This window comes from Callithrix jacchus, chromosome 3 (assembly GCF_049354715.1).
Source record: "Callithrix jacchus isolate 240 chromosome 3, calJac240_pri, whole genome shotgun sequence".
In the NCBI taxonomy this organism is placed as follows: domain Eukaryota; kingdom Metazoa; phylum Chordata; class Mammalia; order Primates; family Cebidae; genus Callithrix; species Callithrix jacchus.
The window spans coordinates 75688908-75812120 of record NC_133504.1 but is presented as its reverse complement, the minus strand read 5'-3'; the positions used below and the strand labels follow the sequence as shown (position 1 = coordinate 75812120).

General features: G+C 37.8%; 1 protein-coding gene and 1 long non-coding RNA gene across 16 annotated transcripts; one reads left to right on the top strand and one right to left on the bottom strand.

Annotated features, from left to right (window-relative positions):
• Positions 1–4013: 4013 nt before the first annotated feature.
• TRPC3 (transient receptor potential cation channel subfamily C member 3) lies at positions 4014–89397 on the bottom strand. 14 transcript variants are annotated; one of them, XR_013532922.1, is made up of 13 exons: positions 88817–89397; positions 68954–69725; positions 61789–61977; positions 47235–47399; positions 44044–44260; positions 42364–42597; positions 39531–39795; positions 36570–36765; positions 35101–35310; positions 33793–33914; positions 31843–31926; positions 7703–7778; positions 4014–4861 (listed from the first exon to the last, which is right to left on the bottom strand). XR_013532922.1 is itself a non-coding variant. In XM_035293019.3 (13 exons), exons 1-13 carry the CDS (start codon positions 89029–89031, stop codon positions 4719–4721), a joined length of 2814 nt encoding a protein of 937 aa, XP_035148910.2. In that variant the 5' UTR covers positions 89032–89397; the 3' UTR covers positions 4014–4718. The 14 variants fall into 14 exon arrangements, 11 of the variants coding, with proteins under 11 accessions (XP_035148910.2, XP_035148911.2, XP_035148915.2 ...); XM_035293019.3 differs by having other exon boundaries at positions 33793–33840; XM_035293020.3 differs by having other exon boundaries at positions 7703–7775; positions 33793–33840.
• LOC118152210 (uncharacterized) lies at positions 13898–51110 on the top strand. Of its 2 annotated transcripts, XR_008480065.2 has the most exons (5): positions 13898–14031; positions 46025–46085; positions 47187–47437; positions 49160–49289; positions 50973–51110. It is a non-coding gene; the product is annotated as an uncharacterized LOC118152210 (long non-coding RNA). The 2 variants fall into 2 exon arrangements; XR_013532925.1 differs by lacking the exon at positions 13898–14031 and having other exon boundaries at positions 45952–46085.
• Positions 89398–123213: the final 33816 nt, after the last annotated feature.

Below are 123213 nucleotides of genomic sequence, written 5' to 3'. Positions count from 1 at the left end.
TGCTATTTGAAGGCTGAGGCAAGAAGATTGCTTGAGCCCAAGAATCCAGCCTGGGCAAAATAGCAAGGCCCCATCTCTTAAAAAGAAAAAAAAAACTAACTTAAAACATATGAAAAGTAAAGATAGTTAAACATTTCAATGTGTCACAAAAATGTTTAAACATCAACAAAAATAAGGGAGAAAAGAGTTGATATCTTAAAAATAGTTCATACAAATTAATAATGAAGAAATACTATGATTCCAATAAATAGATAAAAAACAAAAACAGACAATGCCAGTAGTGCTTATCTTCCGTTTTTAACAAGTGATGTCCACTGTTTAATTAATTGTGTAGAAAAAAAGTAAGAGTTTATTTTGAAGCTCTAATTTATTTTAAAACAGTGAAATGAGGCTATGATATAGCATCAGAACAAGACAAAAAGTTTGCATAATATGATAGCTGGAATTCTTTGATTTTGCATCTAAAAGTGCAATTTATGATTTATTCAAGTACATACTATGGTTTTGAAATGATTACCAAAGGTTTCAAACCACTAATTTTAAGTATTTCTCAAATAACTAATTAGCAGGGTGAGGAATTTTTGTTCACTATAAAGAAAATGTCAAGTTACATTAAATTACCACTGTATTTCCTCTTTTTAAAGATGTTTTAAGGTACCAGAGACATCTTGGTGGTGTTTATAAAAATCAACAGAAGATGATTACCTCTCAGATGCAATTAAAGACCACTTTGAGACAAATTTGCAGAATTATCGTGCACCTCAGTAATTTATAATCTTACATTATGGTGCTAAAGCAACTATTATGGGTATAAGTTAAACAACTTATGGCTAAAAATGAAAGCAATTTAAACTGCATTAAAGTTAAAATCATCAACACGCTAGTGGTGGTCAGCTGAGTGACTGAGTCATGAGCAAAAACATTAGTTTCCCCTAACACATGGTATAAATTTAAAAATTTTTCAAACTCTTTAAAAAAGGAACAAAGTTATAGATACCCATTTTAGGTTTTTTTGTTTTTTGGTGGGGTTTCACTTTGTCACCCAGGCTGGAGTGCGGTGGTGTGAACACAACTCACTGCAGCCTCAACTTCCCAGGCTCAGGTTATCCTCTCACACTAGCCTCCTGGGTAGCTGGGACTACAGGCATGTGCCACCACATGTGGCCGATTTTTTGTATTTTTTTTGTGGAGACAGTTTTATCATGTTGCCCTGCAGGTCTCAAACTCCTGAACGGAAGCCATCGACCTGCTTCAGCCTCCGAAAGTGCTGGGATTACAGGTGTGCACCATTGTGCCCAGCCTGATTTTGGAAGGCTAAGGCAGGAGAATTGCTTGAGGCCAGGAGTTCAATACTAACCTGGACAATGTAGTGAGACCCCTGTCTCTAAAAATATATTTTTTAAAATTTATTTAAAAATAAAAAAAGACACAGAAAGAGCAATTATTACCACCTTGGATAATGACGACCCTGCTGAAACACCTCTATGAGCCCCAGGGACTAGGAACCCCTGATGTAGCATAACCCTGTTTGCTTGAACTATTTATGAAGACCAGAGAAGTTAAATTTGTCCCACACCACAATAATTAGTGTGGCTTCAATTCTCTTTAGACATTGTCCATAAGACAATTTATCTGCCCATTTACAAAAGCTGGTTTCATTTGGCTGGCACATTTGAAACATAAATATATTGACATATTGGGTAAGATAGTTATCCTAAATTATACTACATTTACTTTTAATTATGTATCATTTCTCAATTTTTATTGTGCATGAACCCTTTGACGATACTGTGTACCATTTTTCAAAGTTTTCTAATTATTTCAAGTCTATGAACCCAAGCTTTTGAACAGATTGTGACTTCCATAAAGTCACAGGTGCTCTATAAATTCAATATAGCAGGCACTTAACAAAGTACCCAACTTTTGAAATAGTAAGTCTAAGAAGCAGTTTTCTTTTCTTTATTTTATCTGTAACTTTCTTTTCTTTGTTTATCTGTAACTGAGAAAAAAATAAGAATAGCAAAGAGGTAAAAAAACAAGAGATGTCACAAGGAAAGAAGAGTCCTGGGGCTTTGACAATCCTTCAATTTTTTTATTTTCTAGAAAGTTGTTTTTGGTCCTGTTTAAATGCTCCCTTCTCTGATTTGCCCCAACAACCTCTTTGAGCTTTGTTTTCCCAAAGGTGCCTGTTAAAAGTGAGTAGGGAAAGGACTTGCTGACCCAGAGCTATCTTTATCCTCAAGTAAAGGACTAATTCTGACAGCAATCCGCTCAACTAATCCTCATCTCAACTGTATGCTACCACATTAATGCCTTATGTCTTACTGTGGGTTCCCTAAAAGCAAAACCTAACAAGATGTGGATGTGGTGACTCATTGGAGGCTTGCTCGCTGGAGAAACAGAGGGAAGGAAACAGGAAAAGGCAGAGGAAGAAGCTAAACAAAGATTCCATCTCAGCTTGAGTCTGGCAGCAGCCTAATTCTTTCAAGAGTTCTGGATCATGAACCGCACCAAATAGTTGGCCCTACTTTGAGACAGGGGACCAGCCCTTGTGTGTGTCCCCACCCATCAGTCACAGGCCATGTGGAGGGGGAAGCATCACATCCAGGGTAATGCTACTTCTTTTTAGCTGAGGGCAATTCTCTGACAGAAGTGATTAGCTGGGAACTGGACAGAAGTATCTGGGAGATGGGTACACTGGCCCAATAGAGGGCATCTGGGCAGGGCATCAAAAACATCAACCACACTTACTATACCCTGTCATCACACCTTCTTTTGAAATAAAACCTTGATATTATGAATAAGGAAAAAGATGAATATTAAAATTATACCAGTTTATACAAACATAGTAAATAAAGAAAAAATGCCTGTTAGGAGCTCTGTTCCCAGCTGAATCTGCCACTTTTTCATTCAGCATTTTTTCCAACCCCAAGGAAGAAAATTACAAAATATTCAGATCCATAGCTATAAGCAAAAACTTTCACACTTGGAATCCTGGACCATATTATAAAACTATCAGTATCGTCTATTATAGAAACTTTGCATCTTTACTATCTTAATACAACATATGGTAATATATAACAATGGAAAAATTCAATATTCAGTTCTGAGACACAACATAGAATACATAAAGTTTGAAAAATAAGATACTATTAGCATGGCGCAAAAGTTAATGAAATGTTCTACAATGGTAGCAAAAATTTATAAAGTTCCTTTCTTAAATTTAACTCCCCAAAGGTAGAAATTAAGAAATAATCTTTAAAGAGATTTACGTAGTTCCATTTAGCACTTATTTCTGTCTTCATGTCTAGAAAGATTTTCTGTGTGATAGCAATGATTTTAAAGTAGCATGTATTTAGTTGGTTTTAAGGATCTCTGAAACTCTTTGAGCTATGATCATAATTCATATTCCTATAAGACTTGACAGCAAATGACTGAAGAGACTCAGGATGCTAAACATAATTCTATGAGAGATTTAAAGCTAGCTGGTTAAAAAAAAATGCTTTGAGTTTTTTGTAGTCTGTGAAGTGACTGGTGAACTTATTGGCCTTTATGCCTTTTCCCATTAAAGTCAAGAGGCATTTCGGGTATTGCCAGCACTCAGCTCAATTAGGTAATAAGGCATATATAGATATATCACAATCAATTTTATATAGAAAGAACTGAAATCTTTTGATAAGAAAAAAGATGTCAATGACTGTAAGCAATAATGGCAAGAAATGCCTCAAAAAGAACCTAAACACACCTGGGGATGCTTGGCCATGTCTTTCCAGGTATGCCTAGAGTCGTTGCTCTTTCCTATTTCTTCCCACAAGCAGACCCACCAAAACTCAGAAGGGAGCTCACGGGTGAGATATGAAGTGAGCTGTTGATATCTCATTTAACATTAAAGCAGCAGAGGCAGAAATTAGACAGTTATAACAAAATGACAAACCTGCGTAACCCCCAACTTAAAAGAAAATCACATTACTGAAAAACAATAAACGTAAGTCTAAGACAGAAAGCAGTGTATATTTTAGAAAACTCTTTAATGTGTTGTTTTAAATAATTCTATGAAACTTAAATATATAATGTAATTATATTTTCCATTAACCCATTTTGCTGTTAAATTCTTCACTCGGGGCTCAATGGTTCTAGGATTCTCAGTAACACCTAAAATTCTAAGAATGTCTTACCAAGTCATAGCTGATTGTAAAATTTCTTCAGTTTCTATTTAAAAAAAAAGATTTCTTCAGAACTTGGACAAGGGAAGGTATGCTACATAGTGAGGACTTTTTATTTGTATTTTGTTGGCAGTTCAATTCAGTTGGTTTCAACATTTATTGAGCACCTACTATGTACCAGGCACTGTACTAGATGCTGGAGACACAAAGATTAATAAGACAGAGTCCCTGTTCCCAAGGAACTGATAGTCTCTTGGCAGCAAACAGGTAGTGCAAAGATGTGGCATTTACTCTAAAATGAATAAAAATTTCAATAATATAGTAAAACTGGGCTTTTCAACACAATGGTATGTCATTGTAATGTGAAGGCAGACAAATAAAATGCATTTTCATGTGATAAAACAATAAAATCATTAAGAGCTAACTTTTAAAGATTCACATAATAAAGGTAGTTAATACTAAAAATTTACACCATAGTTTTTCAAGTATTTCATACTTAGAAATATTATTGCCCACATTTGTGCTATAGTCAAAGCCAAATTCCAGGTTGCTGCATCATTCGCATCTCAGCATGCTGGGATTCAGTTTCTCACTAAGTTTATGAATTAGAATGGCTAATTCCTCAGTTGCTTGGCTCTTGTCCTCCAGAAGTTCATAACGAAGGCTGGAGATATCTTGCTTGATTTCTTTTAATTCACCTGTAGCATTGATATTAAAAAGTCATTGGTAAGTTGCTCTTTGGATTTAGAAAAGAACAAAGAGTGAAATTCTTACAATATCAATGTATTTGCTTCATAAATTTTCCAAGGTAGCTACTTCAAAGTTTTTTTCTTTAAAATATTTCAGAAACATCTGTCTTTAAAAGTATACTGACCTTTGAAACAAATCTATAAAAATAGCCCAGCTATATTTTTTAATAGTAACACACAGCTTAAAGTCTTGTTCTTTTGTTCACCCACCTTTTAACATAAGGTGATTCTCTGTTAACTGATCTACAGCCAGTTTATCTCCTTTCTGACTACAAGGGAGTCCCTTTGTTTCTTTCAAGTATAAAAGTTGACACCTGCATCAAACATCTCCCATTGCTAGTATCAAAGGGAATCCTAGAAAAACGAAACTTTACTAAAAATGAATCAGTCTGTCTGACAGGCAAATAATTTTGAGGCAAATTTGAAGTAAAGGAAAGAAAGGAAAAAGAGTAGGAAGCGTTTATTAGGGAAGGCAGTGGCGATGGACATAAAGACATTAGTTTGTCCAGCACAAAGGATCAATGCATAAGGAAGTAACAAGCAACAGTACAATTGAGGAGTTTAGATATGATATCATTGGCAATGGGTAGACTCTATTCTCTTGAAGAGAATAGGAGAGTTTGGGCTGTAAAAATCAATTGCTCCCATAATTCAGTTTTGCAGTATTTTGAGCTTATATATATTGCAATTAAAAACTGGATTCTCTTCAAGGAGAGGCAGTATTTGGTTAAGGAAGAAAAAAAAGAAATGCTGGATTCTCTTGAAAGTGACTGTAATGTAGATAAATCCACTGACTTTCAAAAGTGAATGTTAGAGCAAGAATTTATCTTGAATCTAAGAAATAATTCTTCAAACCATTGACTTAGCCTTTTATAGTAAAATGGCATTTAAAGCACAACCTTTGATAACAGTTCCTGGTATCTTTAATATGCTTTAAAGTAAAATTTCAATATTCTTCTCTTATATAAAAGTCAGAACCTTTTTATTTGAAAAAATCTTAACTCTCAGGAATACACAGAAAACATTTGAGGAATCCTTTGTCACAAAAAGGTTCTTTCTTTGGCATATGGCTATATACATATATATATATATATATATGTATATATATTTCTACCATTATCTTGCTCTTGAGGCATATGGCAATATAAAAGAAATAAACTGATCTCATTTGAAATCATGAGGCAGACTTCAGTGGAAGGAGTGGATTCTCAGACCATTCAGTACCATAGTGGACCTCCCTGCCCCACTTCACCTTCTATCCTTTCTTCCTTGTTCCCAACTCATGGGAGACTACGACCTATGTGTTGTATTAACTGTTTAGTTTACCAGTTCAGGAAACATAAGTTACTCAACCTTTTCAGACTTTAGTTTCCTCATAAATTAAATGAGGAGGTTATACACTACACGTTTCTAGTAAGAACTTTGTTCAAAACTCCAAATTCTCATTGATTTTCCAATTTTGTGCAAGGGCTTTGGAAATGCTTCTTGTTTTTTTATGCTGTTTTGGTCATACAATTCTTCTCACTTTTGTTCCCCCCATGGAGGTTAGGGTACAATTGATGAGACTTCTGCTTTCTAAACTACAGCCGAATTCCAGTCCTTTCTCCTGAGATAGTTTCTAGGTCACCATGATTAGATTTTTGCTAGTTATGAATTAAAAATTTATAGGTTTCTTTTCTATATACATATAGTATTGGATTGATTTAAATTTACAAGAAATTCCTTATATTAATCAAGTAATGGCTTCTAAGCCCATTAAAAATTTTATTAAGTTTAGCCCTTTCTTATCAGTGTAGATAGATCTAGTGGCATCTCACTGGTGTTGGAAGGTACAGTTTCCATTTTTAGGACAACTTATTTCTCTCTGATTGATTTCTTTCAAACTCTGGGCCTATGTTTAGCTCTATCCCTTAGACTTTGGTAAAAAAAATGTTTAGTCCAGATAGATGCCCTGCCTCAAATATGCCTTTAAAAATGAGCTTGCTTAAAGTAAGGAGGCAGGGAGGAAAGTAAAATTCAAAAGAGAAGTACTAGACAAGAAAAACAGGTTAAAAATGTGTTTCTGGACAACAAAATAGAGGTTTCCCTGAAGACATGAATTCTGTAGTCACTGTTTTATCTGCGTAACTGGAAAAATGTTAACACTAATGTGAACTCATTGAAAACTTAACTGATACTACTGACTACCTTATGTCGGAAGCATTAAAAAACTCCTAGAGAGATGTCAGTCTTTACATTCTAAGAATCAGGGCACTCTGAGTAGACATAAATTGTCTCTGATCAATATTTTAAGTAACTGTTTATTTTAAAAGATGTTTTAGAAATATAACATAAGGGTCGGGCATGGTGCTTCATGCCTGTAATCCTAGCACTTTGGGAGGCCGAGGCGGGTGGATCACAAGGTCAAGAGATCGAGACCATCCTGGCCAACCTGGTGAAACCCCATCTCTACTAAAATACAAAAATTAGCTGGGCATGGTGGCATGCGCCTGTAGTCCCAGCTACTTGGGAGGCTGAGGCAGGAGATTTGCTTGAACCCAGGAGGCGGAGGTTGCAGTGAGCCAAGATCATGCCACTGCACTCTAGCCTGGTGCCTGGCGACAAAGCAAGACTGTCTTAAAAAAAAAAAGAAAAGAAAAGAAAAGAAATGTAGTATAAGATCTTCCTCCCATCTTGGAGCCATCCAAACTGTAATCTGGGATTGGATTTTTAAGGTATGCCTCAACTTGAAGTTTTCCTGGTTCATTAAGATAGTTATTAAAGGATGTTTCTCAAGTTGGAGATGCTTACCTTCATTAACTTCATCATTTTCTTTGTCTACTTGTGCTTTCAAAACATACCGCTTTATAAGTCTTTTCATTATCTGCTGTTGGGCAAAAATAAATGATTAACTCTTCAGTGATATACATAAGTGCCCCAAATCCTATTTTCCAAAGAAACTTACATACCTGTAAAGCAAACAACTCAGGGGAGGAAAATTTTATACAACTATATATAGAATAATTACACAGGTTTCAGAACTTAACTCTTTTACACCTTCTACTGAGACTTACTGCATAATCCACCAATATTGGTTTTTTGTTTTTTTTTTTGCATCAGAAATGGAAGAAGCTTTTAAAAAGCAGTTAAGCTAGAATATTTGAATTCATGGCTTCTCTTTCAATGAATAGTTTCTAATTTACACTGACACTACATTATCACCTATAGGTACTACCTTATTTCCCAGTATTTAGAAAAATATATGAATGTATACTCTATATAGAGAATTTGGAAAATATAGAGAAGAACAAAATAAATAAATGAAATAACTGACAACTTCACCATCCAAAGATAATCACTGTTGTCATTTTGGTGTATGTCTTTATAACATCTTTTCTTTAAATTTTGTCTATATACTAATTACTGTATGTATTATATTTTATGTTTTCTAAATGCCATATATTTTGTTATATGACATGTTTTTCTCTAATAGCAATATACAGTGACTATTTTCAGTCTAAATAAATGCTCTTCTAGGATAACTGTTTATCCATATGGAAAAAATTAAATTGGAGCCCTACTTCCACCATGAACACAAGAATTAGTTCCATGTGCATCTTAAATGTGAAATACAAAACTTTTGAATCCTTAAAAGAAAGTATTATATAAGACAGCATATTTATAAAACTTAGGTTAGTACTGGATTTTTAAAAAACAAGATTAAAACTTCTGATTACAATAGAAAAGATTGATAAACTCAACTTCATTACAATTTAAAACTTCTGTTTATAAAGATACCATAAAGAAAGTGAAAAGGCAAGCCATAGACTGGGAGAAAATATTGGTAATACTTGTAGGTAACAAATAATTTGCATCGAAATATATAAAGAACTTTAATTCAATAAGAAAAACTCAAATAACTCAATTTTAAAATGGGCAAAAGATAAATGTTTCACAGAAATGTAAATGTGAAGGGTCAACAAGCTTTAAAAAACAATTTCAAACTCTGCTGCAGAGGAATACAAATTTTAACTAAAGAAGACATAATTTTACATCTAATAAAGAGAACGATTAATAAATCTGGTCATGCCAACTGTTGGAAAGGATATAGATCAATGGGGACTTTTATACTTTACTGGCATGACTTTAAATAGACAACTTTGAAGACAATTTAGTATTATCTTTTTAGTTTTTAAATTGATTTCTATTAAAATTTTTTTTTTAAGTGGAGTCTCACTATATTGCACAGGTTTGCCTCAAACTTCTGGGCTCAATGCTGTCCTGCCTCAGCCTCTCCAACAGCTGGGGTATAGGCATGAGCCACTGCATCCAGGTGGTATTATCTTTTAAAGTTGAACATTTGCATACCCTTTTACCTAGAAAGTCTACATCTTGGTATAAGGCCTAGAGAAACTTTGCAGGTGTGAACCAAGAGACATACAACGTTTGTAGCAGCCCTGTCAGAAATAGCAAAACCCTGGAAACAATCTAAACTAATATTAAGAAGAATAGACAAATTGTAGTATGTTACAATGTAATGTTATTATGTTCATTAATGAAATTAATGCACCATAGCCACACACAACAGTGTGGATGAATCTTAGAAGCATAATATTGAATGAAAAATTCCAGAAGACCACAAAGTATGAAAGTATTCTTATGAAGATCAATAACAAGTAAATCTATAGAATATATATTTATGAATATTGATACATGTAATAAATTATATTAGAAAAGAACATTAAAGCAAGAAGAGGAGAAACCCAACTTCAAGACAGGGATTAACTCAGGTGGAGGCAGAGGAGTGGGTAGGGAGGTGCATATAAGTAGAGGCAATGGATGGATGATGTTATCATTGTCAGGTCGGTAGTGGTTTCATGAGTGTAAATGTAATTATGCTTCATTATTTTGCATTACACATATTCTTATGCATGTAACAAACACCACATATAAAAGATAACAAAAGAAAGGAAAAAAGACTTGAACTAAAATGCAAGCATAGTGAGAGCAGAAAATATATACTCCAATATTTAAGAAAGTAGAAATTATGCCAAGGTCAGGTAAGAGAGGAATCTAGGAAGACTCAAAATGTTATGCAGAGAATAACAATAGACTGAGGGAGCCCATGCTACTGAAAAGGAAAAGCTCATTTTACCAGTCACTGTAAAATATAAAACCTGTTGAATTTTGTAGAATCTACATCCCAGGACAGATTCACAGCTAGATGGATCTTAAACTGGGCTCATTCATTCATTCAGAAAATATTTATTGAGACCCAATTCTGTGGCAGGTACTGCACCAGGTACTGGAAATACAACAGTGAACATAGTCCCCAGTCCAGTGAAACTTCATATCAATATGAACAATTCACTATAATGGGTGAACATATCGGGGGTCTAGTTAAGTTTAGGGGACAGTAAATACAGATTCCTATAAAATGAAAATACAAAGTTATGTATATCAGTTAAAAGCAGCTGAAAGGCAATAATACAAATTGGTGGAAAAGAAAAGACTATGTAACAAGTAGTGCTGAGACAAGTTGAGCCTCTGTACAAGGCAAGAAGGTACCTGAGGTTAGACAGAAATCAGTTTCCCCACACATGACACTACTTGGTAATAGTCCATCCCTTTGTTCATGTTGGAAAGATAATTCATGAGAATTCTAAAATGATCTGCAGCTCAGAGAAGGAGACAAAGATTGACCATCCGCATTCTGTTAAGAAGCTTGTTTAGTAAACCCAAGGCATTATTGTGTAATAGGTGACAAAGACCCTCTCCTTGAGGTCTCTTTCCCTCTATTGCAATAGTTCCTGAGTAAAACCTGTTTTTACCACTTTATCTACTGTCTGGCTCTGGTTTTCTTTAACACCGTTGAGACTGTGAGCTGTAAGAACAAATCATGTAGATTTGAGTTGTGACTCCATCATTAACAAGCTCTGGAACCTTAGTATCTTAATCTGTATAATAGAAATGCTAGACTGTGTCTTGTTAAAGAGATAGTACATGTAAATTACATAGTAGGTGCTCTCATTATTATCTATGCTTCTGTAAAGCAAATCTTGATAAATCCACCTTAATGATGGTACTGTAAACAAGGACCATGAAACTCATATGTAACAAGTAAAAATACAATTTTAAATATTAGCTTTAACTAAATTTCCAACTAATCCTTTAATTAAAGCCAGTATCAAAAGTTAAACTGACCAGTAACAGATTCATCTTTTTTCCCTCTTGCTTAAATTGCTAACTAATGAACACAATAGAAGTCTATAGATTAACTTCCACTTTCCACAAACCTCCAGAAATTATACAGCTTTCCTGGTACAAGCCTGTGAATCATTCTTTAAAGAAGACATTGTAACTCTATAAAAACTATTGATTTTCTCTGTCCAGGGTATGGGAATTCTAGAGAGAGGTTCCAAAACTGAAACTGAGTGGTAACCAGGTAAAGAGCCCAGGTGGTACTTACTTCAAACAGTCCTTCCTGCAAACAAACCCAAGTTCATTTTTCAACCCTCCATTAAGACTGGGAGAAGAAATAAGATGTGGGTAGTTGGGTAGCTGCAGGATGGTTAGATATCTTCCTTCCCAAAAGGAGTGAAAGCTTCTCTTTTCACTTGCCTATTTTTTACTGATTCAAATTCAACTAATAACTGTCAAACACTCTATCAGGTACTTTTACATTCATTCTCTCATTTAATTTTACAGAGAAGCCAAATTTGACTGTAGGTTTTGTACTATGAATTTTAACAATCTAAAAAGTGTGAATGAAGGTGATAAGACTGATTTAAACAAATAGAAAACACTCAAACGCATAAAGTAAAATTTTAGACAGGAAAAGGACCTTGGGAATCATTGTCTTTCATGTTTTGATAACGCTCATGAAACTTTCTGAAAGATTACCATTAGATAGCTTCTGTATGAACTTCTGTGACTGATAGCCTGCTATTTTTCCAGATACCTAGTTTAATCTATTTTTTGGACAGCTGTAGCTGTTAGAAAACAATTCTTTTGTATTGAAGCCAAAATAACTATCAGTCCAAGTTATGTTCCTTGGGGCAACAGCAAATAAATTTGTTTTTTCTTCTACTTGATTGACTTTTACCTGTTACTTTTCTCTGCCTTTTTTTTTGAAGAGGGACCTGCAAACCTATTGATTGACTTTAAAATATCCTCTCTTCCAGGTTTCTCAGTTCTATCAACCTAAAGAAAAATCTCAGGCAAACTAAATATAAGTTTATTTGGGCCAAGTTTAAGGACTGCTACCTGGGGAGCACAGATTCAGTTGTGCTCCCCAGTTGTCCTGAATCAGCAGCAGTTACTAGTGGGTTTTTAGAGGAAAAAAAAGAGGCAGTTCCTAAATTGTTTACCAAAGATTTACATTGAAATAACATAAGCTTTTGACTGGTTATACATTGTTCTTTGTATCACAGGTTCCAGGAACATGTAGATAACAGGTGACTCTTCAAGTCTGGAACAAACGCCTTTAGGCTACTGTCCTCAGGCATAGGTAGAGGTAGGCAGCTGTAACTGAAAGTCCCATACTCATGTTCTCTGGACCTGATAAATTTTTCATACCTCACATAGTCAGACTTCTCTGAGCTATTTTTCGTTTCTCTATTCCCATACCATTTTATTTATATTTTATTATATTTATATTTATTTCTATTACACATATAAGCTTAACTATACCACATAGCCATGTAGTGTTATGTGAATATTTGTCTACTTATTCTTTCCTTTCCTTGCCGCTCACCTCAACACTGCCATTTTACTCCAATGGAGAGATTCTTGAAGTCTTGGACTATATCTTTGTATTTGTATACCTAACATCATGTATAACAGGGGTTATCCTGAATGTGCCGGGAAGCTCACTGTGAGTAGAGTTCAGGAACATCTCATTTTGCCGCATTTAGAGAAAACTTGTCATGTGCTTCCAGTATAACCAACCCATCAATGATATCCTTCATGAACTGGACCAGAGTCCACCACCTGGGCCAAAGACCATCCAACACTGTATTTGTTTGGGCCAAAGGTGTTACCAAAGTGAAGTCAGCTATGAAAGCAGATCTGCCAGCAAGAGACAACAGAGAATAAAACTCAAGAACCCACAGTCCAGCTTCTGTGGAGGCTCACAATAAATTTCTATTTCTTAACATATCTTAGCGTATCTGTACTTGAAATAAATTAAGATATAAGCCTTTAACTTGAAATAACCAAACACAAATATCGTTATAATAAATTTTAAAATATCGTTAAAATTAGCAAAACTTAATCATAGCTATCTTCCTGAATATGTTCTTGAGAAAAATCACACCCAGTTAAAAAAATTCTTTACACACATAATAGAATTACTTCAACATGCTATTAAAAATTAATTTTAATATAAATACCACCATTGATGTAAACATTTTTGGTAGTTTTGTCTTTTTTTGAGAGAAACAGTGTTGCTCTGTGACCCAGGCTGGAGTTCAGTAATGTGATCACTGCAGCCTCAAACTGCTGGACTCAAACAGCCCTCCCACATCAGCCTCCCAAAGCACTGGGGTTGTAGAACTGCATCACCATGTCTGGCCCTGATCAAAACATTTTTGAAAATCTTCCTCTGTGGCCCTTTGGGGCATATTTGAATCTCTGTCTTTGAAGAAATTGTTTTGGAGGAAAAAAACCCTCATTTGGATATAAAACATGTAAGGTGATAACCCTATTGGTGATGGCTACATGTTTGTTGAAGTTGGATGTGATCATTTCTGAAAAAAAATGCAAAGTGATGGCACTAAGTCTTCTTAATAGGAATAATTAGCTAAGTTCTGTAACTAGAAAAAAATGAAACATTTTTTGGGTCTTATGGACTAATTATAAAAATAATTCTTTAAAGATGTTCTAAAAATATTCTGAGTTGTGATAGCCCCATTAGTATATTCCAAGGGCTATCACTTTGAAAGAAAATTCCTATTTAACAGACCAAGTTCTGATTTTTTTTTTTTTTTTTTTTTTTGTAAAGACAGGTTTCACCATGTTAACCAGGCTAGTCTCAAACTCTTGACCTCAGATGATCTACCCACCTCAGCCTCCCAAAATGCTGGGATTATAGGCATGAGTCACCACACCCACCCCCAAGTTCTGAAATTTTTTTAAAGGTAAGTCTTATCTATTGTAATCAGGCTGCATGAAAAAAAATCTCTAACAACTAAACAATTGTTATCGCTCATTGTTATGAACTGAATGTTTTGTTCACCCCAGATTCCTGTGTTCAAATCCTAAGCCCCCCACAATGTGATGGCATTAGGAGTTGATTAGGTTCCACCCTTATGAATGGGATTAGTGCTCTTTCAAAAGAGACCCCACAAAACTTTCTTGTCCCTTTCCTGCCATATGAGGACAAAGTGAGAAGTCAGTTGTCTATGAACCAAGAAGCACTTACAGCTACCTGATTTTCAACAAATGCACCAAGCACATACATTGGGGAAGGGGCAGTCTCTTTAATGAATGGTGCTGGGAAAACTGGACATCCACATGCAGAAGGATAAAACTAGACCTCTATCTCTCACCATATATAAAAATCACTTCAAAATAAAGTGTCAGATGTAATACTCAAAATGATAAAACTACTGGAAGAAAACATGGGGGAAATGATTCAGGACACTGGTCTGGGCAAGCAGTTTTTTGATAAGACCTCAAAAACACAGGTAACAAAAGCAAAAATAGACAAATGAGATTATATCAAGCATATTTTCAAAATATGCATCTGGCAAGGGATTAATATCCATAATATCTAAGGAACTTAAACAACTCAACAGCAAAAAACAAGTAATCCAATTAAAAACTGGGCAAAAGAGGAGGACTCAAGATGGCGCTGTGAGAACAACCCAGGATTGGAGATCTCATTGTGTCCGCGGAAAGGTGAGTCTGAGCTGCATTTCCAGACTGATCTTTGTTGCCCACGGAATGGGGAAATTCCCAAGTGAAGAGGAGACGCGGGACGCCAGGCAGAACCTCCGCCTGGCAAAGCCGGCAGCTGGGGTGGCAGCGGCCGGCCCTACCCAGCGCTCCCCACAGGGCGCGCTTGTCCAGGTGCCCCATTGAACTGGCAACCGGAGACGTGAAAGGGCTGGACTTGAGACTGAGCTAGACTTGGACAGTGGGCCAGCCAGGGGATCAGAGGGACAGAGCGTTAGGGTTGGCCCAGTGGGACGAACAAAACCGTGATTTCAAACAAGCCCCGGGCAGACGGCCCAAGACGCTCTGAGGGGGAGGGGCGTCCACCATTACCAAGGCAACCCGCCCCAACTGAGATACACGCCCATTGCTGACGCAGCCAGCCGTTGCCGAGGCAACCCGTCCCTACTGAGATACACGCCCACTGCTGACGCAGCCTGCTGTTGCCGAGGCAACCCGTCCCTACTGAGATACACGCCCACTGCTGATGCAGCCTGCCGTTGCCAAGGCAACCCACTACAACAGAGAGACTCCACCCCAGGGCGTGGCGGAGACCACAGCAGAGCCTGCAGGAACAGGGCAAATCACACAACAGCAGGGCAGAGCCTCGGCAGCCAAACAGTGACTAGTCTGCGTCCTAGCTGGGCAGGACCTCAACGGACATCCAAAAATAAAGCCCAAACCCCTCAACACAGAGCATTTGAGAAAAAAAAAGGGTTTTTTAATGAGCTCTGTTGCTGCAGAATCAAACATAGCAGCCTAACAGCCCTGAATGAACAACAGAGCTCACAGCTCAGCAATTAAGCCCCTATAAAGTACAAACTGTCTCCTCAAGCAGCTCCCTGACCCCTCTATATCCAAAAGACTGACATTAGGCAGGCATCATCCTGGGACAAAGATAGCAGAAAAAGAAACTGGTAGCATCCCTCGCTGTGCCACAGCTGCTAGAGGTGCACCCCAGACAAGCAGGGTCTGGAGCAGACCTCAGCAGTTGTACAGCGAAGGGGCTAGACTGGTAGAAGGAAAACCAAGCAACAGAAATACTTCATCATCAACATTCTGGGTGTCCACTCAGAGACCCAATCAAAATGTCAGCAACTACGCAGACGACCAGCGGACAAATCCACAAAAATGGGAAGAAACCAGCGCAAAAAGGAGGAAAACACCCGAAACCAGAACACCTCGCCTCCTAGAAAGGACCAAAACTCCTCACCAGCAAGGGAACAAAGCTGGACGGAGAATGACTGTGATGAAATGACGGAATTAGACTTCAGAAGATGGATAATGAGAAACTTTTGTGAGCTAAAAGATCATGTATTAAATCAATGCAAAGAAACTAAGAACCTTGAAAAAAGATTTGAAAAAAGATTCGAGGAAATGATAACAAGAATGGATAACTTAGAGAGGAATATGAATGAATTAAAGGAGCTGAAAAACACAATATGAGAACTTCACGAAGCAAACACAAGTTTCAATAGCCGAATTGACCAAGCAGAAGAAAGAATATCTGAAGTCGAAGACCAACTCAATGAAATAAAACGAGAAACCAAGATCAGAGAAAAAAGCGCAAAGGAATGAACAAAGTCTCCAAGAAATGTGGGACTACGTGAAAAGACCTAACCTACGTTTGATAGGTGTACCAGAAGGGGACGAAGAGAATGAATCCAAGCTGGAAAATACTCTTCAGGACATCATCCAGGAAAATTTCCCCCACCTAGCAAGACAGGCCAACACTCAATTGCAGGAAATACAGAGAACACCACAAAGATATTCCGCAAGAAGAGCAACCCCAAGGCACATAATCGTCAGATTCAACAGGGTTGAAATAAAGGAGAGAATACTAAGGGCAGCCAGAGAGAAAGGTCGGGTCACCCACAAAGGGAAGCCCATCAGACTCACAGCAGATCTCTCGGCAGAAACACTACAAGCCAGAAGAGAGTGGGGGCCAATATTCAACATTCTTAAAGAAAAGAACTTTCAACCCAGAATTTCATATCCAACCAAACTGAGCTTCAGAAGTGAAGGAAAAATAAAATCCTTTGCGAACAAGCAAGTACTCAGAGATTTTTGTCACCACCAGGCCTGCTTTACAAGAGCTCCTAAAAGAGGCACTACACATAGAAAGGATCAACCAGTACCAGCCATTCCAAAATCACACTAAATGCTAAAGAGCATCAACATAATGAAGAATCTACAACAACTAACAGGCAAAACAGCCACTTAGCATCAAAATGGCAGTATCAAATTCACACATAACAATATTAACCCTAAATGTAAATGGACTAAATGCACCAATCAAAAGACACAGACTGGCAAATTGGATAAAAATCCAAAACCCATCAGTGTGCTGTATCCAGGAAACCCATCTCACATGCAAGGATACACAAAGGCTCAAAATAAAGGGATGGAGGAAGATTTACCAAGCTAATGGAAAACAAAAAAAAGCAGGAGTTGCAATTCTCATCTCTGATAAAATAGACTTTAAAGCAACAAAGATCAAAACAGACAAAGAAGGCCATTACATAATGGTAAAAGGATCGATACAACAAGAAGAGCTAACGATCCTAAACATATATGGACCCAATGCAGGAGCACCCAGATACATAAGGCAAGTTCTTAATGACTTACAAAAGGACTTAGACTCCCACACAATAATAGTGGGAGACTTTAACACTCCACTGTCAATACTAGACAGATCAACCAGACAGAAAATCAACAAGGATATCCAGGGCTTGAACTCAGACCTGGAGCAAGGAAACCTGATAGACATTTACAGAACTCTCCACCCCAAATCCACAGAATACACATTCTTCTCAGCACCACATCACACCTACTCTACAATTGACCACATAATTGGAAGTAAAGCACTGCTCAACAAATGCAAAACAACTGAAATCATAACAAACAGCCTCTCAGACCATAGTGCAATCAAGTTAGAACTCAGAATTCAGAAACCCACCCAGAACCGCACAGCTTCATGGAAACTGAACAACTGGCTCTTGAATGTTGACTGGGTAAACAACGAAATGAAGGCAGAAATAAAGAAGTTCTTCAAAACCAATGAGAACGAAGACACAACGTGCCAGAACCTCTGGGACACATTTAAAGCAGTCTCTAGAGGAAAGTATATAGCAATAAGTGCCCATATGAGGAGAATGGAGAGATCCAAAATTGACACCCTATCGTCAAAATTGAAAGAGCTAGAGGAGCAAGATCAAAAAAACTCAAAACCCAGGAGAAGACAAGAAATTACTAAGATCAGAGCTGAGCTGAAGGAGATTGAGACACGAAAAACCCTTCAAAAAATCAATAAATCCAAGAGCTGGTTTTTTGAAAAGATCAACAAAATAGACAGACCACTAGCCAGATTGATTAAAAAGAAAAGAGAGAACAACCAAATAGATGCAATAAAAAATGATAAAGGGGAAATCACCACAGATTCCACAGAAATTCAAACCATCATCAGAGAATATTACAAACAACTATATGCACATAAACTAGTAAACCTGGAAGAAATGGATAAATTCCTGGACTCCTGTGTCCTCCCAAGCCTAAACCAGGAGAAAGCTGAAACTATGAATAGACCAATAACAAGGTCTGAAGTTGAGGCAGCAATTAAGAGCCTACCACACAAAAAAAGCCCAGGTCCAGACGGGTTCACAGCCGAATTCTACCAGACACACAAGGAGGAGCTGGTACCATTCCTTCTAAAACTATTTCAAACAATCCAAAAAGAGGGAATCCTTCCCAAATCATTTTATGAGACCAACATCATCCTGATACCAAAACCCGGCAGAGACCCAACGAGAAAAGAAAACTTCAGGCCAATATCCATGATGAACATAGATGCAAAAATCTTCAATAAAATATTGGCAAGCCGATTGCAACAGCAAATCAAAAAACTTATTCATCATGATCAAGTAGGATTCATCCCAGGGATGCAAGGCTGGTTCAACATACGCAAGTCTATCAACGTAATTCACCACATAAACAGAACCAAAAACAAAAACCACATGATTATCTCAATTGACGCAGAGAAGGCATTTGACAAAATTCAACAGCCCTTTATGCTAAAAACCCTCAATAAACTCGGTATCGATGGAACGTATCTCAAAGCAATAAAAGCTATTTACGACAAACCAACAGCCAATATCATACTGAATGGGCAAAAACTGGAAGCATTCCCTTTGAAATCTAGCACTAGACAAGGATGCCCTCTCTCACCACTCCTATTCAATATAGTACTGGAAGTTCTAGCCAGAGCAATCAGGCAAGAAAAAGAAATAAAGGGTATTCAAATAGGAAAGGTGGAAGCCAAATTGTCTCTATTTGCAGACGACATGATAGTATACCTAGAAGACCCCATTGCCTCAGCCCAAAAACTCCTGAAACTGATAAGCAACTTCAGCAAAGTTTCAGGATATAAAATCAATGTGCAAAAATCACAAGCATTCGTCTACACCAATAACAGACTTAAAGAAAGCCAAATCAAGAATGAACTGCCATTCGCAATTGCTACAAAAAGAATAAAATACCTTGGAATACAACTCACAAGGAACGTAAGAGACCTCTTCAAGGAGAACTACAAACCACTGCTCAACGAATCAGAGAGGACACAAACAGATGGAGAAACATACCATGTTCATGGTTAGGAAGAATTAATGTCGTGAAAATGGCTATACTGCCCAAATTAATTTACAGAATCAACGCTATCCCCATCAAGCTACCATCGACTTTCTTCACAGAACTGGAAAAAACCACCATGAACTTCATATGGAACCAAAAGAGAGCCCGCATAGCCAAGTCAATTCTAAGCAAAAAGAACACAGCGGGGGGCATCACGCTACCGGATTTCAAACTATACTACAAGGCTACAGTAATTCAAACAGCATGGTACTGGTACCAAAACAGAGATATAGACCAATGGAACAAAACAGAGGCACCGGAGGCAACACAACATACATACAACTATACAATCTTTGATAAATCTGACAAAAACAAGCAATGGGGAAAGGATTCCATGTTTAACAAATGGTGTTGGGAAAACTGGCTAGCCATGTGCAGAAAGCAGAAACTGGACCCCTTCCTGACACCATACACTAAAATTAACTCCAGATGGACTAAAGACTTAAACATAAGACCTGGCACCATAAAAACCCTAGAAGGAAATCTAGGCAAAACCATCCAGGACATAGGAGTAGGCAAGGACTTCATGAACAAAACACCAAAAGCATTGGCAACAAAAGCCAAAATAGACAAATGGGACCTAATCAAACTCCATAGCTTCTGCACGGCAAAAGAAACAGTCACTAGAGTGGATCGGCAACCAACAGAATGGGAAAAAATTTTTGCAGTCCACCCATCTGACAAAGGGCTGATATCCAGAATTTACAAAGAACTCAAACAGATTTACAGGAAAAAAACAAACAAGCCCATTCAAAAGTGGGCAAAGGATATGAACAGACACTTTACGAAAGAAGACATGTATGAGGCCAACAATCATATGAAAAAATGCTCATCGTCACTGGTCATCAGAGAGATGCAAATCAAAACCACATTGAGATACCATCTCACGCCAGTTAGAATGGCGATCATTAAAAAATCTGGAGACAACAGATGCTGGAGAGGATGTGGAGAAAAAGGAACACTTCTACACTGTTGGTGGGAGTGTAAATTAGTTCAACCATTGTGGAAGACAGTGTGGCGATTCCTCAAGGCCTTAGAAATAGAAATTCCATTTGACCCAGCAATCCCATTACTGGGTATATATCCAAAAGACTATAAATCGTTCTACTATAAGGACACATGTACACGAATGTTCATTGCAGCACTGTTTACAATAGCAAAGACCTGGAATCAACCCAAATGCCCATTGGTAATAGACTGGATTGGAAAAATGTGGCACATATACACCATGGAATACTATGCAGCAATCAGAAATGATGAGTTTGTGTCGTTTGTAGGGACATGGATGAATCTGGAGAACATCATCCTCAGCAAACTGACACAAGAACCGAAAATGAAACACCGCATATTCTCACTCATAGGTGGGTGATGAAAAATGAGAACACATGGACACAGAGAAGGGAGTACTAAACACTGGGGTCTATTGGGGGAAAAGGGGAGGGCCAGTGGGAGGGGGAGGTGGGGAGGGATAGCCTGGGGAGAAATGCCAAATGTGGGTGAAGGGGAGAAGAAAAGCAAAGCACACTGCCATGTGTGTACCTATGCAACTGTCTTGCATGCTCTGCTCATGTACCCCAAAACCTAAATCCAATAAAAATTTAAATAATAAATAAATTAAAAATAAATAAATAAAAACTGGGCAAAAGACCTGAAGAGACATTTGTCAAAAGAAGACATACAAATAGACAACAGGCCGATGAAAAAATGTTCAACATCACTAATTATCAGAGAAATGAAAATCAAAACCACAAGTAAGATTTCACCTCACCCCAGTTAGGATGGCTATTACCAAACAGATAAAAAGTAACAAATGCTAGTATGGATGTGGAGAAAGAGAAACTCATATACTATTGATAGAAATGTAAATTAGTACAGCCATTACAGAAAACATTATGGAAGTTTCTTAAAAAATTAAAAATAGAACTACTATAGGATCCAAAAATCCCAATACTAGGTATATATCCAAAGGAAATTAAATTAATATATTGAGGAGATACTTAAAAAGTTAAAAATAAAACTACTATATGACCCAGCAATCCCACTATTGGGTATATACCCAAAGGAAATGAAATCAGTATGTTGGAGAGATATCTACATTCCCATGTTTGTTGCAGCACTATTCACAATAGCCAAAATATGGAATCAACCTAACTGTCCATCAACAGATGAACAGATAAAGAAAATATGGTTGTATATATACACACAATGGAATTCTATCAGCCACATTGACATTTTGTCTTTGTGGCAACACGGATGGACCTGGAGGACATAATATTTAGTGAAATAAACCAAGTACAGAAAGACAAATATCACATGATCTCACTCATATATGACATCTTAAGTTTATCTCATGGAAGTAGAGAATAGACTAGTGGTTACCAGAAGTTGGAGAGGGCAGGGGGAATGGGAGGTGGGGAGAAGTTGGTCACCAGCTACAAAGTTATAGTTAGAAAGAAGAAGTAAGTTAAGGTGTTATAGTGCATGGTAGGGTGACTACAGTTAACAACATTGTATGTTTTAAAATAGCTAGAAGAGAGGATTTTGAATGGTCTTACCACAAAGAAATGATAAATTAACAAGGTGATGAACATGCCAAATACACTGCTTTGATCCTTACACAATACATACATGCATTGAAATATCACACTGTATGCCATAAGTATGTATAATTATAATGTGTTAATTAAAAATAAAATTTATAATCATTCTACTATAAGGACACATGTACACGAATGTTCATTGCAGCACTGTTTACAATAGCAAAGACCTGGAATCAACCCAAATGCCCATTGATAATAGACTAGATTGGAAAAATGTGGCACATATACACGATGGAATATTATGCAGCAATCAGAAATGATGAGTTTGTGTCGTTTGTAGGGACGTGGATGAATCTGGAGATCATCCTCAGCAAACTGACACAAGAACAGAAAATGAAACACCGCATATTCTCACTCATAGGCGGGTGATGAAAAATGAGAACACATGGACACAGAAAGGGGAGTACTAAACACAGGGGTCTATTGGGGGGGAAAGGGGAGGGCCAGTGGGAGGGGGAGGTGGGGAGGGATAGCCTGGGGAGAAATGCCAAATGTGGGTGAAGGGGAGAAGAAAAGCAAAGCACACTGCCATGTGTGTATCTACGCAACTGTCTTGCATGCTCTGCTCATGTACCCCAAAACCTAAAATCCAATAAAAAATTAAGAAAAAAAAAAAGAAAAAAAAATTTAAAAATAAGATAACATTTGAGAAATAAAGGAGTCAAAAGTAGAAGTGAATGAAAAATTCAAAATGAATAGACAAAATGGTAGATGTGGGAGACAGTCAAGATGAATACAGTAGACATCAAATTGGTGCCTTTGAAGAAGAAATCTAAACTTATGGAGCAGAAAAAATATTTCAAGATAATTATTCAGAAATTAAAAGAACTAGTGTACACATTGAAAGGTCATAGTGTGTATCAGGAAAAACTGATACGGATCTACCTATAGAACAATCAATATCAAGCTATTTGATTTAAAAGATACAGATATTTGGGACATTCAAACTAAAACCTCAGGTCAAATATAGGAGGAAAACAATCAGGCTGGCCTCAAATTCTTCCACATCAACATTCCATTCCAGGATGTTCTGGAGCAATGTCTAAACATACACCAAAAATAAATTATCACCTAAGAATATGACTAGTTAATATAAATATATAGAAATAGAAACTAATTTAGAACATAAAATAACTCAGAGAATGTAGTTCCTATAAACTCTTCTTGAAGGACCTACATATAGACAAACTTAAGCTAACAAAGAGATAAATGGAAAATTATGGCAAAAAAAAGACTGGTGGTAAATACTGACTGTTTAACTCTCAGACTAAAACTAAACAAGTGTGGGCTATAGTCATGACAAGGTAGTGAAGTGGATCAGAATCTACCACCCCAAAACACGCCATTTTGGCCTAAGGATTATTTTGAGCTGAAGGCAATTAAAAAGTCACAAAGAAATAGCTCTCTGTCCTAACCCATCTTCCTAAAACCAGGACATAAATTTCCCTTTGTGAAGGTCTTTCCCCTCCCCACTCCCAGACTAGGAGGAGGAAAAACAATCATTAACACTGGGGACAGAAAGTCAGCACCAAGGTGGTTCTGCACAAGCAAACCTTGTTAAAATAACCTTTATCTTCTATCAGTGTCTCCCATATATTTACCTTCCCACAATTTGCTACATTTAGCAACCCAAACCCCTTTTCCTTTGTCATATCCCTTCTCCACAAACTTCTTATCCTTTGTTAAGTTGGTATATAAGCCCCAAATTCTAAGTACCCCTTTGAGCCACTCATCACTGAGTTTTTTTCTACATGTATATGCACTGCATGCATAAATAAACCTTTTTCCCCTCCTGTTTATCCATCATTTGTCAGTTTAATTCATAGCCCCCAGGTACTGAAACTAAAGGGACTGAAGAAAGATATTATTCTTCCCCAACAAACACAGTTCTAATAATTTCACAAGCAAGAGCTGGGAGAGAAAGGGGGAAAATGGTGTAAATAAAATGTGCACATTGATTTTCTTCATAGTTTAAAGTTGAAGGTTCAAACGATAAAACTTGAAACATATCAACCAAGTAACAAAGAGACCTAAGTATGTTAAAAAAACATTAAGATAAACACCAAGACATGTAGTATAATCCACTTCAGCAGAGACTGCCACTTCTCTTCCCCAGTTTTTCAGCTTGGCACAAGGCCACGTAAAATTAGGACTTTATTTCTCAGGCTCCATTGCAGATAAGTGGTTTGTGCAACTTTACAGAAGTTCCTTATAGGAAGGAACTTTCTTCTCTATCACCTTCTAACTGTATTTTTGAATGCATAAATAATAGGTAGAGCTCCAGGAGCTTTGTAGGAACATGAGATAATGTTTGACTGAAAACCATTCATGGTAGAGTAATATGATGGAAAAAGCCTGGGTCCCTGAAGAGAAATAAATTTCTACTTTCTTTTAGCCATTTAAAGGTTGGTATTTGGTGGTTTTATGTGAACTGCACCAAATTAATCATAATTAATATAAACAATATGAGGAATACTTTAAAAATGTCACCGAATACACAAAAAAGACCTAAAAAATCAGAAAACAAAACATCATAAAGTGTCAGTTTGCCTTAACATGATCAAAATAAAAATACCAGCAGACAAGCCCACCTTACAATTAAAATAGAAAAATAAGGAAGATGTCGGGTACCAGTGGCTCATACCTGTAATCCCAGCAATTTGGGAGGCTGTGGTAGGTGTATCACTTGAGGTCAGGAGTTCAAGACCAGCCTGGCCAACATGATGAAACCCCATTTCTACTAAAAATACAAAAATTAGCTGGGCATGGTGGTGGGCACCTATAGTCACAGCTACTCGGGAGGCTGAGGCAGAAGAATTGCTTGAATCCAGGAGGTGGAGGTTGTCGTGAGCTGAGATCCCACCACTGCACTCCAGCCTGGGCAAGAGAGCAATACTCTGTCTCAAAATAAAATGAAATAAAATAAAACTAATAAGAAATTCTGTAAAATAAGAACCCTGAAGTAAGGATATGTGTGTGTGTGTGTGTGTGTGTGTGTGTACACATGTGCAAGCAGTGTACGCATGTGTAAGCATACACATGTATGAGTGTTTTGTTTCATTTTTGTCTTAAACTATAATAATTATGATAATGTGGTTCTACAGCATAAATAGATTAGTGGAACAGAATGAAAAGCCTAGAAATAAATTTATACAGGAATTTAGTAAATTATTAAAATGGTATTTCAAATTAATAAAAAAGATAAATCATTGAGCACACCCAGCTGTATAATAATCTGGAAAAACAACATATTTGGATTCTCATCCCACAGGTTAAATGAAAATACATTCTATGTGGATCAAATATTTTCAGAGTCCAAAAAGTGAAAGAACTAAAGAAGTATGAGTTAAAAATATTAAATAATCTTCTATGGGAGAAAATCTTTCCAAGTAGGACACAAAACCTGGAGCCATAAACAATTTGTAAAGTTAACTACACAAAATTTTAAAAAGTTGTGGATGGGAAAAAATACTCTAAATATTAAAAAGACATACAAGAAACTGGTGAAAACGTCTTAAGTCATAACACAAAGGCTGTTATTGTTAAAATATGAAGAATTCCTCTTCATTGATAACAAAAAGGCTATCAAGAAAAACAAATATATATGGACTCTTAAGTATATATAACATTAAACATAAAAAGAAGGTAAAACTCATTCACGATAAAGAAATGCAAAGCAGCACATTTTAAGCTACTGGTGAAGATAAAAACCTTTGGTAACACACTGTTGGTAAATTAAGGAGGAAATAGGCGCTCTCATATAATTATTGTAAGAATGTAAATTAGTGCAAGTTCCATCAAAGTCAGTTTGACAATAGCTAAAAGATTAAAATTCAAATATACTTTAACTAGACAATTCCATATATCTGTGTTTGAAATGTTATATATACAAAATGACTTACTATAGTATTGCTTATAATAGCTAAATATTAGCAATAGCCTCTATTTCCATCAATAAAAGAATGATTAAATAAATACAACCATATGATGGAATACAATGTAACTATTATAAAAGTAAAGCTTTAACTTTAAAAAAGACAAAGAAGGACATTATATAATAACAAGGGGATCAGTTCAGCAAGAGAATATACCAGTTGTAAATATATATGCACTCAATACCAGAGCACTTATATATATAAAGTAAATATTATTAAGACTAAAGGGAGAAATATATCATAATATAATAATAGTTGGGAATTTCAACCTCACTCTTAGCATTAGACAGATTATTTAGACAGAAAATCAACAACAACAAAATCAGATTTAAACTATACCACAGACAACTGGACCAAAAAAATATTTACAGAATATCTTACCCAACAGCTGGAAAGTAAAGTACACATTCTGTTTTTGTTTTTGTTTTTCTTTTTTTTTTTGAGACAGTGTCTCACTCTATCCCTCAGGCTGGAGTACAGTTGTGCAATCATGGCTCAATGCAGCCTCAACTTCCTGGTCTCAAGCCATTCTCCTACCTCAGCCTCTCAAGTAGCTAGGATTACCGGCATGTGCAACTATGCCTGGCAAATTTTTTTCACTTTTTGCTGAGATGGGGGTCTCATCATGTTTCCCAGGATTGCCTCAAACTGCTGAACTTAAGCAATCCTCCTACCTTGGCCTCCCAAAGTGCTAGGACTACAGGCATGAGCCACCAAACCCAGCCCCAAAACATATATTCATTTAATCGGCATGTAGTACCTTCTCTGAGATTGACCATATGTTAGGACACAAAACGAGTCTCAGGAAACTTAATAAAATCAAAATTATACTAAGTATTTTATCTGACCACATTGGAATAAAATTAGACATCATAACAAATGGCACATTTGAAACTATGCAAACACATAAAAATTAAACATGTTCCCGAATGACTAATGGGTGAAGGAAAAAATTAAGAATTAATTTTTAATTTTTCTTGAAATGAATGAAAGTAGAAATACAGCATACCAACACCCATGTGACACAGCAAAAGCAGCATTAAGAGGAAAGTTTACAGCAATAAATGCCTGCATCCATCAAATAACTAGAAAAATTTCAAATAAACAATCTAATGATGCACATAAAGAAAAAAATAGCATAAAATGCTTGAAAAAAAGCATGAAAGAAAAGCATAAACAAATCAAACCCCAAATTGGTAGAAGAAATAATAAAGATCAGAACAGAAATTAATAAAATTGAGACTAAAATAAATACAAAAAAATCAACAAAACAATTTATTTTCTTTGAGACAGAGTTTCACTCTTGTTGCCCAGGCTGGAGTGCAATGGTGTGATCTTGGCTCACTGCAACCTCTGCCTCATGGGTTCAAGGGATTCTCCGCCTCAGCTTCCTGAGTAGCTGGGATTACAGGCATGTACCACCATATCCGGCTATTTTTGTATTATTAGTAGAGATGGTGTTTCTCCATGTCTCAAACTCCCAATTTCAGGTAATCTGCCCACCTCAGCCTCTCAAATTGCTGGGATTACAGGTGTGAGCCACCACACCCGGCCTGTTTTTTTTTAAGATAAACAAAATTGACAAACCATTAGCTAGACTAACTTTGAGAGAGAGAGAGAGAGAGAGAACCCAAATAAATAAAATCAGAAAATGAAAAAGGAGACATCACAATGGATAGTACAGAAATATGAAAGATCATTAGAGACTACTATGAATAACCATATGCCAATAAATTTGAAACCAGGGAAAAATAGATAAATTCACAGACACATTCAATCTACCAGGTTTAAACCAAGAAGAAACAAAAAACCTGAACAGACTAAAACAGGTAACAAGATTAAATGAGTGGATAAAACATCTTCTAAAAAATAATGATAATAATAATAAAATAAAGCCCAGGACCAGATGGCTTTACTGCTGAATTCTACTGAACCTTTAAAGAAGAATTAATACCAATTATTCTCAAACTATTTGGAAAAATTAAAGCAGAGGGAATTCTTCTTAATTCATTTTATGAGACCAGTATAACCCCAATATCAAAATAAGGACACAATAAAAGAAAACTACAGGCAAATATCCCTGATGAACATAAATGTAAACATCCTCAATAAAATACTAATAAACCAAATCCAAAGTCACATCAAAAAGATAATACGCTGATCAAGTGGGATTTATCCTAGGAATGCAAAGATGTTTCAACATATAAAAATCAATAAACATCATATTAACAGAATGAAGGACAAAAAAGTATGATAATCTCAATACATGGAAAAGCTTTTCATAAAATTCAATATTCCTTTATAATCAAAAACTCTAAATATATTAGGTATAGAAAGAAAGTACCACAATATAATAAATGCATATAACAAACCCACAGCTAACATCTTACTCAACTGGGAAAAACGGAAAACTTTTTTAGAACTGGAACAAGACAAGGATGCCCACTACCACCACTCTTATTCAACATAGTGCTGTGTGTTCTAGCCAGAACAATTAGGCAAGAGAAAGAAAGAAAGGATATCCAAATTGGAAAGGAGGAAGTCAAATTGTCCCTGTTTGCAGACAACGTGACCTTGTACATGGAAAAACCTATGGACTCTACCAAAAAACTTTCAGAACTGATAAATTCAGTGACGTTGCAGAATACAAAATTAACATACAAAAATCAGTTGCATTTCTATACACGAACAACAAACTATTTAAAAAAGAAAATAAAAAGCAATGCCATTTATTTCCAGGAATAAATTAACCAAGGAGATGAAAGACCTCTTCAAGGAAAACTACAAAACATTGATTAAAGAAACTGAAGAAGATACAAACAAATGGAAATGTATCCCATGCTCATGGATCAGAAGAATTACTATTGTTAAAATGACAACAGTACTCAAATCAATCTACAGATTCAATGCAACTCCTATCACAATACCAATGACATTCTTTACAGAAATAGAAAAGAAATTCTAAAATTTGTAAGGAATCACAAAAGACTCCAAATAGCCAAAGCAATCCTGAGCAAAAAGAACAAATCTGCAAGTATCACACAATCGGACCTCAAAATAGATTACAAGGCTGTAGTAACCAAAACCACATGGTACTGGCATAAAAACAGACACATAAATCTATGGAACAGAATTAAGAACTCAGAAATTAATCTATGTATCTATAACCAACTGATTTTTTACAAGGATACCGAAACACTCACTGGGAAAAGGACAGTCTCTTCAATAACCAGTACTGGGAAAACTGGATATCCATATGCAGAAGAATGAAACCAGACTCCCACTTCTTACCTTGTATAAAAATCAGCACAAAATGGATCAAAGACCTAAATGTAAGACCTGAAATGATAAAACCAGTAGAAAAAAAAACATAGGGGAAATGCTTCAGGACATTGGTCTCCGAAAAGATTTTATGAATAAGACCTGAAAAGCACAAGTAACAAAAGCAAAAATAAACATATGGGGTCATATCAAACCAAAGGCTTCTGCACAACAAAGGAAACAACAACAGTGAAAAGACAACCTAGTAGGATGGTAGCCATGGAAGTCGGAATCCGCTAAAGAGTGTGTAACAACTCACCTGCCGAATTAAAAAAAGTAATAAAATAAAAATAAAATAAATTAAAATTTAAAAAAAATTTAAAAAGAAAAGACAACATACAAAATAGGAGAAAATATTTGCAAATTGCTTATCCAATAGATTAATATCCAGAATATACAAGGAACTCAAACATCTCAACAGAAAAGAAAAAATCCAATTAAAAATCAGCAAATAATCTGAACAGAGATTTTTCAAAAGAATACATATAAATGGTCAAGAAAATATGCAGAAATGTTTGACATCAATAACCAAACCACAATGAGGTATCATCTCACTCCAGTTAGAATGGCTATTATCAAAAAATGCTGACAAGAATGCAGAGGTAGGGAACTCCAATATGTTGTTGGTGGGAATGTAAACTAGTAAAACCACTATGGAGAACAGTATAAAGGACTTTCCAAAACATACAAATAGAGCTACCATATGATCCAGCAACCCCATACTCAGAATTTATCTAAAGAAAAGAAATTATTATATTAAAGAGACAACTGCACTCACATGTTTTATTGCAGCACTCTTCACAATATTCAAAATAGGAAATCAACCTAGGTGTCTAACAGCAGACGAATCTATGAAAAATGTGGTATGCATATACAACGGAATACTGTTCAGCCATAAAAAGGACTGAAATTCTGTCATATGCAGCAGCATGGATGGAACTGGAGTACATTATGTTAAGTGAAATAAGCCAGGAACATAAAGTTAAGCACTGCATGTGCTCACTCATATGTGGAATCTAAAATAGTTGATCTCATAGAGGTAAAATGTAGGACAGAGGATACTAAAAGCTAGGAAAAGTAGGGGGTAGGGAGGGATATGAAGAGATTTGTTAAAGGAAATTACTGCTAGATAGGAAGAATAAGTTCTAAACCAGGAGTCCCCAACCCCCAGGCTCAGGACTGGCACCTGTCCATGGTCTCTTGGGAACCAGGCTGCAGAGCAGGGCAAGCGAGCATTACCACCTGAGCTCCACCTCCTGTCAGATCAGCAGTGGCATTAGATCCTTCTATTATTGTGAACCCTATAGTGAACTGCACATGTGAGGGATCTAGGTTGTGCACTCCTTATGAGAATCTAATGCCTAATGATCTGAGATGGAACACTTTCATCCTGAAACCAATGCCCCCATCCATGACAAAATTGCTGTCTATAAAACCAGTCCCTGGTGCCAAAAAGGTTGGGGACCACTGTTGTATACCATTATAGGATGACCATAGTTAACAATGATATGTTAATATTACTAGTTTCATAGAGCTAGAAGGAGGATATTGAATATTCCCAACACAATATTGATAGATGTCTGAGATGATGGATGTTACCTAATTACCCTGATCTGATCCTTAGGTATGTATCAAAACATCACTATGTACACAATGAATATGTAAAATATAATTTATCAATGAAAAAATAAAATTAGACAAAACCAATAAAACAAAAATAAAAATAAAATTTATAAAAATTTCCTAAAAAGAAAAAAGACTTTGACAATCAATGTGCTGAGCCATTTTGTAGTTTTCTGCTTCTAAAATAATTGGATAAGGAATAGAACAACATGCAGTATTTGACATCACCAGTATATTATACATTCCTTGATCTTCACTCTTGTGAACTTACATCAGAAAGTCAAAGACTTCATAATCAAAACAATCAACTAGATGAAAAATAAAGAACTATAACCTCCTTTGAGTTGGAGGGTAGTGTTGAAATTTCACATCCAGTATCAAAATGCAAAAGTTATTTTAAGGTAGTACTCATGAAACAGTATAGCCAAACAATCCACTTAAAAAATGGATCACCTAAAAGAAAAACCTAGAAAAATGTATCAAGTTTTCCTACTGTGAGAGCACTATTCATTCTAACATACACCGTCTTCTGCTTTCTTCAGTTTAAGTTATACATTATTTGGTAATTGTGGCAACACTTTGCTTTCACTATTGCAAGAAGAACTCTTAGTTAAAAGAATGAAGGACTTGACTCTGATTTCTAAAGTCTCCTCCAACTAACCTATATTTTCTCTTATTTTAAATTTAAAAGAAAAATTTCACAGGTGTTGAATCATTTTCTCTGTTCTGAACTAATAATGGTATATCTCAAGAATATAGTTCAACTCACGACACACATATATACAAACACACACAGACATATGTGGAATCACATACAGATCAAGAGATATGTCTAATGTATGCTTACCTGATAACGTGTTGGCTGATTGAGAATGCTGTTAAAACTGTGTGATTCAAAAACTCTTGAGTTAGACTGAGTGAAGAGGTTTAACTAGGAAAAAATACAATTAACCTAGTAAATTAGAATACATTCATTTGGAATAAAAAATATAATCCATTTATTCTCCTTGATAACATTTCTGGAGTCAACATTCCCAAGAAACATTTTGTGGAAGTTGAACTTTATAAGTGATGTAATATAGTCCCAAAGGTTAAAACTGCTGTGAGCAATATGCTCACATTTGTTAAAATGTTGGCAAGATGTACTACTATAATAGAACTATTTAATTGAATATGTATGTTAAACATTGGTTCACAATAAACATAATTTTTCCTGTGGACCTTGTATACTTTATCTAAATGTACTCAGAGCATCTAGAAGGCCAAGTTCCATAGAAGTTCCATCTGCTCCTGAGACTAAGTTCCTCTCCTAGATTTGAATAGACACACATTATAGGTTCAGATGGCACCATTTGGTATTTTGTAGCCCTAAACTATTGGGCAAAATAACCCATCTTCCAAAGCATCTTGGCCTTATACTGAGCCACATTCACCATTTGGGGGAGAACTGGGATGAAGAATTTTGTTTTCCTTTTCTTTTTAAGGTTTAGCTTTTTAAGGTTTAGCTTTTGAGTGCGTAGGAACAGGAAACAAGAGGAACACACAGGTACTACTGTCTAGTCTTCATTTACATGAGCGAGGCCTGCCTCTTATTTGCAAACAAGCTCTGCCACTGTAAGGTGTGATTCAAAGGCATGGCCTCTATCCAAGGAGATGATTGGCCTCACTACCTACTTCCCACCGTTATAACTCAGGAAGGTGTGGGATGCTAAGGAGGAGTGAAGTGGCACTAATAGGCAAGGACCTTCCTTTGTTTTCTTACAATTGTGCCTCGAGAAAACCTTGGCTAACAAAGTTAATTCTCCAATCGGCCACTGGAGGCCAGTATCTGACTACTGACTGAGGTTAGCTGTCTAGGTTAGTCGGAAAGATTTCTTGAGGCTCCTTCCTCTCTTCCAAAAACAGAAATAGAAAAATATAATTTCTCCAAATATCTGCTACATTCAATATATGAAGAGTATCTATGAATATAAGTAATATTAAAGAGATGTAAATAGCTGTATGTGCAATTTAAAACATAAAATAAAAATTTATTTTTGGCAATTTTTAACCAGATAAGGGAAGAGTGGGAAGTTGAGGAGTAAGCCTCCTGAGAGATCAGTGTCCAACTTTCTATTTCCAGCATCTTCTCTGAGAAAAGCTATTCTTTCCTGTCAATGGTACAATACAGGCAGGAGAGAACAGCCTAAATGCAATGCTTCCTTCCCGTTTCTGTGAACAGGCTGTGTGTTTTTTTGTTTTTGTTTTTTTTTAACAGGGGTCTAGGTAGCCACAAGCCTACTGTGTGTGCTCTTCTCAACCTGACATTTAGTATTACCCTTTTTACATTATGATACTATCAGGAATGAAGTCAGTGAAACCTGTTGCCTACAGAAAGAAAACTCAAGGTGTGTACTCTGCAAGAATTGTGAGGTCCCACACTTGAGAGACTACCTTTTTTGTAATAAAGCGTCAGTTAATAAATCCCAGAAAAACAAAGGTACCTCAAAGCAAAGTCAATTTCAGTAGCAGCAGGAGCTGCTCAGGATGACAACTAGAGCCTGGCTCCTTTAAGAGACCAGCTACCCACAGCTGAAGGTACAGCTTACTGACAGGAAGTGGGCCAGTAACCAAAGATGAACTCAGGTGCTAAGCACGAGGCATCCAGGTGCCACAGAGAGAGCTAGGCATCTGATGCTAAAACACTTGAATTCTGCACCTACCCCACACTGGTCAGTTTATATGACCTTGTATAAGCGAATTATTCTAATAGCTTCAATTGTCTTATCTATAAAATGGGAATAATGATAATACCTACCTCACAGCGTTGCATGAGGTTCAAATGTACAGCAAAGCACTTTGTAAACTGTGAATGAGGAAGGGCACTGATATTTGTTGAGGCTGGAACTTTGTAGATCTCATATAATCCTCACAACAACTCTACAAAGTTAGACAATTGTCTACAATTGGTGAATAATTAAGGCTCAGAGTAGTGAAGTGATTTATCCATGTTCCTTGCTAATAAGCCATAAGTGCCACAATTCAAATCCAGGTCTAATGCCAAAGCTCTCTAGTTTGCATTATACTGCTTCTCACTGCATAAATGTGGTATCATTTTATATCATGGGCTGTCACAACCAGTCGCTGACTTGTAACCTAATAGCCTTAAGAGCCCATAACCAGGTCTAACAAAAGAGGATTTAAAAGGTCACTTTCTTAAAGAATACAGTTCTTGAAAATTCACATCAATTTTAAAAAGCAATAAATTAAATTGCACTAATCTTAACTTTTTCTCCCTGTTTTAACTGAGAAAAAATATCTAATATATCTACCTTTGCTCAGGACGGCCTACACTTTATGGAGATGGGCTTTTAGGAAGTTATAGCCACAGACCATTTTCACAATTTTAGAAAAAGTTATATTTTAAATCTATACATTTGTTCCTATCTGCCTCCCCTGTTATTTAGGTTCACTCACATCCTTCTATCTATACAAATTTTATCTCTGAAAGTTAGTTCATGATAACAAAGTACCATCACAAAAATTATCTTCTTTGTTAAAACTAAACTATGACTCAACTATAAATCAAGGGTTTCTTGCTTATTTATAAAATAAGTTTTTATGGTTATTTGCAGATGCTCTTGGCTGTATCTATTTTGTTGGGAAAGAATGGGAAAAGGATTATTTAGCCCAGTAAAAAGTTTCTACAAAACTTTTGTAGAAAAAGGAGAATATGGTGGTGGTGAAATATACATACACCAAGAGGAAGGCTGGAAGTTTAAGCTATTTAACTTCAGAATAACAGTTGAGAAGCATGGAACACACAAACACAAACTTTTTCTAACAGTAACTTTTCTGGTTACTTTTAACCAGTTAAAGACTTTTTTGTTTGTTTTTAATCTGGTAGTTTATATGATGTTCTGATCAAAAGCAGGGCCTCAACTCAGTGACTTCCTGAAATATCATGAAAATATTTAGTATTAGTCTGTGAAAGACTATGGACTGGACAGTTACTTTTAACATCTTCTAAGTTCACACACAAAAATTATTGAACAAACATCAAAAGACAAGGAAAAGAAAAGACAGAACATTCATTTTAAGGTCTTGATAAGTTTTCGATACCTACCCTGGACTTTGAGTTACCCATTCCCATTTCTATATCCTTCTGAAGCCTTCTCCTTCTGCATTTGGGAAAGTTAACAATTCGCATGATGAAATAAACAAATGATTTTGGACTAGGAACTAGACTGAAGGGTGGAGGTAATGTTTTTCCATCATCAAAATAGGATAACCAAAGTTTTGAACGAGCAAACTTCCATTCTACATCACTGTCATCCTGTGTCACAAAAATAGAAAAAAGATAACTAATTTTAAAAGCTAATTATTCTACTAACTGATGCTAATAGGTTTTTTACAATGAATCTATGTTTTTGAAACAGGTGACTTATACACATTTATCTACATATACTCTATAGACCTACATAATATTCTCATTTTTCAAATAAAATATACTCATTCTCCTTCATATGCCTCTACCTGTACCCATTGAAATTTAACCAGAACTTCCCACCTACTATCTAAAAACAAGGCAAAAAAGACAAGAAAAAGTGAGTGCGAAGGAAGGATAAAAAATTAATTCCTCCCTCTGTCCCCCAACCCAATCAGTTCTGCATGCTCAACAACAGTTGCCTATCTCCCATCCTCCTTCCTCACCTATACCTATCCAAGCCAGGTTGTAGACACAGCATATTATATTTCAAGGGCAAGGGGAAAAAATGGTTCTCAAATGAATTGCTTTTTGGTGTTTCTGCATCTACCATATATCCCCGAATGTCACATAAGTCCCTAAGTAGCCTAGACCTGTCTTACATCTCCCTCCATTCTCTGTGCTGCCCACAGTGATAGGAGAAAGCACCCTAACTGACAGAATAAATGAAGGGAAGTGGGGCCTTACAAGGAGGAAGCTGGCTCTCTCAGTTCACACAGCCTAGAAGGCCATTAGGACCAAAAGTTCTGCTTTGAGAACACTATATTATGAGTTTCTAAAACATACATAGAGATTTAGTGGAGTTAACAAACAGCAAAGCACTAAAGAGATACTGAATACTAAACTGAAGGATGTAAGAAAACATACATACAACAGTGAAGAGAGGTACCAAACCCAGCCAAATCCAAAACTAAGAATCAAGTGATTTCTAGAATACTCAAAATTGTGACTAGATAAAGAACATCATCAGTGTTTGCCAAGCATCTGGTCATTCTACTAGGTAGAATAGTAGGCTGGCTACTGAACAAAGAGTAATTTCCTTAGAGCCAATACTTCTTCTAGCCACTAATTTCAAAACTTTTGAAATATACTCCAAGAGAAGGCAGAGCAGCAATAAATTCATGGGGACCCCTGCTGTGCACCTAGAAGACACTAGAATGTGTATAGCTACCTATCCAGGTAGAAAACACAGGAAAGAGTCCAAGTTCTGTGTGGATATAAGCCTCTTTCTTATATGAGCTGGAGCTCAGCCATAGGGTACAGAAGCAGATGTATATTATCAGAACAGGATAACAAGGATAAACACTATGGATAGAAAACAGATTTACCTCAATTTCTTGATATGAGCTATTAATCATAGCAATTAGCATGTTGAGTAAAACGACCACCATAGTTACATTGTATATTCCATAAAGAACATATCCAATATTTTCTATGAATTTGTGATCATATTTGAGCACAACGGAAGTCACTTCAGACAACCCAAATATTGACCAAAACAAAGTCTTGAAACTTTCTTCTACACTGTTGAAAAAATAAGGTACAAAGTAAGTAAGTTAAGTTTTTAATATGCAAGAGTGAAAACTAAAAACAAGTTAGGCTCTCTTGTACAGATTAAAATGCCACCATAATACACTCCAAGAGTATAATTACTTTGTTATGACATTTTATAGAAAAATTATACTCTCAGGTTTTCAGGAACTGGTGATTACATAGTGCCAATGCCAAGCTTTTCTGAAGTTATCATTAAGTGAAAATTCTCTGAACTCCACAGGAGAAAGCTGAAGTCAAGTCACAATAACCATTCCTTTCTCCTAAAAAAACGGGAATTTGGTATTTGATTTTGTAGGTGATTTAGAAATTTAAATCAAGTTTTCTGTAGTAGAACAGGGTTGAGATTAAAATTATATACTCAATTTTTTGAAAGTAGGTAAAAACATATTCCTTGCAGCATCATTTGCAGTGGAGAAGAATGAAAGTAATCTAAATATCCATCAGTAGGGGACAGGCCAAATAATACTGGTATATCCATACAAGGGAATGCTATGCAGCCACTGTCGGAAAAATGAGACAGACTGAGCTTCATGTGTTTATATAAAATTATATTGAAGATATAGTAAAGGAAAAAAGTGAGCTATAGCAAGTGTGAAATATTCTATCACTTAAATAAAAAAGAGGGACATACAAATACTTATATTCTTTTTTATATAAAAAATGCCTCTGAAAATATTGAAAAGAAACCATTGTCTCTGGGAACTAAGGAGAAGTAAGAGACTAGGCCAAGGTTAGGGAGAAGGACAGGCATTTCCTTGTAGATGCCTCTCTATTTAAATTTTTTATCACAAGAATGTATCACCTACCTAGAAATATTTAACTGAAAATGAAGAGAAGGCAGCAGAATGAAAGGTTTCTGTTCTTTTCCCTAAATTTATAGAATCTACTTCCTGATTCTTCCATCACAACAATTAGCACTTAGGCCCTTACCAGACTAATTACCTACTTTTGTCCCTTAAATGACCTTTGGCAACACATATTTGGGTGGGTTTGTCATAAAACCAAATTGTAATCGCTGGTGAACTAAATTAACAATCCTTAAATTAAAGATTTACACACATAGAATTCCATTACACCTTCTAAAGTAAGTTTTTTTCCAGAAAAAGATTCTTAAAAATAGTACTTTTTAAATGTGTTATAACAGATCCTAAATAACAATAAATTTTATAGATTTGTAGGCTTCAGTACTAGTTTATTCATTCATTCATACAACAAGTATTGACGGAGCACCTATTATGTTCTAGAAATTTTGCTACACCCTGAGGATGGACCGTTGACTAGAACTCTGTTTCTATAGAGTTACTCTCAATTATGAAACATTTAGCAGTGTGATGTTATGGCATAGATGCTGACAGGAGATTAAGAAAAACTATAACCTCTTTATTCCTGCCATTTATTTAACTGCATCACAAAAAATCTCCTGCTCCTTTGCAAACCTTGCTGCCCCTACCTTCTCTTGGAATCTATATGGAGTGCCTGTGTGGGAAGAAGGGGATAGTAAAAAAGGAAAGGACACTGGCAGTTCTGAGCTCCTACTGTGGGCAAGAGGCTTTATATAACTCACCTTACATAATCATCACAACGACCTTACTTAAACTTTATTGTGCTTATTTTAAATATAAGGAAACTAACACTGAGAAATGTTCAGGAACTTAACGAAAAGCCACAGCTAGAAAACAGCAGAGATTGCATTCAAATCCAGGTCTGCATGACTTTCAGCCTATGTCCTTTCTACTACATTGTAGGACCACATCCCTAGACAAAACAGTGAAGAAAATAGAATGTATAAAATGAGTTACCATAGAGTTAAAAGGAAAAAGGGGGCAGGAGTTACAATATGTGCAGGATCTCTTTGTCATTTCCCAGCTGAGTTAAAAAAGATTTTTTTTCTTCTTCATTATGATACAGTGAATTTCAAGTGTCACCTCTAAGACCTGTTCTATAGTAACTATTAAAAAAATTCATTTTAGAACAATTGAGATATCTACAAAGACTTGATATTCTACTTCAGTCTATAGAGTAGTTATTGAGTGTGTAGTTTGTTTCCAGCTGTGGCGTTATTGGGAACAAAGGGAAAGTAGGGAGGGTTTATAACCTCCCCATCTGGAAGAACTGCAGTACAGAGTGGGGGGCCTTACCTCCTTGATATTCAAACACCATTGGGTGCGAAAATATCTCACAATCTGAGTGTCTCCATGCTGAAGGAACTTAAAGGGAAAATGACTAAGGAAGCTTGATCAAGGAAGACTTCATGGAAGAGGTGAGTCTCCAGTGCAGAAACCAATATGGCCAAAGGAAGAAACTGGTATTACCATGATAGTGGGCCATAAAACGTTTAGCTATAATTTCCTCTTACCCGACTCCCTGTACTGATTAATGAATACATTACAATAAAAGCTGATGCTTCCTTTTTGAAAGAAGGGTACTGGCTACAAAATGCTGAAACTAATTTTAATGTTATATGAAATATAAGAGACATGCAGTATTAGAAATGTGTTATCCTGTTTTCTTCAAATAGTCAGTTTTGTCTAAGGTTTTTCCAAATTCTGATCCATTATATGGTCAAATGCTCACTAAGCTCAGAGCAATGTAATCACACATAAGCACTATTTTTAATGAATTCTTTTCTGCACTTAAAAACATCTTTATTACAATCAGAGAAGTTTTTCCTATGCTTCCTCTAGATTTGTTAAAATTTCTCCTTATTGTACCTTATAATAAGATATTTTACTTACGTGGTAAAAGCAGCATTTACTTTAGCCCCAAGGTAGTAAGAATAAAGTATGAACATGCCAATCATAAAGGCAAAAAACACCATGATAAAAAGGACCATGAACTTGAAGATGTCCTTTACAGTCCTTCCAAGAGATATCTGCAGAGGGCCAAAGCTCTCATTTGCAGGGAGGATGTACGCAATCCGAGAGAAGCTGAGCACAACAGCTATGGCATAAAGGCCTTCAGATATAATCTGAGGGTCAGAAGGGAGCCATTTATCTCTAGCTAAAAAAAAAGAGAGAAAGAGATTAAAAATGGAGTTTTCTAGTCATTTCCAACTACACAAAGCAAATACCTTAAATAGGTTCTATCTTGTAGGTAGGTGGTTACCATCTCAGTTGAAGCTACTCTAGATTTAATTAACTGTCCAGGTACTATTTTCATCTTAAACCAGAAACATAAATTCTACATTACTTTCGATGGATTACTTACTATTATAAAGATGCTAAGCTGACTTCACATTGAGCAGAAACGGAATAAAATACAAAACATGAAGTGGTTAAAACACTTCGTTATATATAGACTGTATCCAGGATGACAAAAACCTGACTTGACTGATTTGTCCCTTCAGTTATTAGATTTACTGACTAGTGATTTTATCATCCTGTAGGCACAGTTGGAGTGTAACTTCTTTTCCATATTTTGTGGAAAAATTAGTTCAACCAACAGTTTATGCAAATAAAATATGTCAAGGAGTGAAAATGTCACTGAATCACAATGATACTGATGATGTGATATCTAAGCAATATAACTTGTTCCTAAAAAATGTAAAATGCCACTGAAGTAAAAAAATTTTGGATATAGATTCAGAATGAGGACCCCTAACAACCCTTTCGAGGTCACTTATTAAGTCTGCAGCAGACCTGGCAGGTCAGTGAAATATTATGTGGTTAATTTTGTGTAAACTGAGTCACTCCCAAAGAATGGATATATTGTAGACATCTGCAATAACAACAAAAATTAACATTTATTGATCAGCTCAGCCATTGTGGAAAGCACTTTGGAGATTTCTCAAAGAACTTAAAACAGAACTACCATTCAATTCAGCAACTCCATTCGTGGGAATATATCCAAAATAAAACATTGTTTTACCAAAACACAAATGCACTTGCATCTTCATTGCAGCACTATTCACAATAGCTAAGATATGGAATCAACCTAAGTACTCATCAACAGTGGATTGGATACAGAAAATGTGGTATATCTATACCATGGAATACTATACAGCCACAAAAAGAACAACAATCATGGATGCAGCTGGAGGCCATTATCTTAAGTGAATTAATGCAGGACTAGAAAACCAAATATGGCAGGCTCTCACTTATAAGTGGAAGCTAAATATTGGGTACTCATGGACATACACATAGCAACAATGAAAGTGGAAACTACTAGAGGGAAGGGGAAAGGGGTGAAAAACTATCTATTGTGTATATACTCAGTAACCGGGTTATGGGGTCATTCTTAGTTCTAAACCTCAGAATCATGCAATATACTAAGGTAACAAATCTGCACATGTACCCTCTGAATCCAAAATTAAAGTTTAAGAAATTAACATTTATTGAATGTTTAATATGTGTCAGACACTGCCTTCAATGACCCTATGGATGTGATACTATTATCCTCTTTTTAGAGAGGCAGAAACCAGACTTAGAAAGGTTAAAAACTTGATCAAAACAATACATACAGGAGATAGGGAAGCCTGAATCCACAAATTCCCTTCCAGACAACAGTCACTAAATATATGTGAATAAATTTAAATAAATAGGTTATGAAATAGTCAAGATATATTACATAAAATAAAATCTGAAATTAATTAATTTCAAATGGTGCTCGTTTGAACAAGTCTCCTTGATATATAAACATCTTGCTGACAATAACAGAGGTGCTTAATTACATCATATATTTTGTAGCTGAAGCCCAGCCTTCAATAACGTTAACATGATGCTTGTACTTATCAGAGTGTGCCCTAATTACACCCATAAAAAATAATTCTTCACAACCAGAACACATTTAAACTCTGTGCCTGAGTTCCCTTACTTGTAAGATGAAAATTATACAATAGTTTCATGAAATCTGAACTCTTTTCCAGATTTCAGATTTTACAACTATATACAAATTTGCTAACTATGTCTCCTCAATTTGGCCTCAAGGGAAAGGAGGCTAACATTACTTACTATTGGTTTGTATGGGGCAAGGAAGGCATCAAGTCCTTTCACATCGGATGTCAGCTGAGGTCTCACTGACATAATACAGAGAAGTTTGGCATGAACTCCATTCCATGCCATGTGAACAGGACAATATCCTCCCCCCATATTTCTGCTGTTTCTCCAGGGCTTACATTCTCACGGTCACTTTAGAACCTACTTCCTGCCTCTGTTGAATTACTGTTCACTTTGCCTGCAGAGCAGTCTAACACCTTTTATTATCTTCTCTCCTTGAATCCATGCTCTCAGAGACTTATCTTCCACATTCAAGCAGTTTATCAAACTATTTTTTCCCTAATTACGACAGTCCCAATAGTAATTATCTTATAGGGTTAAAGATAATTTCCCTCCATCTTGCAACACTTTTTATAGCTATGGAAACTGATGCACAGAGAAGCAAATTGACCTGAACTAGGTTACACAACAAGCGGGAGTCATAGCCTTGAAATGAATCCGGTTGTGTAGAGTTCCAAAGTTCATGCTATTTCCATAGTAAATATTCAATACACCTCTCATTGGCATTTCCTTCCAAAATGTGGTTCTGATAGCTTTCCCAAAACATAAGGGTATCCTGAAGCTAACAACTTACCATAAGTGAAATACTGTATCTCTGGTGGGAGTGTCACTTCGCTGAGGTCACTCTCTTGGACATAACTGTCCACATACTGTTGTGCCTTTGTTGCCTGAAGGAAAGCTAGGAATCTGGCTGTGAAAGCAGCAATGAAGATGGAGAGCATCCCAAAGTCGAGCACATTCCACAACTGCAAAATGTATTCCCTAGGTCCTTCCAGCCAGAGCTCCTTACACTCAGACCACATCATTCCTGTCACAACAAATACAGAAGGTGCAGGTCAGATTTTACAGACTACCCCGAGAAGCTGTTATTCTGCCCATCATCAGCCACTTCTCTGAAATACCCTACACATCAAGCACTGTACTAGGCATAACAAAGCATTGACTGTATGGTCACTGAGGCCCTGGGCAGAGTTAAACGGAAGAAGCTCCCGCTAAGAAAATAATTCACTCCACCACATTAGAATTTGGAGTACAGTCTACATGTGGCACTAGAAATGTCTCTATTCATGTAGAGGAGGTGGTGGAGGGGGGTGGGGAGAAGGAAGAAGGAAAGGAAATAAGCAAGGAAGGCTCTTCAAGTTATCCCATAAGACTTTTGGAGAAGAAAATATGTTCTTATAAAATCACAATGGTTAGTTATCAAACCATAATGATTAGTGGAGAAATAAGTCCCCAAGATTTTTAACAAGAACAGTTTCCCAATAATCCTCTTATCCTCTCTCCTCATTTCCATGTCATGCTGGGAAGTAAGCAACATCATCTGAAAAAGATGAAACCCATAAGTGGGAGGCCCTAGGACATTCTGAAGGAACTGAAAGCAGAAAATAACATTCTGGGAAAAGAGGACAAAATAGTCCAACGTAACAAATTGTCCTGACTACAAAAAGGGAAAATATTGTGGAACTTAAAAAATATATAATGGCTTAAAGAAAAATTTATAAAATAATTATATGACCTAGGCTGAGGCCACAGGAGTGAATGAGGGGAAGAAAGGACCTACTAACTCAGAAAATGAGAAGATACTAAGAATTACACTGGATAAAAGAGAATGTGCAAAAATGACTTCAGATTAATCAGCAATAAACAACCTTGTTCCAGTTTCCATTTCTTAGCATGGAGCACAACAAATTATTTTCCTCACATTACGTCAAATTCTTATTTTAACCTAGCTATTCAAAATGGGTTATTGTAAGGTGAAATAGGTTGGTGCAAAAGTAATCGCAGTTTTTGCCATTTTAAAAATAGTAAAAACCACAATTACTTTAGTACCCAACCTAATAACAAATATTCTGAAAGTGAAAAGTCTCTTAAAATCTCTGGAACTAAAGCAACAGAGAAATTCTCTGTCATCAATTGATAACCACTGGGTTATTTCATAAGTATTTCAATTAAATAATTGATCACAATGAGTCACATTTTAAAACTTACATCGTGTTCAATAATTGAAGTTAGATTTCTGAAACATATATTTGTAATTAGGCTCATGTTACCCATGAAAAAATTTATTTAGTATTAAGGGATACCTTTTAGTATTATCTAGCTGGAAAATTATTTAATTATTTTGCTATTTAGCTTATCTTACAACAGTGATGTCACTATATAAGATAGAATAACATTTTTTTCAATCGAAAACAACAATTATTTATGTAATTACTTTTGGTAGAAATTAGGGTACTTAAAATAAAAGGCTTACCAAGAACCCAGACCATAATTAGCATTTCAGTCCATGTAAACTGGGTGGTTTTCACCCTGAAGATCTGTTTGGGATAGTCAATAACCGTGATATTGGGCAGTGTGGTGATGCCCTCGAATCTGTCTGAGGCGTTGAACACAAGCAGGCCCAGGAAGATGATGAAAGAAGCTGCATGTGCTACAAACTTCATAAAAGGGCTTCGCAGAATTTTCCCCAGCTGTAACAAAACATAGAGGAAAAGTTTGCTTCAGAAAATCTGGCTTTCACTTGTGGCAATTACAATACAGGATTAAAAAAAATAGACGAAAGGAGAACACTCAAAATTCTGCTTCTGTTTCCAAAAAGCTCTACATTGCAAAAAATATTCTTTTTTTAGGGGGATGCTTCCTCCAAAAATAATTTAATAAGTCTTCAAAATTCATGGTTTCTAAACGTTCAATTTGTCTTAGGGTAGACTACATTCACAGATGCACTTCTGGAAATCACAGAGCCCATACTGGTACTTGCTCTTATTTTTACAGAAAATAATATGCAAAGTCCAGATTTTTAGGGTCTAGGAAAAGAAACTTCAACTCTGTATTGTATGATTCTTTATTGCTTTGCAATTGAGATGTTATGATGAGCTTATAGACTCATAAAAGACATAAAAACCCTTTGAAGATTAAAAATATTACTACTACAGAAGTAAATGTTAGTTCTCATTTCTAAATATTCCAAAATCAAGTTATACCTGGTACACTATAAAAAAGGCAGAAAATATTAGACCAAGATCAATATTGTATCTGTTACTACTCCTAATAAGAAGAGGGAGATACACAATAATTAAAACCTCTAAGTAGGTTAACTTAATTGAAAGTGATCTCTGAGTTGGATAATCATGTAAATGGAACAAAAGGATTTCTAAAGTTCAGTTTATAATTATTTTAAGGTGACTCCTTTAAAATCCCCTATGATATAATGTCCTTAAAAGTCCCACGTTCTTGTGAAAATGAAAAACAATTCCTCCTGTCCCAAGGGCTTCCACAGTCCAAGAATTAGGTACATTTGGTAGATTTATCAAGTATGTTCTCTATTTTACACTCGCAGACCCTGCTTTTTAACTCAGTATATGACCTTATAAAGGACTGAAGTTCACATTTAAAGGACTGTGACTCCAAACAAAAGTTTTTGCAGGTCTAGAACCTTAATGTTGTATCAATAAATGATGAAAGATATGTCTCATATTTTCAGGATTCAGTATGAATGCACACAGACACATGTCACATTTTCTATGTGAGACACAGAAAAATAACACATTTACACATCACCTTGCTATTATACAGCTGCAAAAAGGGCACGTTTGGGGTAGCTTATCCCTAGCACATAGAAATTTCTTTGGAATTGCCAAGTCTGTTTCTCCTAAAGGTCAATCTTTTAAAACTTTAAATAACATGAAAAGAAAGCAGAATGCCAATCTCAAAAATGAGATCTACATGGAAAATTCTTGCTTTGTTGCCATTTTGCTGTAAGATAGGTGGTATATGGCAGCTATAAACATGAGCTCCGGGAATGGCTCAACCTCCATGTTTCCCTTCTCTGCAGAGCATGCCACACTTAGTTGTACTTGTAAAAGTGTAGGAAAAAAAGAAGTGAACCCCAAGATGGTAACTTCAAACCTGATGGAATGTTTTAACTAATTAAGCTCCCCTAAGAGACTTCTAAACCTGAACTTTGCAACTCATTTCCTTCAGAAAGGAAAATTATTTGGGTAGGATGTGGTTTTTGTTTTATTGCATGCCCTCTCATATTATTTATAGTTTTTCATCTTTAGTGTTTATGTATTTAAATAATCTTAAAGTAATTTTCCATGATACATAACAAAAGAACTTAGTTGAGTTATGAAACATGATCAAAATGACAAATTTTCTGCCTTAGATTGCATAGGCAACTCAATGATGAAGTGAGATGGATGAATGTTCTCACACATATATGGTGTTTGCAGAGCAAAATTCTGCTGGGGGAGACTGCTGAGCCAGAGAGATGGCAGATTTCCAGGATCATTTGTAAGTGCCCTTTACTCATTTTGCCTTGAAACTACCTCTGATTTAAACAAAACCAAATTTCAGAATATAAAAACAGGATTAAAGGATCTCAGCACAGCTCCTTCTCTGTGGCAGTGCCCTTAATAACTGGTATGACTAGTATTCCTTCCACATCTTGCTAGGGGATCTCTTGGGCACAACTAAACTGATTCTACATTGGCAAGTTGAGAGGAGAATGAAGGTACTGACCGAAATGATCCAAGCAAAACCAAATAAACAATCTAAAAAAAAATCTAAAACCCCAGAAACTAAATTCTACATTTTTTTAAAGCAGAGTCTTGCTCTGTTGCCCAGGCTGGAGTGCAGTGGCACGATCTCGGCTCACTGCAACCTCTGTCTCCCAGGTTCAAGTGATTCTCCTGCCTCAGCCTCCCAAGTAGACAGGACTATAGGCACGTGCCACCACAGCTGGCTAATTTTTGCATTTTTAGTAGAGACGGGGTTTCACTGTGTTAGCCAGAATGGTCTTGATCTCCTGACCTCGTGATCTACCAGCCTTGGCCTCACAAAGTGCTGGGATTACAGGTATGAGCCACCATGCCCAGCCTAAATTCTACATTTTTAAGAACTTGCCTGAATGAACGAAGGGTTAGGGGAACCTGACATGCAGTTTCTTGAAGACTTTGAATACCACTACTGTTCTCAATTGTGCTTCACACAATCAACCTTAGATTTCTTCTGACAGGTCCAAATGGGTTGCCCTTCTAGTTCCCAGCGTAACTGCTGGTACTACTGCAATAGTGCTCTCCATTCCCAGGTCTGTCCAGAGGCCAGCACAGCTGACACCATTAATAAGCTGTCAATAAAATCAGTACAAGTGCTACTTTGCTCAAGCAGCTTTTCCTTCTCTGTCTACCATGAGGATTTTTATCTTAAGAGCCTAAGTATTTTATGCCTGTAAATGTGATCTATCCCACTAGTACCAAATCCTTTTTCATCCTTTATTTGAATTGATCCAGTAATTAAAATGCAGAATATGTGTTCTTGAGTCAATTAACATTTAGTGTAAAACTGATAAGAGCCTTAAGCATGAAGCTTTTACTTTTTTTTTTAATCCCAAAGAGACATGGTACACCAAGCATAGAGGAAAGAGATGTAGAAAGCCAGTACCCTGCTACAAGGTGCGATCCAATAGCCGATGGCCAGGAATGGAAGGCCCAGGGCCACAACCAGCACAACGAGACACTTGATTGCTATCGTCTGCTCCCTTAGGCCTGAGAGGTTTTCATACCAGATCGTCAAGAGCTGCTGCTGGCAGTTAGGATGAGCCACAAACTGTTGGGAGAGAGAGAGTTTGAGAAGGGGAGAGAAAGGTAAGTTTCCATACCATTGTCAATAGTTCAACTATTAAATGCACGTGCATTCTAAAGATATTAAAGCATAGGTACAGGAAGGTTCTGGTAATATTCTTTGCCTTCCCTCCGTTTTTCAAAATTGTCTCAGAACTAATAGAAGAACTAGAATAGAAACGAGAAGGTAAAATTGGTGTTGCGCTTATCATAGTTCTTTTTGATAGAAACCCTCCATGATTCACAGATTTCTCTGTGGAAACTGGGTGACATCTGGCTTCTTTTGTAAAAATGTGTCCCATCTTGCTGTTGGCCAGCTTACTTGCATTTCTTTTCAAAATGGAAAAGAAAAAAATGTTACTTGGTTTATTGCAGACTAAAGCTAAAAGAAAAATGTGTGAAGTTTTGTGAGCAACCCCCAAAATGCTGCATGTATAAAAAATATGTGCATGATGCACCCTTTTGTAATTATGTACTATTACTGCAAATCTGTAAAAGGTCTGAAAAATAATCAATGGACTTGCAAGTAGTATGCTGGGTCCACACATGCACTGCTTCTAGGAACTGGCATCAAATGCCACTTCCCTCTTGTCCTCTTTTTGATTGCTTCCTTTATCAAAAGGTCAAAAGAACAGGACTATTTATCTTCAGCCGTTCTTAAATAACTACAATTCTAATCAGGAAAAATGAGCAAATTATACTTATTTCAGCCCAGCCATTTGATTTTGTTAAGTTATCTGCCTGCATCATTTAGAAGGACTGGGATTTCTTTAAAACCCTGTCCTTATTCAAGAAGCAGAATGTTATTTGTAGTCAGGCCCATGTAAAGGTCTCCATGCCAAAAGCTGCTTATTTGTAGCTAGATATGCCTTTTTTTGAATGGCCATATGCACTTTGTCCAAGCTCAGGAATTCAGACATCAACTATGAGTGACAACAAATTTTTTAAAGACGTTTTTAACAACACAAAAATCAAGGTGTCACTGTCTTCTAAAAAACAGAATAAACAACAACAACGAGCCTGTTAAGAAATACCCATGAAATGTTTTGGGGATCTCTAAGAAACACAGTAGCTGCAGTTCCTACTAGTCAGAGGTTCCTCTTTAATCAAGTTCTAGTTAATGATCCTGATGATTCTTAGTAACTCCAGGCAATTCCTAGAGTTACTAATATTTGGCAATTTATCAAAGCCCACTTACGAGGAAATGCACAGGGTTCCACTGACTGGTGCACAGTTTCCTATCAACAATTTTAATTAAAAAAGAAAGTCTCATCTCCCAGGACAGGCAATGGAGGTGCAATTTCCTCAAATCCCTGCTTTTGCCCCCGGAGTGTACCCAGTGGAGAAGTCCACTGATGACTGCACTGGCGGCTGCCTCTGCCCCATCATACATGGGAACTCAACTACCCACGGACAGAGGTGGTGAGACAAAATTGACAAATATGAGATTTGAAATAATTAACTGAGTTCTTTCCCATAGTACTAATTAGTAGTGTTTTGGGGATCTAAAGTACTACAAAGAAGATGCTACTTTTTCTTTTTTGATGATTCAATGTGAAAAACATATTACTATGGGCAAAATGTCTGTGTCCCCCAAAATTCATATGTTGAAATTCTAAGCCTCCCCCAAAATTTATATGTTGAAATTCTAAACCTCAATGTGATGAGTATCAGAAAGCCAGGCTGTGGGGAGGTAATTATATGATGAGGGAGTAGCCTTCATGAATGGGATTTGTGCCCTGATAGGAAGAGGCCAGAGAGCTCACTCTCTTTCTGCCATGTGAGGATACAATGAGAAGTCAGCAGTCTGCAACCCCAAGAAGAGCCCTCACCAGATCTTCACCATGCTGATTTTGGATTTCCAGCCTCCAAAACTGTGAGAAATAAATTTCTGTTGTTTATAAACTACCCAGCCTATGATACTTAGTTACAGCAGCCTGAACTAAGAAGCATATTTTATCATGCGAGTTCTTTTCCATTCAGTTTTCACAATCCCAGGTCCTGATTTTTAGTAGCTGCTAGTTGCTAAGGATATATTAGATCTTCTCTCCAAACGCAAGATTTTGTCATTTTTCTAAGGTCCTAATTTTTGAAAACAGCATTTCACAGACCAATGCTGTCATTATTTGAACTCATGAATATAATCAAGGTTGAAGGCTTCCTGGGTATATGTAACAACTTCCTAGGATTCTTGTTGAGAACTTCTCCAAAATTCCACTTCTGCCCCTGTACTATATTTAGATCATTTCCTTCCTGCTTCACCTCTCCCTCTATGGTCCCTAAATGTCCTTTATTCATTCATTCATTTATTCACTCATCAAAATGCCTTAAGCCCCTTCTTTGATCTTGGAAGTACATTGGGCAAGTATATTGGTACAAGAAGATGAAAATGGAAATATCAGAGTTGAATTAATTAATAAGTAGTCATTGTTCTAGGGTACACAGTAAGCTTTCAATAGATACAAAATAAGGTATTATAACTGAGACTTCAACTCATATGCTTGTCAAGACACCTAGTCAGAATTTAAAATAGTCTTAATTTGAATGTTGGTACAAGCATCTTGATATTTGGAGGATCTGCATTTGTGGGAAGTTAGACGGATATAAATAAAAGGTATCCCTGGTGACTGCAGCCAGGCTAAGCTTAAGACAGGTAATGGTGCATTCAGGGTAAACTACAGGTGGAGCATATAATGTCACCAAATCAGATTACCACTTAGGAAATCAACAATGCAGTTTTTAGACCAAGGGTTTCTGTAGGAAACAAAATCCCCATGAAGATAAGAGACAGGTGGGCATGTGTCTATATAGAATTGATGGACAAATTTCCCTTTTGTGAGTGTTTGGTAGCTATCGTTTGAATGTGTCTCCTCCAAAAATCAGATACTGTCAATGTGGCAGAGTTAACAGGTGGGGCCTTCAAGAGGTGATTAAGCCATGAGGGCTGCTCCCTTGTTAATGGTATTAAGACCCTTATAAAAGAGGCTTCATGCAGCATCCAGCTATCTTGCTCTTCTACTCTGCCATGTGAGGACACAGTGTTTCTCCCCTCTGGAGGATGTAACCTTCACTAAACTATCAAACTTGTCAGTGCCTTGATCTTGGACTTCCCAGACTCCAGAACTATGAAGAATAGTTTGTTCTTATAAATTTCTCCACCTCAGGCATTCTGTTACAACAACGCAAATAGACTGAGGCACTGGTCGTTCTTAGGTTTTAAACTCTTGAGGACAGAAATACTAATGTTATAGTATATCTCCCTTTCCTACTCCTCCTCCTCCTCGGACTAATCTTTAAATTTGAAGATGTGCTTTATGGCTTTAATTACATATTTATTAAGATTGCATAACTTCAAAGACTTGATGGAATCCTTTCCATAAGGCATATATATGATCATCAATCTTTGACTTGATGTAACTTGTACAACAGTGCAAACACTGACAGTACATTAAGTAGTGACCAAAATTGTGGTGTTTGCATTTTGCCTGTTACACTTTAAAATTCAGCTTACCAGGTCTATTTCCTGTATGTCTAATTATACTCTTTTTTTTTTTTTTAGATAATTATACACCAGCTCATGGACTCGTTGATTCTGTTTCATCCACACAAACAATTTTCCTCCAATGAGTTAAAATCCTAATCCAAGTTCACAAGGAGCATTTCAAAAAAGAAAGTGAAGCCAGTACAGTAATAGTAAGTGAAGGCAAAAAAGCTAATCCCTTTAGGAGATAAGTTTCGCTCTTTTCAATGCCTTCAAAATAAGGCAATGACCTTCATACCTTAAAACTGTTTTACCTCCTGAAAAATCTCTTTATGTTACTACACCAGTTATGCCGAGCTGGATAAAATTTGTATGCTGTTTCCTAACTTCAGTGCACCAACAAATTGAAGTCATCACAAAACTAATACCCTTATTTGGAGTTTTCTGATTTAAAAAGAGAATGTTTGACACAGAAAATCTTAATCTTTCAATTGAGCAAAAAGCATGTAGAACAAATCCTTTTTCTTGGCAAATGACTAATTATAAACTGAACCACTGATCAGGACAGATTAGGGAAAACAATACACCATTTTTCATCAAATCAGCCTTCACAAGAACTGTTTTCATGGGAATATGGTATGTGTAAAAACATGGTAGGAACTCTGGTAGGAACTCCGAATTTGTTTGAAATGACACTATGAGAGCCATAATTCATACAATTTAAAGGAAAATATTCTTGTAAATAAAAACTAGGCAATTCGACTTCTTTTTAAAACTCACTGAATTGTGGGCCAGGCGCGGTGGCTCAAGCCTGTAATCCCAGCACTTTGGGAGGCAGAGGCGGGTGGATCACGAGGTCAAGAGATCGAGACCATCCTGGTCAACATGGTGAAACCCTGTCTCTACTAAAAATACAAAAAATTAGCTGGGCATGGTGGCGCGTGCCTGTAATCCCAGCTACTCAGGAGGCTGAGGCAGGAGAATTGCCTGAACCCAGAAGGCAGAGGTTGCAGTGAGCCAAGGTCACGCCATTGCACTCCAGCCTGGGTAACAAGAGCAAAACTCCGTCTCAAAAAAAACAAAAACAAAAAAAAGCTCACTGAATTGTGAAATATAAACCCAAAACTTATAATGCACAGATTTTCTGGATTTTCAAACTTGCTGAGTACAAAATGCTCTGTTATCTCTTGGTTCCTGGGGACAGAGCAGGACAAGAGGCCACACAGTGCAGGACCCAGGACTGTGCCGGCCTGCACACCACCCCAAAGTCTCAGTGGTATATTTACCAAGCTCTCATTACCTTTTTTAAATTCTGGGCTTTCCCTGTGAACTTTTTGCACAGAAAGTAGATACACAATGGATAATTTTATCCTGTTTATACTGCTGTATGTTTCTTTTTAGAATGCCTTTTCTATATTTAAATCTAATCCTACTATGGAGGAACTATTAATAGGAGAGCAGAAAGGAAGAACTCAGGAAATGTTCTCCTTCTCTTTCTGAGAGCCCAGTTTTCCAGATTCAATGGTCTACCAAGCTCTAGTACCTTTTGTCAAAAACTTTCTCACAATAGACATAACTCATGGTGAAGTAAGTAGAATTTTGGTTATTTCTAGGGTGGGGAGTAGCTTAATGTTCAGCTGCACATCTATTGGGGATTCTATGAGCTTCCCCAGTATCACTTACTAAATTCCTTCCTGCTTAAATGGCTATGGTCTCTTATTAAGGACTTGATCCAGTACAAGAGGCATGAAATCAGTCTTTGATGACTGAGGACTAACTTGCTTCTGAGTCATCACTCTGGGTAAGAATTTTCATAATGTAGAAATGGCATTATTAGTAGCTAATACTTATTGAGCAATCACCATGTCCTACTCTGTGCTAATTACTCCTACCTCACAGAGCAGGATAGAGGTAGAGTCAGAAATAGAACTCAAGACTTTTTTTGGGGGGGGCAAATAGTCCATTATTCTAAGTAAACAAAACTTGTGTTTTTGCTTAAAAATTAATTTTCTTGTACCCATTTTCAGAAAACCAAATTTCATCTTCCAATCTATTCCATTCTCTTTCCAAAGAATAATATAGGTATTTCTGTAAATAGTGTTTACTATCCTTCCAGTTTTATAATTTACCTTAGAGACCCCTTAAAAATGATTTTAGGCTGGGCCCAGTGGCTCACACCTGTAATCCCAGTACTCTGAGAGGCCAAGGCAGACAGATCACTTGAGGTCAGGAGTTTGAGAGCAGCCTGGCCAACATGGTAAAACACCATCTCTACTAAAAATACAAAATTTAGCCAGGTGTGGTGATGGGTGCCTGTAATCCCAGCTACTCAGGAGGCTGAGGCAGGAGAATTGCTTGAACCCAGTAGGCAGAGGTTGCAGTGAGCCGAGATCTTGCCACTGCATTCCAGCCTGGGCAACAGAATAAGACTTCATCTCAAAAAAAGAAAAAAAAGATTTTAGGATGAATAATCTTCAAAATCTATTCCATGTTAGTAAAGATGCAGGCATATGGTTGCTGTTTTACCATAATAATTGAGCACTGTAAATTTTTTTTTATTGCATTTTAGGTTTTGGGGTACATGTGCAGAACATGCAAGACATTTGCATAGGTACACACAAGGCAGTGTGTTTTGCTGCCTTCCTCCCCTTCACCCACATTTGGCATTTCTCCCCAGGCTATCCCTCCCCAGCTCCCCCCACCACTGTCCCTCCCCTCTTCTCCCCAATAGACCGTAGTGTTTAGTACTCCCTTCCCTGTGTCCATGTGTTCTCATTTTTCATCACCCACCTCTGAGTGAGAATATAGGGTATTTCATTTTCTGTTCTTGTGTCAGTTTGCTGAGAATGATGTTCTCAAGGTTCATCCATGTCCCTTCAAATGACACGAACTCATCATTTTGGATTGCTGCATATTATTCTGTGGTGTATATGTGCCACATTTTCCCAATCCAGTCTATCATCGATGGGCATTTGGGTTGGTTCCAGGTCTTTGCTATTGTAAACAGTGCTGCAATGAACATTCCTGTGCATGTGTCCTTATAGTAGAACCATTTATAGTCCTTTGGATATATACCCAATAATGGGATTGCTGGATCAAATGGAATTTCTATTTCTAAGGCCTTGAGGAATCGCCACACTGTCTTCCACAATGGTTGAACTAATTTACACTCCCACCAACAATGTAAAAGTGTTCCTATTTCTCCACATCCTCTCCAGCATCTGTTGTCTCCAGATTTTTTAATGATCGCCATTCTAACTGGCGTGAGATGGTATCTCAATGTGGTTTTGATTTGCATCTCTCTAATGACCAATGATGATGAGCATTTTTTCATATGTTTGTTGGCCTCATGTATGTCTTCTTTTGTAAAGTGTCTGTTCATATCCTTTGCCCATTTTTGAATGGTCTTGTTTGTTTTTTTCCTGTAAATCTGTTTGAGTTCTTTGTAAATTCTGGTTATCAGCCCTTTGTCAGATGGGTAAACTGCAAAAATTTTTTCCCATTCTGTTGGCTGCCGATTCACTCTAGTGACTGTTTCTTTTGCCGTGCAGAAGCTGTGGAGTTTCATTATGTTCCATTTGTCTATTTTGGCTTTTGTTGCCAATGCTTTTTGTGTTTTGGTCATGAAGTCCTTGCCTACTCCTATGTCCTGAATGGTTTTGCCTAGATTTTCTTCTAGGGTTTTTATGGTGCCAGGTCTTATGTTTAAGTCTTTAATCCATCTGGAGTGTAAGGTGTCAGGAAGGGTTCCAGTTTCTGCTTTCTGCACATGACTAGCTAGTTTTCCCAACACTATTTATTAAACAAGGAATTATTTCCCCATGGCTTGTTTTTGTCAGGTTTATCAAAGATTGTATGGTTGTAGATATGTTGTGTTGCCTCCGATGCCTCTGTTTTGTTCCATTGGTCTATATCTTTGTTTTGGTACCAGTACCATGCTGTTTTGGTTACTGTAGCCTTGTAGTATAGTTTGAAATCCGGTAGTGTGATGCCCCCCGCTGTGTTCTTTTTACTTAGAATTGATGTGGCTATGCGGGCTCTCTTTTGGTTCCATATGAAGTTCATGGTGATTTTTTCCAGTTCTGTGAAGAAAGTCAATGGTAGCTTGATGGGGATAGCATTGATTCTGTAAATTACTTTGGGCAGTATAGCCATTTTCACGATATTAATTCTTCCTAACCATGAACATGGAATGTTCTCCATCTGTTTGTTTCCTCTCTTATTTCATTGAGCAGTGGTTTGTAGATTTCCTTGAAGAGGTCCCTTATGTTCCTCGTGAGTTGTATTCCTAGGTAGTTAATTCTTTTTGTAGCAATTGTGAATGGCAATTCATTCTTGATTTGGCTTTCTTTAAGTCTGTTATTGGTGTATAGGAATGCTTGTGATTTTTGCACATTGATTTTATATCCTGAGACTTTGCTGAAGTTGCTTATTAGTTTCAGGAGTTTTTGGGCTGAGGCAATGGGGTCTTCTAGGTGTACTGTCATGTCATCTGCAAAGAGTGACAATTTGGCTTCCACCTTTCCTATTTGAATACCCTTTCTTTTTCTTGCCTGATTGCTCTGGCTAGAACTTCCTGTACTATATTGAATAGGAGTAGTGAAAGAGGGCATCCTTGTCTAGTGCCGGGTTTCAAAGGGAATGCTTCCAGTTGAGCACTGTAAATTTTTATTCTTTGTTAGTTTGAGGGAGGGAAAATGGTATTTGTATATTAGTATACGTTTATCACTAGAAGGTCTGAAAATTTTAAATATGCTTTTAGCCATCTGAATTTTCTCTTCTGTGACATGCCTATTCAAACCTTTTGCTGATTTTCTATGGGGCTCTGGATGTTTTCCCTACAAATTTGTTTGAGTTCTTGGGATAGTAAGAAGATCAATCTTTTATGAGTTATAATCAAAAAGAACAATTTTCCCAGTTTGCCTTTCACTTTTTTGTTTATAATCTTTCTGATTTCATACAGAGGTTTGACATTATATGTGGCCAGATTATTTATATTTTTGCTTTGTGATTTCTTTATTTTTATATTAGAAAGTCCTTAGTGACATAAACACTAAATTCATGGCCATATACCTCCTATTCTGGTGTTTTATGTTTTCATTTTCTGGATTAACTGTTATTGAGTTCTGTAAGGTCTGGGTTGAACTCACTCTTTGATTTCTAGGGAAGACCAGAGCTCTGGGAATCCTGAGCCCAGTTAGAAGCCAACAGACTCAGAACCAGAGTTGGGAGTAGATCTTGGACAGAGGGTAGAAAAAGGACTTCCTGAGTCTCATATGTGGCTATATGGCTTACCATTAGATAAGAATGATTTCCTTGGTGAAATTAAGGGTTGATTTGAGTAAATCTGAGTTTATTATGTTATCTATCAGTCCATAACATATAAAATTATCTTGAAATCTCAATGGCTTGCATATGGCTGTAGACTACCCCTGTGAAAGAATGGGCAGGGTTTGTGTATCATTATAACCCAAAAGGTGGTTTTGCTTGGAGACTAGAAATGAGATGGTGGGAAAAGGAAGCAGCACAAGTGGGTGGGGTGATATTTTTTCTCCTCATGAGAATGAAGATGGGTGGGTATTGAGTGAAAATGAAGGAAGCCTTTGAAAGGAAGAAAGAAAGGAGGAATCGGGGCTTTTGGGTATTCTAGAATAGAATTCTTACACACATTTAATATTCTAGAATAGAATTCTTACACACATTTATTGAGTGAAGATTCCAAATCAAAGACTTTACTCTAATTAATATTCCTTTTATAGCATAAAACAAACAAAACCAGAAAGGTTTGCAAAGTCCTTAATCTCCTTACAGTTCTAAACATTACTTTTTGTTTCCTGGTGGTTGACTGATATCGATTTATTATTAATGACATCTCATACATTGTAATCTACATGTCAATATTTAAAATTAACATGAAGGAAAACATAAACTCTGCAAGGCAGTTTAGTTGACATAAGCACAAGTGTAGATATGCTGTCTCTGCTCATATGACACTTTCAAAGCAATGATTAAAAACCAGTGACAACTGAAATCAATTCTCTCAGGTGCCAAAGAAAAAAGATACATATTGCAGGATGTGTGAATATATGTCCAGACAGTTTTCTAAAAAACAATTTACTATTGATCTTGTTCAAAATTATCCCTGTCGAATCCTTCCCAAATCATTTTATGAGACTAACATCATTCTGATACCAAAACCCGGCAGAGACTCAACAAGAAAAGAAAACTTCAGGCCAATGTCCATGATGAACATAGATGCAAAAATCTTCAATAAAATACTGGCAAGCCAATTGCAACAGAACATCAAAAAGCTTTTCCACCATGATCAAGTAGGATTCATCCCGGGGATGCAAGGCTGGTTCAACATACGCAAGTATATAAACGTAACTCACCACATCAACAGAACCAAAAACAAAAACCACATGATTATCTCAATTGATACAGAGAAGGCCTTTGACAAAATTCAACAGCCCTTTATGCTAACAACCCTCAATAAACTCGGTATCGATGGAACATATCTCAGAATAATAAAAGCTGTTTACGACAAACCAACAGCCCATACTGAATGGGCAAAAACTGGAAGCATTCCCTTTCAAATCTGGCACTAGACAAGGATGCCCTCTCTCACCATTCCTATTCGATATAGTACTGGACGTTCTGGCCAGAGCAATCAGGCAAGAAAAAGAAATAAAGGGTATTCAAATAGGAAAGGTGGAAGCCAAATTGTCTCTATTTGCAGACAACATGATAGTATATCTAGAAGACCCCATCGTCTCAGCCCCAAAACTCCTGAAACTTTTAAGCAACTTCAGCAAAGTCTCAGGATACAAAATCAATGTGCAAAAATCACAAGCATTCCTATACACGAATAACAGACTTAAAGAGAGCCAAATCAAGAACAAACTGCCATTCACAATTGCCACAAAGAGAATAAAATACCTAGGAATACAACTAACAAGGAATGTACAGGACCTCTTCAAGGAGAACTACAAACCACTGCTCAACAAAATAAGAGAGGACACAAACAGATGGAGAAACATTCCATGTTCATGGTTAGGAAGAATCAATATCAAGAAAATGGCTATACTGCCCAAAGTAATTTACGGAATCAATGCTATCCCCATCAAGCTACCAATGACCTTCTTCACAGAACTAGAAAAAACTACCTTAAACATATGGAACCAAAACAGAGCCCACATAGCCAAGTCAATTCTAAGTAAAAAGAACACAGCAGGAGGCATCACACTACTGGACTTCAAACTATACTACAAGGCTACAGTAATCAAAACAGCATGGTACTGGTACCAAAACAGAGATATAGACCAATGGAACAAAACAGAGGCAACGGATGCAACACAACATATCTACGATCATATAATCTTTGATAAACCTGACAAAAACAAGCCATGGGGAAAGGACTCCTTGTTTAATAAATGGTGTTGGGAAAATTGGCTAGCCAGGTGCAGAAAGCAGAAACTGGACCCCTTCCTGATACCTTACACTAAAATTAACTCCAGATGGATTAAAGACTTTTACATAAGACCTGGCACCATAAAAACCCTAGAAGAAAATCTAGGCAAAACCATTCAGGACATAGGAGTAGGCAAGGACTTCATGACCAAAACACCAAAAGCATTGGCAACAAAAGCCAGAATAGACAAATGGGACCTAATCAAACTCCACAGCTTCTGCATGGCAAAAGAAACAGTCACTAGAGTGAATCGGCAGCCAACAGAATGGGAAAAAATTTTTGCAGTTTACCCATCTGACAAAGGGCTGATATCCAGAATTTACAAAGAACTCAAACAGATTTACAGGAAAGAAACAAACAAGACCATTCAAAAATGGGCAAAGGATATGAACAGACACTTTACAAAAGAAGACATACATGAGGCCAACAAACATATGAAAAAATGCTCATCATCACTGGTCATTAGAGAAACGCAAATCAAAACCACATTGAGATACCATCTCACACCAATTAGAATGGTGATCATTAAAAAATCTGGAGACAACAGATGCTGGAGAGGATGTGGAGAAATAGGAACACTTTTACACTGCTGGAGGGAGTGTAAATTAGTTCAACCATTGTGGAAGACAGTGTGGTGATTCCTCAGGGACCTAGAAATAGAAATTACATTTGACCCAGCAATCCCATTACTGGGTATATATTTAAAGGATTATAAATTGTCCTACTATAAAGACACATGCACACGAATGTTCATTGCAGCACTGTTTACAATAGCAAAGACCTGTAATCAACCCAAATGCCCATCGATGATAGACTGGACAGGGAAAATGTGGCACATATACACCATGGAATATTATGCAGCACTCAAAAATGATGAATTCGTGTCCTTTGTAGGGACATGGATGAACCTTGAGAACATCATTCTCAGCAAAATGACACAAGAACAGAAAATGAAATACCACATGTTCTCACTCATAGGCAGGTGTTGAACAATGAGAACACATGGACACAGGGAGGGGAGCACTACACACTGGGGTCTGTTGGGGGAAATAGGGGAGGGGCAGCGGGGGGGGCGTTGAGGAGAGATCGCATGGGGAGAAATGCCAGATATAGGTGAAGGGAAGGAAGGCAGCAAATCACATTGCCACGTGTGTACCTATGAAACTATCTTGCATGTTCTTCACATGTACCCCAAAACCGAAAATGCAATAACAAAAAAATTATCCCTGTCCCTCAATATATTAAGAAAACCTCAATTAGCAAGAACACTCTAAGAGGAGGTCAACCTAGCCAATTTAATTATCTTGTACACACTTTCCTTGAAAAGTTGTTTTATTTCAATCTTTACTGAGAATCTTCACATTTGATTATCTTATGAAGTAATGGCGAGATTTGCCATTAAATGGTTGACTAAAATCTTGCAAATACTATGGGTAGAAGTTTTCTACATTGTGGTAGTAGAACTGTTTGTGTCAGAAGAGAGAGAGATGGAGAGGAGGGGAGAGAGAAGGAAGAGAAAGAGACAGAAACAGCGCAAGTGAGATATTCTTATCCTCACTGGCTGCTAGGGTGCAAACACTGGCTTAGACTCCACTGATCAGAGGCATTTTGGCCAGTGGAAGTCGCCATATGAAAACAAGCAGGATTCAGAGCATCCTCTCTGCTGATATGGGAGCAGCAGAGGCAGAATTGTTCTGTTTGGGTCATAGAAACTCCCTTAACAGGTCAATGCTGGGACTGGTTCTGGGTGAGGTTTTTGGAAGCACAACTTGATAAACTTGTTCTTCTACCTCTTCTTAGGATTCTGTGAGCTTCCCCAATATCACTTATTAAATTCCTTCCTGCTTAAATGGCTGTGATCTCTTACTAAGGACTTGATCCAGTACAAGGGGCATGAAATCTGTCTTTGATGACTGAAGACTAACTTGCTTAAGAGTCATCACTCTGGGTATGAATTTTCATGATGTAGAAATGGTATTATTAGTAGCTAATACTTATTGAGTAATCACCATGTCCTATGCTGTGCTAATTAGTTTACATGCATTATCTCATGCAATCCTTAAACAAATGGAATAAGTAGGTATAACTATTGTCTTCACTTTACTAGTGAGCAGATGGAGGCGTGATGGTTAGGTGACTTGCCCATGGTCACACAGGGAGCACATGGGGATGTCAGGACTTTAATCCTTATAGGTTGGCTCTAGTGCCTGACCTCTTAAGCACCATGTCACACTGCAGAAAAGACAGAACACTTGGCTCTTTTTAAATTGACCAGCTTCATAAATCCAGTGTTGATCACAGTTTATTTCTTTGTGATTTATCAGTTTCTCTTAAAGTACAAAAAAATCTGTTATATAACATGTATAAATTGTTAGATTCTGGACAACTGAGATATTTATTATTGTGAAACATTATAACTACAATTTTTATGAATTACCTAAAAGCCCCAAACAAATTATAAATAGATACACATAATAGTTTTTCTGCAGTAATCAGAGTAAAAAAGTCATAATTTTTATTTCTGGCACCTACATGACCAACTTCATAGTTGTGTGACCTTAGACATGTCATAGAAGCTTGGCAATCCTCAGTTTCCTTGTAGAATAGAAACCCAGTCATCTGACCTAATTAAATAGATAAAATGAATAATAACATAGGCTTACTGCAAGGATTCACCTAAGAATGTAAAAGTGCCTTACAACAATGTATACAAGTAACGGATCATATTATTAATTGTATTGTAATTAAGTTTACAGAATGATTTTGCCTATCTTAACCCATTTAAATTCCACCAAAAACCTTAGATAAGAGATATTATCCTCTTTGTGTATGAGAAACTGAATTTAAAAATTTATGACGTATACAAGGTCTCACCATGGATAAAAAGTAGAAAGGATCAGAAGCTAGACATTTAACTTGCAACTTTACCCGCCACCAAAAAAAATCTTTTATCAATAGTATGTATTTTTTTGGGGTGGAGGACAAGGCCTTGCCTTCTCTGTCACCCAGGCTGGAGTGCAGTGGTGCTATCAATGATCATTGCAGCTTCAAATCTCCTGGGCTCAAGTGATCCTCCAACCTCACTCTCCCAAGTAGCTGAGACTACAGACACATGCCACCATGCCTGGCTAATTTTTAAATTTTTAGTAGAGACAGGGTTTTGCTATGTTGCCCTGGCTGGTCATAAACTCCTGGCCTCAAGTGATCCTCCGGCTTCAGCCTCCAAAAGTGCTGGGATTACAGGCACACACCATCATGTCCAGGTAATTCTGTCTATTTTTTGTAGAGATACAGTCTCACTATGTTGCCCAGACTGCTAGCATATATTCTTCTTATTTTTATAATTTTCCTAGGATTATGGCATACTTTGTATTACATGTTTATTCTAATATGGCACTAGATGAAAGTAGTAGGCCCACTCACCTTTTTGACTTCATACTTAATGGCAAGTTTGACACGACTTAATGAAGCTTTGTGCCTGTGCACCTCCAGAGGCTCTGCTGATTCCAGATCTCCATTCAGAATGGCTTCCACCTCTTCTGAGTCTCGGCAGAGATCCAGCACACCCACTACAAAGTCTTTGCATTGCATGGAGAGCTTCCGATAGTCATTCTAAGAACAAGAGGTTTAGTGTTTTAACACAAAGAATTTGCTCTCGTTTAATGGAAAGTGTTTAGGATTTGTGTGAATTAGAAAAAGGTATCCCTTGTTTTGGGGGTAGAAACCTGCAGTCCTACCTGGACACAAGGCTTGTTGAGCTGAATACAGGCTGGACTTGCACCCACCCAACCCTTTAGCCAGGTTTCCTTCTGCTGCAACCAGCCCAACCTTATGAGATAGTTCTGAAAATGGCGTGTACATAATCTCATTTATATGTGGAATCTAAAAAAGTCAAACTCAGAATAGAACAGTGGCTACCATAGGCAGGGGGCAGGGGTAGGAGGTAGGGTGAAGTGGAGATGGAATGAGGAGATATTGGTCGAAGTGAGCAAAGTTTCAGTTAGACAGGAGAAATAACTTTTTGAGATCTATTTGCATAGCACAGTGACTAAAGCTTTAATACTGTATTATATGCTTCAAAATTGATTAGTACATTTCAAATGACTCATTACCACAAGAAGTAATGTGAGGTGATGGATATGTTAATTAGCTTGATTTAATCATTTCACAATGTATACATATATCAAAGCATCCATGGTACCCCATATACACAATAATTGTCAATTAAAATTTTTAAAACATATTTACTAAAAAATATTGTATACCAACAGACCAAAGGATCAAAGAGTTTTCTCTCTTTTGTATAAACAATAGTTCTTTTATAGCCAAAACAAGAACATTTCTACAATGGAAATTTTTCTATAATGATAATTTTTCTAAAATGGCAATTTGATATAGAAGATCAACTATATGTGATATGAAAATTGTCAGAATCAAAACTAAGTCCACTGTGTTAAAAACAACACAAAACAAAAAAATCTTGACTAATAGAGAAGGCCATGAAGGGATGGTTCTCACACACAAAAACTATCACATAAGGCTGCACAAATCATTACCTTGCATAAAGGCCATTGCAACCTTATACAAAAACTACCTCTGTGAGGACATCTGCCCAGCAACTGCTGGTACAATTTTGGACTGGCTCCACCTTTGTTATTGTTCCTTGAGTGTAGCCCTCCTCACTTTCCTTTAAAAACCTTGACTTTCTTTACCTCCCTGAATACACGCATCGTTTACCATGTCTCTTGTATTCCTACTGCAATGTTACATTCCCAAATAAATGTCATTTTCTATTTCTTTAATTTTTTTTTTTTTTTTTTGTGACAGAATCTTGCTCTGTCACCCAGGCTGGAGTGCAGTGGCAGGATCTCAGCTCACTGCAACCTCCACCTCCTGGGTTCAAGCAATTCTCCTGCCTCATTCTCCCAAACAGCTGGGATTACAGGCATGTGACACCACACCCAGCTATTTCTTCTATTTTCAGTAGAGATGGGGTTTCACCATTTTGGCCAGGTTGGTCTTGAACTCCTGTCCTCTAATGATCCGCCCACCTTGGCTTCCCAAAGTGCTGGGATTACAGGCATGAGTCATTGCACCCAGCCTCATTTTCTTTTAGATAACTTCTCTCTTGGTTATTTAGGTTGACAGTGAAAAATAACTAGTCCAGCTCATTACCCTTGCCTTACTGGAGACATTGCTTCTGAATGTTCAGTCCTCAGACCAGCAGCATCAGAAGCACCTGGGCATGTGTTAGAAATGCAGATTCTCAGACCCCAGCCCACATGTCCCGATTTAGAAACTGAGGAAGGGTCCCGCAATCTGTTTTAACACACCCTCCAGATGATTTTGACACATCTAATGTTTGAGACTAACTGGTTTCTAGCGAATGTAGAGAGGTAGATGAATACCCGACTGCATACAGAAGGTTTTTTGTTTGTTTGTCTGAAGGGCATATTATTGTGCCCTGCCGAACTAAAACAAAAGTATATCATTGTATGTAGTTGAATTCTCAAGGGTTACAGAATTCAGTACCTGAGAGAAAAATTTCCAGGCCACTGGAACTAACACCTTGCTAAAAATAATCTGTGAATCGTTAATTTCATTTGCGTATTTACATACTGCCATGGGCTGCTATAAGGAAGGCAGTTGGTAGCATTCTTTGTTACTTTCTGAATGGATCTTTATTTCTAATCCATTGGTTCTAATGAAGGTGTCAATGACCATCTCCTGGGAAAGTGTCTCTTTTTTGGAAACCCCAGTTCTACTTTTATGACTTTCACTAATACTCTGGCCCACTAGGAAAGTTAACCAGATAATAATCTAATGTGGAACACTTGAGAAAAACAGAATTCCCCATTGCAGCATGTCCTGAGATACTGTGTGTGTCTATATAACCAAGTAATATTTAGCAGAGCAGAATTACTGGACTTTCAAAAAAAAATCATACTTAAAAAAAAACGTGAACAATTCCAATTTTTTTTCCTTTAAATAATTAATTTGATTTGATGGGCAAAACCACATCATCAGCTAAAATAAACAAGAAGAAGAGAGACTGTTTAAAGGCTATACAGATTAGAATAGTTTCCATTTCAGATATCAGAAATTCAGATAAAGAACAGTTACAGTTAATCCTTTTCCCCTCATAAGGGAACAGATAAAATGAATAAAACTTCAATCTTTGGTTTCCATTCAAGTTGGTACCATGCAACTGATAAAATTAATAAAATGTTCAGTCTCTGGTTTCTGTGCAGAGTGTCAGTTAAATATCCATCTGCTTTCCATTCCTGAAAGACTAATGAAATATTTTATTACAGCATCCAGAAGAAGTATTAAATCCATGCCCGTTTCCATATAAAGCTTCCCTTTTAATACAGTTTTTTTTTAGATGAAATTTCCTCATGTTATTCTTCAGTTCAGACTGTTCTGTAAGATTTGGTACAACATAGGGTGGTCATTTCTCCATTGATCAGAAATAAAAAAAGGCTACTCTCCATGCTTTGAAGAAAACTTAGTACCCACATCTATAGTAATACCTAAATAATGATTCATTACCTATAAAATTATAGTCTATAAACTGTTAAATTTTAAGGAAAGCTTTTTTGCACATCTACTGAAAGATCAGTAAAGAAAAAAAAATGGTAGTCAAACATGTTGCAAGGATGGCACTTTTTATAACAATTTAAACATTTTCCACTTGAAGAAGTCTGTTGCCAGAGTGCAGAAAATAATCAGAGTTGGAGACAACGGTGATTTCTTTTGTTATAGTCATTGGATACCATTTTTTAAACATATTCAGAGCTCCCAGGGAAAGACAGAGAACTCCAACAAAGAACAGCCTCTCTTCAGCTGCAAAAGCAACCATCTATGTATAGTCTGCACTGACTGTTAGTTCCACCGTGAGGCCCTGACTCATGTTACTTCACAGATCAGACCATTTGTCTGGTCTATATTTTCTAATAATTTTCTCTTAAGTTAGTTTTGCTTAATGGTCTTGAATGTACCACTCATCCATTACCACAACCCTCCACAGTTAGCAGGTGGACCTACTGCATACCCTATAGAGCAGAACTCAAAACCCTAAGGATCTGCTCAAGCCAGAGGAAGAACAATGAAGTTCAGTCTTCATCACAATCTATCTACAGGCTTCTGCACACTCCTTTAATATATATGGTTTAATTATCATTCAAATCCCTTTTTGTTCTGAAGAGGAAAGCTGAAATTCAACTCTTAACAGGCTTGGTTCTGTCAGGCCCTTTCATAGTGATTAAAAGCATAGATTCTGAACCCAGACTTCCTGGGCTCAAATACTGCCTTACCACCTACCAGCTGTGTGATCTTGTGGAATTCACTTTATCCTTGTGACATGAGTAATCCTACCCAATATTGGTACTATAAGGATTAAATGCTTAGAATGTGTTTGGTACAAATTAGGTGTTAAGAAGTGCTTCAATATTACTAGGTACATTATATTAGATATAATACCTAGGGCTGGGGCTCAACACACTCAAATCTAGGCTTAACATATAAAATGTTGCCTATAGCCTTTGTTTTATCATTTACAAAATGAAAGATGATTCTTATAGTATTTTCCTGCTACAAAATGTTATCTTGTGTTTGGATTATATTCATTTCTTTTCTTCCTTACAGCTGATACTAGGTGAAATTGCTTTTTTATTTAAGGAGAGGAAAAACTGAGGCACAGGGAAGCAAATACCTCTCCCCACTTCTTCCTTTTTACAAAAAAAGGTGCGCCATTGACTCAGTCAGAATTAGAAAATTTCAATTTGTGTTCTCACAGCTTAATAAATGACTGGCTTCCTTGCTGCTGACATTTTGGAGGATTAGACCTAGAGTCTATCCTGTCTAATATTCTGTTTCTCAGAATAGCTTCAAACAGCATTTGCACATCCAAAATATTTTTTTAATAACCTGTCACCAAGCTATCCTACATTATCTAAATCTGTATCCTAGAAGGTTTGACCTCTTAGGGTATTGACCTTCATATGTTTTCGGCACCATGCCTACTGTATTCCTCAAAGAAATGTGAAAACTGCAGAGTGGCTAAGAATCTTCTCTGAAGCATCTAAATGATGGCAGTTTCAGGGGTGAGATACCAGATATTACAGACCATTGATAAGATAAACTATAGGTGTCTTAAAAGGAAAAAAGTCACCTCTTTTTCACTAGAGAAACTCATTATCTATTTTTTTATTTCAAGGCTAGTGCTTTAAGCTCAAAGTCCTCATGGGAAGAATATAGCGAACACCATGGAATAGGGCAAATTAGGTTACCTGCTTGCCTCAGAAATGAGCTTCACTTTCACTGCCCTTTCAGAGCTCAGAGTCTCTGGGTCAGTGCTATGAAAGCACTATTTTCTCTGTCTGTCTAAAGCCCTGACAGATGGACATGAACATGGGATAACAGGGGGAAAAGGTGAAAGAAAGGCAGATAAGAAAAAAATAATAAGGACAGGTAAGAATGAGAAAGAAAAGGCATACTCAGGGGAGAGAGGCACAAAATCCTTGGAGACTATAACTTCTAAAGAACTGTCCTAATTTTGACTCAGAGAGGGTTGTCTTGCTACATAAGTGCTTTCCATATAATCTAGAAAAAAAGAACTGGGATATTTAGAGGATTTTTGCATATCCTTATAGATATTTGGCAGCTTTACAGATGTCCTCTAGAACCCAATTATGTTTTCTCCCCTTTTTGCCTCTTTATTTATGATATTTCCTCACCCTTGAAAGGTTATCAGAGGTGACCCTCTAAGTCAAAATAAAAAAGATTGTAAGCATTACCAATACGGATTTAGCCAGCTTCATAGTAAAACTATGCATAACAAATTCTCTTACCATGGCTGCACTGAGATGACGTCTCTGGGTAGAATTGCAAACATCACTATCTTTAGTAAATTATTAAAACATGATCTTAGAAAATATTCCCTTTTATAGAATCTCTTGCAGACGTTCAGTATATATCAAGAAAAATGTGTATAAACAAGTTTGCATGCCATTTGAAATAGTGGCAAATAAATATGTTGAGAATTATTTTTTATTACTGTTTCAAAATAACAAAGTGATATTTACAAGTGCTTTACCTAAATGCTTTTCTACTCTCTCTAAACAGAATTTAGAGTTTTCAACTGGATCTGAGTTCTATCTAAAAAAAAATTCATTTTGGGTTCAAGTAAATAAATCTTTTCAAATACCACATAATGAATCTCTTCAAAGGGATTAGACATAAGGTAATATTTTATTCTTTGTATTTTCTCTTTTTTGGAAAATTTTTACAATAAATGTATGTAGCTTTTACATCAGAAAATATTTTTAATGGACTAACAAAATTATAGTAGGTCCAGACCTCTACTGGGACAAAATGAGGGTTGATGAATATCCAGAGAATTTTTTGTGTATTAAAAAGGGATGGGACAACTTTCCCACCATTTTCTTGCAACATCAGGGCAAAGAATATTTCCTGTAACCTTAATGATATTGCTAGTTGCATTTGTGTAAATCTCACTAACTATAAAAACCATATTCAGCTGTGAAAGTATAATTACTTCATCTGTGATCTGACAACACAACACTAAACTAAAAAGATTAACTTAGCATGTAGAAAATAACTCAAGGAATTGATGTCTACAATCATCTTCTTAGATGGGAAATGGGAGACAAGAACCTGCCAAAAACAGTCTAAATGATTTTGACCAGAACTAAAAAATACCCAGATTTAGTAGTTAGAACCAATCAAAACGCCTAGGAGGATGTAGCAACTGACCAAAAAATAAAAATGATCTGTCATTATTATATAATTTTTATAAAAATAAATAATACTGCTTGATTGAAGATAATGCCCTGAAAAAAAAAAGTTTACTCAAAAAAAATCCATTAAAGCAAATCAGTTTGCTGTCCTCGTATTTCTAGATTGAACTGATATCCACGGCTCACCATTCTGAATGTACGTTTGTGGAATTCAGGGAGAGGCATTTTGTCATATCAGTGAAATGACTTTAATAGTATTTTTTACTGGTCTTTTGGCTTTTGATTCTAAAGGGATATACAAATGCTTGGGCCAATGAACAGCGCATTCAAAACTAACACTATTGCGGAGACGGAATGGGAGCTTGCTCCGTCTGGTTCACCACAGACCTAGTATTGCAGGACCTCCAGAAACGGTACACTCCCTCAGGGGGAATAAAACAAACTAATATTACTTATGTGTTGGATGCCACCATACAACTAACTACAAAACAGGAGGAAGGATTTGGAAGACAAAAAGTCACACCAAAACCCTCCTTTGAGCAAAAAAGGGAGAAGTCTTGAGTTTTATTTAATGTTTACCCAGAACACAGAGCGGCGACATAATTATAGCTCTCTGATCCAGAATACTGGATCCCCAAAGCGAATGTGTCACAGCACCATCATTGAGAGGGAGAAAGAAAACATCAGCTGAGGTCTGAATGATGCTCTCAGTCCCTCATGATTTCACATTCACTGGGCAAAACCGAATGTGGAGCGAAGGGTGGGCCAGGCAGCCTCCGGGAAGCGGGTGAGTCTACAGAGCAGCGCGGGTAGAGCGCAAAGCTTACCTTGAACTCCTTCTCTATGTTGGCCAACTTGGCCAGCTCGTTGCTGAGCTCTAGGGCCGTGAGCACCGGGTCCTCGCTGGACAAGGAGAGGTATGCCGGGCTGGCCAGCCCCTTGTAGGCGTTGATCCTCGAGCGCGAGTGGCTGAAGGAGTCATGTCTCTGCTTCTCCGTGCAGTCCCCGCACTTGCAGAAATAGTCGTGCGGCCGCTCGATCCTGGCGCCCTTCATCAGCAGCATGTGCACCACTTCGTACTTCTGGCAGTGCGCCGCCAGGATGATGGGGGTGATGTCTGGCGAGAAGCGCGTGCCGTCCTCGTCGTAAGCGTAGAAGTCGTCATCCTGCAGCTCCTGCTCGCAGGGGCTCAGAGTGAGGCGCTTGCTAGCCGCGAAGCCAGGGTGGTTGAGGATGGCCTCTACAATGCGCACATAGCCTTTGCTGATGGCGAGCAGCAGGGCGTCACCGATGCGCGCCAGGTTCTCCTTCTTGAGCAGCAGCTCGGTCACCTCCAGATGCTCGTTGCCCACGGCCAGCTGCAGCGCGTTCTGGCCCATATAGTCCACGCAGTTGACGTTCAGCGTCTTGGACTCCTCCAGCATCTTTCGCACCACTGGGATGTTGCCGTACTCCGCGGCATCGAGGAAGCGCTCCTCCTCGGCGGTGAGGCTGGTCCCCCGATTGTTGAACATGAAGGCCGGGCCCCTGACAGCCTGGCGCCGGCCCTTCTCCCGCATCACCGTCATGCGTCTCAAGGATGGGCTTCCCTCCATGGACCTAATCAGTAGCAACGATAAAACAACTGTAGAATATTAGGGCATATTCCTTCCTTTCACATGTCAGGGCCCTTTCTGGAATACACAGTACCTACTGCAAACCTCTGGCTGTGCAGGGCCGGCTCAGTTGCTAGCCATACCATTGCCAACTACTTCCCTGAAAGTGACACCTCTATCTAACACTGGCTGCTAGATCCCAGAAAGGGGCTGGTAGCCCTTCAGAACAAATGCTCCTGTTCTCTAGAAAATGACATTCAGATGGAATAATAAAAAAAAATTCTATATACCCATGCCTTTCTTGTGACCCTAGTAAAAATGAAACTCATCCTACCTTCCGCTCTTACAAGCCTGGACATTGAAACTAGCAGGTATTTGACATTAAAGCACTAGGCTTGAAGGCTACTGGAAGTTAATTTTTTTCAAGGATGAGGCCAAGTCATTGCATCCTTTTAACTAGATAAAATCATTGACTCTCAGCCCCCTAAAAACGTGCAGGATTTAGGCTGAGTATCATCTTGCAGGATCTGAGTTTTATGATCCTTTTATTTTTATTTTAAAATTTTTGTTTGTTTAAATATTTTTTTAGAGACAGGGTCTCTATGGCACAAGCTAGAGTGCAGTGGCAAGATCACAGCTGCAGCCCTGAACTCTTAGGCTCAAGCAATCCTCCACCTCAGACCCCAAGTAGCTAGAACTACAGGCACATGCCACCGGCTGCCACACCCTCCACCTCATGCTTTTCTCTTAAGGGAATTCACCATCCCCAATTACAGGATTTATCTTTTCAAAGATGCAGACAAGATTTAGCAGTTATCAAATCTAAGCATCAACCTAGATTTATTTTATTGAAAACAAGTGTGGCTTTGTAATGAGAAATATTTAATTATCAGTATTATATATTTGCCTGTTGGAATGAAAAGGATAAGGTTTGATTATGGTTTGAAAATCACTAGAATTACTTTATGAGTAAAGCAACTAGGCACTAATCATACATCCAGATCAATGCACAATGAAATCCTAACACCAACCACATTCGTTGAGATTTATTTAGCGGCATTATAAAAGTTGTATCAATTGATGTGTACAGTGATTTCAGCTTACATCTTAATTTCTGTGAAGTTAGGTAAATAATTTCATTTCCTTATATATCCTTATGCCAGGTACAAAATGGAAATTTATAAAGTTCTCCAGATTTTCCTCATAAATAAAAAGCTTTTTTTAGAAATTCAGTCTCTGAAAAACAATGCTAAATACTTTTAACATTGTGACTGTGTATAATCTTTCAATAATCTGTATAATATTTTGGTGGCTATTAAAATATTGCATACATATTGTATAAATCTATATCTTTACCTTACCCAGTTCCAACATTCAAGATAACTTCCTTTTAAAGCTGTGATTTTTTGATGGGATGAATTGTACCAAAAGGTACCAAATAAAGCTTTTTCCACATTACTGACTTCTGAAGCAAATAAGTCAAAGTTAAAAGTGAATGGCTATAAAAGAAAGTGCTTTATTTCTAGAATATATATTCCAGAAATACCTCCTACCATTGAAAAAAACTATATTCGTGGAGTTAGGAGTTGAAAATTAACTAGAGAGGACACTGGTCTCCACGGATACCTAAAGGTGGACAACTAAATTGGGAAACTTCCCTGGCAAGAAGAATCAGAGGCAGCTACCAGTGCCCACTCCGTTTACAGCTCTGAGGGTCCCAAACAGAGAGAGAAGCACAGAAGCTACTGGCAGAAGGTCTCCCAGATAGGAACTAAGGATATGTGGCCAGGCAAGCCTCACTCTATAGAGGTATGGCAACTAAAGAGGTCCCCAGAGAGGCCTGTTGACTTATTCAAGGACACAGTGCTGTGACTGGCACCCAATTCTAATGACTCAACTAGTGTCAAGTGATCAACTTTTAGAAATTAAATAAACATTTGTTTTATATACACATATGTATTTCTAGTAATTTCTAGAAATCAACACATGAAGCTTTTAAAGTTTTATCTGGACTAAGACTAAGAAGTCACAGAGGAAGGGGGACTTTCACTTTTCATTATACCCTCTTGCACATTTTGAACAGTTTTAACCACTGTTTGAATCTCTTTATTAAACATAAAATCAATGTTTTAAATTTTTATTAATTTTATTTTTTAATCCCTTCGTTGACAAAAATGTTAAAATATAAGCACTTATTGGAAACCATTACATTATAATCTTTCTGAAGTAAAATAAATGTCCTGTGTTTGGCTGTTATGAGTAGGTTATGATGTGTAGCAGAGAGCATGGAGTGGAATGTATGATGTGTGGTATGTGTGGGAGATAAGAGTGAGGTGCAAGTCTGACTTGGGGGACATGTGAAGGGTGTGTGTGTGTGTGTGTGTGTGCGTGCGCATTGGTATAATAACTACTTTTAGGTGGACAAGAACTATATAGAAGAGAACCGTGTTTCAAGACCAAACTCTATGACAAGGATTTTAAACAAATATTATGGTAATAAATATATTTTATGACTCTTAGTGGTACTGACTTCATTGGGTTAATATTTTAATTACTAGTCTATGAACTGATATTCTTCAAATGGCTAGAAATCCCATGTTTTATAAAATATCATACATTGATGAGAAGCTATATATGCAGAGTATACATGTCAGAATCTAAATACTCAGAGGGGTTATCTTTGGGAAAATAAACTTTTATTAAAGTGTCAGATCTTGGTGGAAAGGCTTTTAATTTAATGATTGCTACCTACAAGGAAAATCACTTATAAAAATCCTACTATTTATCACAAAACAGACCAGGTTGAGAATATTAGGACATGATTCTTTCATGAATATTTTCTTTATTTTCCAAGTATTTTAAGTTTTTTCTTAATACTTTTTATTCCTTCAGAACCTATACCTCCATACTATATATTTGAACTGAAATGTGTGATTTTAGTACAAGTCACATGTCATTTTTATTTTGTCTTTAAAAAATTCTGACAATGAGTTAAGTGAGAAGTCAGATATCTCAATTAGAACAAATTATATTGTTATTTCAAAATAAAAGAGCTGACTTAATGTCACTCATAGTAAATTCACAAATGGAAGGATTTTTTTTAACTTTCCTTATAGTACCAAGATAAATTTCATTAATCTGAACTGATGGAATGAGTCAACATTCACATCATCCACAATGTATAAACAATCTCAGCTGGCTTTGACAATGTATCTCTTCTAGCATGAAAAATAAGGAAGGAATGGGGATGAATGGGAGAGAATATTTAATAATGTTAACACTAAAATTATTTTGCCAGGAATTTCCTACCCTTAGATCTTCATCCAATGCATCATTCAACACTGAGAGTACATTCTGCAGGGACTTCTTTCTGGTAAAAGCACTGGAGCACCACTGACTGCAAATCAGGAGATCTGTGAGAGCCATGTTTAAGCTCCTTTTGGCTAACACAGAGAGCTAGTAATATCTAACTTCTATGGACCAAATTGCGTCCTTACAAAACTAATATGTTGAAATCCTAACCCTTAATGTGATAGTATTTGGATACAGAACGTTTGGGAGATTAATTATGAAATCATAGGCTCATAAAGATGAGGCTCTGATGATGGGATTAGTGCCTTTATAGGACAAGAGGGCTTGCTTCCCTCACCCGGCTACCTCCTATGTGAAAAAACATTGAGAAGGTGGCCACCTTTAAAGTACCTCTCCAGAAACCGAACATACTGGCACTCTGATCTCAGACTTCCAGCCTCCAGAACTGGAAGAAAATACATTTCTGTGTTGTTGTTGCTGTTTTTTTAAGCCACCCATTCTATGATATTTTGTCGTGGCAGCCTGAATGAAGACACTGACAATATATTTTAAGGCAAAACATATTTTTTTATGCATTTTGGGATTCTATAATTTGTCCCAACACTTAAGCAGATGAAAGGCTCTTCTGAGAAATATTGTAATGGAGCCATAGGGAAGCCTCTGCTATACTCTATTCAGAGCAAAAATACAAGTTAACACTCATCAGTTTTCCTAACTTTGCCATTAACTCATCTGACCTCTAATGGGGTTTCTCTCAGTGTGACCCAAGTACTGCCCACCTTAAGGTCACTCGGACTGCTTGTTGAAATCAGATTTCTAGGCCCCATTCTAGATGAACTAAATCAGAATCTCTCATGGTTGGATGCTGAAATATGTACTTAAATGAAAGTACTTTACAATTCCTGGGAACTTCCAATATAAAAACAATGGAGCATCCTGGATCAATGACCCCAGACTATGAGGCCTTCAAGCAATTGTCACTCTGGTCCTGCCAAAAATCAAGTTGAAATAACATGTTCGAGCAGCACAGGCTAAAAGAGAAGTAGCCTCACATTCATTTAGTTTCCCTAAACTTTACTATTTGAAATTTGGTCTCCAGGAAGCTATGTACCTAAACCACAGCACAGCAAGTAGGTAGCCTACAGAAATGCCTTCAGTAGGGACCATTTAATGTCAAGATCTTGCTTTATGAAGGAGTGATATTTTTAAAGGTTATTGTATTTTTTCAAAAACAAAGAGTCAAAAAAAGATTGTTTACTATAGTATTCATTGTACCTTTTATGAGGATTAAAGTGCCAAAGTCAACCTAGAATTGTAAATCAAGAAGCCTCTCTTCAGATGAGATTTTGTCCCTTAATCTAATAATATAAACTATCTAACCCTCACTTCCCCGCACCCCTCTTAGGGTATCCAGGAATACAGCTAGGAACTAAAACTGCTCAATTATTGTTACTATCTTATTCCAAATTTCTGGCACAGTCTTTCTCTTTTTTAAAATGATTTCTCACATAGATTTAAAACCAAATATCCGATAGTCCATGTGTTTTAAGCTTGTTTTCAGTTATCTGAGTCTTTTTTTTTTTTTTTTTTTTTTTTTGAGACAGAGTCTTACTCTGTCACCCAGGCTGGAGTGTAGTGGCAGGATCTCGGCTCACTGCAACCTCCACCTCCCAAGGTCAAGTGTCTGAACTGATTTAAAAATTAAAAGAAACAGAGTTTTAATAAATACCCTGTCATATATGCCATTACTGTACACATTCATATATATAGTAATGTTTTATTTATCATTATCCACAGAGTTTACACAGTGCCCCATAGAAAGTAAATATCGATAATATCTCTTTAGTTGAGTTTCCAAATCTCTTCCTAGGTCCCATCCTCTGACCTCAGGTCCCACATGTACTGTGGTCTGTCCCCTGGTCACTCTAAAATGTCCCAAGTCACCTTCTTCCTTAAAGGAGCTCCCACTCCTAACATTTGTATCTCAGGCTGATTAGGTTTAGAAATTTCAAGGTCTTCTATGACTCACTGTTTTGATCATGTCAGTCACAAAGTTCTGAACCTTCTGCTTTGGAATATTTCTTGTAGTGAATGCTTCCTTCCAATTTTCATTGCCAGCACCAGCCTCCAGATCTTTATCAAGTCATAGCTGGGTTGTTGTAACAGCTTCCCAGTAGAGATGGCTTGAGGGAAGGCAACTAAACTTTTCTGAGTACCTCATATGTATGTAGTGTTTTCAGTGCACTATCATATTTAATTCTCATAACAATACTATGAAGCAGGTATAATTTTCTGTTTCATAGATAACAAAACTGAGCTCAAATGAAATTGCCCAAGGTGACACAAATGGTAAAATAACGAAGAACTGGGATTCAACCTGGAATCTGTCTGACTCTTATTTTCCATTGCCTCTGGCTGTACCTGATTCTCCTCTTTATACATGACAACCATGCCCAGCATCTTGCTGTTTGTAAATTCTGCTTTCACCATATCACACTTCTCTTTAAAACAATGAAAAAAATTAGTAACCCCTACCATTCTTTCCATGAGTTGAGACTCTTCTGTATGACTTTCAGGGATGGTCATAGCCCACCCTACCCTGCCTAGCCAACCTTCCTTTCCTTGTTCTTCCGATTCAGTCTTCACTGTCCTGTAAATATATTATTCTACTATTCCTATACTGTCAACGATATTCCTATACTATTAAGGATATTTGTTGAAAATATATTAAAGTGTTCTTTTTTATCTTTTCAAATACAAGCTCTTTGCCCTGGTTGACTCAGGACATCTGTGCCTGGAGGGGGGGGGGTGCAGTATAGAATTGGGTAGGTGTGTTCAAGGGGAGGCTGAGAAGATACATTTTAGGGGAGGAGTATAAAGAAAAGGATCATGGAGATGTTCAGATTCTTACAAGCAAAATGGGATTTTGCAAGCAGAATTTGAGACAAGGGAAATTGTCTAATGAAAAGATTTGCTCAATTCCTTTATTCTTGTAATTCATCCTGATGGAGACTGATCATAAAGTGCTCTCATTGTGCAGACAAGATAGCTCTCTCACTTTTGACAGCAAAGCCGTGATGCTTACTGTTCTGGGAGGACAAACAAATAACAGAAGGGAAATAAAAGTCAAGATGTGGATTCAATAAGGTGAGGAAGTACTTAAGAAATGGATAGATAATGGAATGGTATGGGAAAAGCAAAGAGCTTTCTCAAGCCATCCTCAGCTCCCCTGTGGTATGGACCCTGCTATGAGAGCCAAGCAGCCTGCACTAAGCCCAGGAAGAGACTGCTAGTTCTGTATGCTGGAAGGAGGATGCTGCAGGTGCTGGGCTTTGTGGCAGTGGAAGCTGAGCTAAAACCAAGTACCTGAGGGAGCATATCTGGGTTTCTAACAAAAGAAAGCCAGGATCCAGTTACTTCTACTGACAAGAAGACATAGAACAGTGCCCAGAGACCAGAAGAGTTAGAGGACACCAACTCTTTCCCTCTCCAGAGACACAAGGAGGGGAGCCTCCTTGGCTCCCCTCCCGCAAGGGCCAGATGTGACAGAGAAGAGCAGAAAAAAAGGGTAGTTCCCAAGAGCCTGAGCCTGAGCAAGTTTATCCAAATGAGAGAGTTCAGATTTCTTTAAAAGAACATTTACTTTATAGTATCAAACTAAGACAAATGAGGTCGGCCTCCCAGGCTCTTTCTGCTGTGTGCTGAATGCTCGTAGACAGGCCACTGAGACTCTGGGCCCTTTTGGAGATTGGGGGACAAGAATCAGGAAGCAAAAGCCCCTTTCACGCCAGCTCAAGACATGGGGAGACACTGTCCTAACTGACCAAATCCTTACAAAATTGCAGAACAAGCCTTCCCTCCTTGTCAATTCACATAACTGCTTAATTGCTTAACTGACTTAATTGCTTGATTTATTGATTGCACTATTCACTTGTTGAGTGTCTGTGTAGTAAGCAAAAACAAAACAAAATTTAAAAAACTAATGTGAACCACAGATTGGGCATTTAATTTTTTCTCTCCTACTCAGTAGGTGGGAGGCTCAGGAGACAGACTTTTGTTAAAGGCAGATTACAGGAGTGACACGTGGCTGCCCATCCAAGTTGTGAAGCATTTCTTGACCTTTTTACACCTGCCTCCGGGATGTTCCCCTTACATTTCCCGCCCTGGACATACTCTTATTTCTGCTCTTATTTTGCCAATTCAAATCCTTCCTACCATCAGTGGTCCAGTTTACATCACACCTCTGTACACAGAGGGTCACGTTTCACAGGGCAGTACCATACATTTCTGTATACAGAGGGTCACATTTCACAGGCCAATATGACCCACAAGGTTCTGTTCAGTGTAAAATGTTGAGTCTTTTGATCCTTTCTGAAACCATTTGTAACCACTTCAGCCTGGGCTTTTGTAATATAGGCAGTCTACTCACAAATACAGACAATTTTATTTCATCTCCTTGATTTTTGTCTCGATTACTGTCTCCTGTGATACTCATGTCCTCAAGTTCAATTGAGGATAAATGTTTTATGCTTCTATTTAAGGTTTGGTCTTGATACATTATCTTCACTGTATCTAATATAGCATAAGTTCAGAAATACCTGCCAATTAATACTAATTGTACAGATTAAAAGACTTCATCAGAATGGAACCTCCTTAAGGTCACTGAGGAGTACAGAACTAGAAGATCAGAGCTCAGAGGTCTTCTTCCCGGCTACTTTATCATGATGCTGCTAGGGAATAAGAAAATGAACAAGGGGTTATAAATCCAAGTATCGTTGTTACGATGCATGCTGAGCTTATGTGTTGGGACATTTTGGTCCTATAAAGAACAGCTTCTAACATGGCTCTTTGGATTGAATCACACACTCTGTAGCACACTGCAACATATGAACATTATTAAGGAAGTCACCTCAAATCCTTTATTGAATGAGGTAAAGATTAACCAACCATTCAACCCATGTAGCAAGCAAGCAAAGTAAGAACACCATCAATGTGAGCTGAATTAATGAGAATGACATCCAAACTGTTTGGATGGAGCAGTTCACCACAATGAAGAAAGTGACTATGATAACTAGCCAGGATCCTGTCCCTCAGTTTATGAAGGGCAAGAAGAACAGACGGAACCAGAGAAGATAAGTAGTGAGAAAAGCACAGAGGATGGGGGAAAGTGTTAGTGAACCACCACCATGTTAGTTACACTATGGAGATGGTGATAATTGGAAATGGTAATGAGGGTGCGAAGCAGCAGGGACTGACAAAGGACAAGAAACTCAGGGATGAAAAGTCAAAAAATAGAAAAATCCCATAATCTCCCTGGCAAGCAGGCACCTGCCAGTCAATGTGGCTACCTCTGGAGACATCTGACATCTACACACTAGGCTTATGTGTATGTGGTTGGAAGGAGAAGACAGAATCTGACAAATGGTTTTAATAATATCATCAAAAACACACATTTTGAACATCTCTTACTATATATTTTTTGGAGGGGAAGAAGTGGAGTGGAGACACTCTCAACCCCAGTAAACGTTAAGTGCACCAGCATGCAAGGCTAAGGAAAGGTAGCCCATCAGTTCAACTGTCTAGTTAGAGGGTACATGGCCAGAGATGGTCCACAGTTATCTCATACCACCTGTCTTTCAGCCTGCATTTACCTACACATCATAGAGATCAATAATACATTGTCACAGTAACAACCAAACCAGTAAGATAAGGTGCTTCACTAAAGAAAGAGGAAAGCACAGATTTCGTTTCTAAAGATTCGCATCCTTCCTGCTGCCCCTCCTGATACACACACACAAAAACTTTAAATATAAACATTCCAGCACTTATAAACCCAGAGAGATACTTAGGTCTCCACAGTAATGAATTCCCTGATAGTTTTGGTGGCCCTGCATTATACTCAGAATTTTTCATGTACAATTTTAATAAATCTTCTCCAGGCATGGTGGCTCATGCCTGTAATCCCAGCACTTTGGGAGGCAGAGGCAGATAAATCACTTGAGGCCAGAAGTTCTAGACCAACCAGGGCAACATGGTGAAACCCATCTCTACTAAAAATATAAAAATTAGCTGGGCGTGGTGGTGCATGCCTGTAGTCCAAGCTGCTCAGGAGGCTGAGGCACGAGAATCAAGAATGACTTGAACCCAGGAGTCGGAGGTTGCAGTGAGCCAAGATTGCGTCTCTCCACTCTGGGTGACAGGACGAGACGTTGTCTCAAGGAAAAAAACTTAAAAAAATTATATTAGATATATGCTAATTTTGGCATTTTCCCAGATGACTTTCAGAAGCAAGAAGCTGTTTTATATTTAAGGAGAGGAACTCTGGTCTATCTCCATTGCTTTATCTCTCATTCTTTTCATGAAAGCATGAGTAGCTCTTTGCCAGATTCCTCAGCAGCTAAAACCAGAAAAGCAAACAGATATCTAACAGTGCATTGCTCCCTCTAAAAGTACACAAGAACAGAAGGGAGGACCCTTAGCCATTGTCTGCATGACTTCTTGGTAATGCTTCTTAAATGAATGTGCCCAAGAAAGTAAATGCCTTCTAGAACTTAGATGTTTACGCTTCTAGCAACTGTGTTTTGTGTATAACTCCATTAAACCAACTACTGTATTGCTTTGCAATTGTCTGTCTTCATGGCTATCTCCTTAATGATACTAAAATGTCCTTAAAGGCTAATATTGCCTCTTTTCATCTCTATATACTTGGCTTTTACTATATGGGGATGAATATCTGTTGGAGGGTTGGGTACACAGATGCATACATATATAAACCACATGACTGAAGACCTAAGAAACAGACAATTTTCCCCTCTGGATTACAGAATACCCTGGCCACATATGATTATGTGTGGAAGAAGCAGTGGTGGAGGAGAATTGAAGTGATTCTTCTATAAAAAAGAATGTCACAAATAATATAAATTAATAATCAGAAATACAAGCAATGTCAACAACCATTCTTTCAAAGCAAATTTCTGCTTAATAACATTTAATTATTGGTTACACCATAAAAGTATTTGATACATTCTATATTTCTTGATTTTGTTATATTTTATCAGGATATTTTATATTTTATCAGGATAGTTATGTTTTATCAGGATAATCTAGAGGCAAACAGGAGATCTATCTTAAAATTAACAACCTTTAATAATTCATTAGTAATTAAATCTTCTCAAATAAACTCATCTTCAGAATGCTTTTAAAAACTAATGTTTATTATTTCAGGAAGATTAGTGACAATGAAATTAAAAGTTATATAAATTCAGTCTATACTTAAACAAGAATTCAGACAAAATACCTCAGATAATAAAATTAAGGAACATCTACTGACCCAAGAGACGTTCATATTTGGCTATTTAAATACATTAGTCACTATCAATTTTATATATATATACACACACACACATATATAGTTATTCATAGTCACTATCAATTATATATATTATCAGTTATATATATATATATAGTTATTAGAATAAAGGGATATAGTTTTCTATCATTATCATCCATATCTAAAGTCAAAAGTCTGAGGCTTTTAGATGTTCACTCCTACCTCATAACCCTGCAACCTACTTTTCAACAGAGAATCCATATGCATCAGTCCTATTTGATAAAATGTATTTAAAGATGTAAAACTGGCATAGAATATTAGCACTGTTAAGCTCTTTCCTTAACAAGTCACGTATTTGTGGATGTTTAATCCTCATTTTTTAAAAAGACCTAGGACCAAATCCATATTATCACCTTTTAATTGAATGGAGCAAAGAAAATAGTATTTTTAATAGAGTTTTTTTTAACTAGATAATTGAAGACAAATATTCCTGACCTAAATGCTAAATTAAACACAAAATGTTATAACCATCCTAATTATTCTCATAAAATCACTCCTGAGCACCTTGTGCGTTAGTGTGAAGTCAGCCATCCTACAGTCTACATCTGCAGACCCTCTATATCAGGCCAGACTCCTATGTGTTCACCCAGCACAGGCCACTAATATGGTGCCCCTTCTGGATGGATGTTATGCAATGTTGAGGGCAGTATAGGGGAGAGGATTGAGAAGCAAGACTTCTGGCCAAGCAAAGAGCCTCCCCTCCTAGAAGAATGCCCAGCAGCCATTCATCATTACTTAAGCATTCTCCCTGAAACAGGAAATACCAACCCTGAGCTAGGATGTTTAAACAATTCCTTCCTACCAATGAGACAGCAACTCTGTAAAGTTTTCTTCCTCCTGTTACATTTCCCATGGTGTTTGACTGCCTATTATAAACTGGGGGGTGAGGGGGTGTGGGGGAGTAAAGGTTTATGGGATATTGTAGGCAAAGGAAAAGCTCAATGTTGGAGAAAACTTTGAGAAACAGAAACACAGACACATTTTCTTTTCTTTTTTTTTTTTTGAGACACAGTCTTGCTTTGTCGCCAGGCTGGAGTGCAGTGGCGCGATCTCGGCTCACTGCAACCTCTGCCTCCCGGGTTCAAGTGATTCCTCTGCCTCAGCCTCCTGAGTAGCTGAGACTACAGGCACATGCCACTACGCTCAGCGAATTTTTTGCAAACACATTTTCTACCCCAGCACAGTAATAGAAAATCCTTAAAATTCTCAGTCCTCAGAAGATGGTCTAGTGCTGAACTGGGATCCTCTTATCTCTTCGATATTAATAAAAGAGATACTCATAAATAATATTGACAGGGGGTCCACTGTGCTTTGAGATAAACTTTTTCTCCTCTTTCCCCTTATTCTTAGTCCTCCCACTTAGCTTACCAACTTTCTCAAGTTGATCTGCCATCAGCAGCCAAATTAAAATGATGAATTAATTGGATTTCATAAATAAATTAATACTAATTAATAGTTTCCTGTGTTGCTCCTCCCAGGAGTAAATGCATTTTAAAGTTTCTTTGAGGAAGAGAGAAATGCTTCACCAAAAGAGGCCACAGTGTGAACATCACAGTCCCTGAGAGCTGGAGATTTCAGATGGCCTGGGGCTGCTGTGAATTAGATGTCAACCTGCAGCTTCAGTTTCTTAATTTGTAAAATAAGAGACTGGACTAGATGAAATCCTTTCAACTTCAAACATTCTATTATTCTTCAAAGTATTCTATATTGTTAAATGTCAGAAGTGTGGTACTAAGATGATTTTAGGTGGTGAATTCATCTTTTGCAGCATTCTTATTACACAGTGTAAGTTACTATCTACTCCTTGTGCCTAGTAAGATCCGTTACAGGTAGGAACGGTCTTCCTTCTGCCATTCGTGGTTATGTTAAATAACATTGTCAACATTAGGGCTTAAATAAACACAAGACACAATCGTAGGGATGTTTAGTCTCAAGATAGTGGAATAAAGGCCTTACCCCTTCTCCTTTTCAAAACTACCTCCCTAAACAAGGAGAACAGGGAACTGCAACACAAATGTCATCTTCCAGAAAACCAAGAGACATCTATAACTCCAAGCCACAATATATTAAGGTGGAAAGGAGATGAGCTGTTACAATAGTCAATCATTTAGTGGACAGAATGAAGTTCCAACTAGAGTACTTGTTACAGAAAACAAGCTGATCCACCCAGGTCAATGCCAGAGAATGCCTAGAAATTGAAGGCAAAAGAAATTCCAGAAAGTAGAGATAAGGCTGGAATCTAAAGTGAGGGAACTAGATGTATAACAAGTGTGTAGAAACCCTCCCCCTACATCCCCACTTGCCAATTGATACAGTTAAGAGACAACCCTCCTGTACCCCTATGAAAGATAGGATATGGAATCTCTGGAGATGTGGAAACAGAAAAGCTCTAGATGTGGGGATACCAGGCCCAGGGGAGGGCAGGAACTAGGAACAGGGGCACTCTTGCTCAGTTCATCAATACCAACACCAGGTTTATTATTTCCCAATCTCTTCTTCCCTGAGATGCAGGAGTTTTTCACGAAAAAAACTGAATCTCTGAAATAAAGAATGCTACAAAAAAGGAATACTCGTTTTTAAGACAAGAAAGAGCTCTTAGCAATTAAAAATATAACACTAAAATGGAAATAAATTTAGTGGAAGAGTTGAGAGATAGAGACAAAGAAATATCTCAGAAATATTTCAGAAAGAATATGAAAAGCAAACATTGGAAAACAGAAGAGAAGAGATACAAAAAGTAGGGGATCAGTCAGGAGGTCCAACATCCAGACAATAGAAATTCCAGGAAAAGTGAAGAATAAAAATAGTGGGTAGGAAAACTTCCCAGAACTAAAACTTCCCAGAACTAAAGGACATAATGTCCAGATGGAAAGCGTTAACCAAGTGTCCAGCTCAGGTGATGAAGAAAGCCTCCATACCAAGGCACATCTTCAGAAGAGAGCTAGTGAACAGACGAGAGCTCTAAGAGCTTCCTGAAGTGGGGAAAAGAAAGACCTCATACAAAGCAAGTTAGAGGGCTCTAGAAGGGATAACTTCAGGAAAACACACACAGTTAGACAGTAGAAGATTCGGCTAAAGAAACAAGGGCACAATGTGACAAATATTTACTCCAAGAAAAACAACCAATTATCAAAGAAAATAAATGTAGTCATACTATACTACTTGACTTAGCAGAGAACAATGATTACATGGTCATATTAATGAAGAACTTAAATAAGATATTAACAGAAAAGAGACACATGTGAACATAAATTCTCACCTGAGACTATTGATAACATCTAAAATATGAATAAAAAGATAGCTGTATATGAAAGAGTTGAAAGTGGAGTGAAACAGAGAAGATGGAAAGAAAAGGAGAGGGGACCAGGGAATTGCTGGGGGCTTGCTGTTGTTCAAAGAAGTCTTTTAGCACTATCTAACTTTTAAATCTATATTCATATAATACTTTGAAATTACACAAAAATAATTTAAAACAAACCAACAAAAATGACAACTTGTTGTACATAGTGAAACTGCTACTCTAGGTTATACAACTGAGAATATAAAGAAAAGTTTCAGAGTATTAAAGTCCTCAAGGCTGAGTGGCATGGTGGTTCAGGCCTATAACCACAGCAACTTGGAAGGCAGAGGCAGGAGGATTGCTTGAGCTCAGGAGCTTGAGACCAGGTTAAGCAACATAGTGAGACTTCATCTGTACAAAAAATGTAAAAAGTAGCTAGTCATGGTAGTGTGTACTTGTAGTCCCAGCCACTTGGGAGGCTAAGATTTGAGGATCACCTCAGCCTGGGAGTTTGAGGCTGCAATGAGCTATGATCACACAACTACACTCTAGCCTAGGCGACGGAGTGGGACTCTGTCTCAAAAAAAAAAAAAAGTATTAAAAAAATAAAGTCCTTAAGTCTAATGCCATGCTGTGCTGTTCTTAAAAACTAAACTATAACTGTAAAGAAAGTTGCCTTTATTAATAACACTAGTCAGTCTAATTTCAGTCCCCAAAGTCCAGACTCCTGTCCCTAAGATTCAACAATCACTTGGAGAATCTGATTTCTACTCCAGAGTTGGGAGGGAGGGAAGTGCTGCATCCAATCTGATGCCTGAGCCAACACACACATGAAGCCAAGACTGGAACATTTATACAAGGTCAGTGCCACAGAAACTAACATACAAAGTACTTTAGGTAATCTGAGTTATAAGGCACTGTGGACTCACCTTTGGTTCCTTGATCATATAAAGGTGGGTGTCAGAAAATCTATTACTGATTTGCCAGGTAGTACTAGAAAATTACTTTACTTCTCTGTGTACCAATTTCCTCATTTGCTAAGTGATGACAATGATTTTTAAAAAACTGCTTTAAAGAGGAATGATTCAAATGAATGAGTATAAATGACAACATGAAGTAGTATATAAACACAAATTAACTGCTTTTATTACGGCTATTTTTGGGTAGCACTTCCTCTGAAGAAAAACTAAACAGATTTTTTTTCTAGAAATCTTCCTCTGTTAAAGATAACATTGCTGAAAAATCTAATGATTTTGCACGTGTATGTTAACACATACAAGGACTGATTCTTTTTCCTAACAGTGGACTCATTAGTTTTTCTCTTGATCTTTTCTGTTTTTGCTGAGTGTGCAGTGATGTTTTTCTTTTCTTGCTGCTTTTTTCCCTGCCTTCTAAAAAAGAAATTTTTCCCCCCGGGCGCAGTGGCTCACGCCTATAATCCCAGCACTTTGGGAGGCCGAGGCGGGTGGATCACGAGGTCAAGAGATCAAGACCATCCTGGTCAACAAGGTGAAACTCCGTCTCTACTAAAAATACAAAAGTTAGCTGGGCATGATGGTGCGTGCCTGTAGTCCCAGCTACTCAGGAGGCTGAGGCAGGAGAATTGCTTGAACCCAGGAGGCGGAGGTTGTGGTGAGCCGAGATTGTGCCACTGCATTCCAGTCTGGGTAACAACAGTGAAACTCCAGTCTCAAAAAAAAAAAAAAAAAATCCCTCAAAATCTAGGTTGGTCTCCCTTTGTTTCTCTCTTCACACTCCTTTTAGTAATCTCATGTAGTCACACAACTCTGTAACAATTCCCATCAGACAGCAGCCTCTCACATTCTCCTGAGCTTTAAACTTGTATTTCCTTTTCCCTGCTTAACACCTCTGTCAGAAATATCTGATCATTCACTATTCCTCTAAATAAAAAAGAAAAAAAAACAAGGAACTGTCTGAAAAATCAGGTCTTCACCTTTGCTTTTTTCTTGTCAACAACAGTATCAACAATCTTAGTTATCTGGGTCAAAAATCACTAAGTTGTCTCTGATCCTGCTTTTTCTTTAAACCCCTCATGGATAGTGAGTTGCAAAATTCCATAGATTCTGGCTGGTTTTTTTTTTTTTTTTTTTTTTTTCCAATTTCTCCCCTTTCCATTCCACCAACACTATGCTATTACAGAGCCTAATCTCAGCCTGGACACTTACAGTAGTCTCCTAATTTGTTTCTTCACTTTCAATTAATTGCCACTGCAATTCAGAGTGGGTTTGCTTTAAAATAATCAGTGGTTCCCTAGTGCCTCATCCTGGCATACAAGATCCTCCACGTTAATGCCTCAAACCAACATGTCCAGCTAAATTCTACTGCTCACCTACACATACTCTATGTTCCAACCAAACTCAACTAATACTCCTTAAACACACCTGGAATTTTGAGGGAAGAGAGGGCTTGAATTAAGTACTTACCCTGTCTCTGCTTTGGGTCCTATCTATCCTTTAAGGCCCATAAAGGTTTCCTTGATTTCTCCACAACCTAATGTTGTCCTTCTCTTCTTTGCACTTGACCCTTTATAACTCTTTGTGTTTTTGAAGAATGGAACTGATTTTACTCTAACTTATAGCAAAAATGCTCGTGCCCAGTCTCATTACCACCTCTCCCTCATGAGATTTTAAACTTCTTGAGTACAGGAAACTTGTCATGCTCGTCTTTGTGGCTTGCTGTACCTAGCCCACACTTTGCACATATGAATGCTTGAGAAATGCTTAAATTCAGACTCATGAAAACTGCCTTCCAATGCCTTTTTTGGAGTTCATCAGATATACTGAATAACTGAAACATTTCAAGGATGAGGACATCACTACAATGACATATTACTTGATCCTAGGTTTGCAAACAATGGGATAAAGAAGTCTTGGTTTGAATCAGTGGTTCAATCAAGAGTTCTATCAACAGCTGTTAGTGATACAGCAGGCGACACTTTTCCTCCCAAGTCAGTCTATTTAAAATTTCCACATGGAAAAAAGGAACATGGAGCAGTGAAATGAGCAACAGAACTACCCTGAGGAATTATCTTAGTAAAAGTGGGATTGTATCCTCAGCATCCTGCTGAATTTTAAATTCAGCTATGCTGTTCTGCCTACTGAAATGACCCTGGGTATCCTCTGAGCCTATCCTAGGGCTGTCGTGTTCACTTTTAAGCAACAATAAGTAAACACTGTTTATTAAACAGTGGTCATATTCGCCTCAAAGGGAGAATAAAGAGCTAATCTCTGTTACAGAGATCAAGCTAATCTCTGATGTTACCAAGTAACAGACCTGAAATAAACATGAAGAGCTTGCTGCTCTTCCTCTAGAAGAAATATTTATTAATGTGTATTTCCTTAAAAATGACTGGGTCTTCTTCTCGACCACTACAAAATAAGTACACCACCACATTTGCTTGTTGAATTATAAAGTTAGCAAACCTATACGAAAGATGTTCTATTAGCAGTGAAATAGCAAGCTTGCGATAGAATTTGCCCCAGGGCTTTGTGTAACAGACCTCAAATTTCAGAAAGCAAAGTGAGTAATCTCTCCTCCGCCCTACTTTCTCAGATAAGAGTTCAGGTGTCTCTTGTAGTCAGGATTTAAGGGTTTTTTTTAAAAAAGAAGAATTTTAAAAGGACTCAAGAAACAGCTAGGTCATAGAAAAACTGTTTGGCAAAAGGAAAAATGCACAATGTTTTAAAACCTTAGGGAGACAGGGAAGTGAGCTGGCAGCACTTTAATCCCAAAGGATATACCTTCCCTCCATTTCCTGGGCCGTTTCCACTCCACGCTAATCTTCAGCAATAACTGAACCACATCGCGATGCGTCGCTCATTTTAATCAGAATTCTTCCCTACGGGATCTACTCCCAGCCATTCATTGTGTTCCTGTGTCCTACGGGCAGGTGCAGTCAGGCCAGGCGGCGACTCTGCGCGAGCGGAGCATCGCACGATCCTGGGGTCCAGGGGTCACCCATAAGTATCGGCTCCGGGCGGTGGGCCGCTCGCCGGCGGCAGGGGTCGCTGCAGAACTTCGGTCTCTGCCCTGGAGAACCACCTCCCCCGCTCCGCCAGTCCGCTCCTCCCGCCACCGTTGGACCCCAAGTTCTCTACCTAGTTCTGAGCGTTCTTCCTAAAAAAGCCAGTACGCTCTGCGGCACTCCCAGTGTACGTGACAGGAAAAATACAGAGCATCTCACCCTGTAAAACCGATCACCCTCTTTTAATCTTCTCTGCGTCTAGCACTGATTAAAGGCTGTCTCCAATATTGGAAATTAAGAAAAGTTGCTCCCTTCTAAGCACTAGCGCGCCGACCGCTCCTTCGTTTAGAAAGAGAGGGAGAGAGAGAAAGAGGAGAGAGAGACCCCGCGTCGTCTGGGAACCGCAGCCAAAGTTACCTAAAAAATAATAGCGGTTCCCAGGCTGCCTGGTGCTCACTCCCTCCCTCCGGGGACCCTATAGGGCTTCGGTTGCCGCTTTACCCCAATAGTAACTGAATCCCTGGGAGACCAGGCGTCTGGACAAACCTTCAACCCACATCCTGTATCGCACTGTCCTCTCCCCACTCCCCATTTCTCTGCCCCCGCCCTCGACGTCCCAAGCGTCGGAGGGGACCCAAGTTCCCAGAGTGGCCACACGCTGGGATGCCTCGGAGGAGTTCGGGGTTCAAGTGCGCGCCTGGATCTGCGCACTTCTTCCCCTTCCTCGGCCTCCCGGAGTAAGCTCAGGACCCAGGATCTGACTGCCAAGGGGTGCCCAGCCCTGGCGGCAGTAGTGCGCGCTCCTGGGCTCTAGGACAGGGAGTGGCTGCTCGCTAGGATGCTTGTCTGGCGTCGGTGTGCCCGTCTGCGGGCTGTTCCGTGCGCTTGAGCCGGGACAGAGCTCCCGCCATGCACTCCGCTACCCGAGTCCCTCCACCGCGCGGGACAGAGGGTACGAGCCTCCAGCCGAGGTCTGTCCCTTCCAAGTCACCCCGAATTTCTGCCCGGCCGTACCAAGTGGGTCTCGGAGGTCCTGGGCAAGTAGTGGAGCGGCCGGGCGCGCGCCTTCCCGCCCCCCTCCCGGCACCGCCCTCCGAGGCGCGGGCGGCGGCCGGGCCCGGTACTCACAGGTCCGGCCCGTGGGAGAAGGGCGGCGGGCCGTAGCCGTGGGGCTCCCGCTGCGAGGGCGCTGAGCGCGGCTCCAGCCCCCCGTTGACGCCCCTCCAACCCCGGCGGCGGCGCTGCGGCTCCGCGCCCCCGTCCTCGCCCTCGTCTTCCTCCTCCTCCGGCGCTGGGAAGGTCACCCTTGCTTGTTCCTTGCACTTCCTGACCTTGGTGGACATTGCGCCGGCTGCGGTCCGAGTATGGGGGTGCTGGTCGCCGGCCTCCTCTGCCTTCGCGGCCGTGCGGTCTCCCCGCGGCGCCCCTTCCCCACCTCCCGCGGCTTCCGCAGCCCTGGGCGACCCAGGGCGGGAAGGCAGGAGCGGAGAGCCGCGCGGCCCGCGATCAAGCAGTTAGAGGCGGGAGCCGAAGCCAAGCCGCCGCCGCCCACCATCAAACCGTGGGAGCAGCCTCGGCGGCCGTGGCTACGACGAGGAAGCCCGGGGCCGAGTTGGAGCGCTGGTGCTGGGAGAGGCTCTCCAGTCCCGCGGCGGCGGCTTTGCCTCCTGTCTCCGACAGCATCACTTGCTAGGACAGCCTCGTTACTCAGGGAGAAGAAGAGGGAGGGTGGGAGGGGGAAGAGGAGGGGGAGAATCAATTCCTTATCAGACAAAGCTGGAGAGGAAATCAGACAGACCGCAGGTGGGGAGTAGAGAAAGCGGAGAAACTTCCCCTCCCCACTCTCCCCTTTCTCTTCCAGAGAATCTAGGGCCCTTTTTGCACCTACAGAAACAAGTTTCCTAAGGAAGGGAAAAGGAAATCCACCGGCTTGTTAATTTTCCTGCAGCCAACTCTCCAAATTTGTTTCAAAAAACATCACTTGTTCGTCGTGTTACTCTCAGTAAGACTTGGCTGAACCTGCGATGTTTAAATACGTTCCCCTGAGTGCCTTCGTACTGGAGCCTGGTAGTGTTTTAAACGTGCACGATGCTTTAGGTCTTTGAATGAATCTCAAAGGCATCTAATAAGATTTATATACTGTCCAAGAAACATTGTTCAGCAAAATGTAGTCTTCTTTTTAAAACACATGAACAAAAAAATGCATTTTAGAATTAAAGACCAGTAGTTCTTTTGGGAGGAAAGAGTTACATATTTTAGTCAGCAGGAATCTTAGGGATCAAGGAATCTATTGCTCCTTTTAGAAATAAGAAACCCTTGGCCTAGAGAGACTGAAAAAAGTACCCAAAATAGGTGGGTAGTGAGAACACTTAGATTAGATTCAGAAGAGTGTATTCTCCCAGACTTTCTCTTGTTTCAAATAGTTTTCCAGCAAGTTCAACTTGGAAAAATCACAAAAATACCAGAAGCGCTCTTATGACATAAAATTTATTTAACTGTATCCAATTATACTGTACTTTTTAGAGAAACAATTGTTCCCAAATTTAAGCATATCACAAGAAAATGTAGCTCCTTTGAATTTAATTCTTAAAAAGTAAATAAAAATTTATGTATTATATCAGAAAGTCTATATGTTAAAAGAAACAATGATACTTATTTATACATCTAATACAGGGAGAACAAAAACAAGTAAACATTGTATACTGTGTTATGTTTGGAAGTACTTTTCACTTGCTAGTACATATGAAGGTGTTAACATTTTCACAATGTAGGTTAGCAGATCCATTCAATTTCACCTCTGAAATATCTTTAAAGCAGGACTGCCCTTCTCCACACGGGTACCACCGCCTCAGTTCAGGCCCCCCTGCTCTCTGCCATCCAGCCTTTCTGCAGCCCATCTCTCTCTCCCTATACTGTTTCATTCTTTGTACTACTAAAAAGAACATGCTCAAAGCAAAGTCCAATCACGACTTTTCTCTATAAAAATCTCTGGTGGCTTTCCACTATCAGATTAAAACCCAACTTTTCAATCTCTCCTCCCACTCTCTTTCATACACATTCTAACTGCAGTTACCCTGAACTCTCAGTTATCAACTGACATACTAGTTACTTTCCCATTTCTCTGCCTTTGTCTATGGCATTCCTGTCACTGAAATGTCTCTCTTCATCCATCTGCCACACTTTTCCTTAAAGAACTAGGTTAGCTATGGCCTCCAGTCTGACAGCCTTCTTGAGGTCCCAGTGGATTTCCCACAGGATCTGGTCCTTATCCACACTGAGCATACCACAGTCTTAATCAGTGGTCACATCATATTGAAATTCACTCTGTATGTGCCTGTTTCCTCTAAACTATTAATCCCTTGAGGGTAATGTGGGATATTGTTTATTTTGAGCTACTAAAGGGCTCATCTTTTTGTATTTGCCATTTAGCTCATACTGATGTGCAGTACTAGCTCAATAAATGTTTGTTGGATGAATTCATGAAGTTTATAGTTTCTTTACAATTACATTAATATGTTTATAAACTGCCCTTACAGGACTTTGGATAGAAGCTCCATAGCAGTGCTGGAGTCACCAGGGCTTACTCTTACATAGTGTCTTAGTCTCCTAGGGCTGCCATAACAAAGTATCAAAGACTGTGGCTTGAACAACAGATAATTAATTTCTCACAATTCTGGAGACTAGAAGTCTGAGTTCAAAGTCTGAGAGCTGGTTTCTTTTGAGGCCTTCTTTGTGGTTTGTAGATGGCCAACTTATCCCTGTCTTCACATGGTCTTCCTTCTGTGCCTGTGTATTGATCTCTTCTTATAATATATATGACCACTATAAAATTATATATATATATATATACATATATAAAATGTATAACCACTCATACATAATTAGGGCCCACCCTCATCACCTCATTTTACTTAATCCAAATACTCCATCTCCAAATACTGGCATATTGTGAGGTACTGGGGGTTAGGACTGCAACATATGAATTCTGGCAGGACACAATTCAGCCCATAACAGAAGATAACTTTCTGATACCAGAATGAATAGAAGAAACCACAAAGAAAAAAAAAGCAGATATGAAAAGCAAAGATTAAACACTTCAATGTATCATAAAAATTTTAAAATAAGGTTGTAAGAATTACTGCTCAACAATGTCTTCTTATTAGACATGGCATAGAAGTTAGACTTAGCAATCTTCTAAAGGGAGCAAGAGCACGGAAACAGGTAAAGTGCTCCTGACAGTGTACATTTATTCCTCCTCCTTAAGAGCAGAAGTTCTTGGCCCTGTGCGAAGGCTCACACCTGTAAGCCCAGCACTTTGGGAGGCTGAGGCAGGCAGATCACCTGAGGTCAGGAGTTCTAGATCAGCCTGCCCAATAAGGCAAAACCTGTCTCCACTAAAAAAAAAAAAATAGACATATTAGCTAGGCATGGTGGCAGGTGCCCATAATCCCAGCTACTCAGAGGCTGAGGCAGGAGAATCGCTTGAACCCAGGAGGAGGAGGTTGTAGTGAGCTGAGATCTTGCCACTGCTCTCCAGCCTGGGCAACAAGAGCGAGACTCCGCCTCAAAAAAAAAAAAAAAAAAAAAAGCAGAAGTTCTCCTATAAATGCATTTGCTTGCTTTTTAAAGTAACCTTAACTGATTAAGTTTGTTAGCAGTATGAATTAAGAAGAAGAGCTGCATATCAATCAATCCCCTCAAATTAGGATTCCTGAGCTTAAGATGTGGCAATTAACCTTCTAGTGCCTTTTACGTAGAACTTATATAGTGTCCCATAAACTGTCTTTCACTGAAGTCTGCAGTTCTCTTAAAGTCTCAGGAGGTCCCAGGCAGTTTCCTCACTTAAAACATGCGTTTTGAAAATTTCCTCTAATCATAAGTTTGGAACTTATATTGGACCATTCTCATGCTGCTAATAAAGGCATAACCAAGACTGGGTAATTTATGAAGCAAGAGGTTTCCTGGACTCACAGTTCCACATACCTGGGGAGGCCTCACAATCAAGGCAGAAGGCAAAGTAGAAGCAAAGGCACGATTTACATGGAGCCAGGCAAAAGATCTTGTGCAGTTCCATTTATAAATGGGCAAAACTTTTCTTTGGTATCTCTCTACTCTTTCTCTACATCTTTGTCTACCTTATAATTGTTTCCTGGCACTTATGAGCTCAGTGACATTGTATTGTTTTAATCCTTCCAGGATCTTATCTCTGGCCTGCCATTTATAAATGGAACTTCCCCAATGATTCAGTTATCTTCTCCTGGCCCCATCCTTTACACATGGAGATCATTACAACTCAAGGTGAGACTTGGGTGGGGACACAGCCCAACTATATCACAACTCAAAATTTACTTTAACATAGAAATAAGTTATAAATTATGGCTATGTTTTCTGGAAGGTTGGCTTAAACTTGTTTCAATAACAGTATAGGGAGGTACTTAAGAACATAAGATCAGAGGCCTGGAATCAAATCCCATCTCTGCTGCTCACAGGTTCTGTACGACCTTGAGAAAGCTGCTTAACCTCTCTGAGCCTCAGTTTTTTTTCCTCAGTAAAATGAAGATACAGTCATTGTATCTACTTCATAGGGCTGTTATAAAGACTCTGTGTTAATGGCACTTAAAACTGTACCTGGCATATAGTAGGCACTAGTAAGTATTAGCTACTACTAGTTCACTATGTGAATTATAGAACTAACAATAGAAATCTGAAGTCTGTTTCCTAAAGCAAGAATCCATCCTATCTTATTTAGATGTCATTCTATAATAGTATTTGCTAAGTTGTACAACTGGGCTGTCAGTTCTTCTAGGGTCAGGCATAGTGTCTTATTTGACATTGTCACACCAGTGCAATCATAAAGCTGGCAACATAGAGAGTGTTCAATAAATGGTAAGTAGTAATAACAGCAGTGGCTGTTGGAACAGCAGTGGCCGTTGGAACAGCAGCCATTCAATAGCTATTTGTGAAATGAAGAGATCCCGTAGTGAGGAGGAAGAGGAAGAGACTTTTCTTCTGCTGCTTTGGGTACAGTGCCAACCCCATGTAAAATCTGAGAATGGGCAAAACTTTTCTTTGGTATCTCTCTACTCTTTCTCTACATCTTTGTCTACCTTATAATGCCATGTTTCCTGGCACTTATGAGCTCAGTGACATTGTATTGTTTTAATCCTTCCAGGATCTTATCTCTGGCCTGCCATTACCCCAGAAGAGCTCCAAGCTTCCCAATGACCTTTCTATTCCCTGCCAGCCAAAACTGCTATTCCTTCAGGGCAGTCAGTCTCAATTAGCTGTTAAAGAGAAAGTATCTTACACAAATTCATGCTAATGTGTGTGAGCCCCTGTTGTGCATTAAAGTGAAGTGAAAGGAAGATGCTTTTTGGGGAAGAGCTGCCTGTGACTCACTCCCCTATAGGGTGTCTGACTTTCATCTTTTTTTTTTTTTTTTTTTGAGATGGAGTCTGGCTCTGTCACACACAGTGGTGTGATCTCAACTCACTGCAACTTCCGCCTCCCTGGTTCAAGCGATTCTCCTGCCTCAGCCTCCTGAGTAGCTTGGACTACAGGTGGGTGCCCCCACACATAGCTAATTTTTTTATATTTTTAGTAGAGATGGGATTTTGCCATGTTAGCCCGGATGGTCTCAATCTCCTGACCTTGTGATCTGCCCACCTCAGCTTCCCAAAATGCTGAGTTACAGGCATGAGCCACCATGCCCAGCTGGCTTTCATTTTACCACTACTAAAAGTTATAATTTTCTACCATTTTGAATTTGCCCCATTCCCCACCCCATTAACATCTGCCATCTGTCAAGACGGGTTCTCAATTTGTGAAGGGAGTGGAAAATGGGCTAAGGGGCAAAGCTAGAGGATTTATGTATAGCTTCAGTCTTAAGCAAATAGAGACAGAAATTTATTATTTTTGGGAGACAATTCTCCATGAATGCCTCATGTTTCTAGACACCTTGAAGGCAGAGGCAATGGTTACCTTTGTTCTGAAATATCTTTTCAAGGATGTTTGTATGGCAGGCAGCAAAGAGCTAATATGTTTACTGTCCTGTGTAATAAAGATAATGCTCTCCTTGAGGCAAAGGTCAGGCATGCCTACTGACTATTAGAAAAGATTCAGGTTACCTAAGCTCCAGGTTCTTACTCTTGGAATGCAACCTGCCACATGTGTGGGTGTCATCTGCCCCTCTCCATATCACTCTGTTGGAATTGAGACTCAGGAAACTGGCACAAATACTGGCACCCTAGCTATTGCTATTGCTATGAGTAATAAATCATCCTTTGTATCTGGCCCGGGAGTTTTGTGTCTTCTGCCAGCATTTGTGGAACTGTGGCTAACTACCTTGTCAGCTTGCAAGTAGGGTAAAATTTCAGATCCTTCATAACTCTTCAAAGTTATATTTGTCTTTCCTTCAGGGAGAAAAAAATACCAATCACTTATAATATGGAAGCTGGTGGAAATGGGTCATATAAGTCACCTGTCAGAAAGAGAAAATTGGGAAAATAGAGTAGGTCAGTCTTTCCAGTCATGGTACTTTCACCTTCAATCGAATGAGATACAATAGTTTCTTATTTATATTAATCCTTCCCAGGCTGAATTCTTAAGACATATTAAAAATGGTAATTAAAAATGTAAACATAATTCTCTTTACTTTTCCTTTTTGCAGAGCTCTTTTATGTCAAATTTATTCTGTGCTACATGCACACCTCTTACAGGTCCAAAATGCAACCCCATTCTAAGTTCTGAATTACTAACAATGGAATCAGGATAAGGTTGTTAGTGTCTATATTATCAGGTTAGTGGCTAACCACTTTGTTTTGTTTCAAAGCAGAAATATCTCCTCAAGACCATTGATTGCAGAAAAGACCTGACTTGCTGATGCCCTAAGTTAAACCAGATATGAATTTCAAGAAGTGAGGGGGAAACTCACTTAAACACTCGGGATATATAAAGGACACTGTTTCCCTATTGCCATAGCCATGCCCTTCCTACCTCCCATTAGCCAGCTCTAATCTTCAAATGTAACATTTTTTATCCTGTAACTCTTAACTTTAGGCAAAAGTGTTAAGATAAAGCAAGAGGAAAGAGAAACAGAGAAGACAAAAAAATTTTTAAAGTTATTTTTTCTCCCTATATTCACTTTGAGTGCCACTGGTATAGTGGTATCATGCAAGATTCCCCAAAATTATCTGGAATAAATTACCTTGCAAATGGATGAAATACCCATACAAGACACTCAATGGCCTCATTTTAATGCAATTTTTGGTTAAATAACTAAAATTATAAGATATTCATATGGCAACATAGAAATATGTAACTTAACTGTTAATCCTTTGCTATAACATTACGACTATGTCTTTAAAGAGTTTAGGGATAAAGGAAGGGTAGGAGATTGTACTGTCCAGAAAATCATGAACTATGTGGAGTTGAAACAATTTTAAAGGACATCTAGTCTGATCACCTTAAAATGTTTGAATTCTCTGCACAGTCCTGACTAAATGTTCTTACGTATACATTAATATTTTCATTACCTAAACAGTTTTAAGAGCGTGATTCATTTGCCTCTATAGATTATTTTTTAATGTAACATGTTCTATTTTTTCCTTTTTATTTACTTTTTTTTCCTTTTTCTGTAAGTTCTTTCTTAAAAGAGATTTGGAGGCCAGCAAAAAAAATATTTCACAGTGTGGCTTATATCTTAATCAACGAATCAAATCTGTGAGTAAATGCCCTTATAAAAAAAGGTTGTTGTATATCTTAGTGATGAGATAAGCACTCAAAAGGCAACTTCAAGTGAGGTCTGTGAGAGTTCCTGGAAGGCACTGATGTACAACACCATGTCTAACTTCGAGAAGTCCAAGTGGAAATGTGTGTTAGGCTGTTCTTGCATTGTTATAAAGAAATACCTGAAACTGGGTAGTGTACTAAAAAAAGAGAGATTTAATTGGCTCACAGTTCTTCAAGCTTACAGGAAGCATGGTGCTGGTATTTGCTCAACTTTTAGGGAAGCCTCAGGAAGCTCATAATCATGGTAGAAAGTGAAGGGGGAGCAGGCAGGTTACATGGAGAAAGCAGGAGCAACAAAGAGGGAGAGAAGGAGAAGGGAGGGTTGGTGGGAGGTGCCACACATGTTTAAACCACCAGATCTTGTGTGAACGCAGAATGGGAACTCACTTATCACCAAGGGGATGGTCCAAGCCATTTACGAGGGACCCATGATCCAAACACCTCCCACTGGGCCCTACTTCCAAGATTGGAATTACATTTCAATGTAAGATTTGAGCAGGGACATACATTCACACTATATCAATGTGTAAAAAATAAAAATTCAATAAACAATAGGGTCCCTATTGAAAATGTGTGCCTTTTAAGTTCAAGTCTTGGATATAACCAGTCAGAACTTCTGTTATAATTATGAGTTGGGGATGGAGATAGAAAGCAATGAATAAAGATCTATATTGTTGTAAGCCAAAAATGAAACAAGGTACACCTTTTTGCGTTCAATAGATTTAGCTTTGACTACCAAACAGGAGAATGCTCTAAAATATAATGGAGAGTGAAAGCTTTGAATCTTGGCTTAAATGTGATTTATTCTGCAAAAGGAGCTCTGTCCAATGGACATTTCTGGCACCCTCTGAAGGCTGACACTTTCTGTAGAGCCCGAGAAAAATAATAAAAGACTTAGTATCTACATCAAATAATTCCTGCACAACAAAGTGTTTATTCTAAAAGTTATACATTAGTCTTGGCTACTGAACAACAAAAGGAGTCATTAGGATGTTTTGTTTATTTTATGAGGACTTTTCCCTCACTCAGCTGTTTACCTACCAGCTCAAAATTCTGAAATCCCAAAGGAAAGAGAGGCTTTTTACACATCAGAAAGAAGATGGCAGGCTACCAAACCGTAAATGGCTCCAATTTTCATGCAAAGTCAGCTTCGTGAATCACAGGTGGATTTTTACCAAAAAATGCATTGAAGGGCCTATGACACCAATAATACCTTATTTACAAACAATCAGCTCATCCTTGGCTAGAAATATCATGCATACTGTAGCCAAATATATTAAAATATCAACAAAGACACCTCTGGAGATAGTTCAAAAATCCAACATCCAGAAACGAATTGATTTAGGAGGAATAGTAAAAGCTCATAACAGGCAGCAAGAGTGCAGTAAGGATTTATGGATTAGAACTGTTATGGGGGAAAATAGAATTGCTTAGCTAGAATGACTTTCTGGGAACACAGAAGATTTTATTCATAACTTTAGATCTTTCAGAATATGCATTAATATAAATGCAAAATTTACAATTGAGTCAAAAGCCAGAAAAATATTACCAGTACCTAAGGATATAAAAAATTTCAAGATAGGGCTGGGCATGGTGGCTCACACCTGTAATCTCAGCACACTGGGAGGCTGAAGAGAGGATTGCTTGAGGCCAGGACTTCGAGACCAGCCTGGCAACAGAGCAAAACCTTATCTCTACAAAACAAAACAAAAGAAAAGCAGAAACACAAAACATCAAGATATTAATGTGGCCATGAATGAAGAGATCTTAAATACAGAAAATTCTGGCTCACGCCTGTAATCCCAGCACTTTGGGAGGCCGAGGCGGGTGGATCATGAAGTCAAGAGATCGAGACCATCCTGGTCAACATGGTGAAACCCCGTCTCTACTAAAAATACAAAAAATTAGCTGGGCATGATGGCGCGTGCCTGTATTCCCAGCTACTCGGGAGGCTGAGGCAGGAGAATTGCCTGAACCCAGGAGGCGGAGGTTGCAGTGAGCGCGCCATTGCACTCCAGCCTGGGCAACAGGAGCAAAACTCCATCTCAAAAATAAATAAATAAATACAGAAAATTCAGTAAATGATTTGTGACAGTCATAATTGCAGTCCACATACTTTATTTCCCAGAATCTCAAAGCATCATCATCTTCGTTAGCAGCAGTAGTGATTATTCTCTTCTAATATCCCTTAACACTTAATGTGCAGTAAGAACTTGTAAGATGATACCCTGGAAACATAAAATAAACCCAAATATATGTGACCTTCCCCACTTACTCCCTTCGATGTCTCCTCATTGCTTCCAGACAATGTCCTTTATTTAACACATAAGGCCTTTGGTGATCTGGCACTTGCCTACCTCTCCAGCTTTGTCTCCTGCTACCTTTCCTTTGAGACTTTGTATATGTGTTCCTTCTATCTAGAATCCATTAATTCAAAAAACTTGTTGAACACCAACTGTAGACCAGGTGCTGTGGATCAAGCCTGTAATACCAGCACTTTGGGAGGCTGAGACTGGCAGATCAACTTAGGTCAGGAGTTCAAGACCAGCCTGGCCAACATGGCGAAATCCCATCTCTACTAAAAAAAGGTACAAAAATTAGCCAGGGATGGTGTCACATGCCAGTTGGGGAGGCTGAGACAGGCGAATTGCTTGAACCTGGGAGGCAGAGGTTGTAGTCAGCCAAGATTACACCACTGCACTCCAGCCTGGGTGACAGAGTGGGACTCTGTCAAAATAATAATCATCATCATAATAAAGAACACCAACCATGTGCCCGTCCATGAATGTTCACCTAGTGAACTCTTCATCCTTCAAGACTCAAAAATCTCCTCCTCAAAGTTTCCTTCCCCAAGGCAAGTTCACCCCTACCCTTTTGACTCTTTAAATAATTCCACCGTTGTGCCTTGAACACAAACCTGGTTCAGACTGGATCCACACTGAATGTTTGGGGTTTTTTGTTTGTTTGTTTTTATTTTTTGAGATGAAGTCTTACTCTGTTGCCCAAGCTGGAGTGCAGTGGCATGATCTCGGCTCACTGCAACCTCTGCCTCCCAGGTTCAAGTGATTCTCCTGCCTCAGCCTCCTGAGCAGCTGGGATTACAGGAGTGTGCCATCATGCCTGGCTAATTTTTGTATTTTTAGTTGAGACAGGGTTTCACCATGTTGGTCAGGCTGGTCTCAAACTCCTGACGTCATGATCCACCCACCTCAGCCTCCCACAGTGCCTAGAATTACAGGTATGAGCCACCGTGCCCAGCCCACTGAACATTTTTTTAAAGGAGTAAAACCAAAACTATACAAGTGAATATATTCTAATTGTCAAAAGCTTAAATAAGCATGAACTAGTAAAAGTAAAAGCTAACAATATTCTTTACCTTTTACCTCCTTCAATCCTACTCCCCCCAACCCCTCAGAAATAATTGTAGTTAAGAGTTTGGGGCATAATTTTTTCAGGACTTTTTCAAGATGTGTCTATAATAGGCAATTTTGCATGTTTAAAAGCAGAGTCCCTGGAGCCCAGCTGCCTAGAACAAAATTTAAGTCTGCTTTCAATATAATTGGGGTTTGGGGTGAATTATTTATCCTTGCTGGGTCTGTTTCCTTATCTATAAAACAGCAATGGTAATAGCTGATTAAGTGAATTAATATATAAAGCAATTATAGTGCCTAGCATGTAGTACGTTTTTAAGAAGTGTTTGTTAGATATGCTATGCAAGTTTAGGATTTTATGTTACTTTTAAAAATACATAAATGAAATATACTGTACTTATTGTTCTACAACTTGTTTTTATTTTCACTTGACAATATATCTACCTCATTTTATAATATGGATATACTATACTGTATTTAACTATTCATTATTTAATTTGTTTGTAAATTGATTGGCACATGAGAATATTTTCCAGAATATCCCTACAACTTTTGAGTCACAGTATGTATATACTCTATTTATGCATTAACAAATTGCTGTATGAGGAGGATATTTTTAAATTCCCATCAGCAGCCTTAACCAGCAGGAGAGAATCAAGTACACATTGGGCAAGACACATTCCAACTTGTCACATAACCTGATGAACAAGTGTCAAGAAACATTGGAGATACCTCTTGTCACAGCCTCCTTGTTTCTAGCTGCTGAGGTCATGAAGGAGTGTGAATATCCTTAGCAACTCCTTTCCCTGCCCTTAGCAGTTCCAGCCTTCCTATGACCCCATTGTCTGCCTTGAGTCTACCAGGACTATTTTTGTTAGGCCCTCCATTAGTTCATTTTCACACTGCTGATAAAAACATTCCCAAAACTGGGCAATATATAGAGAAAAAGAGGTTTAATGGACTCATAGTTTCACGTGGCTGGGGAGGCCTCACAGTCATGGCAGAAGGGGAAAGGCATGTCTTACATGGTGGTAGACAAGAGAGCCAAGTGAAAGGAGTTTCCCCTTGTAAAACCATCAGATCTCATGAGACTTATTATATCACATACTTGAGAACAGTATGTGGGGAACTGCCCTCACAATTCAATTATCTCCCACTGGCTCCCTCACACAACACATGGGAATTATGCGAGCTACAGTTCAAGATGAGATTGAATGGGGGCACAGCCAAACCTATGAGGCCCTTTACCTTCACATTTGTAAGACTCACTATAAACGCTCCAGACTCCAAGCCACCTCTCCTCTCCCATCGGCTCTGTCCATTTCTACTTCTAGCCCCATCTCTCACATACTCTTTACCAAATTCTTGAACCCCTTTTCTTTGTTTCTTCTGGAACTCAAGATCCATCCTCAGCAAAATCTACTACATGTTCAACCTCTTTTCTGAAGGTTTCCTTTACCTTCTTGCTCTGCAGAAAACCTGATTGTTTGATGATGCTTCTTCTTTTACAGTCTTCTCAAGTCAGGGCTGCTTTTTCTGCTATACCTTTCTATATTTAAGGACCTGGAATGACTGTAGCTCTCTTTAATCTTTTTTCTTTTTCCTTTTTTTCTGCTTCAGACCATTCTCCCTCCTTTCTTGCCAGCTTTTAATGTCATGCCATCAAATGATATTACCAGCTAACCTTATTGTTGCAATTATCTGTCTCCAAGCCCCTCCTAATTTCTCTGACTGTAGCTCCTGGCTCATTATCACTCTCTTCAGCACATTTTCTATATTAATTTTTTAAGATTCGGTATATACACAGATGATCTTTCTAACACCCTGGCCTCTCAGTTTCTTGAATTCCTTTCTATCTTGTCCTACACTCTACCTCAGCCATTACTGCATGATCACACCCTAGAAACTGTCACAACAACCAACTAAAACTCTTCCATAATCTAAATTTCATGCACCTTACTCTCTGAACTTACCACCCCCTGTAGTGGCAGGTCACTCCCTCTATTAGCACAACTCTACCAATCCTTCCATCTTTTCAGACCCTCTAATTCACTAATCTACCCTTTTTTGTTTATTCTGCATGCCCTCTTACCCAGTTTAAAACCCGTGACCATCATCATAAAGTATCCCTGCATAATATGCTCAGCCCCCTTGCTCCCTCACCTTCCTGATATTCACTTCGCAAAACCAACTGTACTCAGCCATGCCTCTACTTGTGCAGCTGGATGAGCCTGCAGAAAACACCCAATGGTACCACCTTGCCCCACATTAAATCAGGACCAAGAATGTCAAGCAGGTTCTTATGCTGCCTGGCCATCGAAACACAGAAGGCAGTAGGGGATGGGGGTGAGTAGAAATATATAAAGAGTTATACCTTGTTTGGAGAAAGGGTAACAATATGACTTAACTCTATGAGGTGGCAGAAAAATATACACTGAAACATATGTTATTTATGAGCAACTACTATCGTTATTATAAATTATTTTCCTTCAGAATATTACTCTTGGGGATAGGGACTAGCACTCAATAGTTTTTAGAGAATTTAATTTTGACTAGAATTTTTTTGTTATAGGTAATGATGTAAACTGGTAAAGATAGTAGTAGGGATGGGAGTGATGCTGATGGCATGGACCTGGGTACTTCCTAAATGTATTTTATTTATACGCCATTCTCCTTAACCTTGATAGGCTTTATGTTCTTGGTAAGCAATAACTGGATGTGCTTACAGGGCTAGACTGAAGATTTTAGTTCTGAGAACATTGTGGCTTCTTCAGGGCAGAAGTCGTATATTCTTTGTGAATCTCCATCCCACGGCCTAAATCCATTTTGTTTATTTTCCTGTTGCTACTTTCTTTTATTACTGATATTTTTGGCCCATATTTAAGGTATAAACTACCTTGGGAGCAAGGGATTAAATTGGCTAAGATATAAATAATCTTACTAACCATCCTTTCCTTAAAACCCTTTTTTAAATGAATAATCTCGCCTGTAATCCCAGCACTTTGGGAGGCCACGGTGGGTGGATCACCTGAGGTCAGGAGTTTTAGATCAGTGTGGCCAACATGGTGAAGGCTGGTCTTTACTAAAATTGTGAAAAAAATTAGTTGGATATGGTGGCAGGTGCCTGTAATCCCAGCTACTTGGGAGGCTGAGACAGACGAATCACTTGAACCCGGGAAGTGGAGGTTGCAATGAGCCAAGATAGCATCATAGTATCATGACAAGAGTGAAACTCTGTCTCAAAAAAAAAAAATTAATAATCTGATGTATTACCTCCTGTAAAAGTTTTTGGATTAAAAAAAAATAAAGGTTACTAGGATGCCTAAGCAATGAAAAGGAGTACAAATAAGCAGTCCATGAATTGATTCCTTTAAATGGCATATTTTGAGATTTTTTTTTTTTTAGTTTTTGTCATCATTTGTCTTGGTAATAGAATTATTAAAAAAAAAAACTGATTTAGGCAAGGGACAGATTATCATGGTCTCATGTTTTATAATTAAGTAAATATGTAATGATAATTTAGGATTTTAGAGTTTTTAAAAAGGCCACATAAGTTTTTCCATCTGATGCAAGATTGAGACTGATCGATGATCATTATCAGTGTATATCATTTATCTAGCATGCACTGCCCTCAAACTTTCCTGAATTAGTAAAAATTCTTCCCCATATTTCTTTATTGTAACTCATGTAATAAATGATGAAGAAAATAAATGTTAAGCCTTTTATTTTAGCCATTGTTAAATAGTTTAAGGCTTTGATTTTCTATAATTATTTTGTATTCTAAGAAAAAAAACAAGCATATTTTTTCTATAAAATCTCAGTATCTTATTTCTTAGTCACACTTGAGAATTGAAGAGATCAGTATTTTTTTCTATGTCAAAAAGTAAAATATGCAATATATAATTGTACAAACCCACTTAATTCCATTCTTTGTTTTTTTGTCAAACATCCTCCTTTATCAGAACTCAACCAATTATTTGATTAATTATGAATTGCTATGTGTATTTGATATGGTATTCAAAGCAGAATGATTTAAAATAGATGAAATTAGAAGCAGTAAGATTTTGGTGTTCAATAGCATTTATGGTGTTTTTAGGCAACAGAATACTGAACTGGCACAAAAGTCATTTTGGAGAAGAATATTTATTGATGTGGGGAAAAGTTTATGATATCCATTACACAAAAATTGTGAGCTAACCTTATGTATAGCTGTATGCTGTATTTTTTCATCAAATCAACATAGCAAAAAGGCTACAAAAACTTAATCTTCCTTGGGGCAGCAAGCAGGAGAAGGCATTTAGGATTTTTTTATGACTCTTCAATTTTTCTTTAGTTTTTCTATGTTTTGCTGTTTCTGCACTTGACCGTCTGTTACCTCAGTAAGTAGAAAAATTATTTTTAACCTAATTGCTCAAATTAAAATGGTTTTGTTTAATTTTGCTATCAAAATCAGCTAATATTTATTGAATGCCAGCCTAGTAGGAAGACACCTGTAGGAAGACATTTTTAAAACAATTTTTCCTGCATTCAAAGAACTTCCAGATTCCAGTTCTAGAAGAATTGGATGTAAAAAATGCAAAATGTTAAAAATGTCAATGAAGTTTAAAAAAGTAAATCAAGGAATAGGAAGGTGATAAGTGACGTATGATTGATTATAGGGACACTTATTGCTAGGGGATCACTTACTCTCTGTTTAACATTCTTGTGTTAAATCTGATACAGTATGAATCTATCCAACCCATGATGTTTTCTTTCCCATTTGTGCAAAAACCTGTTTGTATTTCACTGGCAACCTCATCATTAGTGAATACTCCTCCTCTTGAGTTTAATTTCAGTGGCATTTAGTAAAGGAAGCACAGGTTTGGCCCCTACTACTTCCTTGAGTGCAAGCCACTTTAATAACATGTAAGAACTTTACACCTATTATTTCAATCCCTACCCTTTGTCTGAGATTTTTATTTAGATACCGGCTATAAAACTTTCTTCCTGACTTAATTCCTGATGTGGGTTAAAAGATGAAGGAGGGGAAAGAAAGACACATCTTTTTACTGTGGAGCTCTTAATATCTTTTCTAAGTGATAGAAGGGAGAGTATAATAAGCTAATCAGTCATATAGTCAATGGCTATTTCTTGAGACATACATAGAAATGTACTAGCACCAAAGCTTCATGCTGCATGCCAGTCAGTGAAGCAGCAAAATAAAGAGGGTGGCGCCGAAGCTACCTAAATATGGTTCAAGTAAAGATGCTAACTTTATTTTTTCCTCTTAGTACTTAACCATGTTTGTTAATTTCTCCTGTGGGAAAGACTGGGAATGAATTCTTGCCACTCAATTGTGGCTAATTCTACTGTAAAGCAATATGCTACTTATCACCTATTTTATTTTTCTAACCTATAATAAGAGAAACTGATGGTTTAAGTTTCCCTGAATGTTATCTATGGGTGGGTGACACAAATAATTGTCAAATCATATTCTTCTGTCACACCATATAGATTTTCCCAGGTTTAATTATACTTATCTAATGAAAATTTTAATTTTTTCTCTTTATTATTGATCCATCCCTCTTTTCTTCTCTTTCTTCCCTCCTTTTTCTTTCACTGTAAAAAGATGTGTTCTTTTTCCCTCCCCCATTGTTTCCCTCCCTCCCTCTCTTCGTTTCTCCCTGTCTCCCTCCCTCCCTCCTCCTCTCCCTCTCTCCCTCCCTCCATCCCTTCCTTCCTTCCTTTTCTTCTAATAATTTGCATAGATATATTTGAAATTAGATTTCTACAGCTACTGCTGGAGAGTGAGGGGGTCTTTTCTCATCAATTTAACAAATAAAAAGGTTTATAAGCCATGTTCTCTGGGTAAAAACAAATATCATTGCCAGCCTCCTTATTGAAACAGAACTCTTCAACAACTCCTTTAAAAACTAAAAATAATTTCTTTAAAATAAAATAAGTATATTCTAACAAATGAATACTCTCTTCAAGTAACATATTTGGTGTAAAAATTTACATGGTCTTTTTCATAATATTAGAAAATTATTTATCTGAAATAAAAGCCTTTATTAAAGGGTAACTTTACAACATAATATTCACTCTTACTTAGTTATAAGCCTGTTAAAACATACACATTTCTCATTTAAGTGAATTTACCATTTACAGTAAGTAATATTTATTGAGCACCTGTACCTTTCTCTACCTGAAGCTAGAAATTCTTCTAATCAAATTAACGACAGAATAAATATAAGCATTCCCCTAAAAGTAATTTCCCTCACCTCTCCAGGAGTCACTGGTCACCATTTATATTATTCATTAGTCAGTGAATTCTGAAGTAAAATCAGGATTTCTTAAAAGATATGGCAATTGTTTTTTCTTTACTATATTTGGCCAAGTGAATATTCTTTTTTTTCTTTTTTTCATATGCCCACTGTGTCAAATGAGTATTCTTGATGTTATATTTTTACCTGAAAATTTTAAAGTCCTGGATAACTTCTAAGGCTCTAAATTTCCAGAGGATGACAAGAAGAGACAAAGGAAACTTTAAGATGTTTCTAAGGCTCCTCCTTTCCTCACAGTGATAGGAGGAAGAAACACAATAGTGTTCATTGAATGGCTTGGAAGGAAAAGCATTCTGCTGTTTAGAGTCGGAATATTAGAGTTGGAATTGTAAGAGAGAACCTTGCCCAGCACCCATATATTACATGTAAGAAGAATAATGAGCCCTAAAGAAGCTAAATAACTTTCCCCGTGTCACATGGTTGGCTAATTCTCTCACAAATCTGCCTTTCTTTCTCCTTTTCTTCTTCAGTATCCTCCCAATCACTGACATGAGAAACTGCTCCCTTCTCCTTTAGTCTCTCTCCAGCTCCAGTCAGTTGCACTCTGGACTACCTCTTCTTTCTGTTACCACTGCCTGCTTCCCTGTTCTCCTGGTGTTCGGTGTCCAGGTTTCTGTTTCTCCCCAGCTTCTACTTCATTGCATTCCCTGCTACCAGAGTCATCTTTTTACTCAGACCAGATGCTATCCTTCTTCTATAATCCCTGAATGACTTCCTGTTATCCATGAATATAAAAAAGTTGTTTTTTCTCTTTCATTTTTAAGACTTCAATTAAAATGAGGATGTGATTCACTGTGTATCATAGATACATAATAATATAAACAGTCTCTTTTCTCAAGAACTTACAGCTCTATTAGGAAAAATACCCATATATTAAACAAGAATAATAATCTTTATGATGCTTGAAATAACATGTGTATCATCTAAATTGAGCTTTGTATATGATTCTGTATATCCAATATTTGCAAAAATTAAAGCAAGGGGCTTTTTTCTTTTATGTAATATTTCACATAAAAAGTAGATCTATGTAATGTGTATGTAAATTATGACGCTTCATTAAAAAATGAACCCTTATGTACTTGCTAGTATTAGTCAGGATTCTCCAGAGAAATAGAACCAGTAAAAAACACATGAGTTCATAACATCATACTCACTCTTACCTACCTATAAGTCTGTTAAAACATACAAATTTATCATTTAAGTGAATTTATTGTTTACATTAAATATTTATTGAGCACCTGCACCTTTCTCTAAGCTAGAAATTCCCCTTTATGCAATTATGCACACACGCACACACACACACACACATCTATATACACACACACATATAAAGGAGATCTATTATGAAGAGACTTGTTATGAAAAATTGTCAAACACACTTACAGGGGCTGAGAATCCCACTATTTGCTTTCTATAAACCGGAGACCTGGAAAACCCAGTGGTGTAATTCAATCTGACCTTTAATCAAGACTGCATAAATCATCAGTGTCTTTTCCCATCTTATACTATTTATTTTCAGATCCAAGCATTTGGCTCAACTTGGATGTCCTAAATTCATCAACGTAAGGTGACAGGGAATGAAGACAAGTTCCATTTAATAACCCTGGCTTCTTTATTCCCTGACAATCTTCAAAGAGTACTTTGCTCCTGAAGAAAATCTTGTGAGAGCAAAACAAATAAATATCCTTATATTTGTGTCTTCCTGTCTTGCATCAGTGATGAAATATTATTAGCCATTTCTCTTGGAGAATATTCTGTCCATTCTTTTGTTTTTCTTCATCCGGAATTCCAGTTAGATGTTTGTTAAACCTTCTCATTTCATTCTCTGTGACCCTTAATACCTCTTTAATATTTTTCATGTCCTAACACCTACTTGCTACATTCTGGACAGTTCCATTCATTTATTCAGCAAATATTTATTTAGCATTCACTAGATGGTAAACACAGTTTTGGGCAGTTGAGAACTTCAAGGAACAAAATAAATGTATCCCTGCCCAGGAGGAGCTTACATTTGAAGAGATGAAATTAGGAAACAGATAATAAATGATAAATATAGTAAGTAAATTATGTAGAATGTAGAAGGTGATAAATGCCATGAAAAAAAGGCACGTAAGTGCCATGAAAAAGAAGAATAAGGTAATTCCCTCTCTGTTTTTATCGGTCATTTAATATTCAATTAAGTTTTCATTCTAAACAATTGTTTTTTATTTCTAAATATTCTACTTGAATGTTTTTCAAACCTGTCTGGTCATTTTTGAAAGTATACAGTTTTTGCTTATTAAAAAAAATTTCAACTTTCACTGCTAAGATTATCTAAGGAACAGTTATTTTATATAATTACTAATTATAATATTAAAAGTTTTGAAGATCTCCATATTTGTTACTTATTTCTATTTACCATTTGGTAGTTTATTAAAAATTAATTTTATTGTGAGTTTGTTTCAGATCGAATGTAGCCTAAAGTGAAATTACTTCAGAGAAGATTTGGATTTTCTTCTGCTTGGAACCAGGAGGCTGTGCTGATCTGGAATGACATTAGCCCTTCTGAGAGTCCAATTTTAAATGCTGAAATCTCAGGTTAAATTCTTACCTAGGGATTGGGATTGGCATGAGAAATAGGTGTAGTATTCTTGTTCCAGTGCTGGCACAGGTGTTGCTCCATTAGTAACCTGAGATTAGTGAAGGCTTACCTCTTACCACTTCCATTTCAACTCGATGATTTTGTTTTGGTTTGGAGGCAAGCGCTAGTCTTAAGTTATTTCTCTTGATTGTTCTGGAACTCAGCAATTCTTTAGAAAGCATCGTTTAAAAAATAATTATTAAGGAATTGGGGGTATTACAGTAGAGAACCATTCAGGGTATCTAGTCTGCCATGCTGCTAGAATAGAACTCAACTCTAAGTTATCTTTCCTATTTCCATCCTGCAGCTTCTCACTAATTCAGCCTCCTTCCCTCACCACACTCCCCATTCAATCTGGTACCTCATATTGCCACACCTAGTGTCTACATGCCTTTGCTTGTGCAATAGCCTTTATATCTATCTTTCCCTACTCCCAATAAATGAACTTCCACCCTTTTTTTCTGCCCAGAGATATTCTATCTGCTTTTGAAGCCTACTAGAAAGTCAGCTTTTCTGGAAACTTTCCCTAAGCACCATGCCTCACCTCTCCAAGGCAGAATTAATTACTTCCTCATTATTACACTAATATCATTACCCTGTATAGTAGAGTAGAGCACTGAGATTACTTGAGCAGAGATCAGCCTGCCAGTCTTAGTCATGTCTTAGTCATTTGTGTTTTCCTAATGCATTAACGTGGCCATTTGATAAATCTGAACATTTAATCTAATGGTGGGATTCATGACTGCAGCTTTGGTTGCACAACTCCCAATTTACCCTCCTTAGGCATTTATTACTCTTGGACATTGCTATTATTGTCCAGGAAAATTTTCTCGGCTCTAGATGTGGGAGGTTTGTGTATATCATTTGTCCCTCACACACAGAGAATATTCTCAGAGTTGTTTTTTTAATCATACTCCCTTCTGTCAATAGAGTTTAAATTTTTTTAAAAAATACGATTCTCAGCATAAAACATTAATTGTTATAATAGGTTGTAAGACATATAGCTATGTTTACTTAACTACAAGATTTCATTATATATGGTCATCATTGGACTGTATAAATTTTCAGAATGATTTAACTCTTAAGAATTTTGAAAGCTGGGAAAGTGGTATTCTTTACTTTTTAAAATTACACTTGTAGTATATGAAGACATTTTAACTGTTAAAGGGTTACCCTACCAATATCAAAGTATTCTGAGTCAAAGTGAAAGTCCCTTTTCCCACAGCAGAAGTGGCACGTCTACTTCATGGGTACTACTACTAACAATTTAGTGTATATCTTTCAAACACTGATGTAGATGTTGATATAGAATATAACCATTAGGTTACAGTGCTATTTCCTTTACTAGAGAGTAAAAGATCAAATTACATTGATTTTTCTGCCACTGAGCATTCATTTGATGTCAGCAATAGCAAAACAAACAAATATATATCAACTCAATACTAATCACATTGGATGCTAGGACACTAGCAATGACATTTTTATCTTGCATCGGACAGCACATGATGGAATGAGTTTGTGAGGTTCATAGGAATTAGGAAAACATGGCATAATTAAAAGCAAGTCTAATGACACAAAAAGCAATACATCAAATTTAAGTAGTTATAGAAAGCCATTATTCCATCAAGTGGGGGTAATTTTTTTCCTTTCATTTCTCAACTTATGGAAATTAGTTATATTGTGGCTTTTTAACGTATGGAGACCTGGCTTTAAAAAACTTCAAGTTCCCTAATTACTATTAAAGTAATATTTTATTTCCTGTGAAATTTAAAAAGAAGCCTCTGGAAGCCTACTCTCCTTTTATTTATAAAAAATAATAAAATGGAAACATAATTTATAACCAAGAATTTTCAAATGAAGTGTGTTAAGAACACACTTATTTTATCTCTCAGTGAAGGATTTGCATCCTAATTATAGCACAGAATCTTGGAAGGAACTGAAAGGACCTTATAAGTAACCAAGGGCAAATTCTTCCCTTTGCAGTCAAAGATGTGGGAACTTTGATCCTCCCCAGAATACAGCAGGAAGAGCACCAGGATCCCAGAAGTCCTGGGTTTGCATCTCAGCTCTGTCATTGCAAGGCTGAGTTCCCTTCTTAAATTGGGGTGAGAATAGCTATGGCATGGGGATGTAGTCAATGAGAGTAGTAAACGACATGAAAAGAGTCCACAGTGTTTTTCTCTTCCCCATTCCGCCTTGTCTAAGGGTACAGATCAAGGTTGTAGGAAAAGCGGGGGCAAGAGTCTAAATCTTCTGACTTACAGGCCAGTTAGCTTCCCATGAATTTCTTTCAGCCAAGCCCTGATGCCTGTCACCCTCTTCATGAAGATTATTTCCAATCCTCAGACACACAAATGCCCCTTCACTATGAATGCCACCTGTGTTCTTGGCTGATGACGGATTATAGCAATCCCTTCCTTCCCCTTCTGTGACTTTCCTTTGCTTTCAGGATAAAGTCCACCTCCTTAATATAACCTAAAAGGCCCCTGTTGACCTCTCTACCCTCTACGTTTCCTTTTCTTTTTAGATACTCAGACCCAACCACACTGAACTATTCTCAGGTACTTTGTTACCTCTGTGCATTTGCACAATCCTCTCACTCCTCACTAAGCAAATTCATACCTACACATTTTGTTTTTTCCAACTTATATGTGATCCTTTCTGGGAAGTCTTAGTCAACCTTGGATCTGATGCTCCTCATGATAGAACATATCTTAACACGATATAGTAATGGATGACTGACTTATGCGACTCCTCTTCTCAGCTACAACATCCTTGAACTTTGAAGAGACTGTGTTATTAATCTTAATGTCTGTCACAGATTGCACATATTTTGCACTATAATTCCATTGTTTATTTTTAGCTTTTTAGTTGAAGTAGATCATACATTCCAAAAGTAGATAAATCATGTGTGTACAGCTTAATGAATGTTCACAAATAAAACTTCTGCAATAACTAGCATCAATCAAGGAACAGAACACTAGCCCAGAATTCCTCTTCATGCCCATTTTCAGTCATTACTCCTCTTATTTCTGATACAATACAGTGTTTTTGAACGTTCTATCAATGAAATCATACAGTACATGTCTTCTTTGTGTCTATCTTCTTTTGCTCAATATTATGATTGTAGGATTCTAAAAGCTTTTTTAAAACATGGGTAATATTGCTGTATCTAAGATTTTAATCAATATGTATGAGAGGTTTTCTGTATCACCAGTTCAGAAAGAAGGCAGCTATTATGAGGTGCAAATGAAATCCCTCTCAATGGATGTGGTGAGAGCCTACTCAGCATTCTTTTTTGTTGTTTCTATCAAGCTAATTTTGTTCAGGTGTGCACCCCTCTGTGGAAAGCCCAAGTGACTCCTGGTGGGTTGGCCTGGTTGGTAAGCTTGCTTCCCCTTGCCAGGGACTGACTCAGGAGTCTCCCAGTGAAATGGGAGTCTCCATTTCAGCCACTGAGGAAATGTTGCTGGGGTTTCTGGGTATCTTTTCGCCTCCTACTGCAGGAACGCATGCAGATGCAACCCTCTCTTGGATGTGTCGTGTGTGGGCAGGAGGCTCTAACACTTAGGCTACCCTGTCCCCTTTGTCCTTGAGAATGAAGTTGATACAAAGAGGAAGACAGAGCCAATAATCACAAAGAAATAGGGCTTCCTACTGCATTAAGTCATCCTCCAGCCTGTGCTACCTCTAAGTTTTTAGTTACATCATGTCATCCAGCAAATTGCATTACTGTTTAATCTAGTTCGAGGGTTTGTTTTTTTCCAACTAAAGGCACTTTAACTGGTATGTCTCCTAAGGACTCGGTGATTACTTGGAAGCCACATTTAATGGAATTGATGGTGATGTGAAGCTTTGGTCTTGGGAAGGGGATATGAGTAAGACAGTGAGAGATGGAATGACATGGGATGGAGGGCTCCACTTACAACACAGGCTGAGAGGAAATGTCTCAAGAGGGAACTATTTGCACACTGCTCACAATGCCTTGGGTTTCCAAGGCTCTGTGGGTATGCTGGAGAGTTGAAGAACCTTTTAAGTGAAGAATGGCAACATTGGGAGTGGTGGGGATGAGGACAGCTGCATGTGCCAACAGTAGAGAGGCTTCTCCCTTGCCCCTCCCATGGAGGAAAGAACGACCAGTGCAACAGCAGTGGTAACCCCTGTGTGACCGAAGGGCATTCCTCAGAGCACAGGGAGTGCCCTGGCTGGCAAGTTGCCAGATTTTGGTAGTACACGTGCAGAAAGACAAGACTCTCAAGTACTGGACACGAGGCAAAGCACAGGGATGTCAGATCCCCAGTGTTTTCCTAACACTATAGTGTGAAAATGAGAGTGATGAAAGTGACAGGGAAAGGAAGGCCCCTGGGTAGATGGAGCTAGCCCCTCTCTCTCAATTTCTCTCTTTTCTCTTTCTCTCTCTCTCTCTCTCTCTCTATCCCTATCTCTATCTCTATCTCTATCTCTATCTCTATCTCTATCTCTATCTCTATCTCTATCTCTATCTCTCTCTCTCTTTCCTCCTGGAGATAAGAGTAATTATATTGTCCACTAGGACTAAGCAAGCATGCCTGAGGGTATGGAGTTACCATGAAGAGCAGACTCTCCAGTGGGAAGGCCATTCTGCAGTTATGTGAAGTAGACCTCCAAGTGATTCAAGCTGAATTTACAGAGAGAATAGTTCTTTCTGTCACCCAAGCTAGGGAAGTGGCATAGACCAGTTTTGTGGATATCAAAGTGATTGTGGATTAAGGTGGCATCTGATCTGACTTGTGAGAGATAGAATTTATACTTGCAGTCCAGAGGATATTTTCATTGAAGGGAACTGAAAGTGCAGAGGCAGAGGGGCAGGAAGTGCAGAGTGGCCACACAAGGAATGTGAGGGTGGAAGGGGTGAGGACAGATGGAAAGAGACATGTTGAAGTGGGGAAAAGCTGTGAATTCCTCAGAAGATGTTCAAATCTTACACTGTAGGTAAAGGTAAACAATTAAAGGATTTTACCCTCTCCATGATAAGATACAGTTGGATGCCGTGGCTCACACCTGTAATCCCAGCATTTAGGGAGGCTGAGGCAGGTGGATCACGAGGTCAGGAGTTCAAGACCAGCCTGGATAAGATGTTGAAAACCCTTCTCTATTAAAAATACAAAAATTAGCCAGGAGTGGTGGTGGGAGTCTCTAATCCCAGCTACTCAGGAGGCTGAGGCAGAAAATTGCTTGAACCCAGGAGGCGGAGTTTCCAGTGAACCGAGATTGCACCACTGCACTCCAGTGTGGGCAAACTGAGTGAGAAAAAAAAAGAAAAAAAGGCGAGATTCAAGTTGGCCTCAAGATGATTAAATTCAGGATGGACTAGAATAGGGAAGGATAGGGAGTAGGGAGACCAAGTTAGAGCCCAAAGCAATAGAACACAGGAAAGGAAGTAGGGGCCTGAATTAGGCTTGTGGGAACAGACTGTAGAGAAACTAGAGAATTTCTGGAGATGAACTTGACATGAGTTGATCACTGATTGGATGTGAATATGGCACGATTAACATAAACTGCATCATTATCATAAAATCTGCTCCCAGAGGTTGATAATTTTTTCACATCATGTTACATTTTCCACCTAACCATTCTGCTGGTGAAATGATTCCCAACTTGCAGACTATTTTGGGAGTATATTGTAGCAAAATGAAACACACAAAAAACAAAGTGATGAGTGTTACATGTAAAAAGAATTTACCTGGAACAGGCTCCTTTCTCTCATGGGGTTCACAGTAGTACTGCTTTTGACGAAGTGCATTGTGTATCTCAGTGATGGTAATAGAAAGAGAGGCATTTTGGGGGGCCCTTGCATCTACATGGCCCTCCCAATTCGCTATCAGAACCTGCCAGAAGTGAGTCAGAGCCAAGAACTGAATAAATATTATTTACAGTTTCTTAGAGTTTGTTTTTTGACTACAGTACATTCATTTCTAAGCAATAAAACTGCCCTAAAACTTGACTCTAAAACAGAATTCTCTTTATTAGTAAAGCGATGAAATTGTGAATGTGTTCCATAAGGAATGGATGCCAAAAGCTTTCTTGATGATAAAAAGGTAACAATACCTTTTAAAGTAGTGTTTTTAAATGAATAATCTTCTCTTCCAGAGGGAAGACCATAGAAGCTTTATCATAGGGCCTAGTGTCATTTGCTCCATAAATATCTATGAGGTAAATATCAGGAATAGAGTCTAAGTAAAAGACCTCTCAGATGAGAAAATTCCCAAGCAGTGATATAATATTAAAGCTGTTGTGGTAGGAGAACTGTCTTGCTCCTGGTTAACTGGAAAATAAACAGATCTTCAGAGAAAAAGGTAGAGGAAAGAGTGTCTACTCCTGAGAGCTGTTTTGTTTACTCATTTAAGATTCGACTAGAGAATTGGGCATAAAATTAGAGGGAAATCTCAGTTCCAGAGATTTTTAAACAGATTTTAATTACTCCTTCTATCTTGTTGGCTTCAAGAACATCATTGAGGACTATGGAAAGATCCACAACTTCTTCCCCAGGGAGAGGCTACCAAAGACTTCTTAATTTTTACCTTGGCCATTTAACAGATCTTTGTTTTTGTTTTTGTTTGTTTGTTTGAGACAGGGTTTCTCTCTGTCAGCCACGCTGGAGTGCAGTGGTGCAATCTTAGATCACTGGGTTCTAAGTAAACTAGCCAAAATTCTCATTCAGGACAATTGTCTTTTAAATGCATCAAGGCATTCTTAAAACTAAGTGGTGCAATCTTAGATCACTGGGTTCTAACCTCCACCTCCTGGGTTCAAGTGATTCTCCCACCCCAGTCTCCCGAGTATCTGGGACTATAAGTGGGTACCACCATGCCTGGGTATTTTTTTTTTATTTTTGATGGAAACAGGGTTTTGCCATGTTGCCCAAGATGGTCTCAAACTCTTGGGTTCAAATAATCCTCCCACCTCATCCTCCCAAAGTGCTGGCATTACAGGCATGAGCCACTGTGCCTGGCCAACAGATCATTTATTTTCCCAGATTTACATTGCTTTCTGTAATCCAAACTAGAGGCCCAGTTTTTATGGAACATAGCAATTAGAATGACTAGTTAATTCTCAAAGGATATTCTGGAATATCTGAATTATATTTTTCTGTATAGCAAATCCTGCACAGCACCACAAAAGGAAAGGGGGCATTTAATACAGAGCACGTAGTAATACATAATAAAAATAAAAAGCATTAAGTAGCAATGAGATAGTGTGCCCCAAATCATCCTTCCAATACTATGATTTGATTGTTTAGGGAATGCTGGAAATTTTCCAAAAGAAAATGAAAATATAAGGATTTTATTTTTATTGCACAACAAGGAAAGGAAATGTTCAACCACTTACTGCACGAATATGTTAAAGCATATAGATTTTGAACCAAAAGATGAAATTATAATTATCCCTCTGGAAATTCAGTGTCTTCATTGTGATTTAAAGTGTCATAGCCCACAGTAAGCATCTTGGCAAAAGAAAAATGAATAAGAAGCCCTGGTAATTATGAATCTATATTTCAACATACGAGAAAGGCCAAAAAGCATAAACTAGCCAAAATTCTCATTCAGGCCAATTGTCTTTTAAATGCATCAAGGCATTCTTAAAACTAACCTCATCACCAGAAAAGCAGCAAGGTATCACTATACTATAATCTAAAAATTAATAATAAAACCTCTTATCTATATAGAATATCATTTCATTACTTGCTTCCCATTGTTACCATTCAGAAATTTAATAGTGAATTGGAAGTAACCTGAACCAGAAATTATTATTTCTCAAACCAAGGAAATTGATTGAAGATATTCATGGTCTTGCTGGCTGTATCAATTAACTATTGTTGTATAACAAACGACCTCAAAACTTGATGGTTTAAAACAACAATTTCTTTAGCTCATGATATTGCAAGTCAGATTGGCAATTTAGACTGGGCTAACCTGTGTTCGTGTGTCTGCATGCAGCTATGTGATAACTAGTTCATGCGCTTTCAGGGCTCATCTGGTTGTCAGCTGGGACCCCTTGGCTCTCCTTCATGTGATTTCTCATCCTTCAGCAGCTAGCCAGAGCTTGTGCTTATGGTGGAACAGGGGTCCAAGAGAGACAGTAGAAGCTTGCAAGGGTTTTTGAGGCCTAGGCTTATAACTGGCACAAGTTCACTTCCGCTGCATTCGATTAGCCAAAGCACCTAACAAGGCCAGCTCAGATTCAAGACATGGGAAACAGACTCAACATCTTGGTGGGAGAAGTTGCATGGTCACATTTTAAAAGCATAGATACGGGGATGTTGTTCATTGGAACTATCAAATGATCAATCCACCATACTAAAAACTCTTCTAACATTTTTAAACATTTATTTAAAAAAGTATTTTTTCACCTGATTTTTTTAAGTTATTGTATGTTTCGAGACATGATTGTACTGTCACCCAGGCTGAAGTGCAGTGACATGATCATTGCTCACTGTAGCCTCAACCCTCAGATTCAAGGGATCTTCCTGCCTTAGCCTGTGAAGAAGCTAGGATACTTACCTAGGTGTCATACCCATTTCTTATGCCATATAATAAGTCTGAAATTAGCCAGATGAGGTGACTCATGGCTGTTATCCCAGTACTTTGGGAGGCCAAGGTGGGAAGATCATTTAAGCTTAGGAGTTAGATACCAGCCTGGGCAACATAGGGAGACCCTGTCTCTACAAATAATATAAAATTAGCTGAGCATGGTGGTGGGCAGCTGTGGTCCCAGCCTCTTGGGAGGCTGAGGTTGGAGGAACTCCCAGGCTGAGTTGAGCCTGGGAGGTCAAGATTGTAGTAAGCAGCAATCACACTGCACTCCAACCTGGGTGACAGAGCGAGACCCAAAATAAATAAATAAATCTGAAATTACTTGAAGATACTTATCCTCAATCTTCTACTCTTGTTTTCAGTGTAGTAAACCATGAATAGCATGAGAACAGGAATCAGTCCTATGTATTTTGAATCTCCTGTGCTTGTGACAGTCTGGCATAAAGGAGATGTTCAGCAAATGTCAGTGTTAAATATCCTCAGTTCTTCCAAAAATCCCTTATGTAATATGGTTTTATGTCCTTCATCATCATCCTTGTCCCCATATGGGGACAAGGTTTGGTCTAAGTAGTACAAAGAAATGTGGTACTGTCATGTAGAATGATTAATGAGCCCAAGATTGAAATCACTGTTCACTCCTCTTGTCAAAGAAAACCTTTCTTGTTTTCTTATATGAGTTGTGCTAAGTTCTGTCACTCCTATGTCACATTTACTCTAATTTCAGCTTGTTTCATTTGTTCCACCACACCAAGAAGTTGAAGTCTCCTTGGGTACTGATTTTGTCACCTAAAGTAGTCTCCCTTATCTAAAACTGCACATTATCTACAGATTTGATAGACTTATTTTTTTTCTTTTCTTTCTTTCTTTTTTTTTGATATGGAATCTTGCTCTATAGCCCATGCTGGAGTGCAGGGGCGCGATTTCAGCTCACTGCAAGCTCCGCCTCCTGGGTCCCAGTTCAAGCAATTCTACCTCAGCCTCCCAAGTAGCTGAGATTACAGGCACACACCACCATGCCCAGCTAAGTTTTGTATTTTTCAGTAGAGATGGAGTTTCACCATGTTGGCCAGTCTGGTCTTGAACTCCTGACCTCGTGATCCACCCACCTCAGCCTCCCAAAGTGCTGGGATTACAGGCTTGAGCCACTGAGCCCAGCCTTGATAGACTTATTTTTTATAATTTTATCTACACCTTCTTGAACCCATTTTTCTGGTTGTTATCTATTTATATATTAATAATCTTTAAGTGTTTCTCTTATGCAGACTATGGCAATGGCCTCTTAATTGTTGTCTCTATCATTTCCTCCCTTAAATTCCCCCTTTACAAAATAGCCATAGTGATTTTTGTAAAACTTAAATAAGATTATGTGTTGCTCAAACCTTTAAATGGCTTTGGCTTTATTAGAACACAAATTTCTTTTTTGTTTTATTTTATTTTATTTATTTTTTTATTGCATTTTAGGTTTTGGGGTACATGTGAAGAACATGCAAGATAGTTGCATAGATACACACATGGCAGTGTGATTTGCTGTCTTCCTCCCCTTCACCCACATCTGGCATTTCTCCCCATGCTATCCCTTTCCTGCTCCCACCCCCCCATCCCTCCCTTATTCCCCCCAATAGACCCCAGTGTGTAGTGCTCCCCTTCCTGTGTCCATGTATTCAAATTTCTTACTGTGGTCTATAGGCCCCAACACCATCAGACTTCTGAATACCTCTTAGCACACTGAAGACACTTATTTCACTGACTGCTGTGAAGTCAGCTAGCAGGTTATTATTTTTTCAAAGGCAAGCTGTCTTTTCTTCTTGGGAAGCTTTCTTAAATTTCTCTTTGTTTTTGATTTTCTGATGTTTCACTCTGATTTGTCTAAGGGTAGATTTCTTGGTAGAGAAGTCCCCCATATGGATAGTGAATATTACAGAATCCTATATATACTATGGTTTTTCCTATACATACATACATACCTATGATAAAGTTTAATTTATAAATTAGGCACAGTAAGAGATTGACAATAGCAACTGAGCTGATCTTAGTAACCTCAGCATATGATTTACTTTCTTTTCTCATTAAGTAGAGAATGTTTACCTTTTCACTTGATGGAAGCACTTTACAGTTTCCCTTTGGCACATACAAATTGCCAGCATCACCACTTTTGCACTTTGGGACCATTATTAAGTATGACTAGTGTTGCTTTAACACAAACACAGCAATACTATGACAGTCCATCTGATAACTGAGATGGCTGCTAAGTGACTAACAGGTGGGTAGTATGTAGTGTGGATACTCAGACAAAGGGATAATTCACATCCCAGGTGGGCAAGATGGAGTGGAATGACTTAAGATTTCATCATGCTACCCAGAATAGCATGCAATTTAAAACTTACAAATTGCTTATTTCTGAAATGTTCCATTAATATTTTTGGACCACAGTTGAATGTGGTTAATTGAAATATGCAAAGTGAAACTGTGAAGAGGGGGAAGTTCTGTATTCATATGGTTTGAGATTCATTGGGTTTCTTGACTCTGTAGGTTGGGGTCTCTCATTAGTTCTAGAAAATTCTTGGTCTTTATGTCTTCAAATATTGCCTCTCTGCCTCCTTTTAGAACAGCAGTTGAACCAGGGGTGTCCAATCTTTTGGCTTTCCTGGGCCACATTGGAAGAAGAAGAATGGTCTTGGGCCACACACAAAATACTAACAGTAATGACAGTTGATAAGCTAAAAAAAAAAAAAAATCACAAAAAAAAACTCATAATGTTTTAAGAAAGTTTACAAATTTGTGTTGAGCTGCATTCAAAGCTGTCCTGGGTTGCATGTGGCCTGGGGGCCACAGGTTGGACAGGCTTCAGTTAAATTTATGTTAGCCTAGACTTTTTTCCTAATATCCTTTAATTCTCTTTCATTTTCCTCTGTATTTTCCAGCCCGATGTCTCCTTATACAGTTCTCTGGATAACTTCTCACAACCTGTGTTCCAGTTCATTAATTCTCTCTTCTGCTTTTCAGGTTAATCTGGCATCAAACTCATTCATTGATATTTTTACAGTTTGGTTATCATATATTGTATTTCTAGAAGATCAGTTTTTAAAAAAAACTCCACTTTGCATCATTTTATAGTTTTCTGTTTCTTACAGATATGTTCAAGTGTATCTTTATTTACTTCAACATGGTGAGCATAGTTCTTTTATTGTCTGCCTTTGAAGCCTTGGTTGGGGTGAGGGTGGGGTTCTGTGTTTTTATTATTTTTTACTCAAGTCTAGTTTCTGTATGTTCTTGGATTCCTTTGTGTGTAGGACAGTGTATTTGAGAAATTCTTTGTGGAAACAATTTGAGTCCCACAGGTGAAGGCCCACGAATCTCCAGAGAGAATTTTTGGTTGCTTCGGCTAGGCTTCTGGGGGCACTTCCACCTTAAACTAAATTGAAGTCTTGGGTGAGCAACTAAATCAGAGATTTAAATTTTCTTCTGGGCTGGCTCTCTTCTGGTTCATGCCTGTCATGAGTGTACAGCTCTGTGTCATGATATGTACAGTTTATTTAGGAGAAGATTTTCTACTAATTCTCCACATCGTGCCATCTCCCTGGCCTAGCAAGGCCTTCAAAACAAAGCTTCTAATTTATCCAGATTGACAAATGACTTCAGGGAAAAAGCAGTTTCTGTGCCCTTTTATCCTCAACCCACTTACCTTCCAGAATTCTCATTTTCCCTTAACTTTAGGCCTTTAAAAAAACTATCTTATTATCTCTTTGATGATTTTTAAATGTTTCTTTTAAGTATTTCAGTTGTTTTCATCAAGGTGATTGATTTAATACACAGGAAACAGCTTCCCTTCAATTCTCACTCTGTTATTTTGTAACTGCATGGCTTTGGAGAAGTCATTTCACCTCCATTTATCTCAGTTTTTTCATGCATAAAATGGGGATAATAATAGTACCTACATTACAAGATTACATGTAAAGAATAGTGCCAGGATATAAAAAGTATTTGACAAATGTTAACTATTATTAGTATTGTCATACCACATTATTTATTTCCTTTAGGCCACTTACCACTTTCAAAAATTGTCATATTTATTTTTATCATTGTTGTTTTCTCTTCTAGTAGAACATAAGCTTCATATTTTCATATTTAACACTAAAAAATTGAATACTAGTATTTTAAATTAATAAATGTATTTCAGTTTTCAGTATAAAAACATCAGCTTTGGTTCAATTCTAGTAACACAAATTGAAAATAGGATAATTTATGTGAAAAATTAAACAATCTAAGGTCTATTCTATAGCATATTCTTTTTTAGAAGAGTAAACCAAAAACCCACCATAATCCAAGAAAAGTGAAAGAATGAGACGATGTTTTACAATTTAATTTCCAAATCACTTGGATATACAGCACATGATCTCTGTGTTTGAACAAACATGCCCCTTTTCAAATTTTAAGTAACAAGATACCTTAGTTCAAGTATTTTTTAAAATTTGCATATGTACTCCTTTGCCAAATATCTAATCTTTCACCATTTATCATAATTCTAGAGATTCTTTCTTCCATGGAGTCATTACTCCATTTACAGGGGTTCAGGGACATTCAGCATGTAATTTCTCACATTACAACTTTTTGATGAAACTACTGCATAATGCATTCTATTCATTGCCAGAGAAAGGAATGAACTGTAAGCATGTTTGATTGTCAATGCCTCATTGTAGATGCAGATACGATTTGGTTTATCATTTGGTATCTGAAAACTTTCTTCTTATCTCTACTTCTCTCAACCCAAAACCTTAGAAGAATCTGGATCATATTAGTCATGTTGTAGTGTTTGTCTAAAGAAATGCTCTCACTCTCTGACTCAGATTTGACATCTGTCTTCTCTTCTCCATGAGGTGATTAGTAATTTCCTCTGCAAAGAGAGCCAAGACACCTATTTTTCCAGTAAGGTTACCTGAAGCTCTCTTTAGTTGCTTTCAGTAGGCAAACACTTTATTGCTTTCAAAGGTTTTTTAGTTAGTATAATGAGTCAACCTTAACACAGTTTTTAAAATATTCTTTCTGCTCACAGAACACATAGCCCTTTGCAAAGAGAAATCTAAATGTTAATACTATTTGTATAGTATGCTCAGCTTTATGTAATATTTATCCCCAAAAGTTTTATGGATATTAAGTATTTATAAATTAAATTATAATCAAGTATACTAAGCGGTCTTTGTATTTAAAAATAACCTGAGATTAATTATTCTTAGAAATCAGAGTGAAGAGGAGAAGCAGGAGAAGATAAAATCCCATAGGTAGAGAGGGCCAAATTGTAAAGATGGTTTTATGAAATAATAAGTTATATACTGACTATTGCCTGACCAGCACAGTTTTAATGCAGGGTCCTGCTGGGAGTACCCTGTGAATTATCTTTTCATCCCTCATGCCATCAGTGTATGATAATGTATGCATTCGTTCATAAAAAATCAATGAAATTGTAATACTGAGAAATGAAACACAAATTTCAATTTCTTTTAGGGCAATGTAGTCTTAAAGTCTTGAGTGAAAGAATGGAACTAGGAAAAAAATATTCTCTAAGATTAGCTGTGTCTCAGTAAGAAGGTTATGAAGACGATATGGGGCCAGTCATGGTGGATCACACCAGTAATCCCAGCAGTTTGGGAGGCCAATGAGGGAGGATTACTTGAGGCCAGGAGTTTGAGACCAGCCTGGGTAACATAGTGAGACCCCCTCATTTCACATATGAATATATATATAGTCACTTTTCCTTCTAACCACCAAAGTGGCTCTTGGAATTATTGTAATAAAACAAAGTCTTATCACCTTACCAGATTATATACATATAGATAGATAAATTATATATAAA

Bases quoted from the DNA above. Each gene is read 5' to 3' on its own strand.
- TRPC3 (XM_035293019.3), bottom strand. From the start codon at position 89,031: ATGTCCACCAAGGTCAGGAAGTGCAAGGAACAAGCAAGGGTGACCTTC. The intron at 47,400-61,788 runs GTGAGTGGGCCT...CTCTCCCAACAG, and splicing joins TTAAGTATGAAGTCAAAAAG to TTTGTGGCTCATCCTAACTG. The intron at 31,927-33,792 runs GTAGGTATTATC...ATTTTTTCCTAG, and splicing joins ACCTCATGCAACGCTGTGAG to TTAAACCTCTTCACTCAGTC.